General features: G+C 28.9%; 5 protein-coding genes, 1 long non-coding RNA gene and 4 pseudogenes across 13 annotated transcripts; 5 read left to right on the top strand and 5 right to left on the bottom strand.

Moving 5' to 3' along the window:
• Window positions 1–20,966: 20,966 nt before the first annotated feature.
• On the bottom strand, window positions 20,967–22,473 carry LOC149880321 (uncharacterized). Of its 5 annotated transcripts, none has more exons than XR_016446283.1 (5): window positions 22,238–22,470; window positions 21,949–22,158; window positions 21,693–21,868; window positions 21,195–21,549; window positions 20,967–21,058 (listed from the first exon to the last, which is right to left on the bottom strand). XR_016446283.1 is itself a non-coding variant. In XM_090070578.1 (4 exons), exons 3-4 carry the CDS (start codon window positions 21,853–21,855, stop codon window positions 21,296–21,298), a joined length of 417 nt encoding a protein of 138 aa, XP_089926704.1. In that variant the 5' UTR covers window positions 21,856–21,868; window positions 21,949–22,158; window positions 22,238–22,470; the 3' UTR covers window positions 21,130–21,295. The 5 variants fall into 5 exon arrangements, 1 of the variants encoding a protein (XP_089926704.1); XR_016446284.1 differs by having other exon boundaries at window positions 20,988–21,058; window positions 21,177–21,511; window positions 22,238–22,473; XR_016446282.1 differs by having other exon boundaries at window positions 20,988–21,058; window positions 21,177–21,549.
• Window positions 22,474–44,145: 21,672 nt separating this feature from the next.
• Window positions 44,146–49,216, top strand: LOC149880320 (uncharacterized). The gene is made up of 3 exons (XM_090070023.1): window positions 44,146–46,538; window positions 46,587–46,793; window positions 49,152–49,216. The coding sequence occupies exons 1-3, from the start codon at window positions 45,137–45,139 to the stop codon at window positions 49,214–49,216; spliced, it is 1,674 nt and encodes a 557-aa protein (XP_089926149.1). The 5' UTR covers window positions 44,146–45,136.
• A 5,077-nt stretch (window positions 49,217–54,293) lies between these two features.
• On the top strand, window positions 54,294–55,082 carry LOC149880319 (uncharacterized). The gene has a single exon (XM_090070022.1). The coding sequence runs from the start codon at window positions 54,294–54,296 to the stop codon at window positions 55,080–55,082; it is 789 nt and encodes a 262-aa protein (XP_089926148.1).
• A 9,272-nt stretch (window positions 55,083–64,354) lies between these two features.
• Window positions 64,355–65,143, top strand: LOC149880318 (uncharacterized). Its single transcript, XM_090070021.1, has one exon. The coding sequence runs from the start codon at window positions 64,355–64,357 to the stop codon at window positions 65,141–65,143; it is 789 nt and encodes a 262-aa protein (XP_089926147.1).
• A 6,835-nt stretch (window positions 65,144–71,978) lies between these two features.
• Window positions 71,979–74,550, bottom strand: LOC145202477 (uncharacterized; annotated as a pseudogene). The gene is made up of 2 exons (XR_016446442.1): window positions 73,598–74,550; window positions 71,979–73,517 (listed from the first exon to the last, which is right to left on the bottom strand). The product of XR_016446442.1 is annotated as an uncharacterized LOC145202477 (transcript).
• A 7,726-nt stretch (window positions 74,551–82,276) lies between these two features.
• Window positions 82,277–86,096, bottom strand: LOC149880317 (uncharacterized). Its single transcript, XR_016446105.1, has 2 exons — window positions 85,539–86,096; window positions 82,277–85,242 (listed from the first exon to the last, which is right to left on the bottom strand). It is a non-coding gene; the product is annotated as an uncharacterized LOC149880317 (long non-coding RNA).
• A 2,922-nt stretch (window positions 86,097–89,018) lies between these two features.
• Window positions 89,019–135,135, top strand: LOC145186866 (voltage-dependent L-type calcium channel subunit alpha-1D-like). Of its 3 annotated transcripts, XM_090070656.1 has the most exons (41): window positions 89,019–89,571; window positions 90,025–90,130; window positions 93,303–93,442; window positions 93,669–93,775; window positions 94,017–94,175; window positions 94,478–94,680; window positions 94,800–94,909; window positions 95,940–96,055; window positions 96,199–96,498; window positions 96,737–96,849; window positions 97,473–97,570; window positions 98,066–98,197; window positions 98,482–98,554; window positions 101,651–101,774; window positions 102,233–102,656; window positions 103,222–103,252; window positions 103,365–103,566; window positions 103,792–103,933; window positions 104,144–104,273; window positions 105,962–106,021; window positions 107,197–107,300; window positions 108,623–108,722; window positions 109,480–109,587; window positions 110,446–110,498; window positions 110,568–110,622; window positions 110,717–110,817; window positions 112,597–112,795; window positions 114,550–114,714; window positions 115,080–115,187; window positions 115,311–115,388; window positions 115,628–115,750; window positions 115,873–115,938; window positions 116,661–116,749; window positions 116,838–116,997; window positions 117,195–117,322; window positions 122,869–122,965; window positions 123,748–123,952; window positions 124,236–124,330; window positions 133,917–134,065; window positions 134,381–134,522; window positions 134,606–135,135. In XM_090070656.1, exons 1-41 carry the CDS (start codon window positions 89,135–89,137, stop codon window positions 134,714–134,716), a joined length of 5,643 nt encoding a protein of 1,880 aa, XP_089926782.1. In that variant the 5' UTR covers window positions 89,019–89,134; the 3' UTR covers window positions 134,717–135,135. The 3 variants fall into 3 exon arrangements, with proteins under 3 accessions (XP_089926782.1, XP_089926783.1, XP_089926785.1); XM_090070657.1 differs by lacking the exons at window positions 89,019–89,571; window positions 90,025–90,130 and adding an exon at window positions 91,693–93,021; XM_090070659.1 differs by lacking the exons at window positions 89,019–89,571; window positions 90,025–90,130; window positions 93,303–93,442; ... (7 more) ...; window positions 97,473–97,570; window positions 98,482–98,554.
• LOC149880316 (uncharacterized) lies at window positions 127,391–128,082 on the top strand (annotated as a pseudogene).
• On the bottom strand, window positions 129,789–132,799 carry LOC149880315 (uncharacterized; annotated as a pseudogene).
• Window positions 135,136–137,941: 2,806 nt separating the features above from the next.
• On the bottom strand, window positions 137,942–138,843 carry LOC149880314 (uncharacterized; annotated as a pseudogene).
• Between the last annotated feature and the right edge of the window lie 5,336 nt (window positions 138,844–144,179).

The raw sequence follows: 144,179 nt of genomic DNA, 5'->3' as shown, positions 1-144,179 counted from the left end.
TTTCCCTGACCTTAAGGATCACTTGAAGTAAATAGAAAACTATTGAAAGAAGTATATCTCCCTTGATCATTAACTCTCTTATTTTCAAAATAAATTTTACTTTATATATATATATACACATATAATGTATGTATATATACATATATACATATATATATATATATATGTATATACACATGTATATATACATATATATATATATATATGTATATACGCATATAATGTATGTATATACACATATAATGTTCTTTTTTTGGCTAGTAAATCCTGCTTGCATTGAACGCATTTAGTCTTTTCATCAAAAGCAAGAGAATTGATTCCTTGATTTTCTACTTTTTGTGCCTCAACTGAATTTTTCTTTCATTCTGATTTTTGACTACATAATTTGCTGGAGGCAAAGCAATTAGCGATTTTATGGGAATACTAGTCTAGCTTCTCATTTTACATGATCAGTGAAGATTTTTTAGCAAAGATATTGTTATTCTGCCATATAGATAATAAACGAAGATTTTTTCGGCCATTATTTGAAGTTGTTGGTCATTATATAAATAAAAGGACTTCTTTTTTATTTATTTCAAATTTTTAACATTTACGGAAAAAATTTTTAGGAACTACAAATATGATTTGTGATCTCAGTCTACTCTATTTTACATATTGCACTCTGCTTGGCAAAAGCAAGTAAGTGACATCTACTAAATGGTGCCTATGGTTCTATTATCAAAAACAATTAATATTTACTGAGCTTGTTAGTAATAGTCTCTTTTGTCAATTAAATTCTTTAACTTATATGTTTTAAAAATCTAACGAATTGAATTGTTCAGTGAAATTTTTTCACTATGTTTTTATATAAATGAAGTTTATTTCAAAGTAGTTCTTGTTTTGAAAAATGATAATATAACAAAAATGTTTGTTGAAAAACCGTTTAAATTCAACACCGCACCATGGATCGCTTAGCGAAAATAGGATTTTGTACATATTTTTTAGTGTTTTTTTTAGTGTTTTTTTGGAAATTTTTTCATATTTAAACTTTTAAATTTTTTTTATTTTTTGCATTCAGTTTTTAATTATCTGTTAAAATAAAAAATAAAAAAAATTTTTTGTTTTTTTAAACTTTTGATATTTAAAGGATTTTTTTTCAAGGTTTTAAAAAACTCGCATTTTTGTTAAAATCCTTTCAAAGTATATGTTAAGTGCTAAGTTTCTATATTAGTTTTATGCGAAAAATAAAATAATCATGTATTTAATTGAATGTAAAACTAGAAATTCAAAAAAAAAGGTTTTTAAATTGTATTTTTTTGCTGTTTTTTGATTTTTAAACATTGATTGATTTGAGCATGTGGTAACAGAGGTCGCCTCGTTTTTTTTGAATAAAATATAGGCTACTGCTAATTAACTTTACTGCCATGCACAAAATATTAAGACGACCTCATGCTTTAAAATCTTTTTTAGTACTGTGAGTTTCATCCATAAACTGGCTAAATTCTTTGTAGAAAACTCCATAGTTCGGTGACATATGTAAAGTTTTTATTTGATTCAGTTTTTCCTAGGGATGGTTTTTATAAATTATCGAAATGGCTACATTCACTCTTTTCCACTTTTAGCATATGCATATCCCCCAAGGCATATATTCTTAAGAAAAAATTTTAAAGCCTGTGCCAAATAATTGCAGTCTAAGTTTATTGCACAAAATAATGCTGTATTATAAATTCTCGTTGTGGTATAAATAGTTTTTCAACTATTTATACCACAATAATTGGTGGTAAAACACTTAATGCTGTGGTATCAAAAATGCTTAAAAAAAATATAGCACCTCATACTGTCATGTATATCAAGCAAGCCCTAAGGAGTTTAATTTGGAAACCATTTGGAATAAAGATAAAAATGTAGACAAGAGAATATTGAAACTTGGAATTTGCAGTCTTCACTTGTGGATATGCAGTATGGAGTGGGTCTTCAATTTATCTTTCAAACTGTTTGCAAACTTCCAGCAGTGAAACAAGGAAGAAAAATTCCAAAGAAAAACACGGCCAAGAATATATTGAAAACAAAAAAAAAAATTCCAGCATTTATTCAATCACAAGACCCGATGAGGAAATTTTCAAGCAGAAACCTGAACGTCTGTTTGGTTTCATTTCTAACAATCAGTTTTTAAAAGCCATTTCAATGTCACAGTCTGTGCATAGAATGGTAGTTCATGGTGTTTCTTTTATTAAATATTCTAAGTATCCAATAGGTTCTTTGTCTGAGAGTGCCATTAAAGCCAGGAACAAAGCCAACAAAACTGCACCAGTAGTTCATGCACGTTTAACTTCTTTTGCCAAAAATGCTAGGAATACAGCTAATTATTTATTTATGACATTTGACATGCACTTGTACTGCAAGAGGAGCAAAATGCAAGAAGTATAAAAGCTATACTGCAAGAAGATTCAGCTGATAAATGTTCGTAAGGTAAATATTGGGGAAAGCCATGAGTTTCTTCAAACTTAGATATTTAATGGTATCGTTCAATTTTATTAATGATACATTTTAGACAAGGTATTGGCGGTAACCAATCTGATATTTCTGAGGTCTTTTCACATAATCAACACAGTATGCTTTTTTTTATGCTTGTAAAAGAAAAGAAAAAAAACTAATTGTCAGAAAAGTTGAAACAAAAGAATCCCAAACTTTTACGTTTGAGGAACAAATTATGTCAACTATTTCTTAGATTATTTCTATATTAAATAGTTTATGCCTTAAACTATTTATTATAATAATAAAACTTTTTTAAATTCAAATGTTTGTTGGTAAATAATTTTAGAAAGTCAAAGTGTAATGGTTCGTGTTAAGAAAAAAAATCATGGAAGTATCGTTAAACCATGCAGCTGTAATTGATAAGCAACTTTTTAAAAAAAGGTTGTTTTCATAGCCACATATTGTTAAAAAACCTATTTTCGCATCAGAACCTTCATTCTCTGCAACTGAAGGGAATGGAACTTCTGGAGTTTTAATCTTGTTTTTATTTACAATAAAATGCTTATATTTTCATGTTAAACAAAAAATAACATACATACATACATAAGTGCCACTTTTTAGCATAAAATATATGAATCAGAGAAAATGAAACCAAAAACAAACTATTATTATGTCTTTTCCAGTCTACTATCATAGCATTCAACCGTCCCTTGTCTGCATTGTTTCCTGGACCATTTTCATATGATGACGATGCAGTTACAATTATCTAAGATGTACTTGCTTCTATGATCAACTTCTTCATTTTAGCTGAAAGAATCAAACGAGTAACAAGAACTGTTTTCATTCTACGTATGACATACATAAGTAAGAGATAAAAATTGCCTGAAACCCCTAAAAAGAGTAAACTAAGATATCAGACTTAGATTTTAAAATATCAATAACCGTCTATCTTTTTAATCAAAAATCGAATTAGTCCGGATGAATCGACTAAAAAAACCGGTTATAAAAAGAACCGGAAATTTTTTGTAAATATTTAAACAAACAATATCTCATAATTAATGCTTTGTTAAAAAATTCTATCAGAGCGACGTATAGTGCGCCTTACCAACCGACCGCAAGAAGATACAACCTATGCTTAAATGAAAAAAAAAAAAATACAAAAAAAAAAAAAATAGAAATTGCCATCTATAGGGGCGCAAAATTGTTAAACAAAAAGCAGGAACTGCAATGCAAGTGTAGGCGCATGAATAATCACATGAATAAACAGAACTAATGTGAAACCGTTGCATGTTTTCAATTGCAAATAATATTGGTTATGATGTCGAAGGTCATCTTAATGTAACAAAAGACAACTGAAGACTGAATAATAAGTAATAAAAATGTATTTTTTATATCCCTAAAAACAGTATTTTAATGGTTCACAATTTCGATTTAATGCATCTTAGAAATTCATGAGCATACCCAAAGTAAATTCTCTGGTAATTAAAGTTCTTATTATTGAAAAATATGTTAATCATAAGCAATTAAATATTCTAAACAATTTGCAACCGAATTTTAAAGTTGTGCAATTTCAATTGCGGGTAGTGTATTTTTACATGCATCTCTCAAGTGGTCTCAAAATTTTGGCAGGCAGTTTCAAATACATAATTGCTTCCTAATCTCTAGTTTTTCCATTGGGAGCTCTCTGTATAAAATGTAAGAACTTCTTCTCTCTGTATGAAATATAAGAATTTCTTCTCCCTGTATATGCCTAATACCTAATTGTCCGACATGTGGCTGCTCATCAGATATCATTACCAGAAGGATAATTTCATAATGAAAAAGAAAGTATTTGTTTGAATAACTCTTTCTACTACCTTTCGTAATGCATCAGGCAGATACCGTGATTTGACTATTGTACTGCACAAATGTCTGCTGCATTGAAGGATTGAAGACTCCTTCTTGATGATGAAACGCCAAGGGGGATAAACTGAGTTTCTAAAAAAAAATCAAAGTATTTTTTTTAACACTCGTTACGTCTGTATGACATTTCTTATATTCTATTTAATTAAATTTTATTTGATTGTCTGTTGCGATAGTTTTTCAATGGTTTTGCACAGTTTCACAATGGTCATGTTATTACAATAAAATTAGTAATTTAAATCATTTTTTACATGCTTAACACAAACATCACAATCAAATTGAAAAATTGGGCTCAGTTTTTCTTTGCAATATTCGAGTTTGATGTTTAATTCAACAATAGGAACTGGGTAAGTGACGTCATCAGTTAGAACAAAGAAGCATCTTCTCATGGGACTGTTAGACTAAGTCAACCAAGTGGATAACTTTTACCAATAAGAAGAATTAAGTTTTTTATTAAAAAAAAAACTTGAACAAGTTTTCTTTCTTGTCTTTGTTTTGATTAAGAATTGGCTTTAACAACTTTTTTATTATAAGATTGTCTGCAGCAAAACAACTCTTCAAAGAGTTGTCGTGCTGCAGACAATCTTTTCTAAACTAAAAGTGGTACAAGCTCAACAGAACGTTCAGAAAAAATGGGATGAGGAAACTCGGATCAGCTCTAAATCAAATCAGCCCAATTTGATTAGTTGAGCCTAGTATTCCACAAAAGTTTGCATTAGCTGGAAAGAAGCTTAGTGATTACTTCACAGTAATGTTAATTTGTCTGACAACAATGAGAAACACCAAATTGTTCACAGTCGTAGCATCAGCAAATTCCTATGGTTGTATTATTGTACTATGATTCATTTAAATGTTCATACGATTGTATTATCGTCCAATTATAGGCATTAAAACTTCATAAAAACTTTCAGGCTTTCGACATAAATAAAGTAAAGTTCTTAAAATAATTTAACATATGTCTAGATAAGTACTTGAATTAAATTTACAACAATTCGACGTTGAATATTAGAACTCATCAGGATCATGATTTTCCGCAAGAAAAAACAAACGTCTATATAGGTTTTTGTTTCCAACGTCTGCCCGTAAATTCATTCTAAAGTAGGTCGGAAACAACATTTCAGAGACAGAAGACCAAGATCACGTGTTTGATTACAATTTGTTTCATAATTAAAATGTGCGAAACGGATAAGATAAAGTGCTCTTGCGTTGTCGTTTGATTATAAAATGTAAAATTGTTTATTCAAATAACAAAACTGAAGATTTTTAAAGGTTTTTTAGCTTCGGATTAGACACAGATCTTTAACTCGAAGCTAAAAGTTAAAAGCTTAAGCAAAAATAAAATATAAGAAAATTGGGATATCGTTTACACATCGGTTTCGCATTAAAAACAACTGCAACAAAAATTGAAATGTTGAAAGTGAAACTCTTTGTTTTCCTTTTTTTATTTTTAAGTATTGAATTGGCAGAACTTCGTAACATTCGAGAGCCGCCTGGGAAAGGGATTAGACCATTACGTAAACCGTTATGCGTAACAAAGGAAAAGAAGACATGTGTAACGATGTATAGATCGGTGCGATGCTTTAATGTTTGTAAAACAGTAACTTATCAAGATTGTCAATCTTAGTTAAAGTAATAGCAAAAGCAAATCTCTCAGAAGGTTTGTTTAATTTATGATTTATACGAATATGTATTTTGATTATGACGATATATATGAACTTTTAATCAATTAACTATATTTTAAGTATTCGTGGCAGTTGAGTTTGAGTTTACGTAATCAATAATAATTAAAAATGTTTGATAAAATTAGAAAAGTTTTTAAAAGCATATATATGTATGTATATATATATATATATATATATATATATATATATATATATATATATATATATATATATATATATATATATATATATATATAATTTTTTTCTCTTTTTAGTTATTTGCATTTTCTACTTCTCTATTTACTTCAGGTTTACCTTGATTTTGATTGTTGAATTGAAAAATTTAATTTTTTATTCTTCGGTCGCAATCACAACTCTCTCCTGCCTGCTTTACTCACTTCTACCCAAGCATTAAAAAATGGTAGAAAATGTTAAGAGAAGAAAACATTTTTCAGTTGGGAAAGTGAGGTGATCTTTTCTAAGGTTGAATACCTGATCAAAATGCGTTTTCTATTTAAAAATGTGATTTCTTAAAAATGTAACTAATTTGATGGAAAATTTTTTTGAGGGAAAAATCTTTATTGAAAAAAATATGAAGCGCTATTGTAACTAAAGTAACAATAAGTTTCATTAAAAACTATAAAATTTTAAAATGGGGGAGGAGGGAGGGGGATAAGCTCCCATATATTAAATGCATTTGTGTTTATATTGGCTTACGGTAATTGTCACTCAATTACTTCAAGGTTATCCTTTTTTGTAACTCAAGTTGACATATCACGCGTCACAACACACAGACTGATCATTTCTATCTTCATGCAGAACACACTAAAAGGCATACTGTGTTATCGACGTCATGAGTGTCTCTACCTGGCAAAATTACTTGTTTACCTTTTACATGTGGTTGATGTTAAACATTGGACGTAGCGAAATCTGATGACTTGAGCTGTAATTAATTCTTCGAGTATTTATGCAAAGAGAACTAACGAGAATTAAAGAAGAGCATTGTTATTTCTATACAAAAAATACAAACTGGTCATCAATCATCATCATCAATCAATTTTTAAAGTGTATAATCAGTTTTTATAATGTATAACTAATTTTTACAAAAATTAGAAAAACTTAATTTTCTTCAAACAAATTAAAGTTGAGAAACAACAGAAAAAAACAGTTCCTTTTACTTTTAAATTACTCAAATTTATATTTCGTAAAATTCTCTAAAATATGTTTTATAAATTCTTGTGATTGTATATTATTGTCCTATGATTCATATAAATGTTCCTATGATTGTATTATAGTTAATTTTAGGCATCAAAACTTCATATAAACTTTCAGGTTTTGGGAATATTGAACAGTAATTCTTATAATGAATTAACAATAACTCAACTTTGAATAAATATTTGAACTCATCAGGATCATGATTAAAGCTCATAAGGATCGTGATTTTCCGCAAGAAAAAACAAACGTCTATATAAGTTTTTGTTTCCAACGTCTGCCCGTAATATCATTCTAAAGTAGGTCGGAAACAACATTTCAGAGACAGGAGATTTGTTTCATAACTAAAATATGCGAAACGGATAAGATAAAGTGCTCTTGCGTTGTCGTTTGATTATAAAATGTAAAATTGTTTATTCAAGTAACAAAACTGAAGACTTTTAAAGCTTTTTTAGCTTCGGATTAGACACCAATCTTTAACTAGAAGCTAAAAGTTAATTACTTAAGCAAAAATAAAATATAAGAAAAAAAAAAAGACTTTTATGACTGGTTTCAAACATTAACAACCGAATTGTAAAAAAATTAAAAGATTTAGTGGATATCTTTTACACATCTGTAGCTCCTGATAATAAGATACCAAGCTTAACGCGGAATTAAAAAAGTAAATGATATTCAGCAAGAGTGGAGTTTGAAAGTTGAAAACGAAAGCTTGAGTAGACTTGAAGACTAAAAAGAAAAGATTTACTTCAGTTTCAAACAATAACACCTGGTTCAAAGCTTAAATTATCAGTGGAATTTTGTTTACACATCGGTTGTTCACTAAAAACAACTGCAACAAAAGTTGCAATTGCATTATTTTTTATTAAAAATTGAAATGTTGAAAGTGAAACTCTTTGTTTTCCTTTTTTTGTTTTTAAGTATTGAATCGGCACAATTTGTTAACATTCAAAAGCCTCCTGGGGGATGGAATAGACCATTCCATAATTCGTTATGCGTACCAAAGGAAAAGAAGACATGTGTAACGATATGTAAATCGGTGCGATGCTCTGATGTTTGTAAAACAGTAACTTATCAAGATTGTCAATCTTTTATTTAAAGTAATAGCAAAAACAAATCTTTTAGAAGATTTGTTATATTTTATGATTTATACGAATATGTATTTTGATTATCACGATTTATATGAACTTGTAATCAATCAACTATATTTTAAGTATTCTTGGCAGTTGAGTTTAAGTTCACGTAATCAATAATAATTAAAAATGTTTGATAAAATTAGAAAAGCTTTTAAAAGCATATATATATATATATATATATATATATATATATATATATATATATATATATATATATATATATATATATATATATATATATATATATATAATTTTTTCTCTTTTTAGTTATTTGCATTTTCTACTTCTCTTTTTACTCCAGGTTTACCTTGATTTTGATTTGATTGTTGAATTAAAAAATTTGACTTTTCTTCTTTGATCGCAATCACAACTCTCTCCTGCCTGCTTTACTCATTTCTACCTAAAAAATGGTAGAAAATGTTTAGAGAAGAAAACATTTTTCAGTTTGGGAAAGTGAGGTGATCTTTTCTAAGGTTGAATACCTGATCAATATGCGTTTTCTATTTAAAAATGTAATTTCTTAAAAATGTAACTTATTTGATGGAAAATTTATTTTATGAGGGAAAAATCTATATTTAAAAAAAAATGAAGCGCTATTGTAACTAAAGTAACAATAAGTTTCAACAAAAAACCACAAATGGGGTAGGTGGGGGGGGGGGGGGAAATTAGCTTCAGCCCAGACAGCACACGTCACCGGACCAGAATTCTGGCGAATCATTGCACGCCGCGTTGACCTTATTAACAGTGGGCCTTGTTGACTATGTTAATAGTAGTCGTATGCCATTGCGATATCATTTGTTATTGGGACAACACTGGGCCAATTGTGGTGACTACAGAGTTTTAGCCGAATGTCGTTTAGTCATAATCGTCGTTATTTTGAATATTTTTTGCGTTATCAATGATAATATTATAGAAGCGAAACAAAAGACTTATAAGATATTTTGCTAATTATTGCTTTTGCTGTTTTTTTTATTGTGCTATTATTGCAATATGTATTGTAATAATAGCAAACGTACGTTTGCTTTTACAACAAAATGTTAATGCTTTTGTAAAAATATTAACAAATATGTTGTAATTAAAATTGCATTTGCTACATCCTCACTGTTGCAGTAGTAAATACTAGTGTAAAAAGTTTGGATGTCGTATGATGTAAATAATGTAAATTTCACTTATGTTAGCACACATCGTAGGTTTGTGCGTAAAAGTTTTAAACTTTTTATATATTTGATTATTATATATCATGGGAAAGAGCTTTAAATTAGTATTACAATAGCGAAAATTTCATAAAAAACGATTATTTCTACAAAAAGTTAGGGAGGTTTAAGTAACAAAATTTCATAAGAAGAATTGCTTAAAAAAACTGCGACCAACATAAAAATTTTCATGTTCGGCTAACGGTAGTTTGGTAATAGAACTTTATCGTTTATTTGCGCAATAGTTGGCTTCTGTTAAAATTTCATTCAACGTTGCGCTTTAATAAATAATTTTATGTAAAAATAAATTGTTCAGTTAAGCGGCGTAAAATAAATATATCCTTATGCTTTTTTTTGTTGTTACAAACACGTCTGAATAAATCACTCTTCCATATATGATAAAAATGTGTTATAATGAGTTATGTAATATTTCGTAATGAATTTTAAAATGAATTTAATGATTATATTTAAGGAGTTTTTTTTAAATAAACTATTATTTGCAAAAAAAAAATAAAAATACTAAAATAAAAAGAAACCGCAATATTTTACACGCAAATTTATTATTTTTATAACTGTCTTACTGTAAGAGAATGATTAAAAAAAAAAACGCATTTAAAGAGGATATTGACGATTTAAACAAGAAAATAAAAGCTGATAACAGTGAATTGGTTTTACATCTTTGGCACCAAACAAATTCATGCATGTGCGATTGAAAAAGAGCATCTGAAGTACTTAATCGCTGTCTTAGTTTTTGTTTGAGCCGCATCCAAATATTTTCAACGTTTTGAGTGTGAATATCATTGTTCAAAGGATCAACAAAAAGTTGCTGATCGATGATGATTTCGTGGGAGTATATACCGTCATGAATATTTTCAATTCTGCCGTATGACGCCTAACCATCAGAAAGAGTATGGTTTCCAGGCAGAACAAGTTTTACAATAGGCTCTGTAAAAGTTCCTGGAGTACGTTCCGGAAGCTCACATAAAAAACACCTACGGGAATTTCTTTCAATTCCTCTGAAAACCCAGTGACTGGGACGCCATTGCCCACGGTGGTATTTTCTATGAAAAAATTTTGATTCATCAATTTCAACGACTATGGGCGTACCGTCGACATTAATTCCACCAATGATTTGCGGAATTTCTTCCATACCAGCTTCGCAGACATTTCGGCAGATATAACCCCAATTGGCTAGTGTTGCACTACCTTGGATGCCTGTTTCATGCTTGATATCTGCCGGGGGTACATTACGGCTCCAGCTCATAGTATTTACTATAAAAAGAGCTCTTTGAAGAGCTCATTTTTCTCAGTGGGTAGATAGAGAGTAGAAGTTGTCTTAGTGGCAGTCTACTCTTACTAAAAAATGACCCCTCACAAACACTTTGCCGCTTTTTACTTTTTTTGCATTTAATCCAAATAGTAGGCGGCATTCACAATACCCATTGTTCTTAAAAAGTCTCCTTTTTGAAAGCCACTTCACTGAAGAACGGTTTTGGTTCTCCTAGAGTATTACATAAATCTTAAAAATTCCAGTTTTCTTGTAATATGTCGTCTTCACTCAGGATTTCGTCTGCTTCCACTATGACTGTTGGTGCGCTTGGCCTACCATGTGGCATTCTTCTGAATAACTCTAAGCAATTCATTCTTAAAACTTAAAAAAGTTTTGTTTTAGTTTATTAAAAGTATTCAAAAACTAAATACTTTTTTTTTCTTAAGGAATTTAAAGCACCAACAATAGAAAAACTCCTCCGTAAGAGCTGAAAAAGCGTAAGGATATTCTGTTTTACGCCGCTTAACTGAAGGATTACCTAAGAGTGAACCATCCAAATTAAATCTTTACATATTTCTCAATTTTAACTTCTCGATAATGTATTGTTGTTGTATATATATATAATTAGAGTTGTTTTAAAATGCTTGCAACAAGTATTTAAAAAAGATATCAATTGTGAAATAGTTAATCCAAAGAACTCACTTGGTGAGATAACTGTTATTCCCCTCATACATATCTTTAAAAGACAATTTTCCTGCTATAAATGAAAACATTGTAGATAATATTGATTCAGTTTTTGGAACTGTAATTAATATATTTTCTAATAACAATGTTAATTCTGAAACTGAACTTGACCATATTAAAAATCTTAGTAGTGATAATTATGATGAAACATTCTCTTTAGATTTGACTAACTTATTGGCTGATTGGGCTGTTCAGTTTTGCGTTAATTTGACTATTTTGTCATCTTTACTGTTAATCTCTGTCTGTTTCATCCTAGTTTGCCAAAAAGATATGACAACTACTTTAAAAACTCAACGGAATTTTATACTTGTGCATCGAGCAGGTGATGATTATTTTTATTTGAGTTTGGCAATTAAATTAAGAAATATGTTAAGTCGCATATATAATAAAATTGCAAATTTTTCAACTCTTTATGTCCCATTGAATATCGATGGTTTACCTTTGTTTATAAGTAGCAAAATATCATTTTGGCTACTTCTGTGTTTTTGTAAGGTTTTAGTATGAAAATGCTAGTGTGGTTCAAGTCTATTAGGAATATTTTTAATTAGATAAAATTGAGCACATTGCAATTTTAGATGACAGAATTCTTAACTAAGTCTTGTAACAAATTGATGATAGTTTTGTTGTTTCACCCTTGCTTCACTAGTTATAATTTAGTTTGTTGAAACCTGTACAATGTTTGTTTATTCATGTTACTACTAACAAAATCAGTATGCTTATTTCATACATAGTTTTATATGAGATGGCAACAGGGTCGGACTGGCTTGAAAAAATGGCCCGGGAAATTTCACGGCGGCCCACTTCAATGTATGTTGCATATATTTCATATATATATATATATATATATATATATATATATATATATATATATATATATATATATATATATATATATATATATATATATATATATATATATATATAATATAGCAGACTAAAAGCAGATGACGGAGAATACCTAATGTTTGTTCATTACAATCTAAAGTTAATAAAACAATTAAAAAAAGATACAGCAAATAAGTGTTGTTTAAGTTCTTTTTATTTGTTTAAATTTGTTTTATTTTAATCAGACTACAGTCGAGAAAGTCTACCCTTTTTTTGCAATTCTTTGTCTCTCTTAATCTTTTACTTTCCCTAATAAAACTTTCAGTGGCAGAACTTCAAATTTTGCCCCCTTCCACACAAAATTTTATTTAGGCCTGAACCTAAATAAAATTTTGGAGAGAAAAATAATTTTAAACTAAGTATAGTTATTAAAAAACTGTTGCACAGCTTTTAAAAAAATTTAGGCACCTACAACTCAGGCCCCTTACCCTGCATTGCAGGGTTTTGCTAAATGGTAGTTCCGCCACATAACTTTTGGTTAGTTAGCGTAAAAAGCGTAATTTGTGTGAATAGTTCATCGCTAGAGATTTCACAATTTTGTATTCCAACTTTTAAAAAAATGGACTCGGTGCCGGGTACCCGGAATCGAACCCGGTTTTTCAGCCGGGTACCTGGAATCGGAGACTCGGCATAAACTGGTTCCGGCACATCACTAATATATATATATATATATATATATATATATATATATATATATATATATATATATATAGAGAGAGAGAGAGAGAGAGAGAGAGAGAGAGAGAGAGGGGCGCCGAGAGCTTTCACGCCGCCCATGACAGTGACTATGATTAACGCCCTTATTTTTCTAAATTTAACTATATTATATTTGTAAAGGACTTTTTATTTTTAGGTGCATTATTGTTTATTATCATTTAAAGTATAAAAAAAAAAGATTTAAACACCCCAGCCTAAATATTGATAAAAATAAATATTTCTAAAACACTGCTGTAAGTTGGAGTCTAGAAATAGTAGACACAATCGCTATTCAATATTGACTAGTATAACAACTTTTTCATCGTTTGACTAGTCGATCCAAGACATCAATTATTGCATCGTTATTAATTCTCGGAAGAAGGTCTTTTTCACAAGACATCCGCATGAATGACTGTAAACCTGACTGGCTCATCAAATTTCTTAATCAGTTCAAAATATATTTCAATTTCGAAAATGACCTTTCACAAGCAACTTGTGATGAGGATAATGTCAGCACAAATTTGTAAGCCAGAAACAAATTTGAATACGCAAGACTATGCAAGTTAAACTTCTGGAGGACAAAGTAACAACCAAAAATCCATTTTTTGCAAGATTTGCATTTATTTCTGTGGCTGTCACTGTTTTCCACTTCTGGGATTGTAAAGACAGTTTCAGATTCTTAGGATTAATATTGTTGCATGTTGTCCGAGACAGAGTCAGATACTTCCGTGTCAAATATCAAATTATATTCATCTTCAAGAGTTATTTCGAAAGTTTCCTATTTCCTTGCAAAGTCCGATAATTCCGTTTGAAGCTGATCTTTTGTTACACTAGAATCAAACTTTCTGAGCAACCCACTCAGATGCTGCAATGCAGCACTAGGCATTTTTTTCAAAATTTCTGCAAAATTTCCTGGATCTAAACAAGATAAATCAGCATACAGACTACCATGCTCTGAGAATCTCTGTTTTAAACTACTGATTACTTATCAGTATTTAATTTTATCTTTTGCACTTTCAAGTAGTTGATTTGCTCTAATTCTTTTCTCTTTCAAACCAGTCTGAACTTCAATGCCGAGATTCCTTTTTCCCAGTTCACTGTTCGCAAGTTCTGAAAAATGTGTAGGGGATAACCTCAATGAATGGGACAGTTTTCGCAAAATGCTTTTTAAACATAGATAAAATTATTTGATATATATATTTAAATATGTTTGATAACCACCGACTCTTGCTCAATGATATAGTAAAACAAAAAAATTGGGTTTGCATTTGGCTATTGGTAAAAAGAGAGTTTTATTGGAGCATGACATTTGTCCCATTCATTAAGTATGTCTCATTGAATGAGACAAACATACAAAATTTAAAAATAAACGTATTTAATTCAATCATTTTTCAAATTAGTTTATTAATTATAAATGTAGTTAAATGTATAGATGCATACATAAAGACCACCCAAAAAATATTTTTAACTTTATATATTTTAACTCTAATTAAATTTCAATCAAAGCAGAACTTTCTCATTTTAGAATATTATATTTGGTTATTTTTATTTAAGTAAAATATTGCAGTATAAAAGTGTGTAAATTATACCCATTACCCATGGGGATAAAAGTAAGGGACTGCAGCATCCCTCTGCTGAGCTGTAAATAATACTTTGTTAAATTCATTCAATAGGTAGTGTTTTCTCCCATTCAATATGCGCATCACTTTATCCAAAAATGATTAGCCACACCAAAAACACCATTATTTAAGCTTGAATGTTTTACTCACTGCAGTACTAGAGACTGCTATCTATTTAAGCATGGAATTTTATTTTCCATAACTTCAAAAATTGCTGCAAAATCAGAAAAAAAAAAACATTTTTAAAAATTACTTTTTACATTCGGAAACACAATAACATCCATTGTCATTACGGTCATAGAGCAATAGGATGGATGAGTCGGTCAGTTGAATTCTTGTTTCTATCACCCTTTGTTACAGGAATTTGAATATCCTTACATCGATGCTTCTATAAGAATCTGAGTTTGTTCCATTCAATAATCATCCTATTCATTAAGGTTCTCCCCTAGCCGTCAAGATAAATTCAAAACTTGTCAATGAATCTAAAAGAGCTTTCGCTCTGTAACGGACGTCATTATTGAATTTGATTGATGTAGAAATATCATGAAATGTTTGTAACATGTCAATGTACAAAAAATCAATAACTTGTGTTTCTTGATCGGAGGTTTCGAGGAAGAAATTTCCGAATATCTTAGTAAGAGCTCTGTCTTTCCCCCACCAACGAATTTCACCGATTACAGATATATATTTCAATTTGCTAAATTCACGCCAAACATTGAAGTGTAAATATGATTCCAGTAAAAATACTGAACATGTGTTCAAAACACCAATTAAGGTAGCAACATCAACAGCTTTTTTAGTAACATCACCCATTACCAAATTTAAAACATGGGCATAACACCAAACATGAATCTGACCTGGGGAAACTGTATTTAACCAGGTATTGAATCCATTGTATTGACCTTACATATTAGAGGCTCCATCGGTTGCATTGCCAATACATTTACTTACATCAATGCCTACCTTTTCAAAAGCGCCACAAACCAAATCACACATTCCTTTTCCAGTTGTTGATGTGTAATTGACTATTACACGTGCATGTACAGATTCGGTTACATATCGGATCACAATAGAACACTGATCCTGTACATTAGTATCTTATGTGGTATCAATTTGAACACTAAACATACCGGCTTCTCTAATCTCTTCCACAATCATGCTCGTTAAAGATGTTGTTATTGCATCAATGACTTTATTAACAGTTGTTTTTGACAGAAAAGTGACCAAGTCACCACGACCTGTTCTGTTGCCAGCTGAATCATGCCGGGATTTGCCTCTTTGATATGTGCTTCCAACAACGGATCAAATTTGCCAATTAGCAAAAGAATCTCTAAAAAATTCCCATAACCTACACTGTCATCAACCAATGTGTACCAATGTGTCCTGCACCTCTGTAGCTAAGTCCACGCTTACCAATAATTTTTAAAGTTTCTATAATTCTTTCTAAAATTAAACGATTCTTTTTAACCTCTTTACCATTTTGGCGCGTATAAATACTTATAATATCTTTGGCATAAATTTTTAAAACATACGACTCATAAATTTTTGGCGTAAACTTTTAAAACATACGACTGTGCAGGCTGCATGGAGTGCACTACTTTCATGTTCTGATATTCTTTGATAAATATGCTTGGAATTTGCAGTGTTATATCCACTAATGAACGTTGATTGATCTGAAGTTTTGCTAAATGCTAGACAAAAAGAACAAAACAACTTTTGTGTGTTTTCTTCAAAGGAACAAAAAGAACAAAATAACTTTTGTGTATTTTCTTCAAAGGAACAAAAAGAACAAAATAACTTTTGTGTGTTTTCTTCAAAGGAACAAAAAGAACAAAATAACTTTTGTGTGTTTTCTTCAAAGGAACAAAAAGAAACAAAATAACTTTTGTGTGTTTTCTTCAAGGGAACAAAAAGAACAAAATAACTTTTGTGTGTTTTCTTCAAAGGAACAAAAAGAACAAAATAACTTTTGTGTGTTTTCTTCAAAGGAACAAAAAGAACAAAATAACTTTTGTGTGTTTTCTTCAAAGGAACAAAAAGAACAAAATAACTTTTGTGTGTTTTCTTCAAAGGAACAAAAAGAACAAAATAACTTTTGTTTGTTTTCTTCAAAGGAACAATAAGAAACAAAATAACTTTTGTGTGTTTTCTTCAAAGGTCACAGCCAGTGACGAGGTTTATTATTTCTGAAAAAAATGCTATGATAATTAATTTTACCGTTTACATCAAAATTGTTTTGATTCGGATGAAATTTAAAAAATGATTTCAAAATGTCTGCTTGTGGTTTCGAAAAATAATAATAACTGTTTTGAATTTCTTCACTTGGCTCGCATTGATTACTGCTCAATTTATATTGAGTGTCAGAGTTAGGATAAGAGGTTGCATTGTCTTCAAAACTATCTGCCGTTTGAAATTTAGAACCATGTGCATCTGCCTCATAAGGTGTTAATAATACGGCATCAGCGGGATTGCAAATTGGATGGAGATCATCTCCTTTTCGTTTATTCATTTTCTATGGGGTAGAGTATGTATGCCGGAAATAAACTAAATTAATTTGAAATTTTATTTAAATTGTTTTACACACACAATAATTATTATATTATTTTAAAAGTAGGAAAAAAATTATTAATTTTTTATTAAGTAAATGGTTTATTTCAAGCTTATGCGCAACATCTACAAATAAATTCTATTTTTCAGTTTATACAGATGCTGATTTAACAATGTGGAACCCATAGGATAAAGTTTCGACGGCGTCCCCAGCGCCCCTCCTTTTGCATTTAATCATAAAAGTCAAGATAAATATTTATAATACACAATATTAAAATAAGTAAGCGACATTTTTTAGAATTATAGATGCCTCGAATTTATAGATGATTCGAATACTAAACATTTGTATAACTATTAGACAAATAAATTTTTGTTTGAAACCGTAAATTCAAAAGAAACTAAAGCTGTAGATGACTTTACTTATTCTTTCTTATTTTCTTTTTCATTTTTTTTTATGTAAATTTTCTTGTAAGTTCCTTTTAATTGTTTATAGCACATATTTTTTGGAAATGATTTTAACTTAAAAATAAGTTATGAATAATTTATGACTTAAAACGCGCTTGTTGAAGTTTTTACGTGCTTAACTTTTTTAAACTTGCAGTGGTAGCACACTTGCTAACGCTTGTACAAACACCGCCTAAAGATAAAACGCCCATGCTTAAATTCACTATTAATATAATACTTCTTTCGATCAGCTCAAGATGGCCGCCAAATTTTATTAAATTAGCCGGCAGATGGCCTTTAATTAGATGTAATTAGAGGCCAGAAAAAAAGTTATTATATTTTTAGTTAAACTTTAATTTACATTTTATTTGGAAAATAAAACGTAGCCTTACTAAAAATATAATACAATTTTTTATGCCAATCGGCCCACCGGGAATCTCCCGGTATCACGGCGACCCAGTCTAAGCCTGATAACAGTCTACTCTTTTTTACATAATACACTCTGCTTGGCAAAAGCATGTAAGTAACATCTACTAAATGGTGCTTATGGTTCTATTATCAAAAACAATTATTATTTACTGAGCTTGTTAATAATAGTCTCTTTTGTCAATTAAATTCTTTAACTTTTATGTTTTAAAAACGTCTCGTTATCAAGCTTTTAAATTTTTTTTCTTTGTTCTTTTCATCAAAATGATCGAATGATTTTATTGAAAATTTTAATTTTTTTTAGTGTTGATTAGTTTTCATGTAAATTAAATTTGCATTTTACACCCATATATATGTATAAATCGATGGAATATATATATATATATATATATATATATATATATATATATATATATATATATATATATATATATATATATATATATATATATATATACCCAGCAAGCACACAACGTTGAAACAACGTTGAAATAACGTTGATCAACGTTGATCAACGTTATTTCAACGTTGTTTCAACGTTGTGTGCTTGCTGGGTATATATATATATATATATATATATATATATATATATATATATATATATATATATATATATATATATATATATATATATATATATATATATATATATATATATATATCTGATGAATTGAATTGTTCACTGAAATTTTTTCACTTATTTTTTTATAAATGAAGTTTATTTCAAAGCAGTTCTTGTTTTGAAAAATGATAATATAACACAAATATTTGTTGAAAAACCGTTTAAATTCAACGTCGCACTATGCATCGCTTAGCAAAAATAGAATTTTGTAAGTATTTTTTAGTGTTTTTCCATATTTGAACTTTTTAAGTTTTTTTTTTTGCATTCAGTTTTTATTTCTCAATAAAAAAAAATATATATTTTTAGTTTATTTAAACTTTTGATATTTAAAGGGTTTTTTCAAGGATTTAAAAATTTTTATTTCTTCGCATTTTTGTTAAAATCCTCTCAAAGTATGTGATAAGTGTTAAATTTCTATATTTGTTTTATGCGAAATTAAATAATCATGTATTTAACTGAATGTAAAACTAGAAATACAAAGAAAAAGGTTTTTAAATTGTATTTTTTTGCTGCTCTTTTGATTTCTTAAACATTGATTGATTTGAGCGTGTGGTAACAGAGGTCGCCTCGTTTTTTTTTTAACAAAATATAGCTACTGCTAATTGACTTTACTGCCATGCAAAAATAATTAGGCAACCTCATGCTTATATGCTTACAACTGTGAGTTTCATCTAAAAACTGGCTAAATTCTATGTAGAAAATGAAAACTCTGTAGTTCAATGACTTATGTGAAGTTTTTATTTGATTCAGTTTTACCTAGGGATGGTTTTTATAAATTATCAAAATGGCTACATTCACTCTTTTTTCACTTTTAGCATATGCATATCCCCCAAGGCATATATTCTTAAGAAAAAATTTTAAAGCCTGTGCCAAATAATTGCAGTCTAAGTTTATTGCACAAAATAATGCTGTATTATAAATTCTCGTTGTGGTATAAATAGTTTTTCAACTATTTATACCACAATAATTGGTGGTAAAACACTTAATGCTGTGGTATTAAAAATGCTTTAAAAAAATATAGCATCTCAGTGCTGTCATGTATGTCAACCAAGCCCTAAGGAGTTTAGTTTTTGGAAACCATTTGGAATAAAGATAAAAATGTAGACAAGAATATATTGAAACTTGGAATTTGCAGTCATCACTTGTGGATATGCAGCATGGAGTGTGTCTTCAATACTGTTTGCAAACTTCCAGCAGTGAAACAAGGAAAAAAAATTCCAACAAAAAACTGCCAAAAATATATTGAAAACAAAAAAAAATTCCAGCATTTATTCAATCACAAGACCGAATGTAAAAATTTTTAAGCAGAAATCTGGACGTCTGTTTGGTTTCATTTCTAACGATCCGTTTTTAAAAGCCATTCCAACGTCATAGTCTGTGCATAAAATGGTAGTTCATGGTGTTTGTTTTATTAAATATTTTAAATATCCAATAGGTTCTTTGTCTGAGAATGTAATTATAGCCCGGAACAAAGCCAAAAAAACTGCATGAGTCGGTCATTCACGTTTAAATTCTTTTGCCAAAAATACTAGAGATACAGCTAAATATTTATTTATGACATGCACCTATACTGCAAGAAGAACAAAACACTCTAAAGCCGAATGGTTCTCTGAAGAACCTTTGAGGGTTCTTGACGTTGGTGCTGAGGGAGCACCCGTAAAGGTTCTTCAAAGAACCCTTTGTACGGATTCTTCGGAAGAACCTTACGATAAGGTTCTTTAAAGAACCCTAAACCGTTCTTCGAAGAACCTAAGAGTTCTTGATAGTTCCGATAAATCATCCGGATAGGTTCTTCAAAGAACCCTAAAGAGAACCTTTTTTTAAAAGAAAAACTATTTGTAAAGGTTCTTCAAAGAACTGTTTTTGAAGAACTATTTCAGATTCAAGACATCTGACTGAAAAAATGTTCACTAGACAAATCTTTGAATTTTTTTTTAAAAAAAAAAACCATAATTAATAATTATTATTGAATTTTCGGATAATTTTTTAGCCTAACAATTTTATTAAAACTTATTATTTTTTCAAACAAATTAATCCATGTTCTTCCAAAAAGTTTATATCAAGTGATAAAAATGATTTAACATTTTACCATTTACTTGTTATGCAAAATGATGAATTAAAAAACGAATAGATTAACAAAAAGCATGTATTATAAGCAATAAAAAATTACAAGACTTTTGGACAAAATAAATTTAAAAGTTGCTTTATTTTAAACGTTTCTATTACCTCCCTTCGTAGAATTAGCTAAACCTAAACATTTTCTAGTAAATCTCTCTCTCTTGCTTTATAAGTGTTACAATTTGAAAATTATGTTAGGCAATTGAAGTTAAGATTTCGATATAAAATAAGTTTAAAATAAATCAATAACCTTGCACAAAGTATTTACCATCCTGTGAATTGTTACAGGGACTTCTTTATTTGATACACCAAATATGATGTGTTCAAAAAAATAATGTGTTTTTCAACTGAACAGGACTCTTATTTTATTTACTGTATATCGTAAATAAAATAAGAGGCAAATATACAAGTCACCGCTAATGAGATATCAACATTATTATAATGTTCAACTATTTCTTGGCTATCTAATATAACTCTACAAAATTTTGATGTCAACCTTTGAGCTTGAGGGATTGCAATAGTTGGTGTATTCTGTTTTGGAGTGTCATCAAATGTAACCAAGGTTTCAACAGATTCTTTGAATAGCTGTGGAAATAAAAGAATTGCTCTATTGAATGTAGCATCTGTAATAGTAAAAAAAAATTACAATAGAAACATAAAACAGAATTAAATTATAAAACAATATTTAACAGAAAAAAACATAAAAATTTTTAGCAATAATTTTTTTGGAAAACAGAAATCTCTTGTATTACACAAAATTTATTACCTCTCTTAGTGCTTTCATTAATTTCACACTCAATTTCAGCAAAAATTTCAGAAATAAAATCGTCTTTACACTTTAATTTAACCAAGCTTAAGATTTTATCTTCCATACCCTCCGTCTGTTGATGAAGTTCTTTATCGAAATCTTTTCCAAATCTCAGTTTCATTTTCACTAAGAAGCTTTAACATCATTATTATAAAGATTATTTTTAAGTTGGAATACACAAAAAATAAAATCAAGAGAATAGTTAAAAGCCTACCAATTGAGCAGAGCAGAGCAATGGGTATTTAGCTTTTAGATCAATTGTGCAAAGACGTCCATCGAAATCCTTTGCTCACATAAACAAACTATGTTGCTGACAATCAATCAGCATATTCATATCTGGACAAAGATTACGGTATTCAATTATCATATCCTGATGATGTTTTGCTACAGCTGCATCATCCTCACCAATAGGCAGAGAATGTGGCTAAAGAAATTTATTTTTCAATAATTATTAAATCTTTTTTTTACTATTTTATCCCAAAACAGATAAGCTTAATTTTTACCAAGTCTCCATCTGTCCTACTAGAAGCTTGGTCATTCTCAAGACAATCTTCTGTGCACTTGCATTCTCTAGCTGGATTCCCAAATTTGCTTTTATGGATAGCAACAGTCTCAACATTAATTAAAAAGACTCTTTCCTTCTTGAACTTATTTTTTAGACTTTCCAATAGCGTAGGCTGCCATTACAAGTAAATTTATTTGACATAAGCATTAAGATTTATATATACGTATATTATATACATACATATAACATACATACATACATTTACATATATTTTACATTCCAAATTTGAACTGAAAATTCAAAAATAATTGTAGTTTTAAATTTGATCTAACTTATACGACAATATGATGCAAATGATTACTATTATTCTAAATTACGTTTTAAATATAATATTGGGATCATTGTGTTGAATCTGAAATTCATATTGTATCCTAAATTAATTTTACTAATTGATAAAATAAAATCGTATGGCAGCTATTAACCATTGGCAGTATATCACTTTTTTTTTCAGAATTCATGTTTAGTCAAGTTTATAAGATTCCACGTTATAATCAACTAACACGCTGAGTAAAAAAACAAAATGGCGTCTTAAAAAAGATGAAAAAAGTTTCTGAAGAACCTTTAGAGGAAACTTAAGATATTTACTCTAACAATTAATGCGAAGAACCTTAAAGGTTTTTTAAACTTGCATTAAAAAAGTAGGCGGTTCTACAAAGAACCATTTAGGTAAGTGAAGAACCCACGGGTTCTTTAAGTCGACTCTAAGAACCTTTAGGTTCTTTGAAGAACAGCCGCAGAACCTTCAAGAACCCTTTAGATTTGCAGTGAATGCAAGAAGTATAAAAGCTATACTGCAAGAAGATTCAGCTGATAACTGTTCTTAAGGTAAATATTGGGGAAAGCCATGTGTATCTTTAAATTTAGATATTTCATGGTATCGTTAAAATTTATTAATGATACATTTTAAACAAGACACTGGTGGTGGCCAATCTGTTATTTCTGAGGTCTTTTCACATAATCAACACAGTACGTTTTTTTTTATGCTTGCAAAAAAAAAAAAAAAAAAAAAAAAAAACTAAATGTCAGAAAAGTTGAAACATAAGAATCCCAAACTTTTATGTTTAAGGAATTAATTATGTTCATTATTTCTATATTTCTATATTTATTACTTATTTATTTCGATTATTTCTATATCAAATAGTTTATGCCTTAAACTATACTATTTATTATAATAATAAAACTTTTTTAAATTCAAATATTTGTTGTTAAATAGTTTTAGAAAGTCAAAGTGTAATGGTTCGTGTTAAGAAAAGAAATCAAGGAAGTATCGTTAAACCATGCAGCTGTAATTGATAAGCAACTTTTTAAAAAACGGTTGTTTTCATAGCCACATATTGTTAAAAAACCTATTTTAGCATCAGAACCTTTCATCCTCTGCAATTGAAGGGAATTGAACTTCTGGAGTTTTAATCTTACTTTTATTTATAATAAAAGGCTTATATTTTCATGTTAAATAAAAAATGAAATAACAGATGTAAAAGATAAAAAATGCCTGTTATCCCTAAAAAAGATAAACTAATATATCAGACCTAGATTTTAAAATATCAATAACCGTCAGTTTTATATCTTTTTAATCAAAAATCGAATTCGTCCGGATAAACCGATTTAAATAACCGGTTATAAAAATAACCGGAAATTTTTTATAAATATATAAACGAACAATATCTCATAATTAATTCTTTGTTAAAAAAATTACTTCAAAATGTTGAACAGTTCTCTAGTTATAAGGCTAATTCCTTTTTTTTCTATCAGAGCGACGCATAGTGCGCCTTACCAACCGACCACAAGAAGATACAACCTATGCTTAAATGAAAAAAAAAAAAAAAAAAAATACAAAAAAAAAAACAGATACTGCCATCTATAGGGGCGTAAATTTATAAAACAAAAAGCAGGAACTGCTAAGCAAATGTAGACACATGAATAAACAGGACTAATGTGACACCGCTGTATGTTCTCATTGCAAATAACGTTGGCTATGATGTCGAAGAGCATCTTAATATAACAAAAGACAACTGAAGACTAGATAATAAGTAACAAAAATGTATTTTTTATATCCCTAAAACAATATTTTCATGGTTCACTATTTTGAATTAATATTTCTTAGAAATTCATAGGTATACCTAAAGTAAATACTCTGGTAACTAAAGTTCTTATTATTGAAAAATTTGTTAACCGTTAGCAATTTAATATTCTAAACAATTTGCAACCGAATTTTGTAGTTGTGCAATTTCAATTGCGGGTAGTGTATTTGCGGGTTTATATTTACAGGCATCTCTCAAGTGGTCTCAAAATTTTGGCAGGCAGTTTCAAAAACATAATTGTTTTCTAATCTCTAAATTTTCCATTGTAAGCTCTCTGTATAAAATATAAGAGTTTCTTCTCTCTAAAAAAATATAAGAATTTCTTCTCTCTGTATAAAATATAAGAATTTCTTCTCTCTGTATTATACATGTAGCTGCTCATCAGATATCATTGCCAGAAGGATATTTTCTTGATGAAAAAGAAAGTATTTGTTTGATTAACTCTTCTACCTTACGTAATGCATCAGGCAGATACCGTGATTTGACTATTGTACAGCACAAATGTCTGCTGCATTGAAGGATAGAAGACTCCATCTTGATGATGAAACACTAAGGGGCATAAACTGAGTTTCTAAAAAAAAAATCAAAGTATTTTTTTTAACACTCGTTACGTCTGTATGACATTTCTTATATTCTATTTAATTAAATTTTATTTGATTGTCTTATATGTAGGTTGCGATAACTTTTCAATAGTATAACACATTTTTACAATGGTCATGTTACTACAATAAAATGTGTTATTTAAATCATTTTTTATATGCTCAACACGAATATGACAATAATATTGAAAAATTGGGCTCGTTTTTCTTTGCAATATTCGAGGTTGATGTTTACATCAACTGTATGAACTGAGCAAGTGACATCATCAGTTTGAAAAAAGAAGCATCTTCTCATGGGACTGTTAGACTAAGTCAACCAAGTGGATAACTTTTACCAATAAGAGTTAAGTTTTTTTTAAAAAACAAACTTGAACAAGTTTTCTTTCTTGTCTTTGTTTTGATTAAAAATTGGCTTTAACAACTTTTTTATTATAAGATTGTCTGCAGCAAAAGAACTCTTCAAAGAGTTGTCGTACTGCAGACGATCTTTTCCAAACTAAAAGCGGTACAAGTTCAACCGAACATTCAGAAAAATGGGATGAGGAAACTCGGATCAGCTCTAAATCAAATCAGCCCAATTTGATTAGTTGAGCCGAGTATTTCACAAAAATTTGCATCAGCTGGACAGAAGCTTAGTGATTACTTCACAGTAATGTTAATTTGTCGGACAACAATGAGAAACACCAAATTGTTCACAGTCGTAGCATCAGCAAATTTCTATGATTGTATTATTGTACTATGATTCATTTAAATGTTCATACGATTGTATTATCGTCCAATTATAGGCATCAAAACTTCATAAAAACTTTCAGGCTTTTGATATAAATAAAGTAGAGTTCTTAAAATAATTTAACATATGTCGAGATAAGTACTTAAATTAAATTTACAATAATTCGACGTTGAATAAAGATTAGAGTTCATCAGGATCATGATTTTCCGCAAGAAAAAACAAACGTCTATATAGGTTTTTGTTTCCAACGTCTGCCCGTAAATTCATTCTAAAGTAGGTCGGAAACAACATTTCAGAGACAGAAGACCAAGATCACGTGTTTGATTACAATTTGTTTCATAATTAAAATGTGCGAAACGGATAAGATAAAGTGCTCTTGCGTTGTCGTTTGATTATAAAATGTAAAATTGTTTATTCAAATAACAAAACTGAAGACTTTTAAAGCTTTTTTAGCTTCGGATTAGACACCGATCTTTAACTCGAAACTAAAAGTTAATTGCTTAAGCAAAAATAAAATATAAGAAAAAAAAAAAAAAAAAAGACTTTTATGACTGGTTTCAAACATTAACAACCGAATTGTGGAAAGTTTAAAAGATTTAGTGGATATCTTTTACAAATCTGTAGCTCCTGATAATAAGATACCAAGCTTAACGCGGAATTAAAAAAGTAAATGATATTCAGCAAGAGTGGAGTTTGAAAATTGAAAACGAAAGCTTGAGTAGACTTGAAGACTAAAAAGAAAAGATTTTCTTCAGTTTCAAACAATAACACCTGGTTCAACGCTTAACTTATCAGTGGAATTTTGTTTACACATCGGTTTCGCATTAAAAACAACTGCAACAAAAATTGAAATGTTGAAAGTGAAACTCTTTGTTTTCCTTTTTTTGTTTTTAAGTATTGAATTGGCAGAACTTCCTAACATTCGAAAGCCGCATTGGATAGGGATTAGAACATCACGTAATTCGTTATGCGTACTAAAGGAAAAGAAGACATGTAAAACGATGTGTAGATCGGTGTGATGCTCTAATGTTTGTAAAACTGTAACTGTTCAAGATTGCCAATAATATTTAAAGTAATAGCAAAAGCAAATCTCTAAGAAGATTTGTTATATTTTATGATTTATACGAATATGTATTTTGATTATGACGATTTTGTTTGAGTTCACGTAATCAATAATAATTAAAAATGTTTGATGAAATTAAAAAAGTTTTTAAAAGCATATATATATAAATACATATATAAATATATATACAATTTTTTCTTTTTTTAATTATTTGCATTTTCTACTTCTCTTTTTACTTCAGGTTTACCTTGATTTTGATTTGTTTGTTGAATTGAAAAATTTAACTTTTCCTCTTTGATCGCAATCACAACTCTCTCCTGCCTGCTTCACTTATTTCTAGCCAAGTATTAAAAAATGTCAGAAAATATTGGTATAAAAAAACATTTTTCAATTTGGGAAAGTGAGGCGATCTTTTCTAAGGTTGAATACCTGATCAATATGCGTTTTCTATTTAAAAATGTGATTTTATAAAAGTGCTACTTATTTAATAGAAAATGTTTTTATGAGGGAAAAATCTTTATTAAAAAAAAGTTATGAAGCGCCATTTTAACTAAAGTAACAATAAGTTTCAACAAAAAACCACAAACATTTTTAAAATGGGGGAGGGGGGGGGAATTATCTTTAACCCAGACAGCACACGTCACCGGACCAGAATTCTGGCGAATCATCGCACCCCGTGTTGACCTTATTAGTAGTGGGCCGTGTTGACTATGTTAATAGTAGTCGTGTGCCATTGCGATAACATTTGTTGTTGGGCCAACACTGGGTCGATTGTGGTGACTGCAGAGTTTTGGCCGAATGTCGTTTATGATCGTCATTACTTTGAATATTTTCTGCGTTATCGATGATGATATTATAGAAGCGAAACAAAAGGTTTACAAAATACATTTCACAAGTTTCTTGCTTTTGCTGTAGTTTTTTATTGTGCTATTATTGCAATATGTATTGTAATAATAATAGCAAACGTACGTTTGCTTTTACAACAAAATGTTAATGCTTTTGTAAAAATATTAACAAATATGTTGTAATTAGAATTGCATTGTTATCGATGATGATATTATAGAAGCGAAGCAAAAGGTTTACAAAATACATTTCGCTAATTTTTGCTTTTGCTGTTTTTTTTTATTGTGCTATTATTGCAATATGTTTTGTAATAAAAATAGAAAAAAGTACGTTTGCTATTACAACGGAATGTTAATCATTCACATCAATGTTATATGTTCGCCCTGATTTTGTTGTTGGGACTTTGATTACTGCAATTAAACTTGACAATGGTACCCAACAGATATCATCCATCTGTGACCAAATAAAGTTTTGAAAAGGACTATGAGGGTGCATAAATTTAATTTGAATATCATTTGTAGTAATATCTATTTCTGTAACCATTACTATCCACCAATACGAATCATACTTGCATGCAACAAAATCATTTAGATTTAGTACAATTGCAACATCAGACATTACCGCTTTTGGCAATATAAATCTGTCATTACATTTATGTTCGCTTGTTCTTTTAAAACTATATTCAAATTTTGAAATGGGTATGTAATGATGATAACGTCTGGTACCTGGAACAGTTTATCCTGTTTCAAAATGCTCCTTTTTTTTTAGAAAAGACCACTCTCCAATTCTTTGTAATAACTATAACTTAACTATTCAGGACAAATTCTAAAAAAAATTAAAAAATCGAGCTACATCGGCATTTTTGTGGTTGGACTCGCCCCAGTAAAATTGTGGTAAACATTTAAATTTTAGGTGTTATGTTCATTTTTAAATATTTTAAGTTGTTTCTTTGGATTCGTGGGCCCAAAATATGTAAAGGTACAAATTTTTAGCTTTCCAACACACATATAACAGAAGCTAGGACCAAAACCATTTTTAAAGATGGCGGTTTTTTGTTGGTTGGAGGCAAACTTTAAATAGCTATATCTTAAGAACCGATTGAAATTAGATGATAAATTTGTAGGATGTTCATAATTTACTAAAATCTGTAAGTGGCTTAAAAATCAGCAAAATCTGAGACTTAGGGTTGCATGCCCTGGATGTTTTCACACAGAATCACCCTTATATAAGTTTGATAAAGACTCATCTTTCCTGATTTTTCTAAAATTTAACCTAATTTCTCTGATAATCCCCTGATTTTTTTGAAGATATCCGAATTCCCTGGCATTTTTCTGATTTGGCAGACATCCTGTATATATCTATATGCAGATCTTGCGTATGAAGACCACTTAGCAACATTGCAACGTAACATAACAAGAATTTATTTTGATCTAAAGTTATTAGTTACAGCAACAAGGCTAAGTAAAATTGACAAAGTATGTATGATGAATTTAGCAATTAGTATGTAACATAACGATGTTTTGTTACATATGCTATGTTATTATTAACAATAACATAAGTTATTTTTAACATATTTATCTTAACTAAAACTACTCAATTACTCACAAACTTAATCAAGTTATGATCAAGGTTTTGTGTTTAAATAACCGCTATTCATAAATGTTTAAATAATTGCTATTATTTAAAAAATTGTAGAATTTTATAAAAAACTTCAAATATTTAAAGAAACACCGCCAAAAATTTATGCACCCGAAAAACGCAGATAGTCCAAAAATGTATCTGGCAAAAATGCAGATAGTCCAATTTTGTTTTACGCGGAGATTGCAGATATGCCAATTTTGTTTTATACGGAGAAAGCAGATATGACAAATTTGTTTTCCGCGGAGATTGCAGATAATCCGATTTTGCGCGGAGCCATCGCCATATAAGTTTTTGCTTTTAACGTCTGCCCGTAATTTCATTCTAAAGTTGGTTCGAAACAATATTTCAGAGCCACGAGACCAAGATCACGTGTTTGATTACAATTTGTTTCATAACTAAAATGTGCGAAACGGATAAATTAAAATGCTCATGCGTTATTGTTTGATTATAAAACTTAAAATTGTTTATTCAATTAACAAAACTGAAGGCTTTTAAAGCTTTTTTACCTTCGGATTAGAAACCGATCTTTAACTCGAAGCGAAAAGTTAATAGATTTAAGCAAAAATAAAATATTAGAAAAAAAAAGAATTTTTTTAACTGGTTTCAAACATTTACAATCGATTTGTTAAAAGTTTAAAAGGTTTAGTGGATTTTTTTAACACATCGGTAGCTCCTGTAGACGATAATTCGTCTGACTATTTTTTCCCGTGAACTTTGGGAAGTCAGACGAGAAAACTTTGGTTTTTGCGCTAATGCATTTATTCATCTACCGGAATAAATATGTTCCTGCGGCTTTTCTTTGATCTTAATGAAATATCGTAAAGTTTCGGGGAGTTAATCAAACGTTGCGCCAAAATTTAGTTAATTAAATTATCAGTGCTATTTAAAAGCAGTATAACAAAAGAAAAAGATAATTTAAAGTATGCTTTTAAAAAAGTATGTGATTTATTTTTTATTAAATTTTTGAAGGATTAAGAAAAAGAAGCTTTAAAAGCTCTCGGCAATGGCATTTACCCCCGTCCTTCAACCTAGAAAACCTAATTACATTTCGCTATTATTCATTTTTTTAAATAACCAAAGTTTTCTCATCTGACTTCCCAAAGTTCACGGGAAAAAAAAGTCAGACGAACTATCGTCTATAGCTCCTGATGCTAAGAAACCAAGCTTTAACGCGAAGTTAAAAAAGTAAACGAAGCAAGATAAATAAGCAAGAGTGGAGATTGAAAATTGAAAACGAAAGCTTGAGTTGACTTTTAGACTAAAAAGAAAAGATTTACTTTAGTTTTAAACAATAACACCTGGTTCAACGCTTAAATTGTCAGTGGACTTTTGTTTACACATCGGTTTCTCATTAAAAACAACTGCAACAAAAATGGAAATGTTGAGAGTGAAACACTTTGTTTTCATTTTTTTGTTTTTAAGTATTGAATTGGCACAATTTGATAAAATTCAAAAGCTTCCTATGAAGAGGGCTAGACCATTCCGTGATCCGTTATGCTTACCAAAGGAAAAGAAGACATGTAAAACGATATGTAGATCGGTGAGATGCTCTGATGTTTGTAAAACTGTAACTTATCAAGATTGTCAATCTTTTATTTAAAATAATAGCAAAAGCAAATCTCTAAGAAGATTTGTTATATTTTATGATTTATACGAATATGTGTTTTGATTAGGACGATTTATATGAACTTGTAATCATTTAATTATACCCTAACTATTTGTGGCAGATGAGTTTGAGTTCACAAATTTTACTTTTTCTTCTTTGATCGCAATCACAACTCTCTCCTGCCTGCTTCACTCATTTCTACCCAAGTGTTAATAAATGGTAGAAAATGTTTGTAGAAGAAAACATTTTTCAGTTTGGGAAAGTGAGGTAGTCTTTTCTAAGGTTGAATACCTCATCAATTTGCGTTTTTTATTTAAAAATGTAATTTCATAAAAATGTAACTTATTTCATGGAAAATTTTTTTATGAGGGAAAAATCTTTATTAAAAAAAGTATGAAGTGCGTTGTAACTAAAGTAGCAATAAGTTTCAACAAAAAACCACAAACAATTTAAAATGGAGGGGGGGGGGGGGGGGAGGGGGAAATTAACTTCAACCCAGACAGCACACGTCCCCGGGCCAGGATTCTGACTAATCATTGCACGCCGTGTTGACTTTATTAACAGTGGGCCGTGTTGACTATGTTAATAGTAGTCGTATGCCATTGCGATAACATTTGTTATTGGGCCAACACTGGGCCAATTGTGATGACTGCAGAGTTTTGGCCTACATCCTAACTGTTGCAGTAGTAAATACTAGCGTAACAAGTTTGGATGTCGTATGATGTAAATAATGTAAATTTCACTTATGTTAGTACACATCGTAGGTTTGTGCGAAAAAAAATTTTAAACTATTTATATATTTGATTTTCATATATCATTGGAAAGAGCTTTAAATTAATATTACAATGGTGAAAATTTCATAAAAAACAAAAAATTTCTACAAAAAGTTACGGACATTTAAAGTAACAAAATTTCATAAAAAGAATTGCTTGAGAAAACTGCGACCAACAAAAATTTTCATGTTCGGCTAACGGTAGTTTTGTAATGGAACTTTATTGTTTATTTGCGCAATAGTTTGCTCCCGCTAAGTTTTCATTCCACGTAACGCTTTAATAAAAAATGTTGCAATGTTAAAAAAATTGTTCAACTAAGCGGCGTAAAACAAAATTTATCCTAACGCTTTTTTTCTAGTTGTTACGGACATGTCTGAATAAATCACTCTCGCCTATTGATGACAAAAATGTGTTATAATGAGTTATGTAATGTTTCGTAAAGAATTTAAATATATTTTAGGTGTTTTTTGAAAAAAACTTTTATTTGCAAAGAAAAAAAAAAAAAAAAAGAAACAAGAAATAAGACACCGCAATATTATACATGCAAATTTATTTTTACTACTTATTTACTGTAAGAGAATGACAAAAAAAAAAAAAAAAAAAAAAGCATTTAAAGACTTTATTGAGGATTTAAACAAGAGGATAAAAGCTGAAAACAGTGAATTGTTTTTACATCTTTGACGCCAAACAAATTTATGCAGATGCGATTGAAAAAGAGCATCTGAAGTGTCGAATTTTTGCCTTAGTTTTCGTTAGAGCCGCATCCACATATTTACAACGTTTTGAGTGTGAATATCATTGTTCAAAGGATCAACAAAAAGTTGCTGATCGATGATGATTTCGTGGGAGTATATACCGTCATGAATATTTTCAATTCTGGCATATGACGCCCAACCATCAGAAACAATATGGTTTCCAGGTAGAATAAGTTTTATAATGAGCTCTGTAAAAGTTCCTGCAGTACGATCCGGAACCTCACATAAAAAACACCTACGGGAATTTCTTTCATTTCCTCCGAAAACCCAGTAACCGGGGCGCCATTGTCCACGGTGGTATTTTCTATGAAAAAATTTTGATTCATCAATTTCAACGACGATGGGCGTACCATCGACATTAATTCCACCAATGATTTGCAGAATTTCTTCCATATCAACCTCACAGATAGAAATAACCCAAAACACTTTGCCGCTTTTTGAAGTTTTTGCAAAACCAACGATAGGCATCAGTTGTATTTTTATATGCATTTAATCCAAATGGGAGGCGGCATGTTTCACAAAACACATTGTTCTCAATAAGTCTCCTTTTTGAAAGTTACTTCACTGAAGAACGGTTTTGGTTCTCCGAGAGTATTGCATAAATCTTAAAAATTCCAGTTTTCTTGTAATATGTCGTCTTCACTCAGGATTTCGTCTGCTTCCACTATGACTGTTGGTGCGCATGGCCTACCACGTGGCATTCTTCTGAATAAATATAAGCAATTCATTCTTAAAACTTAAAAAAGTTTTGTTTTAGTTCATTAAAAGTATTCAAAAACTAAATACTTTTTTTTTCTTAAGGAATTTAAAGCACCAATAATAAATTTTCTACCTTTGATTCTAAAGAAATTTGTAAAGCTTGTATAGTTTAAATAGAAAAGCTGCCATTATTTACAGGTTTAAATTTATTGAATTAAAGTTAATTATGCCGTCTAATTATCTAAAATGTTCTTTCTTTTATTTTATTTCATTTAAAAAAAACTCCTCCGTAATTCACATTTAAAGCAGGAAAATTGTCTTTTTCAGATAAATAAGAGGAGGAGGGGGGGGGGGGGTAACAGTTATCTCACTAATTGAGTTCTTTGAATTAACTATTTTACAATTGATATGTTTTTTAAATATTTGTTGCAAAGCACTTGCGCAAAAAGTGCTGAAAAAGCGTAAGGATATTTTAATTTACGCCGCTTAACTGAAGGATTACCTAAGAGTGAACCACCCAAACTAAATCTTTATATATTTCTCTATTTTAACTTCTGGATAATGTATTGTTGTTGTTGGTATATATATATATATACCAACAACAACAATACATTATCCAGAAGTTAAAATAGTTGATATATATATATATATATATATATATTAAATGACGACATCTTGTATGAGAGTTGAATAAATTTAATACAGCTGTTCACGAAAGTTTAAACGATTTACAGAATTTTAAAACCTAATCTTCAGTTTTTCTTGAATAAAAATCTAACGGAAATAGATTTCAAAATAGTTTTTTTTCTAATTTGGTATATAGGTTATTTATTAATAAAATTAAAAAAAGTAGGTTTCGACTCATCACTGTTTACTCAGAAATTTCATGAAAAGGTAGGTGATACAAATTAAGAGGTGTCAAAAAAGTTTAAACGATTTTATTTAGGATCAATTATTTGCTTAATTGATAAATCCGGGGCGAAAATTTTTTTAACTTTTAAATAAAGTCAAAATGAGTCAATTACAATCAAAAAATTTATCTCAACATCATCAGGCAGCTTTTAAACTTTAAAAAATCAACTTGAAATATTGTAAATTTCAAATTATTTTCAATTGCGTGCAAATGGGTTGCAAAGCAGTTTCTAGTGAGATCAAGTGGCAAGTTATTGGTATGGCGAGGACAAAAAATCACACAGACGTTCAAATAGGCAAAATACTTCACGTTTCTGAATCTTGCGTTCGAAAAACCATCAAAACCTGGGAACTTACCGAGGGCATCTCCGACATGCAGCGTACTGGGAGACCATCCAAACTTAGCAATCTTGACAAAAGTGGCATATTCAGAATGAGCAGAGAAATCCCCAGACTCAGCTACAAAAAGCTTGCACAAATCTTCAACGACTCAAAAAATAATCCAAAAGTTAGCAGAGAGCTCGTGAGACGAACATTGTTGGACAAAGGTAATGGAACGTAAACAGCTGCTAGAAAACCTATTCTTTCAATCACGGATAAACGTAAACAACGAGTGTGGTCCAAAGAAAGGCTGGACTGGTCTGTAGGACAGTGGGCAAATGTTATTTGGAGTGATGAAGCTAATTTTCAAGTCGTAAGCCGCAAGGGAAGAATGTGAAAAGATTTGCAACTGAGAAATATTCAGACAGGTTTTTGCAACATCGTCGACAAGGCGGTGGAGGTTTGGTTGGCATCTGGGGATGTTTTTCTCACAAAGGTATAGGCTTCTGTGAGCTGTACAAAGGCCGAATTAATCAATACAACTACAAGAACACATTGGAAACGTGTTTAGTTCCATCAATCAGACACTTGTATGGCAAAAGCAAGCAATTCATCTTTCAACAAGACGGGGCTTTAGCTCTTACAGCTCAATCAACCAAATAATATTTTTGAAAAAAAAGTTCAATGTGATGCCCTGGTGCCCTAGATCACCAGATCTCAACCCAATTGAAAATATTTGGTCTTGGATCAACAATCAACTGACATATATGAAGTTCAATCAACTCAGCATTTGAAACAACTTTTGAATGAGTACTGGCTGAAGGTACCTCGCGTGATGTGCATGAAATTAGTTGAATCAATACATAAACGAGTTTATCTTTGCTATAAAAGCAAAGGAGGACACTTTAAATATTAATTTTGCCTTTTTTTTTAAATTTTTTGTTCGAATGTTGCAATTCGTTTAAACTTTTGTGCATCTTATTTTTTCTATATGATTTTTTGTAATTGTTTTTTTCTACTTAAATATTAAAATTTTTATAATATGTTGATACTCATTTTAAAGCTAATTACTTTTTCTTTAGTAAATAAAAAGAATTAAGTCGATAACATTTACAGTTTTTTTTTATTAAACAAAAACCAAACATACTTGATAAAAATTCTGCAATCGTTTAAACTTTCGTGAATAGCTGTATTAAAAATCAGAAAACTGATCCCGGGCCACTTTGTGTTCCCAATCCGTTGTTGTATATATATACGAATTGATTGAGCAATTAAATTTTTTCACAGTGTTTATATATAAATGAAGTTTATTTCAATGAATTTCTTGTTTTGAAAAATGAGTCAACTGCGTTTCAACGTGCGATAAAAGATCTGTATAATATAACACAAATATTTGTTGAAAGGTCCAGTTTAAATTCAACGTCTTACCAACTAACCATAAGGAGATGATCCCTACGCTTAAATGATAAAAAAAAAATCAAAAATTGCCATCTATAGGAGCGAAAGTTTATTAAATAAAAACCAAGAACCTTTACAGCAACACAACGGCAAATAAATACGGAAAACAGAAGAGAGCATTAACCCAACACTCTCGACAATGTCTTCCACAAACAAAATTAACAACAAAAATAGCTACCAAACTCATGTCCATGAACACAGTGGGAATGAGAAGCAGACAGTGACAAAGACAAATCTTAAACATTATTTGGAACTCAGACTATAACATACTACTACTGCAAGAAAAACACATCTCTCCAGACCTCTATAACGAAACGAAAATATTGTGGCCAGAAACCATCATTTTCTCACCCGAAAAAGAAAACACCGGCGATACAGCAACATGCTTTAAAGACAAAGACGCAACCCCAAAAGATTTTGTTAAGGACAACAGCGGGAACTTCCAAACGCGAGACATTGACTTAAATGGGAAAATACTGACTATGACAAACGTCTGCGCCCCATCTGGCGCAAACAACAAAATTCAAGAAAAATGAGAGAAGACCTATGGTCAACACTAACCAAGATACTCAAAGACAGAGCAACCCCGGGAAGCATTCACATAATAGCCGGAGACTTCGTAAAACAGACTGAAAAAAATCATAACTGTTTTCACTATTTCTTTTCAGCAACTAAAACTTTCTTCTAAAGAATTTCTTCTCGTAATTTTGTAGAGAGTGGATCATTTTTAGCTAAAGATGCTCAATGATGTTTTACAAATGAGAAATTCAAAGTTATTCGAATTCAGTTTCGAACTTTGAATTCGAAACCCCTTTGGTTACTTTTCTTAAACTGCGCTAATTTTTTAAAATATTTTTGATACGCTTTGCAAATATTCCTTTATGTAGCACCCAAATTAATATTTATTCTATAAAATGTTTTCGTTTATTTAACTTCGCATTACCAATCAACAAAGAAATATTTAGCATCAATTAGTTTAAGAAGTTTGTTGTTCATAGGACTGGCTTTCAAAGATCAAGCAACTTGTCTTTGATTTGATTAGTGAATTGAAAGGTTTCACATTTTCTTCTTTGATCGCAATTGCAACACTATCCGGCCTGCTTCACTCATTACCAGCCAAGTATAAACAAGTATAAAAAATGGTAGAAAATATTTATAGAAGAGAACATTTTTCAATTTGGTCAAGGGAATTGATCTTTTTTAAAGATGAATGCCTAATCAATATACTTTTCTATTTAAAAATATGATTTCATAAAAGTTTAACTTATTTAATGGAAAATTGTTACGACGGAAGAATCATCATTAAAAAAAAATATGAAGCGTCAATTAAGCTAAATTAACAAAAAGTTTCAACAAAAAATCATAAATAGCATTTAAAATGGGATGAATAATCTGTAACATATTTAAAGCTGTGTTCACATTGACTTACAGCACTTGTCACTCCATGAGTTCAATGAAGCCATCAAATATGGGGAAATGTGGGTGGCTTGCAAGATGAACTGTGTTTTCCAGAAAAAGTTGTTTTAAAGAATTCCAATAACTGAGAGGATTTTATCGAGCCCATACCACTAGAAATAAAAGCAGCTCCGGTAGGAGTACTTTTCACAATGTGGAAACGTTTTACTTTGTAGATTGTATATGATGGCAATCAAAAAAACCAAAAAAGGAAGGTGCAGGTATAAGGAGGTTTCAACCATACCGTAATCCGCTATGCGTACCAATAGAAAAGAAGACATGATGGCAATATCTGTCTGCTTATGGGGCATAAAAAGTTTACAGTAATTTGCTGACGGCCTGAGCCACCAATGTTCTGGAGCACACTAGAAGCTTCTTTTTTTGCTAGCACAACTTATACTTTTGGGTCGGTGGTAAATCCTGATTAATTGCATTTAAATATCTCTGACTGAGAAGGCCTCTAACTTATTTATTGATAACCTGCTACTTGTATAGCTAAGGTGTCCTTTTTTTCTTGGGATTACTGTTGGATATCACATGAGAAAATCACGCAGCTCGTCACTACATAATCAACAATTTGCGTAAGAAAGTTTCAATATCGTTTAAGGTCTTTCACTTTGCTTTTGATGAAACGTAATTGGGAATCAGTCATCTCAATAAGATAATCTGCTAGTCTTTCTTCTTGCTTATGTGTTAAAAGTGCTTTGCCCTTTAGACGAGAGTATCTTATACGAGGTCCTCTTCAAAAGAAAAGAGCCCGATATAAAAACTTCTTATCGCATTCTAAATGTACGGATGCCTGGTTTACAGACACCCAACTGTCAGACCTAATTTCTTATGACAGAATCGAAGTCATCTATTTTTTTCATATTATTTGCGTTGGACTTCCTTCCTCCATTCTCTTTCTTTTTGTATCCCTGAACCATTCTGCAAAATAAAGGAGCAATCTTCTGCTTCATCAAGTATGTCTCTTTGAATAAAAACATGAACTACTTTCATGAATATATAATAACTATTTTAAATTTTTGGCATATCTCTTTAACTTTGTAACACAGTGTGATAAAAAAAAGGTAAGTATCAACTTATGAGTATATTTATCAGTCAGGCCCCCCTGTGAAATGAGTGAAAGTTCCTCACGAAACTGAAACTCAAATCGAATTATGGATTGATTCAAAACTCAAACCGAATCTTAATTCGCATTCTAAAAATATTAATTCCAAAATTATCAAAACTTTGGACTTTTACCGAAATAATACTTAGAGGTTTAAGTAATCACAGATATTTTCGTGACGTTCATGACGTCACGTTTAAGTTATCTTTCATAAATTTAGGAGCATTAAGCTCTACCTCCATTCAAATATATTTTTTTATATTTTAATCAATTGAATTAGTAAACTACGAGACCACAAGTTTCTTTCAGAAAAACGCAATAAATAAAAAATGCTGAATAGCTTAAATTCAGTCTTTCTGTATTTTATAACAGACAAGCAAGTTTAAAACAGGCAAAGAAGTCTATAACAAACAATTAAGTTTATAGCAGGCAAGCAACTTTATAACTGACAAGAAAGTATGACAGTCTGAAAACTTGAAAAAGCTCGCAAAAAAAAATAATAAAAACAAAAAAAAAACAAAACAAAACAAATGCTTTTAAACAAGTAGACTTTGTTTTACCTACATCATTTCGATAAGTTTATCAGTGTTTGGAAGAACGCGTTCCTTAAGGAGCGGATTCCTGGATGAGTAATGCTTTGAGGAACGAAACTTGAAAGCTCTAAGCTTCTTTTTCAAAAAAAAAAAGGACTCTTTCCAGGGATCCGTTCCTTTTTGAACGCGTTTTTCCAAACACTGAAGTTTGTTTGATAATTTCATTTCTCTCGAATTCATAGGCATCGAAACATTCTGACAAACTTAATTATAATTTTGAAATTTTTATCCGGTTTCGTTTGGGTTCGAAATCAGATAAAGATTTCATGTGGGTCATGATTTTCCACAAAATAAAAAAAAAAAACAAAACGTAAGGCTTCTGTAGTTATGTTTAAGATTTTTTAAAGTTTTCATAAAAAATTTTAAGAAGCTTTAGACCTAGATCACCTTGTGTTTTTGTGATTTTTTAAAAACGTTGTCTCGATGCTTTATAATTTCAAAAAATAAACACGCTTTAAAAACGGAAAGAAAAGAATACGTTACAAAACGACGTGTTAAAAAAGCTTGAGTAGACTTTTACACTAAAAAGAAAAGATTTACTTTAGTTTCAAACAATAGCACCTTGTTCAACGCTTAAATTGTCAGTGGAATTTTGTTTACACATTGGTTACTGATTGAAAACAAGTGCACCAAAAATGGAAATGTTGAAAATGAAACTCTTTATTTTCATTTTTATGCTTTTAAATGTTAATTTGGCGTAATTTGATAATACTCAGTGGTATTCTTTGAAAAGGATAAGACCATACTTTAAAGTAAGGGTATAGACCAGTCCGTAAATCGTATCGCGTACCAAAAGAAAAGAACCCATGTGATGAAAAATGTATACCGGTGCGATCAGTAGATATATGTAAAGTTGTAACCTATAAAGATTGCAAATCTTTTATTTAAGATAACAGCAAAAACAAATCTCTAGGAAGTTTTGTTATATTTTATGATTTATACAAATATCTACTTTGCTAATTACGATTTATTTGAAGTTCTAATCAATAAGCTGAACTTTAAGTGTTTATGGCAATCGAGTGTATATATATATATATATATATATATATATATATATATATATATATATATATATATATATATATATATATATATATATATATATATATATATATATATATATATATATATATATATATATATATATATATATATATAATTTTATTTATATTGATCTTGATTTAATTGTTGCATTGAAATGTTTAACGAAATTTAATTTAATTTGATGAAACTCATGTAATGGAAAGGTTTTTTTTCATATACGAAAAATATATATATATATTTTTTATGCATAATTAAATAATAAAAAGTAGGTTTTACGATTGTTCATTTAAAAATCTCGAAATAAGTCATTTGATTTTGGAAAATATGACCCACCTGTTTATTACAAATATCTATTTTTAAGCTCTATTTTTACAAAAAATAAAAAAAAGGCGGGGAGACCGGGGGTAGTTGGCTACAGTTATTTTTTAAGCTCTGTGCATTTCTTGGTGAATATTTTTGAGGATATCAAATTGCAGTTCAAAAGAATATGAATTTGGCATGCATGTTCAACTGTCAAGCATTAAAAAAGAAGTAACTGGTGGCCCAAAAGGGGCCTCCAAACAAGAAAAAATTATGTGACAACTTACCCCGGCCAGGGGTATATTGCCTATACTTTAAAGGTAAGTTGGTACACCTTATAAAAAGAGAGAAGTTTAGCATCATTAACTACAGGGTGCGTCAGCTATTTGGGAACATGGTTATAATATTTTATAAATGATAAAAAGTCCAACACAAAATGTTTTTAATCAAAATCAATTCAATAAATAATATAAAATAAACTATTGTTTAATAAATTCATTCCATGAAATCCCCCTCTACTTCAATAACAGCTTCGATTCGATACCTAAACCAACTGCAAGCGCGCTGAGATGGTCCTCATCTATGTTGTCCATTACTCGGACAATGGATTTTTTTAGAGAATCTTTGGTGTTGTGGAGATGTTTATTAAAATCTCTCTCAACGACACCCCACACATAATAATCCAACGGATTTAGGTCTGGAGAGTTTGGAGGCCACAATTTTGGAGTAATGTGTTCATAAAAATGGTCCACCAACCATTCCTGAGTGTTTTGAGCCTTATGTACTAGTGCAGAGTCTTGTTTAAAAATGTAGGACGTTCCATTTCTTACTCTATCGATCCAAGGCTTAACAGTACCCAAGATTTCAATGTTAGCAGCAGAAGTGACTCTTAGTCCTTGCGGAAAAAAGTGTGGTGGCATCACATGTCTTTCGTTGCTAACAACCTCAAAACCATAACAGTTACAGGAAATTTTGTGTACATAACTGTTGAAACTTTGCAAGGGTCATCACAAAGCCATCTGTAATTTCTTCTGTTTACTTTTTGATCTTGATCAAAGCTTTTCTCATCTGAAAAAAACCAAAGCATGCCTTGATCAGCAGGACGTTTCAGCTTGTTTAACAGCCTCTTGGATCTTATCAGACAATTCGGTTTGATGGTCTCGGACATAAACTGGCCTCTACTCATCACATAAGATTTGTAGCGAAGATTTTTATGAACAGTCCTTCAAATTGTGGTTTCTGAAACACCCAGGTCTTTTGTGATGGAGCTCATTGACTTTTGGTGGCTCTTGTCAACGATATTCTGAACTTGAAGAATAAATTCAGGTGTTTTAGTCGTTTCTGACCGTTGCTCGTGCTTTTTACGTTTAGAAGCTTGATTACAATCATCATCATTTCCTTCTAACTCCTTGCGAACCTTAAAATCAAAAGATCGGACGACTTTAAGAAATTGTGCGATTTGTAAATCGCTATGCTCTGCCTTTAATGCTACATTTACAGCATGTCTTTTCATTTCTTGTGTTAGTTTATTATCTTTCATTTTTAATCATCTGCAAAAAATTTAAAAAAATTAAGGTAACATAAAGAAATGATGACATAACGCGATGTTCTCAAATAGCTGATGCACCCTGTATATATTTCAATCGCATCTTTTTTATGAAAACTCTTGATCATTTTTATCTAACAATATTTTTTGACATAAACTTTTATTACCCTTAATTTGATCGAATAGATTTTTCCTCTACAAAATCAGCATCAACAGCATTTTCTGTTACATTTTTAAGAATTTACAGGCCTGTCTACTTTTCTTTTATAATTTCTCATGTCTGCAGATCTGTAGTGTTATATAACTTAAGTGAATTTACGGCTAATGCTAAAAGTTGTAAGTTGGCACATGTTGACAACTAGCTCCACGATCATTGTGCAAACTAACCCCAAACGCTTTTTGCTCACAAAATGGCTTGTAAATCCCAAAAAAAAATATTGAGAAACACAAAATGTGACTGGTTAGAGTGAACCATACAACACTTACATCTATTCGAGTTTACTTGTAGCTAATGCTAATGCTTTTTAAAATTAAAAAAGTAGTATAGTTACAAAAGTTACAAAATTAGTAAAAAAAAAAACACAAAAATCGCTGTAACTTCAATGCGCATGCGCTTACAGCCCTGATACTACTCTGAAAGATGAATTAGAGAAGGTTTCATGTGAATTTTGAAAATAACTGGTGGAAAGTTCCAAAGTTAAACGCAGTGTGTCAACTTACCCCTGTAGCCAACAACAAGTCCCGGTCTCCCCCACTTACTAATTTACACGCAGAAGAATTTTCTTGCTAATTACGCATATTACGATTTTATTACGCATATTACAGTACCTTGATGTCTTATCGTTAAAAAAATGTTATAACAATTTTTTTGTTATAGAAAAATATGTTGAATATCTGCAAGATTTTATGTCAAAATTTAATTTTATTGAGAAATACGATAATTTTTAAAACAATTATTTTTCTTATTGCAGCACAGATGCACCCCAGATTTTTCACAAGTTTGTACATATCCTTTGATATAAGGAAAGTCACAAATAAAAATCAAATAAAATAGCAAACTCAGAAAAATATGATGCGACGAATTAAAACCTTGCGCAATGGTTTTAAGCATGTTTGTAACATGAGGATGCGCATATTTTAGTATAATACCCCATTCACACCAAAAATAAAACTTGTTTAAATCGTGGTTATTTAAACTTGTGACGCATTTTTTCCGTTCACACTGCTTTTTAAAACCTTGTTTCAAAGAAAAGAGTTTAAAAAAGCGGTAGCTAGATAAAACACCGTTTTAAAAGCGAGTGTTATTAAAACTCGGTTTTTTTTGTGTGAATGGGATATAACTGTTTCAATACGGCAACACCGTGAATTGCTTTTAAGCTAATTTTAAAAACGTTCTATAAGTGTCATGAAAGCATGTGTCAATACCAAAAAAAACATTTCTTTTTTAACCTTGAGACTTTTTTTATAACTGTCAAATAATGAAAAAAATCTATCTGTAATTATCGAAAATCATTTTAATTAAATAAATAAATATATTTTTATTTGAGCAGATCAATTTATGTGAAATTTACTTTTCGGCACTTAAATAGAATTTCAAATATAAAATCAGCTCCTTTTTAGAAAATATCGAGGATTTGTGAGTTAAGTGCTACCATTTGGGTAGGAAAAAATATTCTGTTTGGGCAACTGACAAATATGAAGCAGGTATTTTAACTGTAAAGTTTTAGAATAGTTTGACTAAAATCGTTTTTTGCGAGAGCATGATCAAAGATTAAAACATGTCACTGTGGATTACAAATTGGAAGTTTGTTTCTTTCCTATTTTTTCGATAAACAATTTGCGCGTTCGGCCTTCGGCGAACTTCTTCCACATAAAAAGACATTTTCTTTAAAGAAAATGGTTGCAACTATAATTATTGAAAATTTAAAGTTGCGAGAACAATTGGCAAAAAATGTCATTTTAAGTTATAAAAAATTACTTATTTTATTTTTTGTTAATTTCTTTGCGTTTTTTTTGTAACGTTAGGGGAAACCTTTACAAAAGTCTCTTAAAAATATCTTTTTAAGTTCCGACGTCAAAGTACCAAGTGTATTATATACCTTACAGAAAATTAAAGGAAATTTGGTGGAGAAACAAAATAGACTAGAACAATTTAAGGTAAGTGAAATATAATAAATTCAAAATTTACGGTTTTCAGATTCTTTCCTTTTTATTATACAGTATTAAAAGATTGAACAAATAAGCAATAAATTCTTATATTACGTTTTTCTCAATTTAACGCTGAACAGCTGTCTTGTTTTCAAGCTTGAAAGCAAACCAAACTTCATAGTAACTCACTTCCTCAGCTAGTATGTTTCTACCCACCATTATCTTATATCAGGTATTTGCCTTTAAAGTATTCCTCTCTCAAGAACTCGAGTTGTTTCCTCTGAACCAATACTTAAATAGCACCAATCTGAACAACGCAAACCAATACCTTTGCCAGCAGAATGATGGAACTTATAAATGTTGCGATTGCGACGGCCACTGCTTTAGTTTGCACATGTGTTGCATTGATCGGCTATGGAAGGAAACTTACCCCCATCCTCTAAAAGAATATCTAGAAATGTTCGTAAGTGATTCAAAATCGTATAAAGAGAAATCATGCGAAAGAATCATACACTTTGGTGTTAACACCAGTCACACAAGCGAGAAGCTCTGGATGGTGTACTCATGTAAGGAAGGTGCTGATATGGAAGATATACGAAGGTGTTTAAATAACAGCATCCAAATCCTTGCGGAAAACGTTCCTGTAATGGGATACAATAAAACTTTGTATAGAAATGAAGCCTGCGCACGTTGTAACTTCGCAAGCTCTCAAACCATGAGTCTCTCGTTCGTTTGTGATAGCAAAACCGAAAACAAAGCAACAATCACTCTAAACGTAACAGCAGTATCAACCCATTTTAAAACAACAAAACCAACACCATCAACAGACTACTACAAAAAAATGAAAGATATTCTTGATCATCACCAGAATTGTACAATTTCCATTATAAGGGACAATGAAAATAATGATTATGTATCCAGTTGCTTAAATTAGAAACGCATAGATGTTGACTCATGTACAAAGACTAACCCGTATTACGATTTATGCAAAGAGTATTCTGGGGGATTCTCCAACAATGAAAACTACGATTGTTTTAAATGCATGCATGAAAATATCAGTAATGTTAATGAAAATATTAGCAAAGTGGATGAATTCATTTTTTGCTGGTCTTTGTTAGAAAGAGAAAATTAAAAAAAATCAGAAACTAATAACTCTGTAATGAATGCGATTAGTTATGCAAAGAAGAGTGTTCTAATGGTTGAAACTAAGTACAATAATTCAAGGAAGAATCTGACAATGTTTGAAATTTGGTCGATGATGAATTCTAACCTATGGGACTTTACTATGGATTTTACTGAAAGGGTCGAAAAACCCAATGATGACCGCTGCGGCACAGGACTATCATACGACATTATCACGTCGAGCTGTGAACCTATCACTTGCTGCTTCGGATACAGTTCAAAAGATTCGAAATGTTTTAAATCTATGGAAGAATACTTTCCAATCTACATCGAGAGACCCAGTTTCGAAGACTGTCTTAGCCACAGAGCGGGGTTATTTCTACTGGTCAACGGCTGGGAAAGTATTGAAGAAACAGATGAAGTTTTGGTTTATTTGAAAAATAGTTCTCAAAAGTTTTCTCATCAAAACTTATCAAAGGAGAATGCTGTCTTGTATCAAATGAACGAGTCCGTTAGCATAGAAATGTTGCAGTCTGTTCTCAGAGGAAACATGAGCTTGTTTGACTCTCGGTCGCTTTTCATTACCTCAGTCTATTCCCAAAGAATAACAGAGTTATACGGCTTTGACATATCAAGAAGTTTTAACAGCAACAAACTGTGTTCGCAGCCTGAAGAGCTATCTTTATTTGACGGAAATTTCTCTAATACTTGCGACTTTATTATGGCGAATAAAAAAATTGAAAACAAAAATCTTGCTTTATGGATTAAAATCAACAGAGGTAAAGCAGTAAAAAAAATAGGTACTTGCAGGCGGTACCATTTGCAATCAAATTGTGTTCTGCAGAGATTGCCTTACAACTACTCAGTAGACACAAATCAATCAGTAGTATACAGATACTTAAACAAGTATTATAAATTTGTCGTCGAACAGTATGAACCAACCATCCGAGGTGTAGGAGTGTGCAAATCCGTATTTGCGAAATCCATTAATCCCAAACTTATGAGCGATGCAGAGTACTTTATCTCTACAGTTGGAACTTCAATCAGCATCGCCTGCTACTTGCTCATTCTAATAACTTACACTTACTTTAAGGAACTGAGACTTCAATCAAACGTTAACTCAACAGTGCTTTGCCTTTTTTTATTGCTTTCTGATACTACTTACTTAGTTAACTCGCAAGCCACTAAAATGTTGTCGCTGTGCAGATATTCGTCCATTTTGTTACATTGGAGTTTACTAGCAGTGTATCACTGGGTTTTTTATATGGGTTTAGACTTTACTATGAAGTTTGCGACATATGTTCAAAGAAAGTCAAAGCATCGGATTGTGTTGGGTGGCATCTTTTTTTCTGTATTATTACCAACCACTGTTGTAGCTATAGCAGTAGGACTGGATGCCACTGGAACGATATTTGTTGGGTACGGTGAAAATGGCTACTGTTGGATGTTGGGTCACTAAGCAAAAATATTGTTTCACATTTTACCAGTGTCCGTTATTTTGCTTTCGGCCGTTTTTTGCTTGTCTTTCACAACGTATAAAATATGGAAGGTGAATGAAGCAAACAAAAAAGTGTTAGGCGAAGAAAGAGCTTCGAACGTCAATATTGTGATGATTGCTTTGAAGCTAACCTTTATATTTGGCATAACTGAGATCCTTGGCTTCATTCAAATTTCAAAAGAAACTTTGTCGGAAGGTGAGAGGACGTTTAATACAGTAGTTTCACTTTATTTCACATGTTGCCGATCGTCAAAAGGTGTCATGCTGCTAACGGTCTACGTTTGCACTAAGAAGGTTGTTAAAATAAGCAAGGAGTTCCTAACAACGTTAGGAAAACGCTTTAAGCAGCGGTTATTGTTCATCTAAAAATGAGTAACGGCTCAATGTTTGTAGCATTTTTATTGCAATCAAAAACTTTGCTGAGAATAGTATTCAGAGCACTCGTTATTTCGTAGTAATCATTATTCTTTTCTATTTTGTCGTTGTTTTTTATTTGTTTAGTTTTTTAATTTATTTCTGGATTTTTTGTAAAATTACTTTCAAGAGTCAAAGTTTTATTTTTGGTTTCAAAATTTGAAATCTGTCAATGAACTTTGATCTGGTTTATGATAGAATAAAATTGCACCGTGAAGTAAAAACTTGCCCCATTATGAATAAAATGAAGTTTAAGGTTTTTATGTCATTTTAAAGTTACGAATTCAATTTTTGCTACAATTAATTGCTTGAGGGTGGGAACTTATAAGCTTTAGGCAGTTTTGTGTATGGCTTTTTAACAAAAAACATAAATCATAGCAAATTTCTTTTGAACTCTAATGAATTGTTTTCCTTCAAATTTTTTGTCAACTTTTGAGGGCTGATAGCCGTTTTTTAGATTGTTCGATTGTTCGTTTTTTAGATTGTCAGTTTAAATATGAATTTCTTAAAACTTGTTTTTGTAATTTTTGAGTTTTTAAAAATTATTGCTAAAACTGATTTTGTAAAAATATCTGTATGCTATACAATTTTGATAAAAGAACACGTTGTTTTAAATAATTGAACTGAACGTTACTAAAGCGTTTTTTAGCTGCAAATAAGAAATCAAATATTAACTAGAAATTGAAAGTCAATGGTACTAAGCTCAAGTAGGCTTTTACACTAAAAAAAAAAACTTCAGCTTCAAACGTAAAGAACCGGTTCAAAGATTAAAGGGATCAGCGGATTTTAGTTTACACATCGGTTGCTCTTTAAAAACAACTGCATCGTAAATGGAAATGCCTAAAGTGAAACTTTTTGTTTTCATTATTATGCTTTTAACTGTTCAATAGGCAGATCAACATAATAAAATTACAATACAAAGCTCCAACCAAATATAAACAATAATTAATGTAAACTTCCTTTATGTATTCCCTGACCTTAAAGATCACTCGAAATACATGGAAAATCAATGAAACAAGTTTGTCTCCACTCATCATTAACTTTCTTATTTTCAATATATATATATATATATATATATATATATATATATATATATATATATATATATATATATATATATATATATATATATATATATATATATATATACATATATATACATATATATATATATATGTATATATATATATATATATATATATGTATATATATATATATGGCGAATTGAACTGACCAATGAAATTTTTTCACTGTGTTTGTATATAAATGAAGTTTATTTCAATATATTTCTTGTTTTGAAAAATGAGTGAAGTGCGTTTCAACTGATCTGGATTTTATAACACAAATATTTGTTGAAAGATCCATTTTCAATTCAACACCTTACCAACTAACCACAAGAAGATGGCGCTATACCTAAATGAAAAAAAAACAACAGAAATTGCCATCTATAGGAGAGCAAATTTATTATTTAAAAACCAAGAACTTTTTAATTTTCTCTTATTTGTATTTAATAAAATTCTCTAAATTGTATTTTATAAATTCCTATGATTTGTGTTAAAAAGTTTCTTTAAGTTGTGTTTTATAACTTTTTCTAATTAGTATTTTACAAATGTTTATAATTTGTATTTCATAAATTTCTATGACTTTCATTTCATAAATTTCTATGAATTGTATTTGAGAATTTTTTGCAATTTATATTTTAAAATATTTCATAACTTATTTTAATTTAAGTTTCTATTATTTGTATTTTTGAATTTTCTAGAAGTTGAATTTTTTAAAATTCTTTAGCTTGCATTTTATTAACTTTTGCGAGAGACAAAGTGCAGATGATGAAAAGAAGGTGCGTATTTTTACTAACATGAGTAATGTGAGGGAAAAAAACTCGTGGTGGAAGAAATTACTGAATTTTTAATGCAGGATTTCATAATTGCTTTCCAAGTGTTTCAATTGATATGTACAATCAGCCTTTAAATGGATTTTTATAAAATATTTTATTGGTATTTGTGACTCAAATGAATAAAGCGTGAAACCGCGCAATTCCACTTTAAAACAAAGTTTACTGGGTCAATTTTTCATAAAAAGACATCTAAAAATTTTTTTTTTTGGCACAAAATTTTATGTTTTATGATATTTTTTCTAGTAACAAGTAATTCATTTGAAACACTGGTTCCTAGAAAAAATATCAAAGAATATAAAATTTGGTGAATTGGTTTGTTTTGTTGCACGAATAAAATCCGGTATTCCCGTGTAAGGTGTCAATCAGCCTAAAACGTTGTGTCGTTGTGGTTTATCGATCAATCAAAAAAGTTTTGAGAGAAAGTTAAAGGACTTGTTTCTACATCACTTTTTTACTTTCTATTTATTTTACTAAAACAACATGTAAAAGGGATGAAAACAGCTAGCTGTTCACAAAATTGAAAAAGGTCTCTGTTCTTCCATTTTTATAATTTACAGCATACGCCTTCCATCATGTTCTGGATAATTTTCATATGGATCTCTTTTGATTGTCTCAACAATTTTGCATTTGTCACCCAACGTTGTTCATAAACCATATCACCCAAAAAGGACCAAAAGTCCTCAATTGGCCTGGCTTTCGATGAATTATATACTTCGGCACAAAAGGTACATTGTGCTTATTGAGCCAATCTGTTGTTGTTTTTGCATAACGGGATGTAGCAAGGTTAGGCCAAAATATATTCTTATCTTTTAAATGATGTTTGTTGATGAATTTTGGGAAACAATTTTGACAATACACAACATCCGTATTGATCGTCAGACCTTTAGTCTTCCCTATGCACGACTTGTAAATTTAGGCCCTAAATATCAATAAAACATCCTATAAAAACCCTTTTAAGGGGTGATATGGCATTAGGACTCAATAACAAGTAACTTTAAAGTCCTGCAATAAAGTCCAAAGGACTTATTTAGTCTTTTAAGACTTTGAGTAATAAAATGAAAAGTAGAACTGAAATAAAATACTAAAATATTCGCTCCTACTAAATACTCGCTTCAACTAAATTACTTGCTTCAAGGAAAGGTACTCGCTCCTAGTAAAATTTTCATAAAGCACAAAAGGTTGTGCTTAAAAAACATAAAAAAGTTTATTTTAGGACTTTTTATGAAAAGTTGACTTACTAAGCTCAGTTTTGGAAGGTAATTGCTCGAGTCCGTCACTTTTGAAAAAGTAATAAAATCGAATATTTTTTCCTGTCAAAAGGTAATAGCATTCAGTTCAAGGTAATTATTAAAACTTGGTCATAAGAATTTTATCACAAAAAACCCAAGCTTTTGCCGAAAACCATCGAGTGCAGACTGTGTTTATGTAATCTCCATGAAAAAAATTGACTAGGAACTGACAAACTATTACGTGCAAAAGTTCTTCATCGAATCAGAGTGATGTGAACTTCAAGAATGACAGAGCACCTTTAGCGATCTACATTACCTTTAGGTTTCAAGTTGGAAAGCTAAATGAAGGTAAACAGCAGTAGTGTCCAGCAATTGCACTGGGTAAAAGCAACTGCGTAAAGTGGGATAACAAATTAAGATAAAGAGCTACAACTAAAAAAATGAGACAAAGTTTGAAAGCTCATTATACTTTCAATTTTTTAAGTAAAACTAAAGTTTAAAGAGAGTTTTTTTAAAGGCTTCAGTAAGACATATTTTAAAACATCTAGTTTCGATGGCTCCTCTTTGCTTTACAATATCAAGTCTTGAATTGATTGATAAAAAAAGCCGTTGTGTTAGGTTTATATCCAATTTACTACGATGATACTGTATCCTTTGGTAGAGTGGTCTCACATTTTTTGCTCGCCATTTATTCTTGTATACTAGCTGTTTTGAAATAGCCCAAAAGTTTTCTATTGGGTGACATTCTGGTCCAGTAACAGGATTATCATTTTTACAGACAAAATTTAGGTTTTGGCTGGTAGCATCATAAGACGCTCCATAAAATTGTCAGAATGTAAAAGTTACTGTTGACTGTACCGAGGCTCTAATAGAAGTTGGTTGACTCAACCAGTCTCTTTCATGGCCATGGTTATGTCAACCAACTTTTATTAGAATTTAAAAACACCAACTTTTTGGTATCAATCAGCCGAAAATTGTGTGTTGGTTTCATCAATCATTCAAGAAAAAGCCTTGGATTAACTCACGGGCGCACCAACTAACAAAAACTCGATCACCTTGCGGCACGAAAAAACAGTGAGACCACGGCGACCAACAATAAAAATCATAATGATGGTAACAGTGCGATCATTTGTTTGCGCGTTCAATTGTTACTAAGTTTTAATAATTTAATTTATAAATATAGGCGTTACTAAAATTTCCTAAGAATGGCACTTCTTTACAGATATGAGTTATTTACAGAATTCTTCAGTGACACTGATAATGTGATGGTCCAGTTTTTAAAAATCTTTTCATGAGCCTTTTTTAAACAAAGAAGTTCTATAGGTACGTTTGGCTTTATCTAATCCAACCATTCTTTATTTTATTCCACTTTTTTTGCTTACAACAGACAAGCAAAAACTCAGTCAAAACAGCTTGAAAAGATAATAATACAACAAGAAAAATAAATCAGACAAAAAGCAACTTTCAAAAAAGTAGTTTTTTTAAATTTACGTCAGTTAAAAAAAAGTATTTAGAATTTCATAACGACTAGGATATGTTCTTTGCATTATCATAATTTGTCGTCTATTTTTAGGCATCAAAACTCCATGACAACTTTCAGGTTTTGGGAATATGTTTAACCGTAACTCTTAAAATAAATTAACATAAGTTAAAATAAATTCCTAAAATAAATTAACAGTAATTCGACGTTGAATAAAGATTTGAGCTCATCAGAATCATGATTTTCCGCAAGAAAAAACAGATGTCTATATAAGCTTTTGTTTCAAACGTCTGCCCGTAATTTCATTCTAAAGTGGGTTCGAAACAACATTTCAGAACCACGAAACCAAGTTCAGAACCACGAAACCACGAGACCTTATTTGCTTATAATTCGTTTCATAAATAAAATGTGAGAAAAACGGATTAGTTAAAGTGCCCTGGCGTTGTTGATTGATTATAAAATGTAAACTTGTTTATTCAAATAACTAAACTGAAGGCTTTTGAAGCTTTTTTTACTTTTGGATTAGAAACCGCTCTTTAATTCGAAACTAAAGGTTAATAGCTTTAAGCAAAAATAAAGTATGAGAAAAAAAAAGACTTTTGTGACTGGTTTTAAACATTAAAAACGTTTTTGTTAAAAGTTTAAAAAATTTATTGGATTTTTTTTTACACATCGGTTGCTCATTGAAAACAACTGCAACAAAAGTGGAAATGTTTAAAGTGAAACTCTTTGTTTTCATTTTTATACTTTTAAGTGTTGAAATGGCACCATTCGATGATACTCGTTGGTATTCTGTGATAAAATTTCACCGAAATTTCATAAGAAAAAGCAATAGCCCGTTATGTAAACCAAAAGAAGTGAAGACATGTAAAAATATATGTACGTTGAAGCCAAAATGCTTCGAGATGTGTAACACTATAACTAAAATAAGTTGTCGAATGTAATTTTAATATCTAGTTAGAAAAATGAAAATTACAAATGTTTCAGAATACAAACATGAATTTGAAAACAAGTAATCATAAATGTGTGCTAAAGTTCAGGATTATAACGCAGAAAAAAAACTTTACTTTTTGAATGTATGTATGTATGTATGTATGTATGTATGTATGTATGTATGTATGTATGTATGTATGTATGTATGTATGTATGTATGTATGTATGTATGTATGTATGTATGTATGTATGTATGTATGTATGTATGTATGTATGTATGTATGTATGTATGTATGTATGTATGTATGTATGTATGTATGTATGTATGTATGTATGTATGTATGTATGTATGTATGTATGTATGTATGTATGTATGTATGTATGTATGTACATTCTTTGCTAATCCGTCTTATCAATGGTTTAACCCCTCATAAAAATCTTTTTAATAAATTAGAAATGAAAAGGATGAATAATGATGAATAATAATGTATTTTATACTTATGAGTAAAAAAATATCAAAAATAAATCAAATTTTTTTAAGAAGGGAAATCTATAAAATTTCTCTTTGAATTTTACATTAGCTCTACACTCTAAAAAAAATCCGTTGTAAACAACGAATTGGGTAACAGATCAATTCGTTGCTATTGCACCAACGGCTTAAGCCGTTGGTGCAATAGCAACGGATTGCAATAGCAACGGATGCAATAGCAACGGATAATTATCCGTAAAGCTTGGTTTCCAATAATTGTAGGAATGTCGTACAACAGTTGCACAACAACTTTATTTTATAAAGGAAACATTTTCTAGTGAAAGTTGCACAACTTAAGGTTGGTTGTACAACAAACTTTATGTTGCACAACTGCGGTTGTGAGTTTTGAAAAAAATCTATTTCTGCAACAGTTTTTTGTTTTTTGTGCAAAACGCGCAGCTTATTTTTTTAATGGAAACCACACAATAACTGTTGTACAACAATAAAGTTTACAAAATATCGCCATTGTGAGGAATTATTTTAACCTTCTCTGAGACACTAATGAGTTATTGCTTTCTTTATGAACTTGACAATATTTTTCCCATCTGACTGTGAATCATACAATTTACAAACTCCACTCCCCTTTTGCACAGTAGTACAACAGCCTCATTTTAACACATTGAATACATTAAGACAAATTTGAAAATCCGATTAATGACAAAAGGTGTTCAAGACTATCAGGAGACATTCCAAGGTATCGATAAAAAAAAAAATCCCTATCAAATAGCATTATTTCTTGCACCAAAGAACTAAACGCACCTTGCTTAACACGATTTTTAAATAGTTCTCTGACCCAAAACATTTGCTTTCTTTTCTTTACGCTTTTTTGGCGTCTTAAAATTAAAAGTGTAACAAAAAGTCGATAATTTAGAGTGATATTTTTTTTTATGACGGCCATTTTTTGTTTGTTTACACTGTTTTTTTTGAAAGATTTTTGCGCTAATTCAATCTAATGGAAATATTGCGTTGCACAACAATTTAACGCACAACAAACCAAACGAACGTTGCACGATTTTTGTACAACATTTCTACAACTATTGGAAACCAAGCTTTACACATTGAATACATTAAAACCATACATGCATTAACAACTACATGCATTAACAACTACATACATTAACACCTACACACATTAGCACCTACATACATTAACACCTAAACACACGCTAATTGCATCTTGAAGACGTTATTCACAACACCATAATTTATAAAGCATGGCGACGGCTCCATCTTGTGTGTTAGAAAAAATCTCTAATGCAGATTTTATGAACGAAGTTCAAAAGTTTCCAGTTTTGTATGACAAGTTTGATAAGGAATTTAAAGACAAATGGAAAAAGAAAAATGCATGGGAAGAAATTGGTCGTCTGTCAAACTTATCTGCTAATCAAGCGGAAGAAAAATATAAAAGCATTCGAAGTTGTTATGGAAGGTGGCTGAAATCAAATAGAAATATCCCATCAGGTTCTGGAAGGAATTCAGTTCCACCTCAGTTTCTTCAGCTCGATTGGCTAAATACTTTTATAGAACATCGTGAAACAACATCGAATATTTGTTCAACCTCTGATTCCAAATTAGAAACAACGAATTTGGAGGAAAACGTTGAGGTGGCTTGTGAGCAAGTTGAAAATATTCATCATCCATTGAACAAGGAGCTAGATAATCATTTATCTGAAGATGTGACTGAAAAAAACGATTATATAAATTCTTGTGTGCAAGTAGAGTCAAGTGAATCGACAATTCATACTAATAACAAAACTAAAAGAAAAAGAAAAAAATTAGATTCTGATGATTTACTTGACAAAACTTTAGTGAAAACATTAGAAAAGATTAACTCCAATATTGAAAATCCGACTGAAGAAGAGAAGGATGAAGATTATTTATTTATGAAATCATTAATTCCACAGCTAAAGCGATTAAACAACTATTCCAAAGCCTTGGCTAAAGTTCAAATACAAGCACTTCTTCTCAAATTAGAGTTTCCAGATAAAGATGAAACAATCTAGCGTCTCTGTTTAACTTATTAATGTGAATAAAAAATGTAAATATTAGAGTCTAGCTTACTATTTTGTTTAACCAACTAACCGAGGTATAACATAAGTCTTTTATTAACTTTTAAGTAACTATTGGGGCATATCTAAAATTTATAAAAATAAAAAAGTATTGCTTTGTTAAATATATCATATTGTCATTCAAAAGAAAGTTTATTAAAGTATATTACATATACTCTAGTTATTAAATGGATTGTGGCCACATGATTGAACATAGTCCAATTGCCACGAAAGGCTTCCTTTACATGAATTAAAATAATCTTTAAAAGTGTTTCTTATTGCAATTGCATCAAAAACAGATCTATTACTTTTTGATTTGAGAAATTAAGCAAACATCCTTGAGCTTGTAATTTTTTTCTCCAATCTCCTTGAATAACAATTCCTGAAGTACTTTCACTATCAATAAAACCAGTAGGGATATAATGTGCTCCATCTGTTAAACGCAAATAGTTGTAAAGACAGACAGTACCCAGTAAACACGCTTTAGTTGGTCCAACTGACGGGCCAGTATTGGCTATAGTTGGCTAACTGTTGGCATTTCTTGCCAACCATTAACCGACTTTGTACCGCGTGTTTTTGAATCGTTAAAGTTTCCCGTAAGTTTTATAAACGTATTTTAATAATTAGTCGCATGGTCTAAGTGAACATATATACTTAGACCATATCCACTTAGATGGACCATATTCACTTAGATAAGTCAACATATTCACTTAGACCATGCGACTAATTATTAAAATTACTCAAATTGATTCATTCAATATTTAGGCGCTACTGCAGTTTCTCCCCCCCCCCCCTTTTTTTTATGATTGATTATGATAGAGAATTTTATGCTGATTCAGAAAAATATAAAAACATAGGCCTGAAAATCAACGGAAAGTGCTCTAATTCGAAGTCAAAGTTGTAAAAAATCCCACTAAAAACCCTAATATTCGCCATTTTTTTTCAAAACGCTTTCATTTTTAACGAAAACTAATTACCGTTACATTGCGCAATAAACAAACCTGGTTTCCATCAGCCTTTACATTACTGTTTTAAAGTATTATAACGAAATTGTTATAACGAAATGAAATTAATGGAAGATTTCAAATAAAGGTTGAACGTAGAATTTGAGAATGCAGACAAACTGATGAATAATTATCATTGTATCGTACGCTGGTTTTTTTATTAAAAAAAAATGGTTTAAAGGTTACTATTTCTAAATTTTACATGTGATAAAACAACAATGAACTAAGTTTCAAAAGTTCTTCTTTTAGGAAAAAAAACTGTTGATTTCTTTTTTAAAATTTATTACAAAAGTACATTACTTGCAATATAGTTTATTCTCTAATAAATCAAAAAACGGCTATTTTCATTGCCACAAAAACTTGCGCAAGATAAACATACTTTAACAACTTTTTTAACGTAAAAACCATGCTATTAATGTATTGCTTTTGTCAGCAAAACTTATTAACTTATTAGTTTCAAAATGGCGAATATTAGGGTTTTTAGTGGGATTTTTTACAACTTTGACTTCGAATTAGAGCACTTTCCGTTGATTTTCAGGCCTATGTTTTTATATTTTTCTGAATCAGCATAAAATTCTCTATCATAATCAATCATAAAAAAAAGGGGGGGAGAAACTGCAGTAGCGCCCAATATTTAAAACTATTCAATAGAGTTAGTTTAGTTTGAAGCTTTTTATTATTTCAAAAGAAACTTTGTCGGAAGGTGAGAGGACGTTTAATACAGTAGTTTCACTTTATTTCACATGTTGCCGATCGTCAAAAGGTGTCATGCTGCTAACGGTCTACGTTTGCACTAAGAAGGTTGTTAAAATAAGCAAGGAGTTCCTAACAACGTTAGGAAAACGCTTTAAGCAGCGGTTATTGTTCATCTAAAAATGAGTAACGGCTCAATGTTTGTAGCATTTTTATTGCAATCAAAAACTTTGCTGAGAATAGTATTCAGAGCACTCGTTATTTCGTAGTAATCATTATTCTTTTCTATTTTGTCGTTGTTTTTTATTTGTTTAGTTTTTTAATTTATTTCTGGATTTTTTGTAAAATTACTTTCAAGAGTCAAAGTTTTATTTTTGGTTTCAAAATTTGAAATCTGTCAATGAACTTTGATCTGGTTTATGATAGAATAAAATTGCACCGTGAAGTAAAAACTTGCCCCATTATGAATAAAATGAAGTTTAAGGTTTTTATGTCATTTTAAAGTTACGAATTCAATTTTTGCTACAATTAATTGCTTGAGGGTGGGAACTTATAAGCTTTAGGCAGTTTTGTGTATGGCTTTTTAACAAAAAACATAAATCATAGCAAATTTCTTTTGAACTCTAATGAATTGTTTTCCTTCAAATTTTTTGTCAACTTTTGAGGGCTGATAGCCGTTTTTTAGATTGTTCGATTGTTCGTTTTTTAGATTGTCAGTTTAAATATGAATTTCTTAAAACTTGTTTTTGTAATTTTTGAGTTTTTAAAAATTATTGCTAAAACTGATTTTGTAAAAATATCTGTATGCTATACAATTTTGATAAAAGAACACGTTGTTTTAAATAATTGAACTGAACGTTACTAAAGCGTTTTTTAGCTGCAAATAAGAAATCAAATATTAACTAGAAATTGAAAGTCAATGGTACTAAGCTCAAGTAGGCTTTTACACTAAAAAAAAAAACTTCAGCTTCAAACGTAAAGAACCGGTTCAAAGATTAAAGGGATCAGCGGATTTTAGTTTACACATCGGTTGCTCTTTAAAAACAACTGCATCGTAAATGGAAATGCCTAAAGTGAAACTTTTTGTTTTCATTATTATGCTTTTAACTGTTCAATAGGCAGATCAACATAATAAAATTACAATACAAAGCTCCAACCAAATATAAACAATAATTAATGTAAACTTCCTTTATGTATTCCCTGACCTTAAAGATCACTCGAAATACATGGAAAATCAATGAAACAAGTTTGTCTCCACTCATCATTAACTTTCTTATTTTCAATATATATATATATATATATATATATATATATATATATATATATATATATATATATATATATATATATATATATATATATATATATATATATATATACATATATATACATATATATATATATATGTATATATATATATATATATATATATGTATATATATATATATGGCGAATTGAACTGACCAATGAAATTTTTTCACTGTGTTTGTATATAAATGAAGTTTATTTCAATATATTTCTTGTTTTGAAAAATGAGTGAAGTGCGTTTCAACTTGCAACAAAAGATCTGGATTTTATAACACAAATATTTGTTGAAAGATCCATTTTCAATTCAACACCTTACCAACTAACCACAAGAAGATGGCGCTATACCTAAATGAAAAAAAAACAACAGAAATTGCCATCTATAGGAGAGCAAATTTATTATTTAAAAACCAAGAACTTTTTAATTTTCTCTTATTTGTATTTAATAAAATTCTCTAAATTGTATTTTATAAATTCCTATGATTTGTGTTAAAAAGTTTCTTTAAGTTGTGTTTTATAACTTTTTCTAATTAGTATTTTACAAATGTTTATAATTTGTATTTCATAAATTTCTATGACTTTCATTTCATAAATTTCTATGAATTGTATTTGAGAATTTTTTGCAATTTATATTTTAAAATATTTCATAACTTATTTTAATTTAAGTTTCTATTATTTGTATTTTTGAATTTTCTAGAAGTTGAATTTTTTAAAATTCTTTAGCTTGCATTTTATTAACTTTTGCGAGAGACAAAGTGCAGATGATGAAAAGAAGGTGCGTATTTTTACTAACATGAGTAATGTGAGGGAAAAAAACTCGTGGTGGAAGAAATTACTGAATTTTTAATGCAGGATTTCATAATTGCTTTCCAAGTGTTTCAATTGATATGTACAATCAGCCTTTAAATGGATTTTTATAAAATATTTTATTGGTATTTGTGACTCAAATGAATAAAGCGTGAAACCGCGCAATTCCACTTTAAAACAAAGTTTACTGGGTCAATTTTTCATAAAAAGACATCTAAAAATTTTTTTTTTTGGCACAAAATTTTATGTTTTATGATATTTTTTCTAGTAACAAGTAATTCATTTGAAACACTGGTTCCTAGAAAAAATATCAAAGAATATAAAATTTGGTGAATTGGTTTGTTTTGTTGCACGAATAAAATCCGGTATTCCCGTGTAAGGTGTCAATCAGCCTAAAACGTTGTGTCGTTGTGGTTTATCGATCAATCAAAAAAGTTTTGAGAGAAAGTTAAAGGACTTGTTTCTACATCACTTTTTTACTTTCTATTTATTTTACTAAAACAACATGTAAAAGGGATGAAAACAGCTAGCTGTTCACAAAATTGAAAAAGGTCTCTGTTCTTCCATTTTTATAATTTACAGCATACGCCTTCCATCATGTTCTGGATAATTTTCATATGGATCTCTTTTGATTGTCTCAACAATTTTGCATTTGTCACCCAACGTTGTTCATAAACCATATCACCCAAAAAGGACCAAAAGTCCTCAATTGGCCTGGCTTTCGATGAATTATATACTTCGGCACAAAAGGTACATTGTGCTTATTGAGCCAATCTGTTGTTGTTTTTGCATAACGGGATGTAGCAAGGTTAGGCCAAAATATATTCTTATCTTTTAAATGATGTTTGTTGATGAATTTTGGGAAACAATTTTGACAATACACAACATCCGTATTGATCGTCAGACCTTTAGTCTTCCCTATGCACGACTTGTAAATTTAGGCCCTAAATATCAATAAAACATCCTATAAAAACCCTTTTAAGGGGTGATATGGCATTAGGACTCAATAACAAGTAACTTTAAAGTCCTGCAATAAAGTCCAAAGGACTTATTTAGTCTTTTAAGACTTTGAGTAATAAAATGAAAAGTAGAACTGAAATAAAATACTAAAATATTCGCTCCTACTAAATACTCGCTTCAACTAAATTACTTGCTTCAAGGAAAGGTACTCGCTCCTAGTAAAATTTTCATAAAGCACAAAAGGTTGTGCTTAAAAAACATAAAAAAGTTTATTTTAGGACTTTTTATGAAAAGTTGACTTACTAAGCTCAGTTTTGGAAGGTAATTGCTCGAGTCCGTCACTTTTGAAAAAGTAATAAAATCGAATATTTTTTCCTGTCAAAAGGTAATAGCATTCAGTTCAAGGTAATTATTAAAACTTGGTCATAAGAATTTTATCACAAAAAACCCAAGCTTTTGCCGAAAACCATCGAGTGCAGACTGTGTTTATGTAATCTCCATGAAAAAAATTGACTAGGAACTGACAAACTATTACGTGCAAAAGTTCTTCATCGAATCAGAGTGATGTGAACTTCAAGAATGACAGAGCACCTTTAGCGATCTACATTACCTTTAGGTTTCAAGTTGGAAAGCTAAATGAAGGTAAACAGCAGTAGTGTCCAGCAATTGCACTGGGTAAAAGCAACTGCGTAAAGTGGGATAACAAATTAAGATAAAGAGCTACAACTAAAAAAATGAGACAAAGTTTGAAAGCTCATTATACTTTCAATTTTTTAAGTAAAACTAAAGTTTAAAGAGAGTTTTTTTAAAGGCTTCAGTAAGACATATTTTAAAACATCTAGTTTCGATGGCTCCTCTTTGCTTTACAATATCAAGTCTTGAATTGATTGATAAAAAAAGCCGTTGTGTTAGGTTTATATCCAATTTACTACGATGATACTGTATCCTTTGGTAGAGTGGTCTCACATTTTTTGCTCGCCATTTATTCTTGTATACTAGCTGTTTTGAAATAGCCCAAAAGTTTTCTATTGGGTGACATTCTGGTCCAGTAACAGGATTATCATTTTTACAGACAAAATTTAGGTTTTGGCTGGTAGCATCATAAGACGCTCCATAAAATTGTCAGAATGTAAAAGTTACTGTTGACTGTACCGAGGCTCTAATAGAAGTTGGTTGACTCAACCAGTCTCTTTCATGGCCATGGTTATGTCAACCAACTTTTATTAGAATTTAAAAACACCAACTTTTTGGTATCAATCAGCCGAAAATTGTGTGTTGGTTTCATCAATCATTCAAGAAAAAGCCTTGGATTAACTCACGGGCGCACCAACTAACAAAAACTCGATCACCTTGCGGCACGAAAAAACAGTGAGACCACGGCGACCAACAATAAAAATCATAATGATGGTAACAGTGCGATCATTTGTTTGCGCGTTCAATTGTTACTAAGTTTTAATAATTTAATTTATAAATATAGGCGTTACTAAAATTTCCTAAGAATGGCACTTCTTTACAGATATGAGTTATTTACAGAATTCTTCAGTGACACTGATAATGTGATGGTCCAGTTTTTAAAAATCTTTTCATGAGCCTTTTTTAAACAAAGAAGTTCTATAGGTACGTTTGGCTTTATCTAATCCAACCATTCTTTATTTTATTCCACTTTTTTTGCTTACAACAGACAAGCAAAAACTCAGTCAAAACAGCTTGAAAAGATAATAATACAACAAGAAAAATAAATCAGACAAAAAGCAACTTTCAAAAAAGTAGTTTTTTTAAATTTACGTCAGTTAAAAAAAAGTATTTAGAATTTCATAACGACTAGGATATGTTCTTTGCATTATCATAATTTGTCGTCTATTTTTAGGCATCAAAACTCCATGACAACTTTCAGGTTTTGGGAATATGTTTAACCGTAACTCTTAAAATAAATTAACATAAGTTAAAATAAATTCCTAAAATAAATTAACAGTAATTCGACGTTGAATAAAGATTTGAGCTCATCAGAATCATGATTTTCCGCAAGAAAAAACAGATGTCTATATAAGCTTTTGTTTCAAACGTCTGCCCGTAATTTCATTCTAAAGTGGGTTCGAAACAACATTTCAGAACCACGAAACCAAGTTCAGAACCACGAAACCACGAGACCTTATTTGCTTATAATTCGTTTCATAAATAAAATGTGAGAAAAACGGATTAGTTAAAGTGCCCTGGCGTTGTTGATTGATTATAAAATGTAAACTTGTTTATTCAAATAACTAAACTGAAGGCTTTTGAAGCTTTTTTTACTTTTGGATTAGAAACCGCTCTTTAATTCGAAACTAAAGGTTAATAGCTTTAAGCAAAAATAAAGTATGAGAAAAAAAAAGACTTTTGTGACTGGTTTTAAACATTAAAAACGTTTTTGTTAAAAGTTTAAAAAATTTATTGGATTTTTTTTTACACATCGGTTGCTCATTGAAAACAACTGCAACAAAAGTGGAAATGTTTAAAGTGAAACTCTTTGTTTTCATTTTTATACTTTTAAGTGTTGAAATGGCACCATTCGATGATACTCGTTGGTATTCTGTGATAAAATTTCACCGAAATTTCATAAGAAAAAGCAATAGCCCGTTATGTAAACCAAAAGAAGTGAAGACATGTAAAAATATATGTACGTTGAAGCCAAAATGCTTCGAGATGTGTAACACTATAACTAAAATAAGTTGTCGAATGTAATTTTAATATCTAGTTAGAAAAATGAAAATTACAAATGTTTCAGAATACAAACATGAATTTGAAAACAAGTAATCATAAATGTGTGCTAAAGTTCAGGATTATAACGCAGAAAAAAAACTTTACTTTTTGAATGTATGTATGTATGTATGTATGTATGTATGTATGTATGTATGTATGTATGTATGTATGTATGTATGTATGTATGTATGTATGTATGTATGTATGTATGTATGTATGTATGTATGTATGTATGTATGTATGTATGTATGTATGTATGTATGTATGTATGTATGTATGTATGTATGTATGTATGTATGTATGTATGTATGTATGTATGTATGTATGTATGTATGTATGTATGTATGTATGTATGTATGTATGTATGTACATTCTTTGCTAATCCGTCTTATCAATGGTTTAACCCCTCATAAAAATCTTTTTAATAAATTAGAAATGAAAAGGATGAATAATGATGAATAATAATGTATTTTATACTTATGAGTAAAAAAATATCAAAAATAAATCAAATTTTTTTAAGAAGGGAAATCTATAAAATTTCTCTTTGAATTTTACATTAGCTCTACACTCTAAAAAAAATCCGTTGTAAACAACGAATTGGGTAACAGATCAATTCGTTGCTATTGCACCAACGGCTTAAGCCGTTGGTGCAATAGCAACGGATTGCAATAGCAACGGATGCAATAGCAACGGATAATTATCCGTAAAGCTTGGTTTCCAATAATTGTAGGAATGTCGTACAACAGTTGCACAACAACTTTATTTTATAAAGGAAACATTTTCTAGTGAAAGTTGCACAACTTAAGGTTGGTTGTACAACAAACTTTATGTTGCACAACTGCGGTTGTGAGTTTTGAAAAAAATCTATTTCTGCAACAGTTTTTTGTTTTTTGTGCAAAACGCGCAGCTTATTTTTTTAATGGAAACCACACAATAACTGTTGTACAACAATAAAGTTTACAAAATATCGCCATTGTGAGGAATTATTTTAACCTTCTCTGAGACACTAATGAGTTATTGCTTTCTTTATGAACTTGACAATATTTTTCCCATCTGACTGTGAATCATACAATTTACAAACTCCACTCCCCTTTTGCACAGTAGTACAACAGCCTCATTTTAACACATTGAATACATTAAGACAAATTTGAAAATCCGATTAATGACAAAAGGTGTTCAAGACTATCAGGAGACATTCCAAGGTATCGATAAAAAAAAAAATCCCTATCAAATAGCATTATTTCTTGCACCAAAGAACTAAACGCACCTTGCTTAACACGATTTTTAAATAGTTCTCTGACCCAAAACATTTGCTTTCTTTTCTTTACGCTTTTTTGGCGTCTTAAAATTAAAAGTGTAACAAAAAGTCGATAATTTAGAGTGATATTTTTTTTTATGACGGCCATTTTTTGTTTGTTTACACTGTTTTTTTTGAAAGATTTTTGCGCTAATTCAATCTAATGGAAATATTGCGTTGCACAACAATTTAACGCACAACAAACCAAACGAACGTTGCACGATTTTTGTACAACATTTCTACAACTATTGGAAACCAAGCTTTACACATTGAATACATTAAAACCATACATGCATTAACAACTACATGCATTAACAACTACATACATTAACACCTACACACATTAGCACCTACATACATTAACACCTAAACACACGCTAATTGCATCTTGAAGACGTTATTCACAACACCATAATTTATAAAGCATGGCGACGGCTCCATCTTGTGTGTTAGAAAAAATCTCTAATGCAGATTTTATGAACGAAGTTCAAAAGTTTCCAGTTTTGTATGACAAGTTTGATAAGGAATTTAAAGACAAATGGAAAAAGAAAAATGCATGGGAAGAAATTGGTCGTCTGTCAAACTTATCTGCTAATCAAGCGGAAGAAAAATATAAAAGCATTCGAAGTTGTTATGGAAGGTGGCTGAAATCAAATAGAAATATCCCATCAGGTTCTGGAAGGAATTCAGTTCCACCTCAGTTTCTTCAGCTCGATTGGCTAAATACTTTTATAGAACATCGTGAAACAACATCGAATATTTGTTCAACCTCTGATTCCAAATTAGAAACAACGAATTTGGAGGAAAACGTTGAGGTGGCTTGTGAGCAAGTTGAAAATATTCATCATCCATTGAACAAGGAGCTAGATAATCATTTATCTGAAGATGTGACTGAAAAAAACGATTATATAAATTCTTGTGTGCAAGTAGAGTCAAGTGAATCGACAATTCATACTAATAACAAAACTAAAAGAAAAAGAAAAAAATTAGATTCTGATGATTTACTTGACAAAACTTTAGTGAAAACATTAGAAAAGATTAACTCCAATATTGAAAATCCGACTGAAGAAGAGAAGGATGAAGATTATTTATTTATGAAATCATTAATTCCACAGCTAAAGCGATTAAACAACTATTCCAAAGCCTTGGCTAAAGTTCAAATACAAGCACTTCTTCTCAAATTAGAGTTTCCAGATAAAGATGAAACAATCTAGCGTCTCTGTTTAACTTATTAATGTGAATAAAAAATGTAAATATTAGAGTCTAGCTTACTATTTTGTTTAACCAACTAACCGAGGTATAACATAAGTCTTTTATTAACTTTTAAGTAACTATTGGGGCATATCTAAAATTTATAAAAATAAAAAAGTATTGCTTTGTTAAATATATCATATTGTCATTCAAAAGAAAGTTTATTAAAGTATATTACATATACTCTAGTTATTAAATGGATTGTGGCCACATGATTGAACATAGTCCAATTGCCACGAAAGGCTTCCTTTACATGAATTAAAATAATCTTTAAAAGTGTTTCTTATTGCAATTGCATCAAAAACAGATCTATTACTTTTTGATTTGAGAAATTAAGCAAACATCCTTGAGCTTGTAATTTTTTTCTCCAATCTCCTTGAATAACAATTCCTGAAGTACTTTCACTATCAATAAAACCAGTAGGGATATAATGTGCTCCATCTGTTAAACGCAAATAGTTGTAAAGACAGACAGTACCCAGTAAACACGCTTTAGTTGGTCCAACTGACGGGCCAGTATTGGCTATAGTTGGCTAACTGTTGGCATTTCTTGCCAACCATTAACCGACTTTGTACCGCGTGTTTTTGAATCGTTAAAGTTTCCCGTAAGTTTTATAAACGTATTTTAATAATTAGTCGCATGGTCTAAGTGAACATATATACTTAGACCATATCCACTTAGATGGACCATATTCACTTAGATAAGTCAACATATTCACTTAGACCATGCGACTAATTATTAAAATTACTCAAATTGATTCATTCAATATTTAGGCGCTACTGCAGTTTCTCCCCCCCCCCCCCTTTTTTTTATGATTGATTATGATAGAGAATTTTATGCTGATTCAGAAAAATATAAAAACATAGGCCTGAAAATCAACGGAAAGTGCTCTAATTCGAAGTCAAAGTTGTAAAAAATCCCACTAAAAACCCTAATATTCGCCATTTTTTTTCAAAACGCTTTCATTTTTAACGAAAACTAATTACCGTTACATTGCGCAATAAACAAACCTGGTTTCCATCAGCCTTTACATTACTGTTTTAAAGTATTATAACGAAATTGTTATAACGAAATGAAATTAATGGAAGATTTCAAATAAAGGTTGAACGTAGAATTTGAGAATGCAGACAAACTGATGAATAATTATCATTGTATCGTACGCTGGTTTTTTTATTAAAAAAAAATGGTTTAAAGGTTACTATTTCTAAATTTTACATGTGATAAAACAACAATGAACTAAGTTTCAAAAGTTCTTCTTTTAGGAAAAAAAACTGTTGATTTCTTTTTTAAAATTTATTACAAAAGTACATTACTTGCAATATAGTTTATTCTCTAATAAATCAAAAAACGGCTATTTTCATTGCCACAAAAACTTGCGCAAGATAAACATACTTTAACAACTTTTTTAACGTAAAAACCATGCTATTAATGTATTGCTTTTGTCAGCAAAACTTATTAACTTATTAGTTTCAAAATGGCGAATATTAGGGTTTTTAGTGGGATTTTTTACAACTTTGACTTCGAATTAGAGCACTTTCCGTTGATTTTCAGGCCTATGTTTTTATATTTTTCTGAATCAGCATAAAATTCTCTATCATAATCAATCATAAAAAAAAGGGGGGGAGAAACTGCAGTAGCGCCCAATATTTAAAACTATTCAATAGAGTTAGTTTAGTTTGAAGCTTTTTATTATTATTTTTCTTTCAAACGCTTTTTTTACCCTTCAACTAAAGTTTTAAACTCAAACTCTTCTACACCTCTTAATAAAACCGTTACGCTGGTAAGTACAAATATTTTACATTTATCCATTAGTTACACATTCAGATATAATTTTTGATATTGGTTGAGTTTTTAATTTATTTTTATGATGACACCATTTTTGTATTTGTATTAGACATTTTAGCTCTATTTTAACTATTATTAAAAGTTAAAATAAAGCTAAAATGTATATGTGCGTGTATAGTAGTATGTTTATGTGTGTATTTCTGTATGTATATGTGTGTATGTATGTATTTCTGTATGTATTTCTGTATGTATGTATCTATCTATCTATCTATCTATATATATATATATATATATATATATATATATATATATATATATATATATATATATATATATATATATATATATATATATATATATATATATATATATATATATATATATATATATATATATATAACACACACACACACACACACACACACACACACACACATACATACAGGGTGTCTGCCAGATCAGGGGAAATCAGGGAAAAGTCAGGGAAATATGATATCTGGAAAAAATCTAGGATTATCAAGGAAATTAGGTTGAATTTTAGAAAAATCAGGGAGAAATCAGGGAAAATGGCTCTTCATCAAACTTACATAACTTAAATAAGTTGTATATAGTACATGTAATATAAAAGTTTATTTGGCAGGTTTTATGAACTTCTCTTGCATCAAGCGAATCTTGAATCTTCACTTGCAAAAATATAAACAATAATACAACCCATATTAAATGTATTATTACTTGATACATTCAGTGTGGGTTTATATTATTGTTTACCATTTTGCAGTTGAAGATCATTTTTCTAAATGAATCTAGGTCAATTTTTGTGAAGTTGAATTTGGGTAACTTTAAATTAAATCAAGGAAAACAGGTAGAAGATCAGGAAAATATCAGGGAAAAGTCAGAGAAATCCACCTTAAAACATTGGCAGACATCCTTGACATAACATGCATGCATAAAAGTTGTTATATTCTAATACAAATGTTGTATATAATAATTTATATGTATGTATTTTGTATATATTGCATATAATATATGCCATATATACAATATTGACATAATATATGCAGTATATAAATAAATGGTATATGCAATTGCATATACAATATGACATATACATTTCATATTAAGCATATATGACATTTATATTATATGTGTGTGTGTGTGTGTGTGTGTGTGTGTGTGTGTGTGTGTGTGTGTGTGTGTATGTGTGTATATATATGTGTGTGTGTGTGTGTATGTGTATATATATGTGTGTGTGTGTATATGTGTGTGTGTGTGTGTGTGTGTGTGTGTGTGTGTGTGTGTGTGTGTATATATATATATATATATTCATATAATGCATATATTTATAGCATTTTATTAAAAGGAACATCAACTTCTAAAAACTATGAGAAAACTATTCAAAATTTTGGGGATCAGGAAAGAAAGGTTTTGGATAAACTATTTGTTTGTTGTTTTTTTTTGTTTTACTACTTGTTATACATTGTAAATGTGTTAAGCATACATACATTGATTATGATGCTGACATATATTGACAAAAGAAAACTATTTTTATTTTTTGTAAAAAAAATAATTTGTGTTTTAATTAAAGTCATAAATGGATGAAGGCTTTAAAAAAATACATATTTCATGTTACAAAATTACACATTTCTATTTTTTTATGCAGATGAAGGTTTTAAATAACGCTCTTTTCCGTGACCTTAATAACACAGCACAAAAATGTGCTAGAATACCATTTTTACAGCAATCAATTCACCTACAGGGATAAATAACATGAATGTTTAAAACTTTAACTCCAAATATTTGAGTTCCATAACACCTTCATCCGTGTATGTCTTCAATTTAATAACTAGATTGTGTTTTTGAAACCAGTTTTCCAATAAGATTCAAATGCAATCAAATATTATTTAATTATTTATGTATGTTTATAGAGAAGTTGGCAGCTTTGGAGTTAAGATTAACAGAACTGGAGCAAAAAAATAATTTTTTAGAAGTTCAAAGTTTTTTGGATAATGAAGACATTGTTGTTCCCCCTGGCCTTCCAATGGAAAGTAAGGAAGATTTGGAGAGGCTTAACCTTATGCTACAGATGAAATCTTTTTTTTTTTTTTTTTTTTTTTTATTTTATTATTTTTAGGTGCCCCCAAGAAGATCCAACGATCTTGTCACAGGGCACACCGCCAAAATCTGAGATGGCTCTCTATGTAATTTGAAATTATTTTTTATATTATAATGTTTCTAGCAGTCTACAGGTTGCGTTTAAACTAGTAACTATTATTTTATAAGATCAAAGATAAGTTTTTTTATAAGTCTTATAATTGTAATTTATGAAAGGTAATTTAATAATACCTTAGTTATATTATACCGCATTACATTTTCATTTACCTTTGAAAAAATAATTTAAATAAAAAAAGTTGTAATATGTAGCATTATTTGTTTTTAGGTCGAATATCTGTGTTCTATTGGCAGTAAAGTTGAGCGTCCAAAATACATACAATGTGTGTTGGGAGCCATGTTTTCCAAAAATTTTAGCGTTTTATGTAATCTAAACGGATCTTCAAGTAAGATGATAGCTACTGGAGTGGGCAAGATTAAGTTGTGATGTTATAATTTTGTGTTAAAGTGCTTTCTATTACTAGTTATGTAAATTTTTAGTTATTAAAGTCAACCATATTTTTATATATACAAAAATATGTTTACAACACTAAGAAAGAATACAATATGTTAGTACTTATGACAATTACCAGTGTTGTCATTAGTTGTGAATTTGTAAGATATTATGTTCTCCCTTGGTGACTTGAACTTATTAATGCCATATTTTATTGTTAACTAGAGACATTAATTGCCAATGTAAACCATGATTTATTAGTATTCAACTATATGATTCTTAAAGAGCATATAGAAGTTTGTCTTGAACCGATAAGCTAATTGCTCTCGGTTATCATATGCACATATTTTTAAAACTGCTAACCAGTTAATGTAATTCTTAATTTGCAAAGTATACGTATAAGAGCTTAAAAATAACTTTAAAATAATTTATATTTAAACAAAAAATGAAGTTTTTTGAGTTTTTAGATTTATTTTCATTTTATTCTTTTAGCAACAATAAGAATTCAGTATCTTAATTCGAAGGATAAAGATATTTACCCGATCGTTTCAAGATGGTTTCAGGGCGCAATTGATCAAGGAGATGGGCGAATAAATAGACAGATGAAAAGTAAGTTTATAAAAAATCAGTTGCAGTTAATCAATGAAAAGAATATTTAGTTATTATTTTCTTTTGCAAATTTATAAAAGCTTATTTATCTTGATTTTGTTTATAATTCTAATTTTTCTTAATTATAATTAATAATTATCTAATAAATCGCCACGTTTTTAAATACTTGTGTTTTAAAATATTGTTTTTAATTAAAGCTGCCAATATTAGTTTCAAACCTTTGATAATATTAACTACAATAATAGAATATTTTTAGTTCTTTATTTGTAAATATTTTTCTTTAATGGTCTGGAAATAAAAGTGTAATGATAAAAAATTTGTTCTTTTTTTTGTATTCAACTAAGTTATCAATAAATAATACAATATTTTGTGTGGACAGTAGTACTGTTTGGTAAAATCTGATATACAAGCAATCACTATTAGATAGAAAATTAAATATTAAAAAGCAAAGTTATACTTTGTTATAAAGCAATATTCAAAACATGATTTATAACTTTTGCACTTTCAATTTAAGCGCAAAAGTGAATTTAAAAAATCGCGAAAAAAAATCATATAGTTGGGCCGGTAATGGTACCAACTGTTAGCCAACTGTTTTATTACTGTTGGGCCGTTAATAACAAACAATTGTTTAAAAACAGTTGGCTAAGTGTTGGTAAAAGCGTTACGTTTTTTTCACGGTACCAACTAAATAGCCGACTGTTGGCCCAACTGTAGCTAATAGTTGGTTATTAGGATCGGGCCAACTACTTACCAACTATTCGATGTTTACTGGGTTTAAGTGCAAATATATCATCTCCAACAAGGACTGGTGGAACTTTAGGATCAGTTTCAGAAATTTCTGGTAAATGAAAATTTCCCTCATTAAATGCTCTACCAAATGTGCTTGCATTTAAAATGGCAGCATCATTATCCCTTCCATAAGCCCCAATGCCAACCATTGTAAAACAATATTTAGCATCACAAATGGCCAATAAAATCATGCTGTAAAATCCTTTGTAATTGTAAAAAGAAGAACCCGATTTTGCTGGAGCCTCAATGCGTACATGCTTTCCATCTATAACTCCTACACATTGTGGAAAATTCCAATTCTGATTAAAATCTTTAATGATGTTTTGCCATTCTTTTATGTCATTTGGGGTTCTTAGAAATATTTTTTTAAGAACTTCCCATATAGCACAACAAGTTTCTTCGATTATATTACAAACTGTAGCTCTGCCAACTCGAAAATAAAAGGACTGAGTTTGTTGTGATTCTCCTGTAGCCAGGTATCGAATTGTAATAATTAATCTTTGCGATGGACATATAGACTAGGGTGTGTCGATTTTGGATTTTTTTTTTTTTTATTGGGGTGTTACTAAAAGTTGCAGAATTTCATGGAGAATCCATATCTGGTTTTAAAACTTGAGTTAAAAAATAATTTGCTTAGGTGATTAGCCTTTTTATATTTCAATAAAATTTTGACCTGGTTTCTCAAGAAAACCCGGTTTTTATTTAAATATTAGTGAGCTTTTTTTAAATTTATTATATGTATATTTGGGATATAAATGTTGATTAAAAATAATTTTGATGTGAATATATTTTCCTTAAGAATTTGTAAAAAATTCAAAATTAGATGTTTACTTTGAATTTAAATTTTTATATACATGTTTATTTAAAAAAATATTTTTCAGCGATTTTTCAAATACTGTTTGCCTCAATAATTTTATTGGTATTGATGTTAGAAAAATAACAAGAGAATTTTTTTTCTTTTTAAAGTAAATAAAGTTTTAAATATCAAAATGCTATAAATTTACTACAAAAATATTTCTGTCAAACTTTCAAGATCTTGTTTACTATTATTTTTAGACATAAACTTTCTATTTGCCTCTTGAGTTCGTACAAATCCATCTCTCTTTTCATGAGTAAACACTCTACTTGAAGCTTCTGTAACTTGCTTCACACAACGTTCGATAGATTGCCCATGACATGGCCAATTCGGCACCTGCATAGGTTTTGATAAAAACTCATTGACTTCAGAAGTTGTTAGAGAGGTAGTTAGGACTGGTTCATAAACTGGTGACTCCCATGATATCAGGTCTACCAATTTTTCAGCATTAAAGTTCAGAATAGGAGTCTTTCTTGGTCTGGGAGATGAATCACCTTTTTGAAGATCCTCATTTCCAGTACCTCTAATATCTTTTATCCTCTTAACAGCTTCACTTCTATCCTCTTCAGTACTAGAACACAACAATGTTTGAATTATACACTCACTGAAACAAAACCAAGCTGATCTTTGAATAGAGGGCAATACTATTTTAACAACATTTTCTTTTTGGAATTTGAGTTGTTGCAACTGGTAAAGTACATGTTTAGGACCTTCAATCCAAGAATGTTCAACTTTGATCTTAAACCAACTAGGAAAATAAACACCCGCAATGAACTCAGTGATAGATCTTAAATTTTCTAAATCTTTACCTTGAATGCCATGTTTAGAGATCCATACTCTACATATTCTGTTAGCAGTAGTTAACCATCTTGAATGTGAAACAGGCCCAATTTGTAGTAAATGAAGTTTTGGTGGTAAAATACCACTTCTAATGGCACAGACAATTTTATAACCATAAAATTGATCTGCAGATAAGTCATTTATTATTTTATCATCCAGAGAAATAAGTGGATTACCAATTTTAATAGTTTCAAATGATGGATTTATATCAAGATCTGCAGCCAGATCAAGCATGGACCCAATAACACCAGAAAATTTATTGTTAGATTTCGTTTCACCATCTAAGTTGGTTATAAGATGCCTCAGTGGCAACTCATTTGTATGGAGTTGACATATAAGCCAAACAAGTTTTTTCCCTAATTTTATTTCTATATGTTTGATGACTCCACCCTCCCAACCAGTGTTAACATTTGTAGAGTCTCCACCAATAGCTTTCAAAGATTTGTCAATACCTCTCACAGTCAACCATTCAACAATATTATTTGCTATTATCTCTGCATGCTTTAGACTTTTTGTTGCTTTCTCAGGAGTAAAGTGAAATAAATACTTTCCTCCAGGTTCCATACAAACAGAGTAATGCTCTTCTTTCACAGTTACTGGAAATTTTGCATTTGAACCATCAAGTTCAGTCATTTGTTTGGTTTGATCAATTCTCCCATCAAAAAATATGCACTTCACTTCTCCATTTTTTGCTATATTGTCAAACTCTTTATTAAACTCAGAAGCAATTTTTTCTTGCGCTCTAAAAACTTTACAATGGTCAATAAATAAATTTTTATCATCAGATGTTATTAATCCTACATCAATAAGTGTTGCTGTGGCGATTGCAGCTGTAGCACGTGCAGACACCCCATATCTATGTGAGGAGAAGTTATATATAAATATATATAGTATAAACACATAGTTAATAAAAAAAATTACTTCAAAAATTTAAACCTTATGCTATTCATAGCTATGTGTGTAATATCTAAGGTATTGTAATACTTTTTATTTCCTTCTAATGGCTTCACTAGCTCTAGAGGTAATTCTACATTAGTAATCTCATTACTTTCATCAATTAATATTGTTTCATTACTGAAACCACTTTCATTTTGATAGTTTATCTCACTCAAGTTTTTTTTTTTTTTATTACCATATCATTGTTGTCTTTATTTTTAAAACATTTCTCTTGATCTTTTCTAAGTAATCTTTTATAGTGTTTCCTGGTTTCAATCCTATCACATAATCCAATTTGAAGCCTGCTAACAGTTCCAACTTTAACTCTTTGAAAATATATAAACTTAACCTCATTAGATGGTATTTTGTACTCTTTGATACATTTGCATTTATAATGAACTTCTTTATCACAATCATCAGAACAAATCAAAGCATCACATTTTACAATCGGACATTTACATACTAATATATCAAAAAGTTTATCAAGTTTTGTCTCAAATTTTAATATTTGTTTGGCTCCTTTTTTTCTTGGACAAGCAATTGCTGAAGCCTTGTTCCACAATGTCACTATTTTATCACAAATCGTTTTGTCAGTAATTAATTTAGGTGATGTAAATTCCAAATTTGCACATGACCACTGATGTAATAAAGCTGGTAGTATATCTTTGGCCATCTCTTTTACAGGATAATTTCTTTTTTGTATGTCATCGCAGTCCTCTCTCAATAAAATTCCATATCTTATAACGTCTCTATTAGTAGGTAACTCTGAAACTAAAAACTGTTTTCCTGTACCAAATGCAACACTAACTTGTGTACAAGTATTTAATCTGGTTTTGGTTGGCATCATACCTCTAAGTTATAAACTACTTACAACAAATTTATATTGGTAAGAAATGAAAAAAGATTTTTAGAATATATTACAAGAACGAAAGCAATTGTGTAAAAGTTCTTAAATTAATACTTAACAATATACATTTAATAGTTATGTAGTTAAGTAATTTACTGACCAACATTAAGATAAAAAAAATTTTTTTTTTTAATTTTTGTAAACTTTTTTTAAAAATAAAAAATTATTTTGCATAAGTATTACACGAAATAAATTTAAAATTTGACTTATATTAAGTTAAAAAATTTTTTTACAACCCAAATATAACTTTGTCACATCGTTTGTAAGTCTGTTTTATTTTTCCGGACAATATTATCCGGTAACCTCTTCATTCCGTTTCAAAGAAAATGAAAACCGTTTATACTTCCAAAAAAAAGCAAATCACCTAAGCAAATATTTTTCTGATTTAAAAAATGAAATTAGATTTGAATTCTCCTTAAAATTTCACAACTTTTACTTATACCCCAAATTTTACTTATCTTTTTTTTAAAAAAAAGTCTGAAATCGACACACCCTAATATAGACTCTCTACTGGGACAATACTTTTTCGTTAATGAAGATCCAATTAATAACAAAGGGTGTTCAAGTCTGTCAGGAGACATTCTTAAGTATCGATAAAAAAATTCCCTATCAAATAGCATCATTTCTTGCACCAAAGAACTAAACGCACCTTGCTTAACGCGATTTTTAAATAGTTCTCTGACCCAAAACATTTGCTTTCTTTTCTTTACGCTTTTTTGGCGTCTTAAAATTAAAAGTGTAACAAAAAGTCGATAATTTAGAGTGATGTTTTTTTTTATGACGGCCATTTTTTGTTTGTTTACACTGTTTTTTTTGAAAGATTTTTGCGCTAATTCAATCTAATGGAAATATTGCGTTGCACAACAATTTAACGCACAACAAACCAAACGAACGTTGCACGATTTTTGTACAACATTTCTACAACTATTGGAAACCAAGCTTTAAGTTAACGGATTAAAGTTTTAACGGATTGAAGTCCGTTGATATTTTTCCGATAAAACAATTCTTTTAAATAAAGGAGTAATTACGTTAGTGCATTAAATTATCCGCTGTTTTTTTTCAATTAAAATACGCTATTGTAGGGAATAATCAGTTAAAATCACTCTATTATAATTAAAGAGGAATTAAGCCACATAGTATTGTAATTTGATAAAATAATCCTTATATTTTTTGATATATGAATTATTTCATTATGACATTCTTAATACACATTGGTTCTTACCATTATAAATGAAATAATTACCACCCATCTGATACAAGCAGTAATAATTATACAAACTGACATGGTTGGGAGAAATATAGTGGTCAATTTGTTATCAACCTTCAAAAACTCTTTAACTGGACATTGAAATCTAATCAAATATTTGTAATAATGTAATTCAGTACACAAACTTTTAATTACAATCAAAATAGTTTTAAATTATATATCTAATAGTCATTACATTCAAGGTTATAAAATATCTGTATAAAACACACACACCCTTATACATAATAGATGTTTAAACTAAACCAATTGCTAACATACTGGGTTTTAGGTTTTAATGCTGCTGTTTTTAGTACATATTTCACGCTTCAATTACAGCAACGTATTGTCCATTCCTTAAAGGTAAATATAAAATACAATAAAGAAAATATGGAACCTAAATGATATAAATAGTATTAAATGAAAATAAAACTTTACTAATGACCCTTTAAGAAATATTGTTATTGCTAATTCTTTATTTATAAATTGATAATAGAAATTTTTTTATTTTATTAATTTCTGATACCATTTTCTAAAGATAAAGTTCAATGCAACAACTAAATAATATCTTTAATAAAAATGAGTAACAAAAGATAATCTTATCTGATAACTGAAAGGTTTTATAATTTCCACATACTTCAAAACCTGTCAGGAACAAAATAAAAAAAGGTCTCTAACTTAAATTATGATAAATCAAAACAAGAATAAATAAGCACACCAAAAGAAACAAAAATAACAATATCAGAATTTCAATTAGATACCTCATGCCTCATGTCTAAAGTAGTAAATTCGAAACGAATATAAACAAGGCATGCATAAACTTAGTTGTACCTAACCTAAATAAATATCCCCATCAAAAGAAATGTAAATCAAAATCTAAAATTTTTAATTTTACAACTAATTTAAACTTACAGTGAGATATTGCATGCCATGTGTCTAAAAAAGCAAACTATAAGAATATAAACAAGCCATATAAAGATAGTTGTGTAACTAACCATTTAGTTTATACTAAAACTGCGTAACTATAAAAAAAACTGGCAAATTAAACTTATTGCAATAAACCTTTTATCTACAATGTAAATGTGATTTAAAGATCCTGTAAACAAAAAATATTGTTAACAACTCATTTTTTACAATATTTGTCTGATGTAACTGACAAATTTACTTTTAAAAAAGTACAATAACAAGGAAAAGATGGCTGTAATACTTGAACATGATTAAACCATTGAAAGCTGATGTCCATGTTAGTCCTTAACTTGCTTAAACAACATACTAAAGCTAAAAACATATAAGATTATAATACATATATTAAAAATGATAACACATCTATATATATTTTTTATCATTATATGATTATACAAAAAAAAACTCAAAACTTTATTATTTTTTATAAAAAGTACTTCAGTATGCTGACAAATAAGTATAACAAATAAGATTTAAAAAATAATTTTTCAAAAGAATATCTTGGCGCTACTGCAGTTTCTCCCCCCCCCCCCCCCCTCCCCCCCCTTTTATTTTTTTTAATAATTGATTCTGATAGAGAATTTTATGCTGATTCAGAAAAATATAAAAACATAGACCTAAAAATTATCGAAAAGTGCTCTAATTCGAAGTCAAAGTTGTAAAAAATCCCACTAAAAACCCTAATATTCGCCATTTTTTTTCAAAACGCTTTCATTTTTAACGAAAACTAATTACCGTTACATTGCGCAATAAATAAACCTGGTTTCCATCAGCCTTTGGATTATTGTTTTAAAGTATTATAACGAAAGTGTTACAACGAAATGAAATTAATGGAAGATTTCAAATAAAGGTTGAACGTAGAATTTGAGCATGCAGACAAACTGATGAATAATTATCATTGTATCGTACGCTGGTTTTTTTATTAAAAAAAATGGTTTGAAGGTTACTATTTCTAAATTTTACATGTGATAAAAAAACAATGAACTAAGTTTCAATAGTTCTTCTTTTAGGAAACAAAACTGTTAAATTCTTTTTTAAAATTTTTAACAAAAGTACATTACTTGCATTATTTTTTATTTTCTAATAAATCAAAAAACGGCTATTTTCATTGCCACAAAAAATTGCGCTAGATAAACATACTTTAACGACAATTTTTTAACGTAAAAACCATGCTATTAGATAAACATACTTTTACGTAGGGTTCGTTATCGAAATTGCAAATTTCGAAAATTTTTGATTAAAACGGTACCGAAATACTACTCTTTTTTCGAAATCTATAAAAACTTATGAAAATAATCAAACTAGCCAAAATAATTTCGGAAATGAAAAAGGAAATTCGAAATGTGAAATTAATTTCGAAATAAAAAATTGCACTTCGAAAACTGAAATTAATATCGAAAGAAAAAACAGAATTGCGAAAAGTGAAATTAACTTCGAAAAAAAAAAATGTATTTTGAAAAGCAAAATTAATTTCGAAGGAAAAAACAGAATTTCGAAAAGTGAAATTAATTACAAGAAGAAAAAAAAAGAATTTTGGAAAGTTAAATTTATTCCAAAAAGTAATTTTAATACCTTATATTTTATTTGCATAATAATATTAAAATAACCGGGTGCCAAAGTAATTTACCACGGGGTGTTTCGGTAAGTAGACCTTTTATTATATATATATATATATATATATATATATATATATATATATATATATATATATATATATATATATATATATATATATATATATATATATATATATATATATATATATATATATATATATATATATATATATACATATATATGTATATATGGCAAAAAAGGATATGTAATGATGAAAAATATAATCTACAGAGGAAGCACTTCATAATTTCTTTATGAAACCTTTTTTAAAAGAAATTTTCTTTTAACGGATTTTATTATTTAATCCGTTGAATTAATGGAATTATGAAGACTCCGTAAATTGTGAACTTTACTTTGTTAATTTTGTTGTTTTTGGACACGAATTACTGTTAATTTAACGGAGACACGAAATCCGTTACTTTTTCTAACGGATTGTTTTTAGAGTGTGGTTTTACAGACCAGCTTTTCTAAACTCAGCTCTTTTGAAAGTTTTTCCAAATATTCCTAATGCATATTTCTTTAAGTATTGTATTTATGCTATTATGATTTCATACAAATGTATTAATAAATTTATTATCATTGCTAACATAGTTAACAGTATTCCTATTAAAAAAATAATATTAAATACTAATTTTCTGTCAAGTGCAGAAAGTGAGCCAAGGCGCTTCTGCTTTTGCAGCGTAAGGACCTCTTGTCTTTATAAAGTTTCGTTTTTTATTCGGCTTGTGCATGGATTATATCACACATATTTCCACTTTTTTTAGCATATGTCTTGGTAAATTTTGTTTGTTTTTCCATATGATCAAGCGTTTGTTCTCCTAATAAAGATCTATTTTTGTTGCAATATGTTAACCGTCAGCCTGATGGTAATTAAGCACTAGTTAACTGTTCACACCGGAACCCAGTCAACCTGACGAATATACTAAGTTTGTTTACATGAAAGCAGTTGAAACTGTCAGTGGTAGTATTACTGATCACTGTTCAATAGATCTACAAAAGTAAATAGCGAAATTGGTGCCACAGTTTGTACCAGTGTCTTTATATTTTTTGAATGATAAGAGTGTACAATGTGCAAGTTACATGTTAGGTTGTGACATCAAAGTAGTATAAATAAGAAAATGCAAGTGTAAACAGACAATAAGAACTGCTTGATAAACATTGTAATATGTAAACTATTTGAATAACATGTGAAACTTACTTTAAGAGTAAAACTCAGACTGAACTTTTGATTAAACTTAATGAAATTCAAATAAAACACTTTTTACGTAAGTGTTTGAAACGTCTGTTAAACTGCTGTATGCAATTTAAAACAAAATACTGTCAAAGAATATTTATTGCAACTGGGTTTTTTAGGCCATTAATAACAAATAAGTAAACTATCAAATGCATTTAAATTCAAACCATTCTTAGACATTAATATCAAAAGTTATTTATAGAACTATTTTGGTCCACTGTATTAAATCAAATCCATGTAGAGTAATTGCTTTAAAGAATGTCCCTCATTCACAGCAGTAATCGTAATTCAATTACAATTGTAATTGATCGAAGTCTGCTAGATAATATTTTTAACCATCAACATCATTATGGTTAATGGACCAAAAAAATGAGTATTACTAACTCTATATATTCTTTGGATTCACACCATAACTTTTGGGACACGTGGTAAAGACAGGAGAGATGTTTTACATCTACATCACAAATGTGAAAGTAAGAATGTTCCAACATTTAAAAGCATTCGCCATTAAAACTCTGTAACTTTGTGTGATGAAGCCAATTTTTCCCTACATTAAAAGCTTACAGCATAGTCATTCAGGATATGATAGTTACGTTCGACAAATTTGATAAGTGACTGTTTTACATACTTTTATACAGGAAGTAGCAAAAATACATATATCTTTGCATAACTTTCTTTCATGAATTTCACATATCTGTTGCGAGAACACTCTTCTTTTCAATTTTTCATTTCCGCGCTGATTTGCCGATGTTACACTTAAAAGCATAAAAGTTAAAACGATTAATTTTACTTTGAACATTTCTCGATGTTTTTGACTCTTCGCAACAAACTTTCGATGTTTAAACGAAATTCTGCTTTAGATCCACTTTATTTGTCAAAAACCACTTTATTATTTGATCTAAGCTTAATGCTGTTTATTTTAACTTTCGTTTTTAAACATATTTAGTTAAAAGACGGTAAAAAACATCAAAATTTTTATGCTAAATTCGAAAAAGGTAATCATTGGAATTGAAATTCATTTTCCCACAAAACAGTGTTAAAACTTATTTTACCTAAATTCGGTTACTTCATAGCACTTTTTTGCATATTTTTAGTCGTGACTTTTTTTACGGTTTATAACATATAAAGATTGCTATTGCATGAAACTTTAAGTAATATAAAGTAAACTTGACTAATTGTTTTATTTGTACAACAATAATAATAATGATAATAATAGTAATAATAATAACTAGCAAAAAGCAACCCGTAATACGGGTTATGGTCGGTCTGTTACTTAATTTAAAGGGGCTGTATTCCACAATTTAAAGCTGCGAAACCTAGACTAATGCCCTTTCAGAAAAACGCCTTCAAATTGAAAATATTAATATTAAACCGTCTGTTAATTAAAATAAAAATTATGCAGAGGGAAAATAATTTACTAATTATTCAAAATTATTTGAGTAATTTACAACTGACATAGGTCATATCAGTGTAAGGCAGCACCATTTTCCTCGACTTTACTAAGTTCAAAACAATACGTTTTTAGTTACTAACACGAAATAATAACACTTCATCATGCTTTAAATTGACGAAAAAGTGAGGCTAAATTCTTGTAATAATAATAATAATAATATAATAATAATAATATAATAATAATAATAATAATAATAATGATAATAATAACTAGCAAAAAGCAACCCGTAGTACGGGTAATGGTCGGTCTGTTACATTTAATTTATAGTGGCTGTTTTCCACAATTTAAAGTTGCGAAACCTTAATTATACCCTTTTAGAAAAACGCCTTCAAATTTAAAAAATTAAACCATCTGTAAAATTATTTACCAATTATTTAACATTATTTGAGTAATTTACAACTCACATAGGTCATATCAGTGTAAGGCAGAACCATTTTCCTCGACATCACTAAGTTCAAAACAATATGTTTTTAGTTACTAACACAAAATAATAACACTTCATCATGCTTTAAATTGACGAAAAAGTGAGGCTAAATTCTTGTTACGTTTTTTACATGAACTTTATTTAATAAGATTAATAAAAAGCAAACACAAGTTATGCATCAGTTATTAGTTTTTTGGTATCCGCTTGATACATGTTTCTTTAAAAAAGATTGTCTTTAAAACTCTAAATGCATACAACTAAATAAATTTATTAAAAATAGCTGACCATTTGACCATTACTATATATCGTACTAATCTTGACCATTTTTATATATGCCCTCTTTGTTTCAATAGTTTTTAGTAAACGGTGATTTGCTACCATTTACTTAAAACGGTTATTTGCTACCATTTACTAAAAATTCCTTTTGTTACTCGAAATTTAATTCTCTTAAATATTTTGACACAAATAAAGGACCTCCCTTCCCCGTCTTTGTCTTAATGGTGGTCAGGAGAATAGACTTAGTTTTATTAAGAGTAGTCAAGTTTTTGATGAAGACCTTTTACCAGAATAATAAAATGTAAAACAATGATTTATATGTAAACAAATTCTTCTTTTCAATATATATAAGAATTTAACATATATAAGAATTTTCTGTTTCCTCAAAAGTGTTGCAAATGCAAACTAAGCTAGTTAACTAGTTAAACACCTTATTAAATTTAAGCAACTTGATATTTGACAAATGCGCAAAACTAAAATATTCATCCCCCATTTAAAAAGATACCCTAAGTTACGTACAACAAAATATTAGGCATATAATAGAGAAAATTTTTAAAAAAACTGAACTAATTGCATATATTTATACCATTTTAACTGGCAAAAATTTACAATAAAAGGTAATCAGGTTATTCTTTATAAATCGTATAAATGTGTCAATCATAAACCTTAAAGAAAAAAAAAAAAAAAGGAATTATGATACCATAATTACAACAATAACAACAACAACAACAAAAAACACCACATAAAAACTGAAAATTGATTTACCTATTTTTACTTACCTACTTTGACATGGCAGTTAATATAAACATTCATCAAAAATGTAACTATAAAATCTGTTTTGAAGTACAAAAGGATTACAATACTAACAAACAAACAAACAAAATCAAATTAAGATATAAATTGCATTTTTAGCATAATGTTGTCTTGGCTTTTAGTAAATAAATAAAAGCAGTAAGTTCCAATAATGAAACTACCTATTATTCATTTTTAACAATAGTCACCAACGTGAAGGTAAGCCAGGCAGTCTATCAACACAAAACATCACAACAATAACACATAAAAATAGAATATTTACACCCTTGATCCTAAAATCCAGCAAAAATAACAAACCAAGTTAAAAAATGAAAGGCAAAATTAGAAAATCAATTTAGCGTTAACTATATTTATCTTTTTACTAAACATGTAAATACATAAAAGTATATTTGTTTCTATATTCAATATTAGTTATTTAATTACTTCTAATTTAAGACATTAAAACACCCTAGATTTAAAGATCAAGGTTACATTCTCTCTCATACACATAACGCTAAACATTAACAGACATTATTATGTGTTTCCAGAATAATTAAAAAAAGGCTAGACAACACAACCTAGCTCTAAAGCAGTAACAACACCTGGCACTAAATGCTGCCAAGTCACACCTCTGCTATAAGTACACCGCTTGTCTGGCAAGGTTATCAATCTTGCTCAACATAATGCCAAGTCACACCACTTTGAAAACATGGAAACAACATAATTTAAACATATATACAACTATAAACAAATACGGTTTTATATAACACATATAAACACATTTTATAACAATATTAAATGACAGATATATTTATCAAAAACTGTAAAAAAAAATTAAAATAATAAATAAAGTTATACATACAAAATGTGCTCAAAACCTATAAACAGTAAATTTTCGAAATGAAAATCTGAAGACTATAAATTAAGAACATTAGAAAATATAACATTATTTGTGTAACACTTTTCACCTACCATACCTTGAATGAGATGAACTTTGAAAAACAAACTACTAAATGCTCTAGTTCTTGAACATGCAACATATAGTTGACCATGAGAAAAACACAGTTTTTTGAGATATTCCCCAACTCTATTAAATATTTGACCTTGACTATTATTAATTGTCATTGAATAAGCCAATCTGACAAGAAACTGACGACATTTAAGAACAAAAGGTAAATTAGAATCTGATGGAGCCAACTGAATTTGAGGAACAAAAACCTGTTTACCACCAGAAACACCTGTCAAAACCTTGGCATCAATATAATATTATGAAGAGCACAAACATTCCTTCAAGTACAATTGCATAACCCAGCTTTGAGATCTAAATTTCTAAGTAGAATTATTACACAACCAATTTTCAATTTTAAACAAAGAGGTGACATACCTGAAGGAGTTAAGCTGGTCAAAAACTCTACAGGAAAGTTATTTCTTTTATTAAGGTCATCAGTATCAATTTGATCAGCACATAAATAAGTTTTGACATAACCCAGCAAACATTCAAGCAGTTCTTCATTGATTGATAATGAATCAACATTAGTTGGATAAAATCATGCGTTTAGAATAATCATTTTGATCAGCATCTCCAAAAATCTTTTCAACAATCGGTTCATTTTCTCTAATAATGCACTGCTTTGGTATTTCAATGCATCCTTTAAAAAGACCCTCCTTATTGACTGGTATTGTTCCATTCCCAAGTTTTAGCAGCCATTGGAAAAACTCACCTTCCTCATCTTGTACTCTCATATTTTCAGTTAATGCAAACTTCTGTGTTCTGCACAGATTGCCAATGCAAAGAACATTTTATACACAATTCTACTATTTCAGCTGGTTGTCTTCTTTTCACAACAGGCAGAATTTGCCTAAAGTCACCGCCAAAAAGAATGATTTTTCCCCTGAACGGAAAGTTATTATAGCAGATATCTTTTAACAACCTATCAATTGCATTTAAGGCATGTTTAGGTATTATGGATGTTTCATCAAGCAAAAACAAACTAACTTGTTTTAAAAAATGCCCATGTAAAGAGTTAGGAGTTACATTACATGTGCTATTATCCAATATTGTAACAGGAAGTTTGAATAAGCCATGCAATGTAGATCCATTTGTAAGAAGAGTTGCTGCTATGCCAGTCCATGCAGCTGTAGCAGATTTAAAGCCCCTACTTATGGTTTCAGCAATCAAATAATTATAAGTAAAGGTTTATCCACTACCAGCTGGTCCATCCATAAAAAACAATCTATAATGTTGATTTTCTACACTTTCTTGCTCATTCAATGCAGCAAGGATAGCATTACATACATTTAATTAATTGACATTAAGCAACAGTCTCATTCGATTGGCTTATTTTTATACTTTATATACATATTTAAACACATTTTTATAACAATTATATAACACATATTAACACATACACGAACAATAAAAAAACACTTTACATTATTACAAATACACAATGATAAAACAACTATAAAGCACTTGTTACCACATACACATACATATCAAAAAAGCATATATGCAAACAATAATTGTGTGCAAACAAAAAATTTAAAAATGATGCAAGAAAATTTAAAAAGATTCAAATTAAACAAAATATATATTTATAAACAATACTCTTTACCTTCTTTTTTTTTTCATAAGAACTGTAATCCTCATAACAAAATTTAACCTTTACATGCAATAACGTATGACATGCCATGTCAGTGTTGGCAAAAAATTTTAATTTTTTTTTTCTAAATTTTCTAAAAAAGAACAAAAATAGTTAATAGCATCACAGAAATTTCAAAGTAGTAATAACCATTTTATGGATATAGCATTAGTATAATTTTAAATAATATCCATACCCCTAATTTTCTTCTAAAAAATAAGATAATAAAAATAAAACTGCTAAAAGAAAAACTAAAACAAACAAAATACAAATGATTTAAAAAATGAAAATCCTTTCTACTTTAAATCCTTTCTACTTAATCTAATAAAAATTTAAATCCTTTCTACTTTATCTTATAAAAATGTATATATAACTATTTCATATACTTACTTCAATTATATAGGTCCCCAAACATTGAATTTAATTGCTCAACAGTTTCTTTTATTGAGGTTTTAAGTATTTCGGTTTACTTCGGTTTAAGAAAGTTGTCTCTTCAATTACTCTTTCTTTATTATTAAAGATTTAATATTACCTGAGAATTGTCGTAAATTCTCTTATAAATTTAAAATTTACAAAAAGGAATCATGTCGCAAGAGTAAAACGCTCTATAGCTAATTTTCCTGTCCGATTACACATAAGAAACGAAGCAATTGAGCTTGTACTAGAAAGTCTCTTATTTCAAGAGTACTTTTTTTCAACTCTAATGCTAAAAAGTACTAAAAGTTGTATAACTATGGAAAGTGAGAAAAAGTGTATAAAATGAACTTTGAAAAGATGTTATCAAGTTTTATTGTCAGATAAAATAGTTTGGATCCCATCACTGTCATGTAATCCTAAGGTTTGTCCCTGAACAGAGCACAAATAAGGAAATGTTCCTCGAATGTTAATAAAATAAGTTTCTTATCGAAAAGTTTTTAAGAACTAATAGTTTCTTAAGATTTTGGGGGCTTAAAGTACTACTTTTTTATAAAACAAGTTTCTTATTAAAAGAAAAAAAAAAGAAAATATGTATACTCGAAGGAACTTAGCCGTTTATATTAAACCAAAAAAAAAATTTTTTCTTATAAAAACCGGGCTGGCATTTTTTGCTTTTGAAAATAAAACCAACCGTAAAGTTAATTTATTCAAGATGGCGAATATTAGAGATTTGTCGTATATTTTTGTACTTTCAACTTCAGATTAGAGCCCTTTCCATTGATTTTGAGACCCATGTTTTTATACGATTCTTAATCAGCATAAAATTCTCTATCAGAATCAATCATAAAATTAGGGGGTGGGGGTGGGGTGGGTGGGTGGGTGGGAGAAAGTCGAGCAGCAGCGCCTACTTTCTGGTTTACTTTCTTCCAATTTTAATGTTTTTTTTTTTTAGGATGTGTAATGGTCGAATTGAACGTAACGTTTGAACGTAACGAAACTGATGAAATGCTAGTTGAACTCTCACTCATATTTCTGGTAACCTCCTCAAAAGGTTTAAGAATAGATACCTATTTATTGATATGCAGCCATTCTTCAAGAATTATTTGTGGAATCTTGTGTTTACTAGCATACAGACACAATGAATCTTTTATTTGAATCTTCTTTTTGGCATGTAGAAAGTGCTGTTCCACCTGTAAATGAGAGTAAAACAATAAATCAAAGCCGTTAATTATGAAAGATTAAAAAGGTATTTAGGTTAAATGCAAGTTTCTTATCCGCGTATTACACTCTTGCACTACCCCTAATGCCTTTCGGTTAAGTTGCTTCTTTTGAATTTTTTACAGTTCCATTTGAGCATTTTGAGAATGATTAAAATGCGTAGAAATTTTTTTTTATTTCTATATTGTTTTTTTTTTTTTTTTTTTTTTATTTCTTTATTAGAATCTAACATAGTTCTTACACAAAGTTGTAATTGATGTAAGGCACAATTGACGTCAGGAATATTAACTAGCCTAGTTGTACGTTTCATATCTGATCCACAGTCGCGAATGAAAAAGTGAGTTTTCTCGGGGGTTATATGTCATTCTAACAGCATCTCATTAATACTTTCATGAATTACATTTCCCGTGTGTCGGCCATTGAATGGGTTGCACTTTAAAACAAGTTTAATTCTTTCAAAGTTTTCAGTGTTGTTACGCGCCGTCATACTTAATAAGGAAAAATTGGAACTAGGTTCAATCCAAATATCGGTAGTAAACGGGATTTTAGTCAAGTTTTTCATTAAATCATCTTACTTGCCAATTTAGGATACAATTCAACACAAGTAAATGAAGTAAAAAAACGTCGTGTTCTTAACTGAAAGTTCGACACAATAAATTGTAAAATTGTCTAAATCCAATACCTCCAACAAAATTGAAAGGTAGGTCCAGCAGAGCAATCATTTGAGAAATCAAATTATCTGTTACGTTTGAATTAAGATTAGAAGAAGCCCATTTTTAATTCCTCGTCAAAGAGTCTTTGAAAGTGATTTGCTTTTTTGCCTCTTGAAAAAGAGTTGAAGTTGAAGGCTGCTCTTTTTTTTCTGTTTCTAGCTTAATAAATTCTTCGTATTCACTTACATGAAAAGACTTTAAATGATATTTTAAGGACGTAATTAAATGATATTTTAAGGACGTAGTTGTACCTTCTTTTCTTGAATACGTTTTCCCAGAAACTTTGCAGTTTGCCATTTTAGCATCAGCATCATTGAAGTATTTCCATATATCACTTGTTTTTGGTTTCATCGTTTAGTCTTTAAATAAATTTATCACATCAATAATGCTAAATACTGCACTCGTGCACAACTAACATTTTTCATTCACAAGTAAAGCAACTTTAAATAAATGCTTTGTTTTAATTTCTTTTAATACTAAAATATAATAGCCTTGAATTACAACAAACAAAATCGATAGAACGCCCTGCGTTCTAAATTTGAATCTTCGTTAAACTTCAGGTTTAAATTATCGGAGCCGAAGTTGGAGTCAGAGGTGAAAATCAATCGGAACTTCCGAATCTTCGGAGTCGGAGTCGAAGCTCCGTAACAAACCTTGTTCAGAGAATATATATTTTGATTATAAACTTTAAGATGTTTCTTTGATAGAATGTAAAATAACTTTGAAACCTAACTTAAAGAAATTTTTAATGCTTTTAATTCTAGTATTCTATATAAGTTACTATTATATTCGGCATGGTTTACTCTTGTGTTCGTTATAGTATACCATTATATTCGATATATTATACTCTTGTATTCGGTATGGTATACTCTTGTATTTGGTATACTACACTCTGTTTTTATGAATGCTTTTTTGAATATTATAATCTTAAATTTTTTTTTTACATTTAACAAAAAAGATGATTTGAAAAAAATAAAAAATGGCTCATATTAATCAATAATATTTTTTCCCGTCATGGATAAATTTCCGACGTTACGTAATCACTTTTTTTTTTTAACTTTTGGCATCCCGTTACCCCCTTGAAATCTGCGTAATTATTTACGATACCCTTTCCAATATATCGTCTACTAAACTCCTTAATCAATTAGCAGATTTTAGATACCTCTCTTCTCTTTTTGTTGCATCTTAAAAGTTCGAAAAATAAACAGGACCAGAAAAATGAATTTCTTATTTTAGCTCTTTATTTTGTTTTAAATAATCTTTAGTGTAATTTTATGATCACAGCTTTTGAAAGAAAGAAGTAGAAAAGAAGTGGTTATGGTATAAGCATTATCGTCCGGTCAGCACAAAAGAAATTTATCATATTAAAAAAGTTTTTTTTTGAAGTAAAAAATGCTCGATTGTTTTCTTTCCAATTTTTTTTTAATATCATAACATCGACATATTTCTATTGCACTTTTCTTTTTAATCTAGTTATAATTATGAAAAAAAAAAATAACAGGAGAGATTTTTCGATCCAGAAAAAGCAGATGGTAATTTCTATATTTTGTAAACTTTTAATAAATCGTTTTTGGTGTATTTAAAAAAGTATAAAAATATTTTTAAAAAATTGAATAAGTTCGAAAAGATAACTTCAAAATGGCGAAGGGTATATATTACATCAATCCCGCCAAGCATAAAAGTTCGAATGAAAAGCTTGAAAATTTTAGAAAACTCAACTGTGGTGATTATCTAAATGAAAAGAAAGTATCGTTTGAGTCGCAACACTATCTCAAAAAAGAAAATAATAGTTTGAACAAAGTGATAAACTCTCCATTATCAAATATTACTGGTAAAATAACTTCTACAAAGATTCAAGGATCCACTTCTCTCAGTGCAACTAAGAGTTCTCCTGAAAAGCCTTCTTATGCTTCTAAAAAAGTAAACGCATCTTTCCAACAACCGAGATGCCCTGAAAAGGTTTTGGGGGAATTTTCTGATAAAAAGAAGATTCTGGCAAAGGAATACAATTCTTTGTTTGTTTTTAAGCCAAACAACAAGATTCGCTTGATGGCTGAAAGTATAACAAACGCAAAATATCTTTTCATTTTTAATTTTAGTTTTGAAGATTTTTTATATTAAAAACATGAATAGAGTTGTATCAAACAAATTTATCACTAGAAGCTTGAACATCAAATTAAATTTTCTTACAATAAAAGGAGGTGCTTTATGTAGGACAATATAAAGTTTTTACATGACCAAAAAAATTTTTATATGAACAAAATTTCAATTAAACTTTAACTTAAAAAGAAAAAAAAAAGAAATCTCTTTAAAAAAATAACAACAAGACTCATTTTCTTGAAAATTTGTCGCGTGACACACGAGCAGGCAATAAATAAAATTAAAAATGTAATTATTCTAAAAACAAAGATTTCTTAAATTTTTTCTTGTTATAGTTTAATACATATATCTTGCTGTAGTTTTATTTTATATATGTAGTTTTATATAGCTAATAACATTTATACAAAAATTCCTTATCTGATTTGCACATTTTTTGATTACTTTGTTATACTTACAATCTTATGCGCATGCGTTGTTATGGCAATCGATGAACCCATGCCAAACCATGACAAATCTGATTTGAACAAGTTTGCTGTAAGTGAAAGCTAAAGTTCTAACGACTATATTACCATAGAACATATATATTATATATACATACATACATACATATATATATACATACATACATACATACATACATATATATATATATATATATATATATATATATATATATATACATATACACACACACACACACACACACACACACACACACACACACACACACACACACACACACACACACACACACACACACACATATATATATATATATATATATATATATATATATATATATATATATATATATATATATATATATATATATATATATATATATATATATATATATATATATATATATATATTCTGGGAATGGTTATCTTTTAAAGTCTGAAAATTATGGCTTTACTGATTTTATAAATTTAAAACAAATAATCTTAAAGGTAGCCCCGTCCTAATAAAAATGCAAAGGTGACACATAATATCCGGAATTAACCGGAATTAATCCGGAAATAAAAAAAAAAGAAAAGAAAAAGAGTCTGATAAATTCTTAGAATTTCGTTTTTATCAAAACTTGATTGATTTAGTTCAAACCTAAAAAATTCAAATCTATTATTGCATTATAATAAAATTGTGTTCTTAAATGCCATTTTCAAAACTTAAGTAAGAAAATTACAAAATACTTCAAATAAGCACTTCAAACAATTTCGGCTACTTCGAGACCGTAAACACGCAAGTAGGAGGTGCGAATTCCTGGTCTTTTCCATTCTCCAGATAGCGGGAAATTTTGATACAGTTTTAGGGGTCACGGGAAAATTCAGCTAAAAGAGATCAAACAAAATTTTTCTGTGTTTCTTTGGATATTTGGTCTTTATTAACTAGTTAAATTATTTATTTGTATCTTAATTGCACTTTTAAAGTTATTTTTGTGACATAAAGTAGCTTCTTAAGAAAGCTATTGCATCTAAATGATAATCTGTCAAACCATTTCTAAATTTTGTAAAAAAATAGTTGAACTAAATGCTCTTTCAGCCTCAATTACCAGATGAACAAATAGTCAAAAAAGCATTTTAAAGCAGTTCAAACTAATTAAATTCTTTTTGTAAGGTTGAGTTATCGCAATGAACTTCAATATTTTTCTTCTTTTTTTTAACTTTTGTTGTTCTTTTTATTGAAAACCCATCTACTGCTGCAAAAAAGGCCAACTTTTCATCTAATGATATTTTCTTTATTATTGAATCCAAATTTAATTAAATAAAAAGGTTGTTATTCAATTGCTCATCTTCACATTCTTTTTGTAAAATACTATTACGAATTTTTTTGAATGCATATTTGATCCAAGTGTAGAACCGCCTTTACAATTTCGGACAATATATTTTTCTTCAAATTTGATTAAAATTACTCCAAACCAAAGAGGTTTTAATATTTTTAAAGGCATTTAACATTAGTTTTCTTCTTTTAAAGTCGATTTGCTCAAAATTTAAAAGCAAACAAAATTACTTAGTGAGACTTCTTTTTTGCCGAAAGAAGCAGTGAAATTTCAAAACATTTTACTAGGAAATTGGAAAGCCTATTCTGAGTTCCCCGGCAAATCTAGAATTTTCAATTCTTATTTTCCCGACCCGCAAGAAAGAAATCGAAAATATTAGCTCGAAGTTCGAACCTTGAAACCTGAAGTTAAATTACTCCTCGAAGTAAACCTTTCAAAAGCCTACTAGTGAATCTTTATACAAGCACTAAAATATAAAATAAAATAATTGTCAAAAAGGATTTATCAAAGAGGTGGTACTTAAAGAAAAAAAGCCTCTCAACCATAAGTAGGCTCGTCAAAATCTCATAAATTGTCATTATTTAACTTTAATTTTACAGTTTTTATCAACATCGAAAATAATATTTGAAATTTTAAATCTGATTGGCAATTATTCTCCAGTTATTAAACTAGAAAGGGAAACAGAACAAATACTAGAACAAGAACCAGACTGGGATTTTGTTTCAGGAATCAGATCAGGACGAAAACCAGAGCATCTTAAAAGTAATTCCAACACTAGAACAGAAACTCTTTGGTTAACGAGACCAAGACTTTTGATATCAATTATTTTATGTATCATAAAATTTTCTAATTGCTCAACCGTATGTGAAAGTAATATTTTTAGCTTCAAGAATTCTCAAAGAATGGTTGATAACAAAAAAAAAAAATATTTATCCGAGCAATTCTTTAAGCGTGAATTAAAAAATGTTAAGTTTCTCAATCAAAAGTGTTTATTGTTTTCACCATCAACAGCCTTAGTCAAAATTTTCTATAACTAGATCTGATGACTGGAAAAATTCTTTAAAAGCATAATAGATATAAAAAGCATAAAAAAATATGCTCATTTACATACAACAGCATGCTAACTTTTGCTGCTGTTAACTAAACTAATGAGTTGCTGAAAGTTGGCAATTTTTTGGGAATGCATTAGTTATAAAGACAGTTCAACTCATTTCTACTTGAACACATAACATAACATGGAAGAATTGTAAAAGATAACACTTTTAATTAATATCTGTCAATATTTAATGAATTTAATTGGAAATAACAATAATTTTAGAAAAAAGCGAAATGCTACTCAATAAGTGTTAGCTTAGGCTGAGTTTGTCAATTTTGATCAATTAACATTTATATTTCAATATACTAAAGATACTGACCAATTGAGCGTTTTTTTACAATCAACCTTTCTTGTTTGGCATGGAGAAGAACACTTAGCAAAGTTGTTTTAGAGATGTTTACAAGATATAATACTTAAGTAGTTTATTGTTGCAGGTGGTCATATGATGATACATTAAACATTGAAGGACAGTATTCAGGGCTGCAAAAAAGGGATTAATGGCATATTCATTTAGTAATATTTATCCTTTGCACTGGACCTTTTTATTATCTGGTTGGCAAATGCATTTTTATTTCCTGTTTACAAGAATTGATTTTTGAAAAACTTATTCAGTGTCTTTGCAATTTTTTTTTGTATCAACTTTTTGTTGATAAGCAATACAATCTTTTGTGGCTAAATAAAAAAAAAATCAATTTAAGTAAACTTATCTAATATTAAATAAGGGACATTACAGTATACAAGGAAAAAATGGAGGTCAAATCGAGTCCAACCTCGGGTACCTTATAGGCTTAAAGGAACCCTAATAATAATACTAAAATTTATCATAAATTTAGGAAAAAACTGAATGGTATTTTCTTGGAATATTTGTTGGTGAAGCAATTCTAAAAATCATTGCCTCAGGCTTTGTTTTACATCCTAATTCATACCTGAGAAGTTTATTGAATCTTGCAGATTTTTTCATCATTGTAATCAGGTATATAATTTTTATTCTATAATAACAATTCTTTTATTTTTGATAATTATAAAAATAAGGTCAATGGTAAAAATAATGATAGCAACACAAGTAACAACAGTAACTGCGATAAAAAGAATAATCATACTAATGCAAATAATGATATTAGCTGTAATAAAATCATTTAATAGTAATTGAAATTTTAAAATACATATTTTGCAAATGGATTTTCTCTATTGCATGTAAGTGCTGCAACAATGCTTAAGTTAGTCCCAGGAGCAAACCAACTCAATTTAAAAGGGTTACGTATCATTCGATTGCTTCATCCTGTCAAAGCTGTCACTGGATTTCAAAGTAAGTATCATCCCTCTCAGCTGTTATATACTTTATTACATTACTTGTAATTAGTATGTTTTATTACATTTTTACAGCATGTTTTATTACAGTTCTATTACATTTATTACATGTATTTTATTAGTATGTATGTTATTATTAGTAGTATTAAAACAATATCAATCTTTAGTTTAGATCTTCTCAAATATTATGCTTACATTACAATTTTATTAAAAAGTTACCTAATTTCTTTTCTTTATAGGCTTGCATTTTGTCATGAAATCTATTGTGAAAGCAATTTTACCTCTTTTGCAAGTATTGTGTCTCATAGTTTTTGTAATTAGTATATATGCTATTATTGGACTGGAGTTTATGTTTGAAAGATTTCATTATAGTTGCAAAAATAACTCCAATGGAAAATGTGAGTTTTTAAAAATTTTTTTCAAAGAATGTTGATGTTTTTTTTTTAATCTTTTGGGTTAATTATAAATTCTAACTTTTTATGGAAAGTTCTATAGTTTCAAAAGATGCAAAATTCTAATCTGATAAGGACAAAAATAATATATAAAACAATAATTACTTTTATTAAACTTATTACTACCAACCATCCAATACCAATGCCATAATATCAACCAATCAAAATTAATAACCAATCAAAATCAAGTATTTCAATTAAGTATTTTAAGGTATTTTATCTAAAAGTGTCAACATTTTTCTTTTTAGTTGAAGATTCAACAAAAGCATGTGACCATTTGAGCAATGAGACTTTTTTTGTTCATGGGCGTAAATGTCATAATAATCAAAGCTGTTCTAGATATGTTCGAGGTGTTAATTACGGAATATCATCATTTGATAACATCTTCCTCTCTATGCTTACTGTATTTCAGTGCATTACATTGGAGGGATGGGTAGATATCATGTACTACGTATGTTTTCATTTTGAAGTTGTTTTTAATGTTTTTCCTTAGCTTTTTTTTTTAAATTTCAGTTTTTTAATTTTGTTAATCTGTTACATTTTTAATAAAATTTTTTAATTTCACTTTAGACACATGATGTTATGGATATCAATGGAATAATTTGGACAATTTATTATACTACACTAATCTTGTTTGGCTCTTTTTTTATGTTGCACCTTGCTCTCGGTGTGCTCAGCTGGTAAGAATACTTTTACTTCAATTTTCAGGTTTTTTTCAAGTTTTCACCAATCATCACTTATAAATTGTTACTTTATTATTTAAGATTTTTTTTTTATAATCATAAATAACAAATCATAATTTTTGCATTAAGCAATAAATTTTTGCATTTCAAGGAAGTTGAGAGTTTGAAAATTAGTGACACTTAAACTGTTACAATTGGTAGTTAAACAGAAGTTTAAATACATTATGCACTACTGTTTTTATTTAAAATGTTTATGGTTTATATTCCATTTAAATTTTAGCTTTTTATAAAAATGCTACTATTTTTGTATCTGTAGTAATATTATGCACTACTGTTTTTATTTAAAATGTTTATGGTTTATATTCCATTTAAATTTTAGCTTTTTATAAAAATGCTACTATTTTTGTATCTGTAGTAATATTATGCACTACTGTTTTTATTTAAAATGTTTATGGTTTATATTCCATTTAAATTTTAGCTTTTTATAAAAATGCTACTATTTTTGTATCTGTAGTAATATTATGTACTACTGTTTTTATTTAAAATGTTTATGGTTTATATTCCATTTAAATTTTAGCTTTTTATAAAAATGCTACTATTTTTGTATCTGTAGTAATATTATGCACTACTGTTTTTATTTAAAATGTTTATGGTTTATATTCCATTTAAATTTTAGCTTTTTATAAAAATGCTACTATTTTTGTATCTGTAGTAATATTATGCACTACTGTTTTTATTTAAAATGTTTATGGTTTATATTCCATTTAAATTTTAGCTTTTTATAAAAATGCTACTATTTTTGTATCTGTAGTAATATTATGCACTACTGTTTTTATTTAAAATGTTTATGGTTTATATTCCATTTAATTTTAGCTTTTTATAAAAATGCTACTATTTTTGTATCTGTAGTAATATTATGCACTACTGTTTTTATTTAAAATGTTTATGGTTAATATTCCATTTAAATTTTAGCTTTTTGTAAAAATGCTACTAATTTTTATATCTGTAGTAATATTATAATATTTAGTGAATTTGCAAAAGAAAGAGAAAAGTTTGAGAACAAACGAGTCTTCATGAAGCTTCGTGAGAAGAAGCGGTTAGATCAAATTTGTGACTTTTATTCCAAATGGATTTCAAAAGGAGGTAATAAGTTTAAAAGTTTTTCAAGCACATTTTAACTCTTTTTCCTTTCAGCTGTTTTAGTGTTAAATAAAAGTTGAGAAGAAAAAAAAAATCTTAAATATTAACTTTTCATAATGATAAAATGCATGAATTTTCTCATGCAGAAGACCTGATGGTTTTTGAAAAATGCCAGCTGACAGAAAAGCGCAATGAAACAGTCTTAAATGAAATTATTACAAATCCTTTGGTTATATTTACAATGCCTAACTTCCAGCTGCCCATTCAGTTTTCTATGTCAAAGTTAGAAGTTTTACATCTTCAAGTAAAGCAAATGCAAGTAAGAATGCGTTATGTTGTTATGCATAAGTACTTTTTTTGGTTTGTATTTGTCATGATTGCTATCAACTCTCTAATTTTGGCAACAAAACACTATCATCAGCCAAATTGGCTTTCTGATGTTCAAAGTAAGTTGGCTTCTTTCGTTTTTTTTCTTCTTTTGTTTTAAATGAGCATTTAATAACAAATTTTTAATATTTGGTAGTTAAATGATCATCCAATAAGTTGTTTATTCATGAACGTTCTAAAAAATCTACTGAAATATGCTTTAGAAAAGTGTTGTTGATAATATTGTGATATTTCTGTGATAATATAATGATAATGTTGTAGAAATTTTGATATAATGACATAAATATTTTTTAATAGGTTTTTCTGAAAAAGCATTTATAGCTTTTGTCATTTTTGAAGTGTTGTTGAAAATATTTTCACTATCATTGTCTGGCTATTGTGCTTCATCATTCAATCTTTTTGAATTACTTGTAAGTAATACTTGCAAACACACTTTAAATTTTTCCTTTATTTTTACTCTTTTTTAATGATTTTAGTTTGATTGAATTTTATTGATCACTTAGGTTTCAAGTATGCTGGTTCGAAATTATTTTATATTCAATTATTTTTAAAAACAATTGAAAGAGAATCACATTTTTAAATAATTAAAAAATTTTTTTTTTATATGACTTTATTTATGTGATTAAAAAAATTTAATACTTAACAAAATACCATAATATTTAGTTATTTTTATAATATTTTATAGTTATGCATTTAATTATGCCAGAAAATTAACACATAGTTATAAAATTTCTTTGGCCAGGTAATCAATATAGGACCAGTCACTTAACTGACTGTTTTCTAATTATATTATTTTCAAATGATAATCTTATCTTTAAATAATGTCAGAAGTTGCTTTTGGAGTGTTGTCTTCAAAGTAATCCAAGAATCATTATTATCAAATTTTGATAACTCTATCTAACTATTTTCTTTCTTTCGTTCTCTCTTTTTTTTTTAACTAAATATTTATGTATGATGCTTTGTCTTATGATGTTTTTAGTTGTGGTTTGTGAAATTTCACATTTTGTTTATGTTTGATGATGTACTCATATAGGTGGTGTTGTTAATAATTGCAGAAGCATCATTGCAGATACAGGCTGGTATAAGCGTTCTAGAATGCTTGAGATTTCTGCAAGTTTTTAAAGTAACAAAGTTAGTTTTTGATGTTTTATGAATTAATTACTAATTTTAGTTCACTAAATTGATTTTTTAAATCAATATATACACATTTTTTTTAATATGGTACATAATACCAGTATTTAGTTTATTGTGAAAAATTGGGAACTTCTATATGTTAATTATTTCAGTTTAACATTACTTATAACAATTTCATAATATTACTTTAATTTTTTCTGCTTCTTTGCATTCAATTATCTTTCAAATAATTTTATGCTATAAACTCTTTTTTAATGGATTGAATTTGAATTAGCTTAATATTAACATTGAAATGGTAGACAAACAGTAGAGAGTTAATGAGTTTTTTTTTTACCAGACCAAACTCACTGTGCCTTATTGAATAAATTAAAAGTTGCTAATGTTTTGTGAATAACAAGTCAACCATTTAAAAGTTTTTCTATTGGTTAAAGTCTAATTTTATATTTTATAGATGTTAAAAGCAAATCTATCTTTCTTGCTGTTTTTCTATAGATACTGGTCAACTTTAAAAAATCTTGTGACATCATTTACAAATACCATAAATTCAATCATTAGTCTCTTGTGTCTCATTCTTCTCTACATGTTGATTATGGCTCTTTTGGGTATGCAACTCTTTGGAGGACGGTAATTATCCTTTTTATTTTAAATTTAATGAATTTAGCATTAATGAATATTTAGCAAGATTAATTAGGCATAATACATAAACACTGATTGCTAAATTTTTGTTTTTATGCCTAAATCCAAAGTTTGTTATCTAATTAATTAAATTAAAATTAAAATAAGTAAATAACAAAATAAATAAAGTTTTCTTTTTTGACTATTTGTAGCTGATACATAAAATAATATGTTCTTCAACTTTTTACTCATTTTTTTACATCTAAGTTAATGATAAAAATTTCCTTCTACAGGTTTGCCAATCTCCAAAATCCATCAAGAGCAAATTTTGATAAACTTACTAATTCTTTGCTTGCTGTTTTTCAGGTTTGATTATGATAAGTAATTTTGTTGATAATAAAGTCTTTTTAAAATGACGACGACTCAGAGGAACAGTTTAAAGTTTCAAATGGAACAGGAAGGAACAGTTTAAAGTTACAAATGACTTTTTAAAATGACTCTCAGACTACTCGGAGGAACAGTTTAAAGTTTCAAATGGAACAGGAAGGAACAGTTTAAAGTTACAAATGACTTTATTATGTTTGACATTTGAATAATCCAACTTCTTAACTTTTTATGGTTTATATAATCATCACCTTGACTCATATGCTTCATATGGATCAAGACCATGATTGCATGGACATATGCTTCCATTTTGACTGAGCAGTTTTGAGAAAAATACCTTTAAAAATTTGGCCCCTCAAACTGAAAATTGTTACTGTATAAACATCTCCTAGGATGTAATTAACTCAAGCACAATTTACAATGTATAATTGTATATGATTATAAAGGTTGGTTGAAAGTTTTGAAAGCAAAAATGAAAGAAAGTAAATTTTTACCTGAAATTAGTTTCTTTATTCAATATTATCTCCCTCAACTCTTTTTCACTTATTCCAATGATCCTCCAACATTTTTATACCATCTCTGTAATGATTTTCTGGAAGCTCTGTTTAATACTCATCCATGAAAATAGCATTTTCATTCAATCAAAAAAACTTTCTTAGAAAGAATTGTTTCAAGTTTCAAAAGAGGTAGTAGTCACTAGGAGCTAAACCTAGTGAATATAGTGGATTTTTATGCAATTTGTACTTAAGTTCATTTAATTTAGCAATTGTCAAAACATTTGTGTGAGAATGTGCATTTTCTTAACGAAAAACAACTTTTTTCTTTGCTAAATTAGGTGTTTTTTTTCACAAACTTTGGCATCCAAACAATCCAAAAAGTACCAATAATATACAGAATTAATATTTTTACCTGTTTCAAGATAATCAATTAATAAAATCTTTTCTGCATCCCAAAAATCTGATGCCATAATCTTTTTTGCAGATTTTCCTGACTTTACCTGCTTTGGAGCTTAACAAACAGCCTCAGTTCACTGCAATCGTTCTTGTTTCAATTTAGGATCATGGTGGTAGATCCAAGTCTCATTTATATTTATAAAATGATGGAGGAAATTGGTTTTATTCTGCTTAAAATGCTCTGAATTACACTGAGAAATCTTTTTTCAACCCAGTGTTTGTTGAGTTGTTAACAAAGGCATCAGTAATGTTTTGAAATGTTTTTTCATATACAGTTTTTCATTTAAAAAAATGAGTACATGCTTGTCTGAGATGTCTATGGCATCAGCAATTTGATGCTTAGTTAAACTTGGATCTTTAACAGCTAGATATCATGTACTTGCTCAATGATTTTTTGTGTTGTTGCAAGTTTTGGTCTACCACTATGTAGTTCATCTTCAATGTACAAAGCTTAAACTCTAAAACCCATCAATGTACAGTTGGAAATGAGGGAACAGATTCCTTTAACACATTCACATTTTTGTATGAATTTCAATTGCTGATAAACCTTCCAAAACAATGAACTTTATCACAGCATAATATTCAGCTTTTTCCATTGTTAAAAAGTTGTTTTTTTCTATGGTTACTAGGCTTTTGTGTTCATAGTTTTTCAGGTAATTCATTGTAGCAATAGACTGTTTTTCTTATTGAAGTGCAGCTATTCTCTAATTTGTAATTCTTGTTTGTATGGGACTCATTTTCATAACTTTTTTCAAGGGCAATTATTAGTAATATTGCTTCGTGCCCTAGCAGAATCAGTTTCACTCCATACAACTTGATACCCATGCCTTGATTTGCTTAATCAAGATTACATATCTAAATACTTTATTCACATTTTTGTTCTCAGTAACAAAAAAAAAAAAAAGAGCAAAAACCAACAACCTATAAGTTCTTCTTGTTTTTAAAGTAACATTGAGCTATTAAGAAGTTATTAGTTACGTACAGTACAACAATAAAATTGTAGTTACATAGACAAATAAAGAAAACCTAATAACTCATGAGAAATTATATCCCTCAGCAGTTGTTGATATTTTTATACTGTTTATGTCTGTAATTAATTCAGTGGGTAAAAGTACAATATTTTACTCAATCATCAATCAACTTTTTTAATCCTTATTTCTAAATGTCTGTTGAAAAAATGAAATTAAGAAAATTGCATTAGGCTTTTTGTGTTATCATTAAACATGGTTAATCAATTTGTAATGAATATCTAGTACAATAAATCACTACCACTTTTAAAGTTTAAAAATCTTCAATTGGAATTATTTCTTCTCCAATGGCTCTTATGATATCTCTAATGGTAGAATTTGTAATGAATATGTAGTACAATAAATCACTACCACTTTTAAAGTTTAAAAAACTTCAAGTGGAATTATTTCTTCTCCAATGGCTCTTATGATATCTCTAATGGTAGAACATACAAATGAGTTATTATAATACTCTTACAACACTAAATCTAATAATGGTAGAGAACGGTTACTAAAATTTCTTAACCTACTTAAAAACTATCATTATTCCATTAAAATAAAATTTATATTTAAATGTTAAAATTAAATGGGAAAAAAATATAGCAAGACATACAAAATCAGCTATTATTTAATAGTTTTAAGTATTAAATATAACTTCTCATTAAAGTCAGTTTCTTAAACGCTTAACCGTTCAATGTTAATCTTTGGTCGCATAAAAAAAGATCTATTTGTTGGATTGATTTTTTTCTTTTTAGGTGCAAAGTTAGTTAAAGTGTTAAACTAACTTTGTGTATTTAAATAAATATATCAACACAATATTTATTTGAGAAGATAGTACTAACAAACGTATGCCAAAAAACAGATCTAAGTTACAATAAATTCTAAGAAGACTAAAATATATGAACAAAACTAAATTATCTTGTGTAGATCCAGCTAAACGAGTTTTAAACTGTTGAATTTTTTTCAATTGTTCATAAAAAGTAAGATTTTTTTCAATTTCAGTTTTAAAGTTCAATCAATTTAACTCAGTAATTGCAATATATTTAACAGCATAATTTAACTGCAATTGTTTGTAAGAACTCTTAATAATGATAATTACAAATACCTTTTTTTATCAGGTTATCACTGGTGAGGACTGGAATGCAGTGATGTATTCTGGAATGTTAGCTTATGGTGCGCCATCCAATGTTTCTGGTGTTGCAATCTCCATTTATTTTTTGTTTTTGGTTGTTTTTGGTAATTGTATCTTTTCCTGATGTAAAAAAAAAAAAAAGAAACTTGTAATTCTGAAAAAGTATTTTTTAAAAACTGTCAATTATATAAATAAAAATAGTTTTAAATGTTGCATCACCAAAAAAAGACTAATATTTAATGCATGTTTAGTTCCAAGTAATTAAGCCTCATAACCAACAAAAAATCAAAAAGTTAAGTTAAAAAAATGAATAAGTAATTGGACAATATTCAGAGCTTTTAAAGATGGATCTTGACTTTTTTCTTGTTAAGGTCTCTAACTTATTTTGGTCTATTATAAACTTTAGTTCAGTCTTTGTTAGGCTTAATATTGCTTTTATCTTTCTTTTTGATTTGATTTTCATACTCAATTTTGCTGTATTTGTTCAACCAAATAAAAACATGACTTGTTTTTAGATTCAATCAAATTATAGCAGCATTTATAAATCCTTTACATATTTTTATACAAGATACCCTGCTAAATGTATTCTTGGCTATTGCTGTTGACAATTTAGCAAATGCAGATGTACTTGCACAAGATGAAAATGACCTACGGTTAAATATTGATATGCATGATAAGATGAATAGCACAGCTTTAAAATATGGTGTACAAAAGTTTGTTAAAAATGTAGAATCTAATATACTTAGAGATCAAATATTTTACAATAAGGTAAAAGAGAGCTCAGGTACAAAGATGAATTCTTCAGATACTAAAATGGAAATTATTTATGACAGAGATGCTGATAAATGCTTTAAAAAAGAAAATGTTATTATAAATTCACATGCTATGATGGCTGACTATTCTAACTATAGGATTTCTACAGAATCTATTGGTGATTTCAGCCAAGGATTAAATTCCAACAAGTTCAGTCTAGATCCAAATCCAAAATTTATGTAAGATGATGGTTTTATATCAGAATTATCTACAATCAACTAAGTAAATTTAACTAATAAATAAAATAAGTAATTAATAAGTAAATCAATATAAGGGTGATAATAAGATTAATAAGTAAGTTGATATAAGATTAATATTAAGATTGATAAGTAAATTAATATAAGGTTAATAATAAGATTGATAAGTAAGTTAATATGAGATTACTAATAAGATTGATAAGTAAATTAATATAAAGTTAATAGAAAGATTAATAAGTAAATTAATATAAGGTTAGTAATAAGATTGATAAGTAAGTTAATATAAGGTTAATAATAAGATTAATAAGTAAATTAATGTAAGTTTAATAATAAGATTGATAAGTAAGTTAATATAATGTTAATAATATGATTAATAAGTAAATTAATAGTAAGTAAATAAATAAGTAAATTAGTAATAAGTTTGTTAAGTAAATAAGTAATTAAGTAGATGTTGTTTATAACTGATGAGTTTCATTCTTTAGATTCTACTTTTATTAAAAGTTTTTATTAATCTTATAATGTGTGAATCCATTCACAATTTTCTTAGGGGAAATTACAAAAAAAAGGTTCAAAAAAAGGTAATTTTTTTTAACAACCAATAAAATTTGTTTGATTAAAATTAGATTTTATCATTAGGTTTTTTTTGTATCAAACCTAATGATAGGCAATTAATAGCCTAACTTTATTTAGTGGCAAAATGTTGTTGACTATAACACCTCTGAAGTTATCAGCTCAAATATCAATAAAATGTTAGAAAAGCAGTTTGAAGGCAGCTTGCTAAAAGAAAAAACATCTACGGAAATTTCTATTGATACTGCACTTGGTGGAAATGAAGAAACCATTCAAGGGACAAGCTGTCGTAATATTGCAAAACTGAATTTAAGTGCAGAAGGTTTCGTCTAAATTTCTTTATGTTAACAAATCTCTTTATGTTAACAAATCTCTTTATGCTTATTTATCTAACTTATGAAAAGTTATATATATATATATATATATATATATATATATATATATATATATATATATATATATATATATATATATATATATATATATATATAACTTTTTTTATAAATTTTATCAGCAAATGTGCAAAAAAAATTTTTTTTATTGATAGATGATTATGACATACCAAGTCAGATAAAAAGTCAAGGGATATTGAACATGCTAAAAGTGAATATTGCACAGCGCAAGTGTTTGAATCCATTACCTTCTGTTCCAAATACTTCATCACTTTTTGTTTTTTCTTCAAAAAATAGGTTAAAATTTTTTTTTCTCATTTTCTTTTTCTTGTTTTTTTCACAACAATCATTAAAGCTTACCTATATAAGATTTTTTAGTTTCTTATTTTTTCTTAGCAATTATTATTTACTTAAGATTATTTTATCCCTCAAAAGTTCTTTCTATTCCTTTTTATAAAGATATTATTGCATGATTATAATTTGTAATAAAACGGGACCATTTTTCAGATTTCGTTTATTATGTCACAAGATTGTTCATCATCAATTTTTTGATATTTTTATGATCACAATGATAGCGTTAAGTTCAATAGCACTTGGAATTCAAGATCCAGTTAATGATGAGGCTCAAATTAATGTTGTAAGCAAAACAGTTTTCAATAACATATTTCAGTATGTACAGTAGATTGTTCTTTATTTTGCACTATTTTAAATTTTAACTCATACTTTTACAAAAAAATCAGTTTCACTTGACTTTATTTGATGGTTTTGCTATGAAATTCTAAAGCAATCTTTTTTTTTGTAAAAAACTTTTTGTAAAAAATGTTATTAATGTTATCATTAAAAAAATGTTAATCTAAATCAATTAGTAAAATATAACAACAAGAAACTGGTCATAAAATTTAGTTGTATCTAGTAAAAGTTCTTTCTTAAGATATCTTAGCCTGATTATCTTTCTTAAGATATCTTAGACTGATTATCTTTCTTAAGATATCTTAGACTGATTATCTTAGACTGATTATCTTTCTTAAAATATCTTAGACTGATTATCTTAGACTGATTATCTTTCTTAAGATATCTTAGACTGATTATCTTAGACTGATTTTCTTTCTTAAGATATCTTAGACTGATTATCTTAGACTGATTATCTTAGACTGATTATCTTTCTTAAGATATCTTAGACTGATTATCTTAGACTGATTATCTTAGACTGATTATCTTCCTTAAGATATCTTAGACTGATTATTTTAGACTGATTATCTTTCTTAAAATATCTTAGACTGATTATCTTAGACTGATTATCTTTCTTAAGATATCTTAGACTGATTATCTTAGACTGATTTTCTTTCTTAAGATATCTTAGACTGATTATCTTAGACTGATTATCTTTCTTAAAATATCTTAGACTGATTATCTTAGACTGATTATCTTTCTTAAGATATCTTAGACTGATTACCTTAGACTGATTATCTTTCTTAAAATATCTTAGACTGATTATCTTAGACTGATTATCTTTCTTAAGATATCTTAGACTGATTACCTTAGACTGATTATCTTTCTTAAAATATCTTAGACTGATTATCTTAGACTGATTATCTTTCTTAAGATATCTTAGACTGATTATCTTAGACTGATTATCTTTCTTAAGATATCTTAGACTGATTATTTTAGACTGATTATCTTTCTTAAGATATCTTAGACTGATTGATGAATATCTTTCCATGTTTCAAACATTTTACCTGGACTTTTTCTCAGGGATGTAATTCAAAAAAAGTTACCAGTATTTAATTCAGTGACTAATATTTCTTTCAATATTTTCTCAAAACCTCTTTTAACGAATGAAATTAAATTTATGAGAAGAGCTTCAAGAATTACAAATCATTGGTAAGAAACATAGTTTGTTGATGACAGAGAAATCATGACTTGATTTTGAAGTATTAGCTAGTTTTCAGTTTTTGATTTATTATTAATCTTCACAGCATTATTCATAGATATTTTAATCATATTTCAAGCTTTATTTGCTTTGAGAATTTTTAAGTAAAAGTCTGAACACTAAATTGAATTACACACATTTTTGCTTTATTTGGAGAAGCATTTGGTAGGATGGTGAAAGTTAAAACTTTAAATTCAAAAAACTTCCAATACATTTAGGGATCAAGTTAATATATGGGTATAGTTTTAGATTTTCATACAGAAATTTATTTCAAAATGTTTTTGAAACTGTTTTGTTATTAAGTGTATTAAATTTCAGAGCCTCTTCTTCCATTTGTTTTAAAATTTTTTTTTTTTGTTTCACACGCCTTAAAATGACCAACATTATGTTTTCAGATTCTTCGATACTGTGATTATGCTTTTACTTTTATATTTGGAATAGAAATTTTCTTAAAGGTGAGTTTTAGTAACTTTGTGTTTACATAACGTTTTTATTTTTTTTTAATGATAAAACTATTAAAAAGGTAAAGGATGTTCATTAGTTTTTCATTAATTTTCGAATTCAAAATCTAACATATAAAAGCAACAAATTTTCATTTTAATTTTTTTTTATGTTTTGGCACTTACTTTGCAACAATTTTACTTTTGTTAACAATTGGGCACATACTCTGTAATGATTTTACTTTTATTAACATTTAGGTACTTAAGTTTATTTCTCAGAATGTGTTGTAAAAAGATTTACAAATTTCTTGAAGATTTTTTTGGTGTCCTTCCTTATGGTTTTCTATTCTCTTTTTGAAAGAGTCAATAGTTTTCAAAGGAGGAGCTAGGTAAAATTGGAACAATCTCTTTCTTATCCACAAAATCAAAGTTTTTCTTCTCTAACCAGAGTCATGTTTTTTTTTTGTAATAACGTTTTGTTATACCCTCCATCATTTATTTAGTACATCATTTAAAGTGTGACAATAGGAGATGAGTAGTGTAAAAACATTCTTCAAACATTCTGTTAAGTACATTTTACCATTCTTGTTACCTTCATAAAAATACAGTTTTGAAATGTTCTCAAACACTGCCAAACAAGTTACTTCTACAAGTTTCTTTTCTTTTCTTTTGAGCTGATTTGCATTAGAAACCTCAAGTTTGTTCTTTCAGTGAAAGTGTTGTTAAATGGGAATATTTTATAGATCTTGGGAAGTGATTATCTATCAAAAGGCTTGATCATCTATCAAAAAAAAGCTTTTTTTTTTTGCTTTTTCTATAGAAAATATGGCAGCTTTTGTTTGCAGTAGGATTTGAAACCTAGCTTCTGCTTTGATTACAAAATAAACTTTTGTTAAAAAATAAACTTTTAATGATTTTAAATTTACAAGCTTCATCCAATTTAATTTAAGGAAACATTTATTTATACCAGTAAGCATTATTAAACTTACTGAAATGTTAATTATTATTGCAGTAAATTTGGTAATATTAATTTAATTTTTGAAGGCTTTGTTTTATTTAATTTAAAATGTTTAGTAAGTAGGACAGACAATTAATATTTTTGAAGTAAACACTATTGAAGACCTGCTTGTCAGTTTCAATGTTCTGCTTCAAAATTTTTTTATAATTTATAAAAAATACCTTTCTCTTAGACAGTTGCTAATGGGTTTGTTCTTCACAAAGGAGCATACCTTCGAAATCCATGGAACAAGCTTGATGCTTTAATTTTTGTGTGCAACTTGTCATCAATAGTATTGTAAGAACAATTATTTGATTGCATTAATTTTTTTTTAGTTTTTTTATGCAGTTAATTTAATGGAAGACCTCAGTACTTTTGTTACATTTTTGTTAAAATGAACCTAAATTTTATACTTACCTAACATTCCTCTATGTACCAGCAGGTACTTGAACACAATAGACAACTTCAAACTCAAACTAGAGAAAAGAATTCTAATTGACCATGCTTTTACTTTTTCAGTTTACTTACATAATAAAGTTTGTGTGTATAATGGTTTGACATAATATTCTTAGAAAAATCAATTGAGAGGCCAAGCATAAATTTTAATATTTAGAGCTGAAAACTTAATATTCACAATGGGTTGCTTTACAACTGGAACAAACTGTATTTACCATATTTTGTTAAATGGAGTTTCAGCACACATAAGCATACAAAAAGGAATGCAAGTCTTTGTAGTATAGACAATCATACTTGAAAAATAGACTGTTCTTTACCTATTTTATTGACAAAAGTGGAACAACTTAGTCCACTAGACAAATTAAACTATTCAAATAATTTAAGACTATTTGTAACATTCTTTCAAATCTTTTAACTGATTTAAAATCCTTCTTTTAATTGATTCAAGCATCCTTTTTTTAACTGAACTAGGCACATTTTTTTAAAATTTAAAATCTAGATTAAAAAAAAAACAACTACAAAAAAACTTCAAAATTAGCGTAAAAGAAGGGATATCAAAAAAGAGCTACCAAGAAAGTACAATTGAGTTGCAATCAAAAGGTCACTAAATTGTTGCCATAATAATACACAAAGCTCTAACCTTTTTTTTTTAATCTTGTGAATAGACATAAATAATGAAGTGAGTAGAGATTTTTTTTTGACATTTCTCTCCTAATTTTTTTTTACTTTAAAAATTTAGTTTGAAAATATTTTTATTCTACAGGAAATTCTAAAGGATAAAAATATTTTGAAACTGAATTTTTTAAAAGTAATTTTTTTATAACATTGCTTTTATTACTAAAATTTTCAACTTAACCATAGTTTTACTTTTACAAATTTGTTTTTAATGAACTTATATTTTTATAAATTTATCTTTTTATAAATTTATCTTTTTGTAAATTTATATATTTATAAGTTTATCTTTTTATAAATTTATCTTTTTGTAAATTTATATTTTTATAAATTTATCTTTTTATAAATTTACCTTTTTATAAGTTTATCTTTTTAAAAATTTATCTTTTTATAAATTTATCTTTTATTAAATTTATGTATTTATAAAAATATCTTTTTACAAAATTCAAGTTTTTATAAATTTATCTTTTTACGAATTTATGATTTAATAGGTACAGATTCCACTTCAAATCAGATGTTGTTATTGAAGTTTTAGGTGTATTTACAGTACTTCGGCCTGTCAAAGCAGTGCAAAAAATCAAGAAACTCAAAGTAAGCAGAAATGATTTTTATTTTTTCTTAGTATATTGCCTGAATCTTATAATCATGTATTTATTATTATTTGTGTATATTCTAATAACAAGTATATAAAATAATAGCAAATAGTGGAAAGTTACATCAAAAGAAAGAAAAAAGTTTAAAATTACAGAAAAAATATAGGAAAATATAACTTGATACTTACCTAGGGTAATGTAAAAGAAGTGTAAAATCAAGACCACTATATTCCTATTACAGTTATATATTTCTTTTTTCTCTCTGTCTGTTTATATGTAGATGTACAATTTATATACATTTTCAAAACTCTCTATGGCGTAATTTCTTATACAATTTTTGAGACATAAGTATAATGAAATAAAACAAATGGGTAAAACAAAAACAGAAAGAATTGTGCTGTTTTTAAATGACATCCTAAAAATCTGTGCTTAAACTGAGGTGATATGATGAATTTTACTCAAAGTCAGGAAATTTTTGTCTTTTTTGAAAAAGCAACTCATTTTGTTGATATTTACTAAAGATAAAAAAAACTTGTAAAAAAAATTTTTTTAATTAAAGTTATCTTTTATTCTATCATCTAAAGGTTAGGTTTTGAAGTTTAGAATATAACATTTTGTTAAAAATCTTAGGCGTTTGTTCAATAGTTGTTACCTCATTTGTATGTGTACTCATCAGAGTGTCCTATTATTAACTAAATGTATGATAAATTATATTTTAGCTGCCATATATGCTAATTTTTTTTTTTTACTTTTAGGTTGTGTTTCATTGCATGGTGTATTCATTTAAAAATGTTGCATTTGTTCTGATTATTACTCTTTTAATGCTTTTCATATTTTCATGCTTTGGAGTCCAGTTTTTTAAAGTAAGTGGATAGTAGCCATGGTTACTAATTTTTCTTCAAATTAATTCTAAAAATTAAAAAGTATAAGTAAACTTCTCAAATTTTACCATAATTTTTTTACTATGGTTTAAATGTTAACAACATATTGCTAACATAGTTATGATGTCTCTATAAGTTTAATGTTACCAGAGTTAAAATGTAACTTTTTAAATAATGAACGTTAATCCTATTGGGAGCTGGGGTTATAGGAAGTTGTTAGAATAAATACAGGGTTTGAAATAAAGTAATTGGCTAAAAAAGTAATTGGCTAAAAAAATTAAATATTAACAAAAAAATGTATGTATTTTTTTTCTTAAAAATTATTTTTATATAAATAACAATTAAATTAATAGAAGCAATGTTTTTGATAACTGTATACTAACCAAACATAATATGCTAGCCAAAATGAGTATGAAAAAAGTTTCATATATAAATTACCTTTAACTAAAAGTAAACTACAGGGTGCAATTTTATCTGCAATTTTTTAAAGAGTAAGTTTTTATTTGAATGGAATTTTTGAAAATTTAAATACATGATCAAGTGCATACATTTAGCAAACAAATGAATACATTTACTTTTGTTTTTATTCCAAGTTTAACAACCTTTTAAACAGTTTATGTATTAAAGTCCATAAGTAAGTCAAGTCTAAAAATTGTAAAATGCACCAACATTGAAAGCAGCAACAAATCAGCAATTATAATAAATTATTTAAAAAATGCTTTTCTTCACTGATTTTTTTTTTTTGCAATACTGTTAATTGCACATCAATGAAAGTTGTCAATGTTTGTTCTTAATAAATGCTTGCGCTTTATTATGAGCAATTATTTTTATATTTTAAAGGGCACTCTGGATTTTTGTAATGATTCAAGTAAAACTTTAAAAGAGAATTGCAAGTAAGGGAAATTTTTTTTTTTCTTAGGTTTTTTTGTGATTCAGTATGATGAAATATTTGTTTTCAATAGGGGTTTTTTTTATCAAATTTCATCATTCGAAAATACTAAGGAAGAGAAAATAAAGGTGATATGTTTGCTCTTACAATAATTTTATTAGCTTTACTTCCTATGTGGCAAATAAGCCTTTTTTTTCAATATGTTTAGCAAATTTCTTTCAGTTAAAACCTCGAGAATGGCAAAAGTATAAATCAAACTTTGACAATATTATTGAAGCAGTATTTACACTTTATGTAAGCTCTACCGAGGATAATTGGCCCACGTAAGAGTAATTTTCCTATTAGATTTATGTTACTAAATACTGATTACATGTACAAAAGAGTGAACATCTAAATGTCTGATGGTTGCCCAGTTTGTTTTTTTATATAATTTATTTAAAATTACTATATAATTTCAAAGTTATACGTTTATAATTATGATACAGTTATACACTTTTAAAGTTGATTATGACCTCTGGTTAAGTGGGAAAATATTGTGTTTAAAAAATAGTTTTAACATTTTAAAAATGTAATATCTGGATTTCAATTATAAATGCTTTCTCAATTGAAAATCTGTCAAATGCCTTTACAATAAAAGGCTGATACCAAGTTTCAAAGTTCTAGTGTTCACTTTAATAAGTCTAATGTTTTTTTTTAAGTCAAAGTTCTAGTGTTCACTTTAATAACTCTAATGACAAATCATCGAGGTATATTTATGTTGATTGACAATAGTTTTGAATTAAGTTGACCGCTCTATGGTTACATAGAATAACTGTCTTTCTGGTGTCCACAATGAAGATTGTTTGATTTTAAAATGGAATATCTTTACAACAGCAGATTTGAGTTGCTTAGTTTTTTACTATTTATTCATAAAAACAATAACTTAAAGAACAACGTAAAGTACAATATAAAACATTATAGTGATTTGTAACATTTTTTTATTTAAAGTAATTTTTTTCTTTACAACATCATGTATTGCAAAAGTGTTTTTGATGATTTTTTTGATTTGTAAACCCGTTTTTTCTTCATATCCTCAAGTGAAACCACTTGTTTTCCACTTTTTTTTAAGTGTTCTTTCATATAATTGGGCAGTCTTCGGAATAATTTAACGGATTAGCTGAAAATATAGTTAGCTAAAAATATAATTGGGCAGTCTTCGGAATAATTTAACGGATTAGCTGATTTTGGAAAAATTAACTTTGTTCTGTTCACAACACTCAATTGTCTTCTTTGAAGAAGAAGACAATTGAGTAGTATGAACAGAACGAAGTAGCTGGGAGCTTTATGATAAATGGAGCCTTGCTGTAGCTCACTGGAATTTTTTTTAAGAAAAAACAAAATTCTGCTCAAAATACAGCTCCAGTATGGGAACTCTATATACTCTTTTAAAATGAACATTTTGCAAATATAAAGATATAAATATTAAGCTATATAAGTTTTTCAGTTGATAGAATAGTGATTTATAATTCTTTTTTTTACCACTGTCAACAGCAAGAAGTATGTTGACAATGGTAAAGAAACAAACAAACATCTGATTACAAGCAAGTTATAAATCTAAATGAGCTTTTACCTATTTTAACTGTAAGAAAGTTTAAATTATTATAAAAGATGGTTTTTGAATATAAAAAAAAATGATACAATAAAATGCAAATCATCATAGCATTCATATAATTTTTTGGATTTTTATAATTACTTATGTAAAGAATTCTTTTGATAATACTTTGAACAGAACTGCATCTTTAAAAGAGTCTTTAGTAAAGCACATACCTTTCAAATAAGGAAGAATTTAGCAATTTTTTTTTACAATCAGATGCAATATATGAACTACTAACAATAGTTGATTGCACCTACATCATTTTTTTGATTTTATAATACTTTACTGTTAATTTTTTTTTTTCATTTTATAATACTTTACTGTTAATTTTTTTTTTTCATTTTATAATACTTTACTGTTTATTTTTTTTTTCATTTTATAATACTTTACTGGTAACTTTGCCTGTCATTTTATAATGCTTTCCTATTTCTCTTTATTGGTCAAATAGTTTATTTCTTTATTTTTTTAGCATTATGTACACAACAATTGATTCAGTTGGCGATGGACAAGGTCCTTTGGTTAATAACAGACAATATGTTGCAATATTTTTTATTGTATTCATTGTGGTATTTACCTTTTTCATCATAAACATATATATTGCTCTAATTATCCTGACCTTTCAAAAACATGGGGAGAGAGAGATTCAATGTGGGCTGGATAGAAACCAAGTAAAATACAATGTTTGGTTTGGTACATATACACATACACACATTACATACATTACATTACATTACATTATATTACATTACATTACATTACATTACATTACATACATACTAGGGCAGGTTGAATTAAACATTTTGTTTTATTAAATGTTTCGCATTATAGGGATTTTTTCTTAAAAAAAATACTTTCTAAAAAACTTTATGGCAACCAGATAATGCCTTCATGTGCAGTTGTAGCATTGAAGTGGTCTTGGAAGACTCTTTACACTAACTTATTGTGATATTTTCTTTTGTTTTCATTATGTCAGAGCTCAATTAATTGATATGCAGTGGAAAACAAAAGTGGCATGTCTTAGTATAGCAATTTTTCATGGCCACCCTAAGTTTTTCTTAAAAATTGTAGGAAAGTATAAATTTACAATACTTGTTTGTAGTTTTTAAACTTAGAAGTTATCAAAACTTTGAAAATGGGATTACTAGAGGCAAATAAAGCATTATATACTTTGGTTACATGTTTTGTTAAAAAATATTTAATATAATTATTATAATTAATACAATTAATATGAATAATATGTTTAAATTTTTTTAAATGGTTTAGTTAAATAATTTAAAAAAAGTCATATAATTAAATACGAGAATTGAATAATTTACTATAAATTAAAGTAGTTAATATAATGAATATATAGTTAATATTTGGTTATTTCTCCTTATGATAGCTTTTTGCATTTACGACAGCTTTTACTCTTTTCGGCAATATATTTTCATTTTTGGAGCTTTTTGTTACAATTTCAACAATTGATAATTTTGTTAATCAAAACAATTTCATTTGTGATATAACCTTCCTATTTTCTTTTTTAAAAATTCTTGAATGGATGGTTTTATCTTGATTAGTGTACTTTGGCCCCATACTAAAATATTAACATTTTTTTTTTGACATTGTCTAATTCTTTTCAGTGTTTAGCTCTCCATATTAGTTAATTTTTTCTTAATATTTTGGACGGATACTTACAAAACATTACATTTTTTGCAAATAACTAGTATTATTTAGCAGAGATATCATCTCTTTGAAAATAACTGGTATTAGTAAGCAGAGATATAATTTTGGTTTATTTATGTTGATAAATCTTTATTTTTACCAATATTTACAAATAAACAGTTATTAGACCCAGTTGATTGTTTGTATGATAAGTTTAAGTATTTTAAAAAACCTCAGCCTATAATGCACACCTGCACAATGTCCATATTAGTAGAAAGATGATGTTACAAAATGATTACTAGGCAAGGTAGGACTGCCAACAAGATAAAAAATTCTATCAGTTATATCGCAAGCAAAAGATATTTAAGGCTTCTTAATAAAAAATAATAATAATTTAACTAGTCAAAATAGGAAAACCGAGATTACATTTGAATTTTATTAATTTTATTAATTATATAAATTTTTTGTTAACTTTTTTTAATTTCATTAATTTTATATATTGGCTATGATAAATTGTTACACACACTGCTGTAGATTAAAATATTATTGTGAATTTAGGATCTGATTTATTGGGAGTCCCATCACCTTTTCTTGATTGAACTCAAAGCTTAAAGGCTTTAAAATAAATTCTTAAAAATGATTTTAGATAATTAAAAATTTTGGAAATTTTTGTATTGCAAACAAAAGATGATGTAATTACAACCTTAATTATTTCGGTGTTTAATGAGTGAAGTTTTTTTAAACAATTTTCTGATTTACTGACTGCTTTTTTGTTATTTAGTGCGACTGTTTACATTTTGTTCTTAATGCTAAGCCTCATAAGAGCTTTAAACCAAAAGATGAATCCTCAATATCATATCAAATGTGGCTCATAGTAGAATCACGACCTTTTGACTGTTTTATTATGTCAATTATTGTAATGAACTTTGTACTACTAATGATGAAGGTGAGATTTTAAATTAAAAACACATGCTTTAACATCAATAATATTATGCAAGTATTTTTTATGCAAATAATTAATATTAACATTGTTATGCAATTTTTATGCTATAAAAAGAATTGAAATTTTTTGTCAGTACAATTTGTAAGAATTTTTGAGTAAAATATTTTAAACTTTTGAATTGCTTTGAACCTTCAATGTTATTTGATTAATTTTAATGCAGATTTTGTAGGTTACAGTTTTTTTAATGTCAATATGTTTGAAAACAACATTGTGTGAGCAAATTAAACATCACTTAATGTTTCTAAATAAATATTTCAGATTATTTTACATATCTGCTTCTAAATTCTGTACTCTTTTTTTTCATGTAGTATAATGGAATGTCAACAGAGTATCGCAATGCATTGTCTTCTTTGAATATTGCATTCACAACCCTATTCTCTTTAGAAGCACTTGCAAAGATTATTGCATATAGATTGGTTTACTAGACTTTTTTATTTATTTATCTAGTTTGTGATATTTTTAAAATTTTCCTAAATAGTTACCAACTTAATTTTTGATTAAATTTCATTCACTGAATATTTCCCATTTTTAACTTTCAGAACTACTTCAAAGGATTATGGAACTTGTTTGATTTAGCACTTGTATTTGGAAGTCTTATGGATATCTTCTTGTCATTGGTAGGTCTTTTAGTGGGGAGAGGGGATGTTAATCTAAAATAACAATCTTTAAAGTTTTTATGTCTAAAGTAGAAAAGTTCATTTGTTTATTTATTTTAAATACTCATTTGAACACATTCTATGTGTTATAATAAAGCATTATTCTATAATTAGGAAAAATTTTACAATATAAGATGCACTGGAATCTCCTAAAATAACAACATTAAAGTTGTAGAAGCTTCCGACTTTTGATTTCATAGATTAAGTCTAAGTCTTTGGATCCAAGCATGTTCCGTTTGTTCAGAGCAGCGAGAGTAATAAAACTTCTGCGCAAAAGCACTAACATGCGTGTGATGTTGTTGACATTTTATCGTTCAGTTCGGGCAAGTTTTATTGCTGTTTTGTTATAGATTTTTAGTTTTAAGAAGTAAAAGAGAAACTGAGTTTTTAAAAGTTTTTGTCTAAAAAATGTTTAATAAAATTTCATTATTAATGCTTCTTTCAGGCTTTGCTATATGTGACTGGATTGATTTTACTTTTTTCTTATGTTTACGCTGTACTTGGCATGAGGGTGAGTTTTTACATAATATTTTTAGCCTTTTTAATTTAGCCAGGCTCTGGCAAGCAATATTTTTCATCCTAACATTAAAAAATGCAAACAAATAAAAACATGGTTTTTATTCTACCAATGTCATGACTAAAAATGATTTTTGTTGTTTTGCTTTTAGTCCAAACTTTATTATTATTGATAAATAATCAATAAATAGTTTTTATTTAGGTTTTAAAAACTGAATTTCAGCTGCTATGCTTTTATCATTAAAAATCAATGCTTTACTCAGCTCCTTTTTCAAATTCAAAAAAAGTGAAAATTGAAAAAACTTTAAGTTATTAGTTCAATTAAAAAACCTAAAAACACAAAGCAAAAATTTTATTAAAAAAAAAATTTTTTTTTTTTTTTTAAATCTAAAACAAAATTTAAAATAAAACCTTAATTTATTAGTTTTTAAATCTAAAACAAAATTTAAAATAAAACCTTAATTTATTAGTTTTAGTAGACTAAAACTAATAAATTAAGGTTTTATTTTAAATTTTGTTTTAGATTTAAAAACTAATAAATTAAGGTTTTATTTTAGTTTTGGTTTTTATTTAAGTTGTTCTCTAATAACGAAAGAATCAATTCCTTGCTTTGAAAATAATAAAATGGTGAAGTTTCACTATTTAACTTTTTTTTTATGTAACTTACAACTCTTTTCCTATTATATGATAATCATTGTAAAGTTTGTCTTGTTCTAGCTGTTTGGCCATATAAAACTAGATGGAACTGTATTCCATGATAAAAACAACTTTCAGAGTGTCTATCGAGCATTGGTGCTTTTGTTTAGGTATTCCTCTTTACTTTTTCGTTCTTTTTTTTGTTCGTTTAGATTTTGGAAAACTTTTAGAAACATCATTTGTATATTTTCAACATAGGTGTTCTACTGGAGAGAATTGGAGCCTCCTAATGTATGGTTGCTATGACTCAGTTGAATGTGACGACGTGTACTTCTCAAAAACTCAGATTAGGAATTGTGGCAACACATGGGCAGCCAGAATCTATTTCACCTCATATGTGTTTTTCTCTATGTTTCTGGTACCTGTTTTTTTTTTTTTTTTTTTTCCAAAAAAGTTTTTTTAATAACTTGTTCTTTCTTATCCAAGCCGTAGGCTGTTGAGTTTTTATTTATTAATGCCGGTCAATCTGTAACAAGAACGGAAATTGTTTGCTTTCTTTACATTAAAAAATTCAAATAATAAAACTTAGTCTTATCAGATAAGTTGTATTTTTAGCTCTTAAATCTATTTTTGGCAATAATTATGGATAATTTTGAATACTTAACAAGCGATAGTTCTATACTTGGTCCACATCACATGGATGAATTTGTAAGATGCTGGTCCAAGTTCGATCCCCATGCAACGTATGTACGATTTAACTAATATTTAAACTGCCATAACAACTTGTAAATATTGAATTATTTTTTTCTTTTACTTACATTAGCAATAAAGTTTAAAAGTTTTATAAATAAAAAATAAGACCGAAATAACTTATTGTAAGTGGTTTATAATTTTAAAAGAGCGAATTTGTTCAATTCCCTAAAAAAATAAGCAATCTTAATTTAATGTTTATGTCTAAGTATATGGACACCTACAGCTGCGAAAAATAAAATAGCACCACCACCAAAAGTTAGTTGAAATTAGAATTTTTAACTATTTTTGATAGTTTGAAAATTTTTTAAATACATATTTAAAAGTAAAATGGCTTATGATTTTTATAAAAAACAAAATGTACAAGTTTTAATATATAGTATTCATTTATTAAACAAAAATTAAAAAAAAATCAAATAAAACGCGAAAAAAATAATAGCACCACAGCTTTTATGTGTACTTTAAAATAAGGAAATATTATGAGATCAATTGTTTTAAACATTTTACAATAAATATTAGTTATTTGTTAACATATTAGTATTTTGTAGCGTGACCTTTATTGGCAATGACGGCTACACAACGTCTTGGCATCGAGTTAGTCAAGTCCTGATATTGCTTTAGCGGAATTTTGCTCCATGTCTCCTTAACTACGTTCCAAAGTGACTCCTTCGTGGTGGCTTTGGCAGCAGCAACCACTTCCTTTACGTCAGCCCACAAATTCTCGATTGGGTTAAGATCTGGCGACTGTGCTGGCCACTCCATAACGTTTACTTTATGCTCCTTAAACCAATTCTTCGCCTTCTTATTAGTGTGCTTTGCGTCATTGTCCTGTTGAAACACCCAGGACAACGGCATTTCATAGTCTGCATACGGAAACATCACTTTATCCAATATATGAGCATAAAGGTGTTGGTCCAATAGTAATAATGTGATGAATGGACCCTACTCCGAAATAAGAAAAGCATCCCCATATCATTATACTGCAACCTTCATGTTTAATAGTTTTGATGGTATATATTGGATTGTATTCTGCATTCGGCGGTCTTCTGACATACGCCCGAGAGCCTTTTCCACCATAAAACACAATCTTACTTTCGTCTGTCCATAAAACATTCCTTTATTTTTCGAGTGGCCAATTTGAGTGTTTTTTAGCAAATGCAATACGCTTTACAACATGTCTGGCACTTAGAACTTTTCTGGGGCTACAAGCTTTTAATCCATTAACTCGCAGACAACTCCGAACTGTTTGTACTGTTGCATCAATGTTAAAGTCTTTTTTCAGCTCGGTAGCTGTTTTAAAGGGTTCCTTTTTAGCCTGTCGGACTAAGCGATTGGCCAACAATGTTGAGATAGAACGTTTTAGACCACGTGTTTCAGGCTTTTCTTGAAATTTTATGGCATTTTTTTATCATTTTATTGGAACACTTAACTAAACGACCAACTTCTCTATAAGATTTTCCTGCTGATATCAACTTTCGGATCAGTTCTCGTTTTTCTGCACTACAATGCTTTCCGCGTCCCATTTTTATATGTAAATGTCTCCTACTAATACGCATTAACATAAAACGAATAAAAGAGCAAAAAAAAAAACCAACGCCTGCTATTTTCACGATTATTTTTACCGTTACCAGAATATTTTACAACAAAAGAGTTTGTGGTGCTATTTTATTTTTCGGTCAGAATTGGCATTTTTGATTAAAGTCGAGCAGCACCAAGCAGTTTTTTTCCCAAAATGATTTGTTTTAGAAAGTAAACATGTTAGCTAATATTTTAAACAGCAAAGCTATAAAAAAAAATTTATTTTGCATGGTATTTTCTTAACAAAAAGGAAAATACGTTAATGGTGCTATTTTATTTTTCGCAACTGTATATATGTGTGAGGCGGGGCCTCATATTGTGTTTATGTGTATATTTAGGGGAGTGGGAATGGGGTTTAGTGTTTCGTAGGTTACGTGGATTGGACGTATAGGGGTATGGGGATGCCTCCTGGTTCTGTGTAATAGTAGCATTTTGACTTATCTTTATTAATACGCGTACTTTTCTTTACGCGCTAAATTTCTCGTTTAAATACTAATAACAAAAATTCTTTTCCCTTAAAGAAAAATTTCTCAACTTGAAATTATATAAAAACTACTTCTTATACTTTCTTCTTTTCGTAAAACTAAAACTCAGGTCTACTTTTTTTTTTGTAGCATCTAAAAAATCTGTTATCACCTCTTCTTTTCATAATTCAACTCAACCCCTAATCGTACTATGTTATTCATCCCACCTCTATCTGTCTCCTCCGTTTTCTCCTCCTCCCTCCTTTTCTTTTTTGTTTTCTCGCTTTTCATATTGGTTATATTGCTTTTGGCGTTTGTGTCTTTTCATTTTTATTTGTTACTGTGTAAAATATTAATTAATTTTTTTGAGTGGCTATATTGTTATAATTCTAAGTGAAACAAGATACTGTTTATAACAGTATCTTGTTTCTAAGTGAAACAAGATACTGTTATAAACAGTATCTTGTTTCACTTAGAATTAGCTTCTTCATATGCTAACTGAGAACATATTGTAAAAGTATTTTTTCAGGAAGCATATTGTATAACTGTGGTTCGGGTTAGTAACCTAGAAGAAGTATATAAAACTTGGTTTCATAAAGTTGTTAGTATAACAGCCATCAAAAAAAAATGTATGGTAAAGTGGAGTAATTAGCCCCAAAGAGCTTTAAACTTCATTTCAGCAGAACCCTCTCTAAGTTGCTTGATACTATCATATAAAATGAGGAAACACTAACGTTTTTATGGCAGATGTTTAATTTTATAATCAGAGAATACTTTGCAACATTGCTTGGGTTTATAATCAAGGGTGCTTATTTTGATTGATCAGTCTTTTTAAAACATCTACGTGTAAATAAGTCAGTACTTTTTTTTAGCAATCTACTTTTGTAATTATAGAGCTTAAAAACAGATGTTTGAAAGAAACAGATAAACCGTATTTTCCAAAAGCAAGCAGCTATCAAAGACTTAGAGATTGTTTGATGAATAGTCCTAACATTTACTTTAAATTCAGTCTTTATTACGAAAAATAAGGCTTTTTTAAGAAGCATGAAAAGCAACTGTTTTTTATAAGACTCTTAAGAAAAAAAGCAAAATACAAGACAACAAGGCAAAAAATCCTGATTTCATCAAATAATGGTTTTATATACTTGGGGAGATTTAGGAAAATGCATACATTAGTGTCTTTCTAATAAGAAATATTCAACTACTATAAATTAGACTTCACCACTGACTTGAAAGCACAAGTTGTTTCAGCAATGAAAAGATACTTCTAGAGTAACCCAGAAAATGGTGCCTCAGACCATCAGCAAATTATTGTAAAGTGTCATACTGTTGATGTAAAGTGTCATAATGCAATATGTTTTATCTTAGATCTTGTTCAACCTCTAAACATCTCAGTTTTCTGGCATTTTTAGGCTGAGTTCTAAAGTAAAAGTACTAAGAGAAATACCCACATGCTCACTACTCCTCGCTCTACCCCACTACATGCTCGCTATTATTCTAACACCATCACGGTCAATGATTGTATTTTGAAATACTAGTGCTCACAAAGCTTCTGCCTCAGTAACACTAATATATTTATTGTTTGCTTCATCTTCATCGTATTCTAATCCCTGGTGACAAAATTTAGGCGCAATTTTTAAATGGTTAAAACTTATTGAGTTTGTAATTATTCAGCCTTGCTTTGTGTTTTGCTTTTAAAGTGTTAGCTTTCTTTTATCAAAGTTTTGTTTAGTTACATCATAAATTAATAAAAAAAATTAGTTGTTCAGCTACTCTAATTGGCATACTAATGCTAAAACTAATGATATCTTAAAATATATTGTTGCCTCCAATAACCCTAAAAACATCTAATATTAAGTGTTGAAGTGGAAGATCAATGAACCATCGTCTTGTAAGCCTGGATCAAACAGAATATCTTAAGTTATGACTTCAGAACATTAATTGTCTGAAATGTCTGTTGAACATCTGGTTTGGAACTTCAACAAGAAAAATTGCTATTAATTTCAGGAGTGATCATTCCTAAATCTTATTTAGAGAAAAATTTCTGATCGCAATGATAAACTATTAGAGAATTTATCATTGATAATGAGTCGTACTTAACATACAAATTAAAATTCCAATGCTGAATTTTCCTCAGATGAATCGAAAAAAGCACCAAAAATTGTAAAACACAAAATTCATTTGTTTCACCATCAGTGTCATTTTTTACATCAACTTCAGAAGACTTTTTATTTAATAATTTATTTAATATGAAAAATTATCAAGAGTTATCAGATTTCACTATGACCAAAATTAAACATCATCACATGTAAAAATCAAACAAAATGTTAGTCCAGGTAGTGACACTTATGATGTCGATAACACTGTATGCTTTAAGTGTATTATGCATAAAGATGCAGATAAAAAATGGGTAAGTTGTCACATGTGACATAATACCATATCAAATATAATTTAGTTAAAAAAGAATGATAATATAGTAATTGGTAAAAGCCAATGTGAACACAAATGCTCTATGTATGTTGGAATTTATTGGCCCCATATTTAAATTTTTTATGATTTTTTGTTAAAACGTTTTAATATTTTTGTTGCAGTGCATTTGACATGGTATCAAATATCATGCGATAATACGCACTTAAAGTATATACTGTTATTGTCCTCAAGAATCTCAATATCTAGCATAGTTTTTTTTGTTTTTTAATTTTTACACATGCTTAAAGTTAAACTTTAGCCATAGCAAAATTTGATGATGTGAGCTGATCAAGTAAGTTAACTTAGGAAGCCCAGAAAATATAAATAAGTCAAAAAAAAGTAGAAGGAAACAGACTTTTTGAATCATTGTTTTACTAAAATATCTTTAATTTCAAGATTTAAAAATGCTATTAATTGAATGTCACTATATGATTGAAAAGAGCAGGTCTCGCAGCTTTTGCAGAAGTTTAGGATTTAATCTTTTAGTTATTTCTTTTGCGCAGCTTGCTCTAATTTGTGTTGAACATAGAAAGTGTATTTCTAACAAGATGGAAAACTGAAAGTCTAAGAAGTTTGGACGTGAGATCATAAAATCATGATCATGTATCGGGCATTACTCACTTTCGCTAAAAGTATACTCCCAACATTTGTTATCTTGTAAAAATACTTGATTTTTTCTTTTTTTAAACGATGCTACCACAAATAGAATAAACATTTTATTGTAAAGTTAAAAAAAACTATTAACGATTAATTTAAAACGGTAGCCATGTTGCATAAATATCAACAAGTAATACACTTATTAATTTACTAATGCTATTTAAAAAGTAAATAACTATTTAGATTTGGTTATACAAGCAAACGTTGTTTTAGCCATAGAGTTTTTAAAATGTTTCTCATTAAGTTGCGAAGAGAATTATATCTATAATATACGCAGCAAATAATATATGCAAAGAATATAATATATGCAGCAAATAAGATTGGAATTAATTATAATTTTAAAATAATAGGTGTAGAAACTTTTTATTTAGAGGTTTCATCACTCTCAGTCAACTTTATGAGATGATGTTGCAACTACTACCCCCAGTTGGATTTGGGCGTCACTGTCCGAAAACTGTAGCTTACAAAGTAATCTTGATAATCTTAAATCTATTGTTTTCTTTTATTAGACTTACAATTGACCTTTTTGTTTTAAGTCTAAGTGAAGTCTGTTTAAGTCTTGTTTAAGTAAAGTTACAGAAAAGATCTATTTAGAGTGTTTTCATTTATCGCTAGAAAATCTTAAAAAAAACTTAATTTGCTCTGTGACAATTCAATATGAATGGGTTTTTTCATCAATACACTTTTTACGAAAATGAGTCGCGGCAAAGGAGATGTGCTCGATTTGAAGGATGAGACTTTATCAAATGGTGTCAAAAAACAAAAAGAAAACAAACAAACAAAAAAAAAAAACAAAAATAAAGAAAAGTGATTTTTTAATTTACGAACAATATCTGATGCATTATAATTATACAAGTGTTGTCTTTAAAACTATCACGGACTAATAAGGAAGTTGTAGGAAGTACAAGCTCACGAGGATTTATTTTAGATTTTTTCATATCAAAGCTGAAAAGTAGTTTTAAACAGCAAAAAGCTGAAAAATAAGAGAAAATAAAATTAAAAAGAAATAATTGAAATGAGCTGTGGGTATTACTAGTGTTTGTAGTCCCCCCTCTAAGAACTCCTTTTTTCTTTAAGGTATCATCTTGCTCAATTTGATCCAAATTTTTCCTGATCTATAAAATTTATAAACAAATTAACCTATAATACATATGTGCTCCTATGTTGTATAAACATTGTAGATAAATAATTTGGTTGCTTTAGCATCTTTTTATATTGCACTTAATTAAACAACTTTACAAACATGATAGCGACTTATTCGTTTGGACATCCCAGTAAATGCTGATGGAGCTGTATCTTTCTATACAACCTTGATTGCGCTTGTTCGTGTTGGGCTAGACTTTTGCACTAAAGAAAATAGATATGAAAATGATAAGGAGCTGAAGCGTATTGTCAAGTCGTTATGGCCTCATATGACCTCCAAAACTCTTGATAAGTTCTTTCCTAAGTTATCAGGTAAACTATATTGGGTTTTCTTCAGTTTTTATAATACTTTCTTTGCATTTTTATCAACTTTTATCTATATTTTTTGTAATAAAATAAAATGTATAAACTTGTTAATTTTTGACAAGAAACAAATAATGTCTATTTGAGGCTGAAAGTAAATTTTTGAACTTTTAGTTATAACCTCTGATTGTAAAATAATCTTAGTACTGAAATATTATTTAAGAAATAACATTATTAATTCTAGCCTTATTAATTTATTTTAATATATTATTTTTATTTCAACGTCGTAAAGAGAATGAGAAGCTAACAGTGGGAAAAATATTTTGTATTAAGCTGTTGGTTATGAATTTTCGCAAAGCAAAAAGTGGGGAAGAAAAGATCAAATCAGTAAATTTTTTTTTTTTTTTTTTTTTTTTTTTTTTTATATATATATACCTGAGCATAAGGTTAAAGAAGTCAAACAATTAGTTCATACAAGGATAAAGAATGAAATTAAATAACAACATAAAAAAAAATTAAGTTGTAGAAATAAAAATGCTCTTTGACTTTCTGTTAGGGCAATATGACCTTTTAAAGGTCACATTTTGTTAAGAACCACTTTTTAAACTTGTTTCGATCACATTTTAAAAATTTGTTCAGACATAAAATTACAAACCTGCTGTTATCAAATAAATTTGCGTAGCATTTAAACTCCAGCCTCTTTTGACATAAGTATTTCTGTAAAGCGCAAGCAATTTTTTTTGAAAGGCAGTTCTAACTTGTTTGGGATGTTTGTAAGATACGTCATGTAGTTAGAAAATGTTTGTTATAACAATGGCGAATTAGAATGGATGGAATTAGAAAAATATCTCAAATGATTTTTTTTTTCTAATGCAAAAAAAAAATTGAATGCTTTGAGATGCTATCTCTTAACGGCTATGATTCACATCTTAGCGTAGAACTGAAAAACTTAGCTCTTCAACTTACGATATACTTTGGCATTTGCTTGCTCGCACAAGTAATATTTTCAAACTATTAGACATTAGTGTTTTTTAAACACCAGTATCTAATAGTTTGAAAATGTTACTTGCTAAGTTATTTAGTTAAATGTATCGAAAGTTGTTGAGTTAAAAATCAATTTTGAAGTTTGAAAATAGACAGTTTCCTTCCATGTTTAAAGAACTCATCAATAACAGTGGTCTTATATCCGAAAACGCACTTAGTAGTTTAGCAGTAGAAAAATATTTCCTCTAGTGTATTTTGCATAGTGTATCATGCTTTCAAAGTATTGTGAGGGCAGCGGATTTTATTAATTTTTATTTACATTATATCTTAATTATGTTAAGAATGTGTTTAATGTGACGATGGTGATGCGGATGGAGTGAAGCAGAATAATTAATACGCGCGGTAGGAACATCAGACTTTTTAATACAATTCTTAACGCATATATCAATAATAAAGATATTAATAATAATAATATTACCGTACTCAAAATGCAAACAAAAATGAAATACTTACGACTGATTTTTCTTCTCTTACTTATTTTTCTTAATAAATATTCTCAATTATTTCTCATCAATATATATATTCTTTTAATATTGACTCATACAAATAACAATGCATTAATACTTATAGTAACGCAAATTGAAAGTTACTCAAATACATTTCCTTACCAAATCCTTCTCATAAGTTCCTCTTTAAATTGTTCATAAATTCTTTTCATTAAATTCTCGTTAAATCTTCAAAAATCCTTTTCTCATAAAATCCTCTTTTAAAATCTCTTAAAATTCTTTTCTCATAAAACCCTCTTTCAAAATCTCTTAAAATTCTCTTAAATTCTTTTTTTTCATATAATCTCCTAAAATCTCTTAAAACTTTTTCTTTCTCTTTTAAAATCCTTTTTTATAATCTTTCATAACTCTTTCTTAATACATCTTCAAAAACTCACTTTAAAACACTTCATCAAAATTTTGCCGAAAACATCTCTCCAAAGAGAGGCCTCAAGAAAATGTACTAAAATCTTCCAAAAAAAAATCTCCCAAAAAAATCTCAAAAAATCTCAAAAAAAATCTAAAAGATTTTCTCAACTGTTCCTTTTCTATCTGTCCGCAGGTGTTATTTTGAATTCTCGTACAGACAATAGATTTCTTTTTCTTCAAGTTCGTTCAGTACTTTAGTTTCAACTGCTGAGTCATGGTATTCTTTAAAACAAGTTTTACTAGTTTTCTTTTTATTAGTCTTTATATCAGAGTGGCTACAGAACTTTCTAGAACTTCACTAATTAAAATCATATTATTGTGTTTCAAGTCGTGTTTGCGAAAACAGTTTTAATCATTTATGGTGTGACTTATTCATTTTTCATGTGTGTCCACCTGGTGTTTTTTGGTTGACTCACTCTTTTCCTCGTTCGAATGTAGCGTGTTTGAGTCGGGTAAAACTTAAAGATAATGTTTACAATTTTCTTCATCTCCCCTCCTCGCAGTATTTTTCAAAAGCACTTTTTTGCCCACCTGTTTTCAGTAATTTATTCAATACTCCTAAAAACAACATTATCGAATTTCAAATCGAAAAATTTTGCTTAAAAGCGTTGATACTTTAAATCCAGCTGATATACAAATAACCAAAACTATTAACGAATCAGTGTTAAGTTTGCTCAAAGTTCTATGAAAATCTCTAGCAAATAAAGAAAAGGTTGAGAGAACAAAACGGCCAGCCAATTATAAAATGACCGACGTATTGTAAATGAAAAAGATCAACAAACAATCGAGAAACAAAAATTAGACGAACAAGTTGCAAATGAACTGGATAGAAAACAAAAAAGAAACAAACTGTTAATCCTACTCAGAAAGAAAATGTAAAAAAGCAAATAAAAGAGAAGAAAAAAGTTGTTGAAACAAATTCAGCCGCTTAACATATGCGGTAAAAAAGATCGAAAGCCATAAAATCAATCCAGCTCGCGCTGTTCAAGGCCTAGCTTTAGACAATAATCGTATAAGAAGCTGATCGATGATGTTGTTCTTGTAAGGTTTATATAGTCATAGCCCATAGAAATAAGTCCTGGTATGGCAATGTCTTTGTTTGAACTTAAAATTCCGTAAATTTGCATCACGTGATCAATGTAGATGCAAAACAAACAAAACTTTGTACGTTTTAGAATAAAATCTTAAAACCTTAGACCTTGCTGTGTTTATAACTATTTATTTATGGTATCAAAAAGAAAGTTTTTTTAAAAAACAATTTTCTAGTATTTTTGACTGTAATTGGACTATTATTATTATATACTTACACTGAAAGATTTGTTTCTGAATAGCTACTGAATGGTTAATCTAAATGACTTGCTCTTGATGTTGAATATTAGTTTCTATGTCTTGACATGGATAAGGTTTAAGCGAAGAAATGTTCACTTTTGTCTTTAAAAACTCATCTTTAAGATTTTTTAAAGTGCATTGACTTCCACATTTAAACATTATGCCAGGAAAGAACTGCGCTTTCCCTGGGTGCGGAGTTTCTTGTTCTTATAACTATAAAGGAATCAGCATATTTCAAATTCAGATGAGAAATGATGAACTTCATTCAAACTGGAAGAAAGAAATTGTTGATTTTTTGTTTAAATATCATGTTGCAGATAAAGATTTAAAAGATCGAGTAGCTGCAGGAAAAATTTACACTTGTGAAAGACATTTTTCTACAGATGACATTGAATCAACAAGTAAGCATTTAAATAAATAAAAAAATTGTCACAAATAATACAAATTTAAAGATTAATACAAATATTTTCATTCATACCTATCATACAGAAAAAAATTATAATTAGTAAAACCTTTGGTTTTTTATATTTTAGAGAACAAAAGAAGAACTTCAAAGCTATTTGCAACACAAACTAAAAACTTACCGAAAAAATCTCACGAGTAATCGCAATACAGAGCAAGTGATAAAATTTTTAATTCAAAAGGCTACAAAAGTTTCTTGGAATTTAAAGATAGAGCAAATAAACTCAAATTAACAGATAGTTGGATGGTAACTCATCATGAGAAAAAAACATCATTCAAAAAATTTACAAAGTTCCTACTTATGAAATCCTTGTTGATGAATCTTTAGTCTATAGTTACGTGGTCTTTGGTTGGGTCCTTCAGAGTGAACATTTTTTTTATAAAAAATGAAAAAATGAAATAGTATCAAAATCAATAGCTGTGCCATCTAACATTAGTGATGAAGTGTTAGAAATTATGAGATTAGATAGCAATGAAGTATCCCCATTTATGAAAATGCTATGGAAACAACAACAATATTTTTTTCTAATCCAACTTCAAAGATGAGATATCATCCAATGATAACTAGATTTTGTTTATCATTAGCAATCAAGTCTGCATTTGCTGATGATGAATTGCGACCTGCCAAAATATTAAAATTTCCAAGTCTCAGAACACTTAGAGATTACAAAAATGCCATAAAACCTTGTGTGGGTTTTAATACTTCATTCATAGATGAACTTCTGCATAAAACTTCTAATCTAATTGATTATCAGAGATTAGTTTGTCTTTTGATGAAATCAAGATTCAAGAGAACTTATTGGATATGTAGACCTTGGCGGATCCAAAGATCAACTAGAGTACTTTTTCAGATTCAAGTGCACTTGCAATTCATGCTCTTTTTTGTTATCTAAGAGGCATAGCATCTGATTTAAAATTTAGTCTGGCATATTTTGCTACAAAGTTTAAAACTTATTCCAAAACTTATGTCTGATCATTTTAACTTGAGACCATTTTTTGTAATGAATGTTTGATTGGCTACCCAATTATTAAACGAAACAGTGTCTAATGTCATTGAAAGTTATTACCCTGCTTATATGCATAAAACTGCAGAATTATGCGAGTTTGCTGATAAATTTTTTTATTGTATGAATGTACGAAACCTTTAAGAAAGTTTAACAAATTGTAAGCCATTTTGGAACCATATAAAAATGTTAACCATGAGCAATTTACATGATTAAAAGAAAAATTTTTAAATTAATCAAAATTTTGGAAAGAAAATGTTTCTACAGGTATTGGTGACTTCTCAAATGAGGAACAAGAGAGAATGTTTTTGTTTTCCAAAACATATGAAGGCCTTAGAATTACTTCATATTTTTTTATTAAGGTAACAAAATACTTATTAAATACTGGAACGCCTTATGTTATTAGTGAGTGTTTCAATCAAGATGTTTTAGAGGAACATATTTGCAGACATTTAGTTTAGGAAGAAGAAATGATAATCCTACCATAGATCAGTTTGGTTTATCAGTCAAATAAGTTAAGAATGCAGCGCTCAGCTGTGCCTTTTACTGGTAACACAAAAGGTGCTCATAAAACAAAACGTGTACCATCTTGGACAATTGTTGATGAAACTCCACTTAAGAAATGTTAAGATAAATAACTTGCTTTGTCTATATGAAAAATGCTGAAGAGCATTAAGGTGAAACAAACTTTTTATTATAAGATTTCTTAAGCAGTGTTTGGATATATAAATACATTTACAATAGATAAAGTGATTTTCTTAATCAATAAAAGTACATAACACTTTTCTTTTGTTATATTATAAAACCTGCTTTTCTATGCATATTAAATAATCTTTGTTCTTGTAAACAAAGTTTCCGAGATGCTTTTTTGATTGTTTTGCGCAAAGATTTTACTTTTTTCTTCTCTTAGTGCAATTGAAAAATATCTCTAGTTAATGAAAATGAGTGTCTGTGAAGATAAAGTTTAAGCGTATTTTCTAAAACGTTATTAGCCAGATATATACTATAAGAAACAGAGTTTTCATTTTCAGATGTTTCAACAATGTTACCTTCAGTTACAATAAAAATATTCTGACACTTTTGTTACAGCAGTTAAACCTTCTCTATTCTAGGAACAAATTCATTTTTGATCAATAAAGGTATCTGCTGTAAATTTTTTAAGTATTTCCATTGTGTCCTGATTAATTTTTGAATAATAGTCTTTATTGTATCTTTTTTTTTTTATAAACTTGTGCACAACATGACCAGCTAAATACTGCAATCCATCTAGCTCTTGTGCACTTATTAGTTTTGTTGTGTTTTCTTCATGAGCAGTGTTTTTTTGTTTTTTACAAAAACTCAAAATATGATTTCCAATATGAAGGAATAATAAAGCACATAAACGCTTATCCAAGTTTAAAATATAACTATGGGCAGAAAGAACAATGCTTGAATAAAACTTTGTTAAAAATATCTCAGCATTTCAAGATGATTTGAAGTTAGCTGATAACTTTGTTACTTCATTGTACAGGTTATCATTGAATTCAATAATATAGTCTTTAATTGTCTATCTCATTTCTTCTGGGTAACAAGTGTCATAAAATAAAGTATTTCGCACCTCTTTCACAATATCAAAAAACATGGTAATTGTTAAATGATCTAATATTTCCTCTGGTGCATTACTACACGACGGGTGTGCTGATTTATGTGTCTTTTTAAACCTCCTTTAGACTTGGCATGACATTTCCTCGGAAGAAATCACCTAGAAAGTAAAAAAAAATTTTATCAGTAAATTAAATTTTATATTATATTATGTTATACATATATATATATATATATATATATATATATATATATATATATATATATATATATATATATATATATATATATATATATATACAGGGTGGGGCAGAGAAACTTACTTATTTGAAACATATATTATAACAAAATTAATGAATATATACAAATGAATTTTGTAATAGCATAATCAAGAACAAGTAAATCTTACAATTTGCTAGTTTTGGAGATATCACGCAAATGACGTCCGTTATTGTTAATACATTGTGTCAGTCGTGTCCGGAAATTGGTGTCGACTCTCTCTAGCATCTCAATAGGAATGTTGGCAACGGCTTCACGAATGTTATTCTTGAGATGGTTCATGTTGTTGGGTCTGTCATGGTACACGACGGACTTCAGATGTCCCCACAAGAAATAATCGCAAGATCAGGAGACCTGGCTGGCCACTGAAGATTGCTCCTCAAAGAGATCACGAGCCCAGGAAAGGCTTCGTTCAAGAAAACCATGGATGCTCTTGATGTATGCGCAGTTGCACCATCCTCCTGGAACCAAACATCGTCCAAGCCCATCTCGTTCAGTTTTGGCAGGAAGAAATTCTGTAACATCGTCACGTAACACTCAGATGTCACCAAAACTGTCCTTTCATATTCTTCGAAAAACCAGGGACCGATTATTTCAACTCGGGATATTGCGCACCAAAAATTCACACGTTGCGAGTGTAGAGGTCGTAGCTGAAGTTCTCGTGGGTTTTCAGTGCTTCAATACCGCCTGTTCTGCTTGTTCACAGCCCCAGAAAGATGGAAGTGCGCCTCATCGCTAACAAACACAAGCGTGTCATCAGGCAAGTCGAGAAGGGCCCTACATGCACCCTCACGAGCATCGAAGTCCCGAGGAATTAGTTCCTGGGCGACAAAAATCTTGTAGGGATGGAACTTCAATTCCTCATGAAGGATCCGTCTAACAGAGCTGATAACCCAAGAGCTGATGCATGCTTGCAGGCAGATCGTCGGGGAGACCTCAAGATGGATTGCCGCACCGCTTCGATGTTCTGCGGAGATCTTGCAGTCCTTTGGAGACAAGGCTTCTTATTCTTCACATCTCCAGATTCCCTGAAGTTTTTCACTCACGAAACGATTGACTGTCGTCCTGGAACACGGCCACGTGATGCAACATTGAAGTGCCGACGAAATGCACGCTGTGTGGCGATGATTGATTTACCATAGGAAAAATTTGCCTAAATCGCAAAAGCACATTCCACGTTCGTCCATTCCATGACTTCTTCAAAGAAAAAAGAAATTAAATTAATGCGGCTCATCATATAAACAAAACTTAACAGTTTGCGCTTTTGATTAAGCCCCTCCTTAAAGTTATCGTAGCAAATCACACTTCAGAAAGGCTAATTCAAGTAAGCAAGGTCTTCTGCCCCACCCTGTATATATATATACATATATATATATTAGACATGTCCAAAAAACAACTTTTTTTAAAAATGTCTGAGCACAGCCGCTAAATGTGTTCTTTGTAATAAATTGATACTAAATTTAAAAAATTTTTGAATAAAAAAAATTTTTAGGGGTTGCTCAAGACCCTTAAACATCAGACAAGTCCCTAATATTTTGAAAAAAAAAGTTTTTTAAAACCATATCATGTTGGGTCTCAAAAGAAGTGAAATTTTATAAAAATTTCAAAAATATTAACTATTTTATATAAAAATTACCAGTTCAAATTTTATGAATTAAAAACTATCGTTTTTTAACAAAAAATAAAAAAGTGCATATTTTTAAAGTTTTTTTTAATAAACTTTTTAATTTGTGTTTTTTATAAACTTTTTTTATTATTTTTGAAATTTTTATAAAATTTCACTTCTTTTGAGACCCAACATGATATGGTTTTAAAAAACTTTTTTTTTCAAAATATTAGGGACTCGTCTGATGTTTAAGGGTCTTGAGCGACCCCTAAAAATTTTTTTTATTCAAAAATTTTTAAAATTTAGTATTAATTTATTACATAGAACACATTTAGCAGCTGTGCTCAGACATTTTTTAAAAAAGTTGTTTTTTGGACATGTCTAATATATATATATATATATATATATATATATATATATATATATATATATATATATTGTATTATATTAACACATCAATTATTTTGGATGTTTGTTCTCTTTGAAAAACCTTGAGATTAAATTTATATAACAAGAAAGAATTTCACACCTTTTCAAATGCTTTATTGATATCCTCTTCAAATATTTTATCTAAGAGATCTTCATCTAAATTATCAGGTTTAACTAAATTAAAATTCTCTTGAAACGCTTCAGAATTCGCAATTTAAAAAATTTTCTTGCATCCACATTGATCACGTGATTAATGTTTTAAATATTTTAAGTTAAGAAAAATAACAGTAGCGGAGAACAATAGAATGCCAGACCAAGGTTTACTTCAACAGACTATGATTTAATACACAGTGCAGATAACAAATTGATTACACGCGAAGACTGTTCTAAGGGTTCTTACATTGTTTATGTAATCGATTATCATCCAAATATAGAATTCATTTGTGTTAAGTATCAATATTTACCTGATTTGTTATTAACAGATAATTCAATTGCGTCAATAGTTTTACAGACTGTTTGTATTTGTATGTGTTTTCCTTTCTATCCTGTACTTACAACATATTTTTTCGTCAGTAATAACCGAGTTATTTAATTTTTAGCTATTTTTGTTCGTAGTGAGAAATTTCTAGAGTAGTTGCTATCGAATGTTAACATTTTTATGATCGTTTTGATTTTATTTAGTTGGTTTAACACCTGTCGATCGCGTTTGACTTTAGGATATAAAACTTTAGTTTTGAACTTTTGTTTTGATCGTTTGTTATGAACCTTTGTTTTGCTGGTATTTACTATTAGTTGTAATAAATAAACCACCGGCTTTTTAAAGATTTTTAATAAAACATTGGAATTCTAATAATTGTCAAATTTGGTCACCCTGACAATACTGACAAATTACTCGTTCACGTTAGAATGATCTGCTAAAAATGGATTTATCTTTAAATTCAGGCTGTTTTGTAACTCCATACTGTGTACAAATTATGACCAAAATGGGAATATAAAAAATTAGCATTATACTTGCCACAACAGATATATTGCTGATCATAATTGGTCAGTTTGTCCTAGTATTTTTAAAGAAATTTTCAGATTTTAATCGTTCAAGAAAAGGTATATCCTGAGTATGGGAAATTATCATTTTCAGAAAATTAAAGCTATTAAATTAGTGAAATAAGGTCTACAAATATCTAAAGTTGATGACCGACTACTAAAATCGAAGTTATCTTCGATTGTTAAAAAACTTTTTTATTAAATTTTATTTATATTTATATTTTATGTGATGATTTTTTTTATTACAGCGGTGTAGTAACATTTTTTGGGACATTTTATTATAGGCACCTAATGTCATTCAACAAATCCATTCAACTCTTCCTCACGAGAAAAACCTGAAGCAAGCAAATGAACCCACAACTAACATCATTTCTTTTAATAGCAAACAAAATAAAATCAGACGAAATCGTACTTTCTCTGGAATATTGACAAAGTATATTTAATTGCAACCTTTTCTTTTTTTGGAAATTATTGTTTGAGTTTTCGTCTTTCAGTTTTACCGTTATTTTTTTAAATTCGAATGCACTGTTTTTAACATATTTTTTAAATTCGAATGCACTGTTTTTAACATATTTTTTAAATTCGAATGCACAGTTTTTTACATGCAATGCATTCGAATCACTGTTTAAGAGACTATTGTTCCATGCGCATGATATTCTTGTCTTCTATAAATACACTCTACATATCTCCAAATCACTAAATTCTTATTAGAAAGTTCGTTTTAAAAACATATTATTTCGGATTTTAGAACTAAATACGATGATAAACATGTCGACGTTACCGACCTCAGTAAAACCTCAATAAATAGATATTCTTCTTTGGGAAAAGAAGTGCCTTTCTATATGTACTTAAGTAATACTTCAAATTCTGGCAGAAATAACGATGATGCTGTAAGTTACCGTAGCTAGCGTGTGTGTGTGTGTGTGTGTGTATTATTTTATTGTTGAAAATCAGCTATAATTGCTTTTTTTAGAAAATTATCTCTTCAGACAACTCTAACTCTCTTTCATCAAAGTTTCAAACTACAAGCGATCCTTGTTCAAAGGTAGCAACTGATCAAAGTTTTTCAAAAGATGGTACTTAATGATTAAAAATCAAAATATTCCTTCAAAATGTTAAAATTCAAGATAAAATTTGAAAAACTGAGTTCAACTTCGCTCCGGACCAATATTATTCGAGGATTTTCGTTGCGCTAACCCCAAATTTGTTCAGAGAATGAGTTCAGAAAATTGCGTAAAGTTGAAGAGTAAGATGGTTTTAGTGATAAAAAACAAAAGTGTAAATATATGTGTCTACATTTGCGCTCATTTTATTTCAAATGTGTTTCTACAATTGATATATTCGTAGCACCGAGATTGCATGAGTTGCCCAGTTGACTAAATTTTTTTCGTCAGTTTTTCTAATTGTCTGTAAAACTGTAATGTATTTTTTTTTTTGTTAACTTTAACAAATAATAGTTGAAAATTTTTTTTTTAGAGCAGAAATAATAATAATAAAAAAAAATTACTAAGTGTCCTTCATAATTGCTATGTTTACGATGTACTAGATCGTGTTTTAATTATTTGTATATATAATTAGTGTATACAGTCATAAACTGTCAGTGTTGACAGTTTATGACTGTATGCAATAATTATATATACAAATAAATAAAAACATCCCCTCCAGAAATCCATAATTTCATCTAATTACGGAGTTAATTCTGCTTATGAGCAGTAGACTTACCAAGTGTACGGAAGTACAACTCGTCAATTATCAATTGTCAACAAGTAAATTTGATGTTGTGTGATTAACAGTTTGAAATATTTACCTTCAAAATATACAATGGTGGTCAGGGAATTTAACACACTTAAGTTCATATCTTTAACAAGGTTTTCAAGCAGTTTTCAAAATTTTTGTTTAATTTTTCTGATTTTAAATATCCCATTACGAAATTAAACACCACCAAAAGTCTCATTTTCACCAGAAAATAAGTAATTTTTATCAAATATCTATTTTTTTTTATACGAATTCATGTTTTTTTATGGCCACAAATTTTCTACACTTGAAGAAAATAACAAATTTTTCTTTTAACTTTTTCTTTCAATTTATTTTTCTTTTAACTTTTTATCTGAATCTTTGATTAGGTATCTTTTTTCTTTATAATTGCTTCTTGACAGTGTCACCACACTGTTTCAACTAAAGCTTGGCACCAAGAAAAGAATCAAGTAACAGCCTTCCTCTACTGTTTTCCACGATTCGTTCAAATGATTAGATTTCTTATTTTTTTACAATCATTTCAACATTCAAAATACTCTTGGATTTGATTAAGCATAGGGTTCTAGGCAGGGCACTTTAATGTGATAAGAACTGATCAGATGGTGATCAAAGAATGATACCGATTATGTATCATTTAAATATTTCTAAGATTTTTGCTTGTTTTTCATTTACATTGTTAAGATTACCAAAGTGATTTTTTTATTTACATTTTGCAAGCTATTTATATTAAAAAATAAGATATTAAGATTATTTATTGTGATGTACACACTAAAGGCTGTTGTTGTGGAGACGTTCGGAAACTTAGAACGTTGGTATTTTTACAACAGCAAGCACTCACCACAAGAAAAACGAGTGTTTTTATAGAAATTTCTTCCGATCAGGAACAATCACTCTACATCAATATATAACGAGCTAAACATGAGCTATGCTTCTGGTAATTGTAGTTCATAAATGTTCCTCTTAACGGCATACTTGCATTTTCAAAAAGATCTATTTCAATTATAATATATTCTTATGATGCACTAATTATTATCTAATATCAATTTTTGCGTTTGGTCCAGCTCCATGCAAGGAAAATAAATTTTGTATTTAGTCCACCCATACCATGATGTCGACACCTCCATCATTAATGTTCGTTTGGGATTCAACTGTTGCCTCAGTGGATACTACATGAACTTTGCCACCAGAGCTAAAACTATTTATTTGGCTTTTCACTCCATAGAATATTTCTCCGAAACGACAGGCTCAGTCATTAGACTTTCGGGAATTCGATTCGACTTTCAAGTTGTTGTTTGACACTCGTGGTTTATGTTCAAATTGGTATCTCAGATTGTTAGAGTACTTACTAGAACTCCATATAATTTAGTGACGTAGTGAGGGAACTTAGGCTAAAGGACCTGAGCGCCAGTTTGATAAGGGCGGTAAAAAGGGACAACTTTACCATTTCTATATGTCAACTTATTTTATAAGAAAAAAGATTTGAACTATTTTAAGTATATTAATATCATCATAACTTTTCTTTCGCAATTACATTAAAAGGTTTCGCGATTAAAAAATCTTATTCAGGAGAATGAGATTTAAGTTTTCCACTTTCTGATTTAAAAATTTATGTTTTAAATTTGTTAAATTACATATCTTTAAAAATCCTGCTTCCTAATTTTTACTTAACAAATGCATTAAAAAAAAAAGGAAAGTTATGTAATATTAAATAATTCAAAACTTAATCATAGATATTGAAACATACGAATGAAAAAAGAAATTAATTCTCCTTCAACCCAATAGTCAAATAGTTCACTAAACATAAAAAGTGAAAATGGCGTCGTTAAAAAAACAGGCGCATATTATAAAAAAACAAAATAGGAAACACAACTCACTCAGAAATTGAGTAAAAATCTGTTTAAAAAAAATGCTAAACACAAATTTTGAGTTAAGGTGGAAGTATACCATTAAAAAAAAATCTTGTATTTCAACTTTTTTTTCAATCTTTAATAGTGCATAACATATATAATATGATTAAAAGAAAAGTAAAAATTTTAAAATTTAAAAAAATTAATTATGCGCATAATTATTGATAGACAAAAGCCTAAAAATGAATAACTGGCGACAGGGTTTTTTCAGCAACCGTAAATAAATTTGAACTGAAATTTTGGCTTGTGATCCTTTACTTATGCAATTACAACATGCACTAAAAGTTTTGGATTTTGAGCAAAAAAAGTCAAAATATATCCATTTTAGTCATATTTGGAAGTTTTGGTGATATTTGAGAACACAAAATCACTCACAAAAGCAGAACACAATTAGCTGTAAACATAATTCTAGTAGAGGTTGCAAATACATGTGTTACAAACAAGTATGCCAAATCAGATCAAATCGGTTATCGGTTTGAAAAATATCTCCGTCGCCAGGCTATTAAAAATAATTTTGAGAAAAACTCAATTTAAAAATAAAAACAAAAAAAAATTGTTCAAAACTCCCCACTTCCATAAACTGCACCTTCTAATGTTTCGCTTTGATCACAAAAACCTTTTGTATAGCTCTTAGTTTCTTGCATCCTTATTTCACTATACTTGTACATTGTTTTTCTGCTTTAGAAATGCGCTTTGAGTCATTTATAAGACAAAAGTTATGTAGATTGCAACCTACTGTTATTTTAAGCTTATCAATTAACATAATTTACATGTTTTTGTTTCTATTTGAAAGTCAATACATTTACCACTTTAAACTGAAATTGCAGAAACAACTCGATTATTTGAAGTAAAACCACGCTTTTGCCATGAACCATCAAAGCTACACATAATGTCTCTTGATGTTTCACCTGCAGGGATTAATTAATTAGCAGTATTTTTCATGTTCTGGTCAACTAAACTCTGATAAACATCTAACAGTTTATATAAAGTTTTATTGTAGCTTTTTTTGTTCATAGGTGGCTTCATATTCATTATTCAACAAAATTTTTCTGATGATGATAACCTATTACCCATTTCACGAAAAGCCACAATGACACGTGTGTTAATATCAAATGGTTTTTGTCCACTACATATGCTTTTACTAGGCTCATATTGTTCAATTAAATTTATTTTACAAAATGTAGCAGATGAAAAAAACTCAGTTTTCCAATTGCAACTGTTACAACATATTTTTAAACAAATACTTAACCCATACTTTTAGGAGGAATCAAACATTAAATAAACATTATCTTCACATAAATTCGGGCATTTCAGTAGCGATATAACGTTTTCCAACAGACTAAAGTTCATAACAAAGTTAAAATCTGTATTTAAAATCTTTATCAGCAATATTTAATTTTTTTGAAGAAGCAGAATGTGTAGCAGATTTAACAAAAGATAAAGTTTTCGTTTCTGAAGAAGAAATCTTTGTATATCTGTTTCCACGAAATTTTGCTTTTTTATTATTATATATTCTGTTTGATAATTGTTTTCTCTTTGATTCACCCATATTATTTTTACTTTAAAAAGATAAAAGATATACCATAGCATAAATAATAAAGTTTGAATGCAGCTTGAAACAACAAGCGAATTACGTCAATAAAGCCATCATACTAAACTAATTAGCAAAAAGTCGTTGCAGTCTACAACTTTGCACTTAAAAGAGTTGACAAGGTAAGTATTTCATGGATTTTTTTATAGTTTAACTTGTTTCTGAAGCGCATAACAACAGAATAAACAAAGCGTTGCTAGGTGGAAAATAAAAAATATTTTATACCGATATATTATAAATAAGTTTTAACATGTGAAGCTTTTTTTATTTAACTAAATCAAATAAAAATTCGAAATCTACGATGATTATATTGGTTAAATTATAAAAGTAAAAAAAAAATTTTTTTTTCACTTTTATTGGTGTACTACCACCTTAAAGGATCTTGCTTCATAGCCACAACTATACAGCCCTCTAAAACTTAGGGAACTCAAAAAAAAAAAAAGGCTTTTCCTGGAAACAATTTTCTGAACAACAATTTCCTGAACAACAAAAAGCATTTAAAATTATAATTCAGTTTTAAAAAGCGTTTAAATTTCAAAACAAATTTCATTTAAAAAAACCTTAAGTATATATTATTTTCGCTTATAAATGTGAAATACATTCTGATCTTGTTCTTACTTATATAATTCTCTTTTAATGTTTTTTTTTTAAATTTTTTAACTGAATTGCCGGATTGTGAATCGAACTGTCTTCGTAGACCAATTCAAATTATTTACGGATTGATTTGATCCGGAAATAATGTATCGAGTAGTAATTCGTTAAAACGTTTTTGGATGATAATTTTGTCCGGTACTTTTGATTCGGATTGCTGTCCAAATTTTTTTTTCAGGTTGAAATCCGAACCGATATTATTTTTGGGGATTTTTGCGGATTGAGAATAAGGAATACTTTTGAAATAAGATTTTGTATTTATTTCTACTATTCAAGTATACCAGAAAATGTAATGATCTGCATGTTAAAGAATAAAAAAAAAGATGTCAAAATCACATTGAAAGTATATTATTTTCCATAATGGTTTTATTTCCAGAATTCCAGCTGTTCAGTGAAATCGAAGTTGTCATCATTCTCATCATCCAACATTGAAGGGGAAGGAGTGCTTTGGCTGTCCGAAATTTCTTTTTCTGTCAGTTTTTCCATAGCTTTCTTTACTGCAGTTTTTACTACTTTAAATTTTGCCCTCTCATCCACAAAGCACACACTGTTATATTCTAAATAATTAGCGATGAAGAATTCAATTTAAATCAGTTTGTGTAGATCTTCATTGAAATAGTTAACAATCTCTGATGACACCTCGGTTTTTGACTTGATCATCTCCCTCGCTAATCTTCCTTTGGTGTTATATAGGAAGTTAACAACAGAATATATCCTAACATTCATTTCGCTACTACATTTCTTGGAGAATTCTGAGAAGCCTTTCAGAAGCCGGATACCAGATTGAATAGATTCCACTTCATCTTCTGTTGGTGAAAGATCTGTCAATTTACAACCTCCAGAAACAGTGGGGTTCGGATTCGTTAAAGAATGCATTGCTAAAATAAGATCCACCATAGAATCCATTAGATGGAGGTAAGAGATTCATCTTGTGGGGTATCTCTACACTAACTTCGTTCTGGAGTTATTCAAGGCTTTAGCATCATCAAACAAAACCATTAATTTTTTGAGAGGACTGGTTGAAGTGACCTACTAATTTTGTTATTTTTTGGCTGAGAACTGACCACATCGTATACTTTTTTATCATTGACTACACTACTGAAAACTAGATTTAGACGGTGGTCGACACACCTAATTGCACTTTGTACGCCAATTGATTTTCTAACACCTGCTTGGACATTAGGTGCACCACCAATCGTTATCCAGGTTTTGACTTCAAAATCAAGTTTGTTGATAGATTCATTGAGCTTATTAGCAATATTGTGCCCAGTATATTGTTCGGGGAAGTAGGACATCTCCACCAAGAAACGTTTCATTTGGAACTTTGAATCTATATAGTGGAGTATAATGCTCATGAAAGACAAATTGATGTGATCAGTGGTCCACATGTCAGATGTTAAGGCCACTCCATCAAGATTTGACTTTTCTGTATTGAAAATGTTTTTACTTGTTCATGTATGAACTTAAAAAGAACAGAAATGTATTTTGTAGGCATATTATTTGCTGTAATGGCTCTGAATTAATCGTTGGTTGAAGTTTTTATCCTCCGGGTGAATGCCTCAGTTTCTACTACAAAAAATGATCGACTGTCCTCAATCACCCATCTAGTAATGTCAACAACAGTTCTTATTTAACTGATGTCAGAAACTTCCAACTCTGGTTTGAGAGCTTGTTTTCTACCTTGCCGGGTCTGATTGTCGGAAGTGCAACAAATTCCACAAGTTTTACTTCGTTTAGACTGTGATGATGCTGGTGTATCTGTCTGTATCTGTGGATTTCTCCTCATCTTATCTTTTTCTTGTGTTTATTCAAAATCTGAGTCTTCAGAACCAAGCTCGTCAAAAATGTTTGAAATTGTTGATTTTTCCTTGTCTTTCCTTTCTAATTGTTCATATAAGATTAAATGGACTCTTTTCGAATGGTTCCTTGAAAGACTAGAGGTGCTTTAATTGACCAAATATGTTTTGCCACAGAGCTTTTGCCTTGTTTTCCTCCACTTTGTTGAAGAATTCCCATGTATTAGATAGTTTAGGCATCTGTAAAGAAAAAAAAATAATAATAATAATAATAAAAGAATTAAATAACATAAAAATGAAATAAAATAAAAATGAAACAATTCGGATTGTTTTTCGGATTTATTTTGTTAGATCGGATCGAACTAATATTTCGAACTAATATTATTTATCAAATTTAAAGTCGGCAAAAACGGATTGGATTATTAATACGGATTATTTTTCGAATAAACAATCAGGTCGATTTATATTTTCAATTGACGGAGTTTTTTATTTATCTTTACATTTCCCTAATAATTGCCATAATAAAACGTGACAGTTTTTAGTGCATGCAAAAAGTTTCAAAAAAAGAATCATATAAAGGTTACTTGAAATATTTCTTTAATAGTGAGTGATTTTTTTGAGGCATCCATAAAGTTTTCAATAGTTTTTATTTCTATTTGTATTTCTATTTAAATAGAAGAAATATAACGATATTGTAACTTTTATCGGACCAATCCGCCCAGCGAATTAATTCGCAATGGAAATCTATCCACACATAAAAAAAAAAAAAAAAAAAAAAAAAAAAAAGACACCGCAAAATTTCAGTTCAAAAACTTTTTAACTTCTCAGATAAAATAATAAAATATGGGGTTACCTTCATTGTGGGGAAATAATTAGACTTTCCTACAGGATCTAAAGAGTCACTGTTTTCTTTATGAACTTGATAATATTTTTTCCATCTGATGGCGAATCATACAGTTTTAAAATTTCACTCCCCTTTTATACAGTTTTACAATCGCGTCATTTTAACACATTGAATACATTAAGACCGTACATGCATAAAAAACTACATAGATTAACACCTGACATACATTAACACACTAATTGCATCTTGAAGAAGTTATTCACGAAACCCTCCCACAATTAAAGGTGGCCCTTCGGATTTAATCAACTATCTTCCATCTCGTCTTCCATGATGCAATTGATCTTTTGTATTGAATCCAGATCTTCCATTCTTCTGAAAGTTCATTTGAAATTTGTTGATCCCAACTGAGTTTTAATAAGCATAGTCGACTGTATAGTATTTTTCCAGTGATTAAAACAGGTGCACTTAATCCCAATACGTCTAAGACACTGTTGATAGAGGATAGCATTTTCCTTTTTGTAATTACTTCTTTATTTCTGATACTGATGCAAGCAGTAAAGTCAATCGATAGTTAATCTGTTGAAATCATGGAATCCCAAGTATTTTTTTTGATTTAGCCTCAGCGTTGCTTTCCATTTTGCTTAAGTTGCTATGCCATTTGTGCAGCTGGAAACCAGTTTCCATTAACATTTACGTTGATTCATTTTTAAACCTGATAAGTTCTTCTTCCGTTTCTCCACTTGCTTGCAGATCATCGACATAAGTATCTTCTTCCAAAGCAAGCACCGTATTTGGATATATGTCCTTGTATTTTGATACATGTTTCTTAATGGTAGCAAAAAAAAATTGTGGAAGCGCCTTCTTCACGTCAGCTAAAAGGCAGAGTTTATTCATCTAATTTCGTATAAGTATGTCAAGTATTAAGGGCTGCAACGATGGTCCCACTTATTTACAATCGTTTAATGAACGTGATTGAGCATCTTTTCTAGCTGAACAATCATAAACAATTCTCATTTTCGTTGACACGGCATTTTCCTTGATTACCACTTGATGAGGGACATAGTGAATAATATCTAGGTTCGTAGGTTTTTCTAGTGCCATTTCCAATAATACCTCATTGATCTGTTCCATCATTATATCATTATACTGTTCTAGTTTTTTAAGTTTTTTCAATCGAGTCGTTATACTTCCAAATCTTTTAAGAGCTTGATTTCTGTTGTTTGGCAATTTAACAACACCCTTTTTCCCAGGTATTCTAGTTTCATAATAACATTAGTAGGTTTGATGCAGTTTTTCGCTGAAGTCTTGGTGGAATATTTATTCTCTGTTTGCGTTTGATAGTCCAAGTACTTCTAACCTACACTTTTGCTCGAACTCATCACGACCAGTATTCAATAAGAAGCCTTTTTCAATACCAAAACTTAATTGTGTCCATCTCCCAGATAGAGTCCATCCCAACATAGTTAATTCGGCTCCTGGATCTTTATCCGGATTTTTTACGAGAACTACCGGTTCCGTACAGGTTTTTTTATTCGTTGATAATCAGCGACACCGAGTATTATGTGAACAGGTTGAAGTTCGTCACTCTCTTCATCATCGCTAAATTTTAGTCTCCTCAATTTTGCGAAATGCTTCTTAACATCCTTGATCATCGGATCGAGTAAAAAGGTTGGTGTTTCCTTTTCTGCGTTCGTGCATTCAACTTTGATGCGAAATTCCGGTATCGTTGTTGATTCTAGCGTAACGTTATATATTTCCACACGCTTGTCCACTGTTCCGTAGAGCTGTTCAATACTTTTACATTCCTTTTGTGTAGGTTTCAGCTTTAGTTTTGTTATCAATTTCGTACATATATAGGAACTTCCAGCACCCGTATCCAACGTTATTCTTGCTTTTTCGCCGTTTACTTTTGCAATCACTGTCGGGTGAATAATTCATCTTGCATTAAGCACCGCTACCATGGTTTCTTTTTTATTTTCAATTTTACCGTCCATTGTTGCGTT

The sequence above is a fragment of the Hydra viridissima genome, unplaced genomic scaffold, assembly GCF_058129835.1.
Source record: "Hydra viridissima isolate aposymbiotic clone 2 unplaced genomic scaffold, HvirCarnegie_v1 scaffold_13, whole genome shotgun sequence".
Taxonomy (NCBI): Eukaryota; Metazoa; Cnidaria; class Hydrozoa; order Anthoathecata; family Hydridae; genus Hydra; species Hydra viridissima.
This window is presented reverse-complemented; position numbering and strand designations above follow the sequence as displayed.

Bases quoted from the DNA above. Each gene is read 5' to 3' on its own strand.
- LOC149880321 (XM_090070578.1), bottom strand. From the start codon at position 21,855: ATGAAACTGAGATTTGGAAAAGATTTCGATAAAGAACTTCATCAACAG. The intron at 21,550-21,692 runs GTAATAAATTTT...TTACTATTACAG, and splicing joins TAATGAAAGCACTAAGAGAG to ATGCTACATTCAATAGAGCA.
- LOC149880320 (XM_090070023.1), top strand. From the start codon at position 45,137: ATGAATGCGATTAGTTATGCAAAGAAGAGTGTTCTAATGGTTGAAACT. The intron at 46,539-46,586 runs GTTGGATGTTGG...ACATTTTACCAG, and splicing joins GTACGGTGAAAATGGCTACT to TGTCCGTTATTTTGCTTTCG. The intron at 46,794-49,151 runs GTGAGAGGACGT...TATTTTTTCTAG, and splicing joins AAAAGAAACTTTGTCGGAAG to TAACAAGTAATTCATTTGAA.
- LOC149880319 (XM_090070022.1), top strand. From the start codon at position 54,294: ATGGCGACGGCTCCATCTTGTGTGTTAGAAAAAATCTCTAATGCAGAT.
- LOC149880318 (XM_090070021.1), top strand. From the start codon at position 64,355: ATGGCGACGGCTCCATCTTGTGTGTTAGAAAAAATCTCTAATGCAGAT.
- LOC145186866 (XM_090070656.1), top strand. From the start codon at position 89,135: ATGGCGAAGGGTATATATTACATCAATCCCGCCAAGCATAAAAGTTCG. The intron at 103,934-104,143 runs GTTAAAATTTTT...ACCATTTTTCAG, and splicing joins GTTTTTTCTTCAAAAAATAG to ATTTCGTTTATTATGTCACA. The intron at 134,066-134,380 runs GTATATTTAATT...TTCGGATTTTAG, and splicing joins TTCTCTGGAATATTGACAAA to AACTAAATACGATGATAAAC.